Source organism: Amblyomma maculatum, chromosome 3, assembly GCF_055883805.1.
Source record: "Amblyomma maculatum isolate TAMU_Amacu chromosome 3, ASM5588380v1, whole genome shotgun sequence".
In the NCBI taxonomy this organism is placed as follows: domain Eukaryota; kingdom Metazoa; phylum Arthropoda; class Arachnida; order Ixodida; family Ixodidae; genus Amblyomma; species Amblyomma maculatum.
Window position 1 is genome coordinate 81,798,762 of NC_139346.1, and position 144,179 is coordinate 81,942,940.

At 46.7% G+C, this 144,179-nt stretch overlaps 1 protein-coding gene and 1 long non-coding RNA gene across 2 annotated transcripts; both read right to left on the reverse strand.

Moving 5' to 3' along the window:
• Positions 1-16,808: 16,808 nt before the first annotated feature.
• LOC146195112 (uncharacterized) lies at positions 16,809-119,328 on the reverse strand. The gene is made up of 4 exons (XR_014705957.1): positions 119,056-119,328; positions 44,035-47,593; positions 20,079-20,129; positions 16,809-17,108 (listed from the first exon to the last, which is right to left on the reverse strand). It is a non-coding gene; the product is annotated as an uncharacterized LOC146195112 (long non-coding RNA).
• Positions 27,858-37,469, reverse strand: LOC146195113 (uncharacterized). The gene is made up of 3 exons (XM_084595953.1): positions 37,418-37,469; positions 36,067-36,880; positions 27,858-27,900 (listed from the first exon to the last, which is right to left on the reverse strand). Exons 1-3 carry the CDS (start codon positions 37,467-37,469, stop codon positions 27,858-27,860), a joined length of 909 nt encoding a protein of 302 aa, XP_084452079.1.
• Positions 119,329-144,179: the final 24,851 nt, after the last annotated feature.

Consider the following 144,179-nt stretch of genomic DNA (forward strand, 5'->3'; position numbering starts at 1 on the left):
TTTTTGCAGAAAAATTGGTAATATGAAAAGTTCCGAGATCAGGGTTAACCATGAGAAAGTTTCCCTGGACAACGCAAGTTATGCCTTGTATTCCATTATCATGCGGGAAAATGTATGTAAGACGGGTCGCTACTTAAATGCCAGAGTTCGTGAACGGGAAGTGAGTGAGTGAGTGAAAAAACGTTTATTTCTGATATGGCGATTACATATTGAGGGACGAGGAGTGGTACCCTCAGTCCAGGGTCCCAATAGCCCTCGCAGCTGCTTCAGCCCGGCGAACGAGCAGACGCTGGTCCTCCAGGTCGGGTGCGCGAAGGGCATTCTCCCAGTCCGCTTCATTTGGCGTGAGTATACGAGGGGCCGCTTGAATAGCTTGGCAGGCCCAGACAGTGTGGTAGAGGGTTGCTAGAGACCCACAGAGTGGGCCCTCAGGACGATAGAGAGTTGGATGGATACGGTGTAGACGAGTGAAGCAGGGTAAAGTTTGAGTTTGGAGCATTTAGAGAGAGACCGCCTTGGTCCGCGAGAGGCGGCGGTGAGGTCGCGGGAAGGCGCAACGTGTCGCGCGGTAGTATTCAAGGATCTCCCGGTACACAGGGAGTACAGGGTTAAACGCTGCCGGAGAAGGGCCCGGCGAACTCGGAGGCGAATCAGCTCGGTAGGCAAGAGCGCGAGCCCAGGCATGTGCCTGTTGATTACCGTCGAGGACGTCGTGTCCAGGGGTCCAGACTAGCGTAGTCGGTGGGGCGGGAGTCGGTGCATGTTGAAGAATGGTAGCGGCGGTGTGGTCTACGACTAAGTCGCGGTACCCACGACAGGTGGAGGCCGAGTCGGTAAAGACTGTCCGGGATGTGGATGAGTCTGGGGTAGTGAGAGCCAGAGCGATGGCCAACTCTTCTGCTGACTGAGCGCTGTTAGTACGTAGCGAGGCCGCAGTGAGGAGGCGACCCGTGCGGTCCACCACGACCGCTTTGAAGGCAGATAGCGAGACATATTTGGCTGCATCTACGTAGATGGCGGACTTGGACGAGCCGTAGCGGCGGCGGAGATAGTCTGCCCGGGCGGTGCGACGAGCAGTGTGGAGAGTGGGTTGCATATGTCGTGGGATAGGGGCCACCTTGCAGAAAGTCTGGAGTGACCGAGGAAGCGAGTTTGGTTGTCGGGAAAGAAAGCCTGGAGGGCGAATGTCGAGGTGGGTCAGGAGGGCCCGGCCAGCGGGGGACAGGGTTAGGCGTTGTATTTGTGCGAAGGAGTGGGCTTCAGCCAATTCGTGCGAGGTGTTATGAAGACCGAGTGCGAGAAGTGCCGAGGTAGGCGTGGACGGCGGGAGGCCTAAGGCAGCCTTGTAGATTCTGCGGATAAGGATATCGAGTCTATCGTGGTCTGAAGGAGTAAGAACAAGCTAAGGAACAACTTGCTGAAAGCGGCTCAGTAAGTACTTGGACAAAGCGGAGAGCGTCAGCTTTAGTGAGACCCGCTCGACGGTGTAAGATGCGGCGGAAAAGGCCCAGAAGCTGCGCAGTCTGTGTAGAGAGGCGGCTTAGTGAGGAACTGGCACGCCCGTCGGCTTGGAGGTGGAGGCCTAAGACTCGTAGTGATGTGACCGCTGGGATTGTGCTGCCATGGACGAAAATAGCTATAGTTGTGGCAGGGTCGTGGGGAGTGCGAGATCGACCGCGCACGACGACGAGCTCGGACTTGGAAGGAGAAAGAGTCAAGCCGCAGGAGGTAGCGTATGAGGTGACAGTGTCGAGGCCGCCTTGTAGTGTGGACTGGATATGTCCCGCCGAGCCGGCTTTTACCCACAGGGTGATATCATCGGCGGAAATGGCATGATGAAGGTCAGGAATTGCGGAGAGTGCCGCAGGGAGGCCTGCCAGAGCAACATTGAACAGGAGCGGAGATAAGGTAGAGCCCTGGGGGGTGCCGCGGGCGGGTAGAGCGAAGGGTTGGGATCGAAGTTGCCCGAGGCCGACTGTAGCAGTGCGATCAGCGAGGAAAGCACTGACGTACGCGAAGGTACGGGGACGACAGTGGGTAGCAGCTAGACCGTCTACGATGGCAGAGTGGGATACATTGTCAAAAGCGGCGTGCAGATCCAATGCCAGGATAGCCCTACTGGACGCTGGAGTGAGGCCTTCGAGAATATCGTGGCGAAGTTGGAGGAGGACATCGTGGGTGGAAAGGTGACTACGAAAGCCATATTGTGTATGGGGGAGGAAAGAGCTTGAGTCAAGGTACGGCTGGAGATGTCTCAGAACGGTGTGTTCAAAGAGCTTACCAAGACACGAGGTAAGGAAGATAGGGCGGAGGTTGGAAAGGTCGAGAGGTTTTCCGGGTTTTGGAATGAAACTGACGTGGCATGGCGCCACTCGGAAGGCAAGGTGTCCGCTGACCAGTCTGTATTAAAGAATGTCGTAAGGGCAGCGATGGAAGAGGTATCGAGGTTGCGGAGTACGATATAGGTAACCCTGTCCGCCCCGGGAGCAGATTTACGGTGGAGAGATTGCAGTGCTGCGGATATTTCCTCGACCCTGAACGGGGAGTCCAGATCGGGGTTTGGTTGGCCGGTGCATGGGGGCAGTGTGGGAGCGAGCGGGGCGGTAGGGGGAGCGATTTGAAGGCGAAGTTAGGCGAGGAGAGCGTCATCCGAACCTGAAAACGTCTGGATTAAGCGGCGGACAGATTGGGAGGTGTGTCTGCGGGATTTGGTGGGATCTAAGAGATGGCGGAGAAGATGCCAAGTACGGGCTGTACCGAGGCGGCCGTTCAGTGAGTCGCAAATGCCGTTCCACTGCTGCTGCGCCAAGAGGGCCGCATACTTTCTGCCTGGGCCGTAATGCTGGCGATACGTTGCTTAAGGCGTCGGTTATGGCGTTGCCGGCGCCAGCGGCGGACTAGGCCCCTGCGCGTCTCCCACAGAGGGACCAGATAAGGATCGGCCTCCGGATGTTGGCTTGTGAGTTGGAGGGTCTTTGCGTAGCGATCGACGTCGGAATGGAGGGCGCGGACGCAGAGTTTGAAATCAGCGATAGAGTCCGACGAGGGGGATTCCGTTCGAGCGGTACGAAAGGCAGGCCAATAGACAGCGTGTTTTCCGGAGCGGTGCACGAAGCGGAGCTGTGTGGATCGTAGTCTCAATAATGTAGTGGCCACTACCAAGCGTCTCAAGAAGGTTCCGCCAGTCATGTTGCGGTACATGGAGCAGTAAAGTAAGGTCCGGAGAGGTATCGCGGGTGATGGAGTTACCAAGGCGGGTAGGCGTCAAAAGGTCAGTAAGTAAAGAGAAGCCGTGCGATTGGACTAAAGTGTACAGTCGTGTACCTTTGGCTGTGGGCCGGGTGTAACCCCATGCGGGATGGGCTGCGTTGAAGTCTCCGACGACTATCAGAGGGCAGCGGCGTGCAAGACGACAGGCGTGTTCAAAGAGATAAGAGAAAGATTTCGCACGGGAACTAGGAGGGCTGTACACTGCGAGCACAAAAATGCTGGGGGTCTGTCTAGATGGCGGTAGCAGTTCCAGAAGAATATGGTCGGTGGTGGCGCCGTCGATGTCATGAGTCACCGGCACAAGTTGCTTCGACACAATCACTGCACAGCGGCTAGCCGCCGATGGCATGCAACACACATATTCTGGGAGGGTAGGCGAACAGCCGGGCTCTTGAAGGGCGATGACGGCCGGTGCGGATGGAGCTGATGTCACAAAATGTAGCAGGGACGAGCGTTTGCGGCGATATCCGCGGCAATTCCACGGCCAGACCACCAGGGGCTCGTTGTCCGGTGGGCGGTCTGGACGGGAAGAGTTACGGCGCAGAGCCGCCATGTGGGTATATTAGAGTTGGGGGCCGCAGGACCGGAGGCGAGAGCGCCGGCGTAGTCTGTTGGGGCGGTAATGTGGTGACTGAACCGCGGGTTTTGCGCTCGCGTCTCGCCGCGGGTGGGGTGGACGCCTCGAGTAGGACTGCTTTCTCCTGGAAAGATTGGAGCGACGCCTGCATTGTCGCGAATAGCTGAGCCATTTGGCCAACCGTAGCAGCTAGTTCCTGCTGACCAGTGGTGAGTGCCTGGATGGCTTTCATGATGCAGGCGGCCACAGGCGCCACTGGGTGGACCGGAGGGGGGAGTGAAGCGGGTGGGGGTTAGGGTTGCCGCAGAGACATTACTTGACGCCGGAGGTCGGCGATCTCCTTGCGTAGCTGCCGGATTTCAGTGTGGGCGGGTTGTGGGGCCACGATGGGAGATTGGGGGGGATTTGAGGATGCTGGGGCTGGAGGTGGAGCAGCTGCTGCCAAATCCGCCCATCTGAGGCCAGGACGCAAGGAAGGAGAGCGAGGTTGGGATGATGGGGAAGAATTCTCCTTACCTTCCTGCTGGGGTGTCCGGCGGGATCGACGTTCTCCCACGCTGTGGCGTGGAGCTGGAGTTGGCGGTGTACTTGAGTTTTTGGTCGGAAGAACGACTAGTGGGTGGGAGACGGTGAGTTGTGCACGTTGCTCACTGGGTGGTCCTCGCGGAGCCGGAGATCGAGGGCGCGGTGTAGCGTAGCGGCGAGGGCAAGTGGGGTCTCCAGTCTTTTGCTCGGCGTCGCACAACGCGCAGCGGGGCTGGCAGGGATGCCCTATCGGGGCATTTGTTTGGCCGCACATGGGGCAGAGCGGAGTCTCGGAGCCAGGGCATACATCTCGACGATAGCCTTCCCGGCGGCACAGTGTGCACACTTCCCGTAGGAATTTGAAAGGGCGGCAACGGGTTTCGCTACCATAAAGTTAGACGAAATAGGGAAACCGGCGGCCAGAGAAAATTATCAATGCCGTGCTGGAGGATCCCATGCGCCGAGCGTAGAGAACTTTATAACCGGGTGCCCGAATGTACTCCTGGAGTTCAGTTGGCGTGATGTTCGGCGGCACATTGTGAATGACTCCTTTGCACGAGTCATCTGGGGCAGCGACGTAGGCGGTAACGGTGTAGCTCTTGTTGTCCAAAGTGACAGACGTGATTTGGCGGAGCCTGTCTGTCAGTGGAGCAGAGGGTGTGCTTAGAATCGCCGTGTGGGTTCGATGGCGAACACGGCATGCAGCTTCAGCTTGAAATTCCGTCAGCCGCAGTTCGCAAGCGGCAGCGATGCCACAAGCGAAAGAGTGCGGTGCAAGGCGGGCGAGGTTCAAACCTTCGCGGGGTCGAAATATAACCTTATAGTCGGCCTCCGGAAGGCGAGGGAGAGGTGGTGGCCGGGGTTGGCGACGTGGGGGTGCTGGAGGAGGGGGTACCGCTGCGTCCGAAGCTCCGGAGACTGGGCGGAAGTGCGATCCCACGTAATGGGCTGTAAACAAGCCACCGTCTTCCCGAGCGGCATTGATGTGGTTGTCATACTGGGTCGACATGGCGAGATGATTTTCCGGCGAGTTGGGCAGCACTTCCTCGTCGTCGTCGTCTATATCCGTTGCAGAGTCGTATTGTGTGTGCATCGCCGAACTGGCTGAGGCAGCAGGCAGTGGAGTGGTAGCCGTGTGGCTTGTAGACATCGTCGTCGCCATCGCAGAAACCGGGCAGGCAGCGAAATGCGGGACGCGGGCACGGAGACGGCGTCAGCCGCCTGGAGGAAGAGGCAGCAGCCGCGGCAGCGAAGGCTGGAGCAGACGCTTTTCGAGGAATTTCAGCCCCGCTTGGGGCGGCGGATCGCGGTTCGCGAGGGGAAACCGCCCCTCGCGAACCGCTCTCGGTGCGCGCTCGAGGTGAACTCCTGAACGGGAAATATCTTTACTTTCCGATGAGGGGGGGGGGAGCAAAACTGCCAGAAGCAAGATTGCAGGCCGTTGCATAAAGAAAATACCAGTCTGAGGCGTGGTAAATTAAAAAGCCAACACTAAATCTTGGAGGCTTATCATATGGTTACTGGGCGCCATGTCGATGAACATAGGAGAACAGCCAGAAGATGGCCGATGACTGTGAGGTGATTTATTGAATCGCGGCGGGCCTACCGCAATTGCTCCTGCCCACGCCACTGCCAGCTTTTTTCTCGTCCGTAACATTACCTGGGGGCACCGAGCGATCGTCCCGATCGTGGACTAGAAAGTTTGGTCGATGAAATCCATGACATGACTATAGGCATGACTAGATGGAGACCAAGAAGAAAGAAGACAATGGCTTGCGGCCATATTGATTCCTCAATGAATCCTGGTCCAGGACACTTTGGGATGACAGATCGAGTCAATAGCTGAAGTCAAAGCACGCACAGCATGGAATAAGCGGGGGGATGTTCTCAATGTGGGGTCGTCTTAGGTGGTTGGGTCCTCTGGTCAGCCTCCCGGCAGTCAGGTTGTTAGGTTAGTCAAGTCTCTCGTAGTGTACCGTGGTCGTGTGGGCGGCGTCTCGGGAAGGTCGGATCATTTGGTCTCTCCTTCGTCTTGTCTTGCGGTCAGGGCAAGTGACGGGCCGGAGGAACGGCAAGGTCGCTTCGGGCCCGGCAGGCTGGGGAAGAGCCAGGCGATGCGTTCCATGAACACGTTGCTGACGGCTGAAGCAGAGACAGGGCGAACCTCCGGACAACGATCACGAATGGTGATGACGTACCTCACATCTCCAACCAAAATATTACGGGGCAGCAAGACGATGAACACAGGAAAACAGAGCAAAGATGACCGACGACTGGGAGATGATTTTATGAATCGCGGTGGGCCTAGCGCGAGCGCTCCTGCCCACGCCACTGCCCGGTTCTTCCTTGTCTGTTATAATATTATAAAAATTGATGAGAATTGTGTCAGTGAAATGTCTGTTACCTTTGTCGACAACGAATTCCAGTTCTTAAGCTCCGTACAGCGTACATGGATGACGTGCTGGGGCAGGCGTTATGTTATCCTTATATTTTCTTACCTTGCCCTGTGCGCATGCGTTGTTTTTTTGCAGGAGGGTATACATGAATGTGACTTTCTTAGAAATAAACTCAGTTGTTAGTCTAGCTTAACCTGGTGTCCCTCTATGTATCTGTTCAATCTTTACTCATGAACCATCCAGATGTAAAAGAATGCGAATAAATTAATACTCATCGCTAACCGTATGGTCTTCGGTAATAGATCTCACACCTCTGCACTTTCTATGCTTCTATCCCAATAGCCGACTTTCCCTTAGATAGCCTCCCAAGCCACTGGAACCCACAGCCATTTAGGTGGAAAGCAGGCGCACAGATATTCTGGTATTCAATCTTCCAACTCAGGTACGTTCAGACTTAATGACAGCTCTGTAGGAAACAGTACACCGACGAACTCATTCCGCTTTTTCATTCGTCATATTCTTCTTACGCAGTCAGTTCCAAACACATACATAGAGGAAGATAGAGACAGAGAAAAAAAAAGAACTTAAAGCAGGGGTTAGCTAGACTTTATTACTTAAGCTAATTGCAGCAATTTAAATAAAACTTGGGCTAGAGAAGATGACGCGCTGAACGTCATGTTCCTACGCGTCTGTCAACGAAGGTGCAAGAAACTGGGTAGAAACAAAAAATGAGGTTCGCTTTATGCTGACTTGCCCAGATTGGTCTTCTTTTTTGTAGTGTTTCGAATTGCCTGCCAAAGGAGTATAGGAACCACCGTGATGGGAGAGAATAGAAAGAGACAGGGAATACCGAATCAGTTTTTCAAACCTATACAGAGGGCCATTATCGGTAGGCTACAAAGGGCTTACACTTAAAATTAAGCATTAGGCTCAGCCTTCGGTCTCAGGAATGTCGGTAGTAGATAGCTGTATTTTTCCTTGACGCAGACATACTCTAAAGCGGTAGAATTTTGGATGCCTTAAGATGAGAAGGATCCAGCTGTGCAATCAAATGTTTCTTTCGTTGAAACACGCATATCAAATAACTACACCGAAGCAGTATAGCTCTTCCTCTTTGTATTAAAGCCATTTTGAACATTCCATTTTATTATGTGCATATATATGTGCGCTGGCATTAGATAGCTGATGCCGGGTATTACCAGCGTCTGGGCTCGTTGTGAATGACAATACGGACGTTGCCTAGGCGTCGCCGAATTATAACTAGCTCCGAGAGAACAGGTTGGTTTGCTATATTAGTTTTCACGTGCCTTTGTGCACTGAAGTAGTCCTGTGGCTGTGACCTAACTCTAACAAGTAAGTGGAAGCAGGCTGTTATTTGATGCGATGGAGACATTTAAATACAAGGACAATCAATAAGCACTCCCTTACTGCCGTTTCCTCTACGGCATGTTGTCGATACAAATCACTTTTCTTTGATGTGGTAGGCTTGCATAAACTTGTATACATATTTCAGGCCATCTGAATTATACTACAAATTCATATATATGTTCAGCGGTCGATGTTATACCAGCTTTCCTATTGGCTTCTCTTGTACATTTTTGTGTGTTCGCGCAGGAGCATCAGAGCATTCAATTCTTTCTCTAACTTCAATATACGGAAGGCTTCTCGTCAGAAAAGCTCCCTTTCTCGCTCTTCAAAAATGAGATATATCCGCAAGGGTGCCACACTTGATAAGCTTGCAGGTTCTTGCTATTTTCAAAGACGCACCTAATTTGTCTTCTATGAGTAGAAGACAAAATTTAGTAGGAAACGTTTACCATGGGGGCGGGGGGGGGGGGGGGGGGGCGCCGAAAGTGTAGATCTTTCATTTTAGTGGAGCATTTGCAAGGTATTTCCAGTATTCCCAATTTGCCTAAAAACGATTGTGCGCAAATGCTTTCCATGGCAATTTTAAATGCTCGCATCGAGAGCAGGGAAGCGTTTAAAGGAAAACTTAGTGAATATCGAAAACTGACAACTCTCAACAACATGGTCATGATATCTTGACCTAGCACACAGGTGACAAAATAAAAGCAGAGTTTTAGAAAGCTGTACTTTCCAGTGTACTTTTGCATACTCAAAAGGATTCGGCGCCATTTTGTTGAGAGGTTTCAGAAACCTGCGCAAAGTGTGGTTAGCAAGCAGCAGCCTAAAAGATGAAATTATACATGTTATCAAAAGGTCGGTCGTCGACCCATCCGTCTAGGCGCCCGCATGCACTGTGCGGGAGTTTCGTGTGTTGAAGCACTGGACAAGAAAAAGGCATGAGTTCAATCCTCAAATAGAGTCGCCGGATCGTGCACCGTCGACATTTTTTTTCTCTCCCTTGTTAACCTATTAGGTCCCTTCTTGAAAGGTTTCTCAAAGGGTTCACTCATAGCTGGAGTGATCACGCTATTTGTCTTTTCACATTCACTTGTTTCTTTCGCTCAAAGAACATCTGTTTGCGGCACAGCATGGTCTGGGAGGATTTATTCCCGACAACGGAATGAATTTTTTGATGTACATCGTCATTTCGCCGGTATTCTAATCCTTATCTAAAACCAGAATAAATCAATTGTACGCGAAGCTTGGAAAAAAATCGCTTTCACTTGCTTGCAGACAAAGCGCAAAGGATTGTGCCGAAAGGGTTTTCGTCTTGCGAGAAATAAGATTGGCATGGCTATTACCATTTAAATTGTCGTGACGCTTATATATATACCTTCAAATGAAATTAAGAATCGGGAGTATGCGCAGAACTTCTCACGCTTTGTTTCCGGAGCACAACGTTGCAAACGGTACTCACTATTCCACGCTTTCAATCATTTGGATACGTGTTGAAATCTCAAAATGTAGGGCCAATGGGCGTCAAAAGATATTCTAAATACAACCACTGCAATGCATTCAATTCGTTTTAATGCGGCCCATTCCTTGTGCAGAGATTATAGAAGGTGATAATTTTGCGACAGTTTTGACTTTGTTAACCGCGCTCACTACTGCGTTTTGAAGCCCATCAGCCTCTTCCCTTTGTTTCAGTCATTGGAATTTTAGCGTGCGAAAGGTAAGTTCTCCTGTTTGCTCTAGGCGAAAATATTTGCCAAATTTGTGCTTCAGTTCAAAGCATGCATATACGATTTAACAATGGTTTAGAACAGCACTCTCTCATAAACCATGGGGGAAATTTACAAGCGAAATCCTAGTGAAATTAGCTGAGGGCTGTAGACAGTCGCGTGGCGTAATAGAAGTAATTTGCGTTCTTAGAATAAAGTATTTACCATAGAATATGGACCTTACTTGTTTATGAAAGATGTCACAAATAATACCCAACTTTAAATGTCGTAGATATGTTTTAAAAATAGCTGCCTGTAAAATTTCTTTAAGATACCATCTGCGCTGATTGAATTGCTGGTCGTAAGATAAAGTTATCTTATGACCTGTTTCTCTTGATTCTCTCCGTTAGTGCACGTGCAAAGCCTCATGCCGGAAACCGCTTCACAGAAAAGCAGATGGTTATCTATAAAAAGCGCCTTGGGTGAATAAACCGCCGCTCTTTTCACATTTAAGCGTACTTCATTTAAATAAGTAACTTCTTTAAATGACAAAGGGGGATCCCTTTGTCATTTAAAGAAGTTACTTCTTTTTAATTGCAAGTTCAGGAAAAACTCTCAGTCATTGTTTTTCAAGATGTTCTACAGCTCCTGTAATGATAATTTTCAACTGAAGCCAGTAAGCGACAAATAGCTCAGCAATAACAGAATAATAAATAATAAAGAAGCCACAATTACTGAAGACTACACCACGCTAGATTCAACAACTCTCAGGTGGCTTCATTGGGCAGGTACACTTCACCATGTTTGAAAGCTTGGTTACATTTACCTTCGACACCAGGTGCATGCTATACACTGTGAAGACGAAACGGTAGCTCCTTACTCTAGCTTCCGCTAGGCGGTCGAGAGGAACTAGGGTGATCTCATACACAAGCGTACTCCCTTTGTGACGGTGAACTTTTGTTAGTGCGTTAAAACTAAATGTTGAAGTCTAGCATGAGGCGTCCATCGAAATGTGCGACAGCTGCTGCGCTAACGTGCTCTCCCTGCCTTCAAGCGAGCCTTGATTTTTATTTGTTCTTTTGCCGCCGCTGTCCAAGATGGCGCACAAAGTTAAGCCATGCGTAATGGCGTAATTGCGTTTCCTCAACGGTAGGGTCCCGCAACTTCTTTCTCTTCAGTGGTTGCCTCTCAGCGGGCTAAACAGCGATTTGTTACCGAAAGGTGTCACTGAACGCCACCTAAAGGTAGAGAGAGAGAACTTTTGTTTGTCCAACAGAGTGACTGTCCCGCTCTTCGGGGGTTAGACCCGGAAGGTGGGACAGTCGCCTTAGTTGCAGGTCGGTAGTTTTTGGACTCCGGCGGCATCTTCGGCCAGTCGAACAATTTCTCTTTGGGCTCTTGGGTCTGAGCTTCGCAGAAGGGTCTCCCATGTGTCCTTAGTTATACTTTTAGCCCTGCCTGGTGATTTCGCGCATTCCCATATTAAGTCATCTAGTGATCCCCTTTCCTTAGATAATGAACATAGGTCTGATCGTATTTCTGGCCATATATGGTTTGCAAGAACTGGGTTCGGGTATGTATTTGTAGCTTTCTCCATGCTGCTGCTTCCTCATTGAAGGCAGAAAATGATTACGGTGAGGGTAAACGAATAGTGTTACCGTTGTCATGCCGTCACCTCGTGGCTCTGTTCACGGCTGGTTTCGTGGCTATTAAGAACTAAAAATATAACATAATATAACCTAAAGAGGAACACCCCCCAGTAAAGATCTTGGTAGCTTATTTTAACGGTGCCATTTAGAAAAGAAAAAACTACCACGTCTAGGTTTTGAACATCTGTTTTATTTGCTCAGTGCTCATGTAAGTAGTGTCAATCCTTCGCGCTACTGAAGCACGAGTGCGGCAGGCTTTAAATGTACTTTAATTCATTTTTACAATATTTCAGCTACCTGTCGCAATGTGACGCTGCTCAGAGGATCCGTACGACAACGTAAACAGGGAAATACTGTGGAGCATATTAAAATACACAGGTATCGGTTATGAGATAACAGATTTACTAAAGGAAATATATCGGGATAACAGGGTAGAAATTACATGGGAAGGGTTAACAAATACGGAAGCTGCCAACGTGTGCAAAGGATTAGGACAAGGCTGTCCTCTATCACCGGTGCTGTTCATGCTTTATATGATAAACTTGGAACGAAGGATACAAGAAAGTAACCTAGGTTTTAACCTGTCATATAGAATAGGTGGAAAGGCGGTAGAGCAGCGCCTCCCCGGTTTGATGTATGCAGACGATATTGTGCTGCTAGCTGAGAGTGTGGAAGAATTGCAAGCTCTAGTTAAGTATTGCGGAGACTAAGGGGACGCTCTAGGCTTCAAGTGTAGCGCAGTTAAGTCGGGTCTGATGAATTTCAGCGGCTCAATTGTTCAGGGTCTTAAAATACAAGGCTATGAATTACCCAGAGTAGCAGAATATAAACATCTGGGGGTATGGGTAAACGAAGGATTGGCATACATTGGAAAGCATGAGCAATCACTTAGGGGAAAGGGCGAAGGAATGCCGGGATAATGAAGCATAGGGCATTGTGGGGATACAACAGGTATGAGGTTTTGAGGGGTATTTGAAAAGGAATTACGGTGCACGGGCTTATTTTCAGAAATGCGGTTTTCTGGCTAAAAGCAGAGGTACAGTCGGCATTAGAAATAAATCAGAGAGCCGTCGGACGATTAGTACTGGGTGCCCACGGCAAAACTACAAATACGGCGGTAAAGGGACATATGGACTAGGCATCTTTCGAAGTGCGGGAGTCTCAGAGTAAAATATTATATGAGGAACGCCTGAGGAAATTGGACAGTAACAGATGGGCAGCTAAAGTATTTAAATACCTATACCTACAAATCATTGACTTTAAATGGAGGAAAATAACTAGGAAACTAACCAGTATGTATGCTGGTCACAAGGACGAAGAAATAAAGAGCGTTAAGCAACCGGGTGAAAACAAAGAAGGTAAAAAGTGGATAAATTCTATGGAAAAGAAAAAGAATGTAGAACTATACTGAAAGTGGAAAAAGCAGATCGGGAAAGAAGCTTTCTTTGATAACGCAAGAGGCAGTGCCCTACTTTTTGACGCTAAATCAGGGGGCCCTAGAACACGCAGCTACAAAAAGAAATTTAACCATGACGATGACACATGTGCAGTATGTGATACGTGTACAGAAACAATTACTCATCTTATACTCGAATGTGATGGTATCCATCCGGAAGTCGATGCAGGCGCAGTCACTCATCCTGAGACCATGGGGTTTATGGATACCAGTGGCCGGGTGAATGCCCTGCGGTGCATGGCTAGCAAAATGCGATTGGAAAATAAGTGGCTTAAAATCAGAAAAGTAAAATAATGTTAGTAATGTGGAAACAAAAATTCAATAAATTGAATGATGACATAGTTAACCGACCTAAAACAATAATTAAGACATAGGGAAAAAAATTAGGATGATAGCAACTACTATCACCCCGTTTTAAAGGGGACGCTTCTGTAATCCACCCATCCGTCCATCCATACCGTTAAGAGAATGGAATCACGCTGCGTAATCTGCTCGCGGCTTAAATTATCATTGCGTTAAATTATCGCCTATAATTATGCGAATTCGACACATGGTGCGGGCCGATTATTAATGGCGTATATTTCATGGCACAATTCCGATTCTGGACGCAGCGCAGTTCAACTTCACCTTTTAACTTGTTTGTATCTAATTTCTGTAAGGATTCTTCTAGCAGGTAACAATTAAGAATGAAAATGTGGAGCAAATGTCGCAGGAAACAACACAGTACAGTCACCTTATCGAGGAACGAAACTACGTTTGTTTCTCATTTAGACGTCATGGGAGGTATACAAAGGTTGGAAGCTTTTTTAAATGTCAAGAACGTTCCCCGAGAATTATTGTGTTTAAGTACGAAGGGGATAGGCTAGACTATTTGCAATATTTCGTAATTTTCTTTCGAATGGAGTTTCGAATTTAAAAGCTACACTGCGCAACTTGAGTACATTAATTATTGAACTCACTACGTGCAATAAAAGGTATCATATTGTGTTCCGTCGACGCCAATGTCAATGCTATAGACAAGCATGCTCAAGACAGTTCATTTCTTTCTACTGCCAGATCGTTGCAGCAAATGTTGTCAGCCTCCATCGCATCCTTAAAAACATTCTGCACAGGTGCATAGTCTTCACAAGTCTTCGCTTCCACAAAGGAGCTGTGGGCATCGTCTATAACAGGGAATTATTAAAATCAAACATGCTACATAGCTTGTTGCTTCGACTCACCTACAGGCAGTGTATGACCTTCCTAAAAAAGGGGGTGCATTAGGGTCCACAGTCAACTACTTGTATTTATGGATATTGTTTGTGTCCATCACAGATATTTGGGCCCTCTCTGCAGCCGTCGTATTTACTTGGAGTTTTTAGAGCGATTCCATCAGCAGAGCGGTCAATTCATCGATACTGCTTTCTTGTTTGCTTGTTTTTATGTTGTATGCAATGCAGATAGATCGGGGTGCGCTGACAGAAGACCTGCATTTAGTTTTTTGGTGTTTTGAAGTCCTGGTAATTTAAGGTCATTATGTGTGGCAGTAATTGGTAACTTGCCTCCTACCTGCCTCTTTTCCTGCCGGTGGCCTCCTCTGGTGTTAGATGTAGCAGCATGTGTACATGTGAAGCTTTTCTACAATGATGTTCGTGCAGCAGACAGCACTGCACCGACTCAACACTCAGCTGCAGATGCATGAAATTAGGAAGTGGCGGACACCGCTGCGTATATTCCGACAAGATATCAAGCCTGATCATCAAGCTGAAATTACCGCTAAACAATGTCCGCAAGAGGAGAGACGCTGTTCCCTTTGTTCAAAATCGCGAAAGTCTCATTGCAATACTTTGCTGTTTGTAGCAAGCGACTAAGGGATCATAAGGGCTGGCATGTTGTAATTGAGGGTCATGGTTCCGCATGCGTTTAGCATGCTGTTGGCGCAAGTACCGATCAAACACACGCGTAGGACTAGCATAACTAGGCGGTCAGGTACAGCAATCACAATGAAAATACGTCTCAGCCAAGCCGTTACATGCATTTGTGCCGTCACTTCGACACAGTGGTGCCTCCCTCTCGCAGGATGACGGTGGAAACATTAACTTGTGTTGAAGCGCAACGCGACTGGCCACACAAAATTCATATGTTTTGAGCGGACGTAACTGACTGTTTAGAGGGAGGCCTTGGGTTACAGGACCCGCTTTCTCCGCTGCCCTTCCTTCCTTCCTTCCTTCCTTCCTTCCTTCCTTCCTTCCTTCCTTCCTTCCTTCCTTCCTTCCTTCCTTCCTTCCTTCCTTCCTTCCTTCCTTCCTTCCTTCCTTCCTTCCTTCCTTCCTTCCTTCCTTCCTTCCTTCCTTCCTTCCTTCCTTCCTTCCTTCCTTCCTTCCTTCCTTCCTTCCTTCCTTCCTTCCTTCCTTCCTTCCTTCCTTCCTTCCTTCCTTCCTTCCTTCCTTCCTTCCTTCCTTCCTTCCTTCCTTCCTTCCTTCCTTCCTTCCTTCCTTCTTTCCTTCCTTCCTTTCCTTTCCTTTCCTTTCTTCCTTCCGCTACGCCGTTCCACCTAGCGTGGCTGCCTGGCGACTGAGCGGAAATTTCTAGTCACACGGCTCCCTGCTCTCTTCAACTTCTTTACGGTAATTCCGCCAGGGGCATCGGTGGGGTTGATTTTGGCTGCCTTCAAGTAGCTGTCATTGCCCTTTTAGTCGGCAAAGTGCCTGACTTCCACCGCTCCATGCTCATGCCTGAATTCCTCATTCTCTCCCAAGTTACCATTTGACCCTCCGGGGAAGTGCAGTGTTAAGACGCCCGACTAATGTGCCGGAGTGCCCGAGTTCGAACCCAACCGCGGCTGCTGCGTTTCGATGGAGGTGAAACGAAGTGGCGTTCGTGTATTGTGCGATGTCAGCGCACGTTAAGATCCCCGGGTGGTCAAAATTACTCCGTAGCCCTCACTACGGCTCCTCTTTCTCTCTTTCCAATTTCATTCCCACCTTCCTCCCTTCCCTGGGGGCGGGTATTTTCGCATCCCCAGAGGATGTGCGCCTGAGTGACGGGTTCTCCGTTGTTGCAATTTGGACATGCGGGGTCGTATTCCCCGTTAGTATTTAGTGATAGCCTGGAGTGACTAAGAATTGAGTGGCCCTCCTGCCAGCTCCCTCTGCGGAAAGCTGGCACCAACTCCTTACCAAGCCAGACAAGAACACACAACTTGCACTTATTTTGTGGACCCAGGATGTCGTTCCCACCTGGGGGCCTCACAGGACCCACCTGCACTAATTAACGACATCTGGGGCAAATAAAGTTATTTTTCTCTCTTTCTCTCTCCTGCCTTCCCTTACGGCACTGCTCGGGTGTCCGCAGAGCAAGTGTGACAGATACTGCACTTTTGCCTTCCTGTGAACCAATTATTATTATTATTATTTTATTACGTTACCAGCTGTGTTCGTATTCAGTGGGTGAATTTTCGAATTCCGGAACCGAAAGCTTTTGAAGATGTGATCTGCGAAGAAGACTGGAGCATCTCACCCGCACTGACCACAGTGACCACTGTGGTACGAACTTAGCGCGGCACTTCGAGAGCCACTTCTGCCTGCGGAGCGAAGGGTTTCTGGCTTGCCAGAGAAGCTTCCATAGGGTGTGCCATAGTGAGAGTGAGGCCTAGCTTCTTCGAAAACGTGTTACGCTCTTTCTGATTAGGAGCAAATAGCATGTCAACCGACGTAACCACTTTATTAGTAGTATTGTTGGCTGTCTGGCCTGATTTCGGCCGCATATAAATGGGCGCAGTCTTCTTGCCGGCGCACTAAGGAGCGACAACGATGGCATCTGAGAGCTTCCCACGCAGACTTGCGAGGCTGACCTGACATTCCTCCTCTTGTAGCGCAAATGCGCTGTTTCTCACTCTCTTTATCTGCAGAGAAGACATTGCTTCTGTAGTAAAACGATTGCCCGAAAATAATGCAAGAGCTTTTGCCATCAAGATACTGCACTTTTACTATGCGTGAACGGTTGAAGAAAAATTATCTCAGGATAGCCTAATTTAGCTGTTCTGACTGTTTCATTGTTGTTGATTGTCGTTGTGAGATGTCGAGATATCTGCTCAAATATTTCATTTCCTTTATTTCACGCACTGAAGCACATGAGGCGGCGAGAGGAAAAGGCTGTCGTGTGGGCAGCTTGACAATCTTGCGTCTCCTGAAACATAAGGGCAAGGGCAGACAGTTTAAGCGTTGCGTGAAACCGAAAAAAATACAGATTTTGTGAAAATATAGCTACTAGACAAAAACAAAAAAAAAAAACGATTCAAAGCAATAATACAATTTGTTCTTAATGCGTCAATCAGCCTCCCATGTGCCAATACTTCATTTCAGAGGTACAAATACTCACGAAGCGTTGATAGACGTACAGCTCGGCTAGTGGCTATTGCAAAAGCGGAGGGAACGGTGAAGGGGGCAAGCCACAAATTTTCGTTCAGGTTCGCCTTCGTGATTTTGTTTCGTTTGCTTTCGTGTTCTGTTTCATTTCAGCGTCGCGATCTCCCTGACAATTTTTTATATACTTAAAAGCAATGGCTACACCTTCCGACACACTCACCGCTCCATTTACCGTCGCATTTTCTTTGCTCTCTCAGTTTAACCTCTTCATCCTTCCCTCAAATGTTAGCTTGAATGTTAGCCTATAACGCTATCTTCAGCGTTTCACTTTTCAGCGCCGCTTATTTCTAATGATCACAGACTTCTAACGGTGGGCGCCACTGCACAAGTTTTGCTCTTTTATTGAAGTGCTTCACAGTAGCTAATCCCTTCATTACTACATATTTTAAAGAGGCTTTCGAAATATGTCTGGTTTATTTTAGTATAAAACATAAAGCGCAGAAAAAGCGCCGAAATGTTTTTTACAGATTATATCATTACCAGTTGTTCCGCTCGCTGCAGTTTTATCTGTCACTGTGTGAATCACTTCTACTGAGAGAAAAAAAAAGTTCCATCTGCGGTAACCGTGCGCAAAATCATTTCAGAAAGTTGGCGAACTATTTTATGTACAACCTCATTAAAAAAAATTGAAATGTCAAACATCCCATGAAAGGCAGAGTTAAAACAATTATAATCGCATCTGAGGTAAAGTTTCTAGCCCTCATTTGCAGGTCGCGATATCAGCAGCAGATATAAAAGGCACAAATATCAGTTTAGTCTCCCTCAGAGTTTTTCGGTGCTGCACTTTGAAGTTTATCAAGAAACAATGAATGCCTGCTACGTTTTTGGCTGCATTTTGGTCGTTATCATAAAAATATGTGATGGGTAAGTGTTCGTACCCCTTACAAAAGTGTATGTTGGGTGTCTATAGAAATTCGGATAAGATGTGTCAACATACGCTGTTGAAACTCTATCGATACCCGCCGACATCTTTGAAGGTGCGGTGTTGACCACATGTTGAGCGCTTTTGGAATAGTGGCCCACGTGTTTCTTAAAAGCGCTTTCCGAAGTATCCGCAAAACTGAAATTCTGATGATTACAGGTTCAACTGCTTTGGAAACTGTGCAAGTGACGCAACTTGATTTTCTGCTACCTTACTACTCACGAACAACAGAAAATAGTGCATGACCATCGGTTTGCAAGGAGGAAACACGAGGTGGTTTGTATTAATGCAAAAGTAGTATAGCTTACACCTCCTAGCTGCAATAAGTCACCACATGTTATGTCATGCTCGACCAATCAACAATCCTATCAGATCAGTGCTGGTTAAGGAAAAGTATAGTGAGGCTTAAAATAACAAAAAAATAATCTTGTTTTTTAAAGCTCTATTTTACTTACTCACTCATTAACCTACGCTGAACTGACTAGATTGTAGATTGGTCGAGCAGAACATAGATTATGTTGACTGATTGCAGCAAGAATATGTGCTGTTCTACTTCTGCATTAATGTAAATCAGCTCTTGTCTGCTCGTACCTAACCGTTGATCATACATCATTTCCTGTTGTTCCATATTGGAAATAGAGCTAATTAAAATGCGCGTAATTGATCAACGAAGTAAGGATTGCATCGTTGTTCAACGCGTAACATGAGCTGGGTTGTTTATTCGCTTTATTTCAATTCATGGGCAAAGTATGACGCCAGGCTGTTTTTTGTGTAAAAGTCTGATACGTTCCGCGAACTCCACGCTTGTGTATGGTGAAATAAACAAGAAATCATAATTAAGGTGTGGTAGAGGAGTCGCTGGAGAAATATTTGATGTTGGGAAAGGTTGAGGGTTGCCGGAGGAGGGGTAGGCAGTGAACGCGATGGTTAGATGGCATCCTCGAGGCGCTGCAGATGAAGTTATGTGATGTTAGGAAGATAGTGAGAGACCGGAAAGCGTGGCGTGACGTGGTCTATAGGGTCACGAAGAGTCGGACACGACTGAACGACTGAACTGAACTGAACTGAAATACTAAGCGAAAAATAAAGCATGCCATCTATGCGGTGCACCACGTCATAGGTCAAGAAATTGCATTTCGTACTTAAAATGAGTTGGCACTGTCTTTCACTGCTAAGATAGAATCGCCGCTGTCTCCACAACTCACCAGCATTACCGTACGGTTTATTTCTCCCTGATAAACAATATATGCGGCCGCCAAAGTTCGAATTGTGACTATAATTGGCAGAGCAGGTCACAAACATTACTGCTCAGAAAACGTGAAACAAAATTACCAACTATAGGCACTGAAATGACTGGAAACAAAACTTTACTGCAAAATGGTAGAGCTGCACAGATTCAGATAATCCGCAATGTGTGACAGAGGCGCATTATGATCTCGATTATGTGTACGTCTCAGCGAAAGTACTGTATAGAAAAAGTACAACACTGTGCCTAACAACCCGTCAATAACATTCACCGTTCAAAATAACGAAAATGTCGCCACCCCGACTAACGTTCCAACGCCTCTAAGCGTCCGCAGTAGCGCCAAACCTCGTTCATTCTCTCTCTCTCTCTGTCTGTCTGTCTCTCTCTCTTTGTCTCGTTCTCTCTGTCTCTCTTTACCCCCTCTCTCTCAACCCCCTCTCCCTGCTTTGTTTCCGTCAAGGCTGGCTTGCCTGCCAGAAATATGTGCATATGTTCTTCATTATTTTATAGCACATACTGTACAAGACTGGCACAAACACGAAAAGGAAAAGCAAAACACTCACCAAAATTCAGACGGTCAGCCCGCACCGCTTTCCGCCTTGAATCCAAAATGCCTGCGACAGTTCAACTACTTCAACTTCGTGATAATCACCACCAAAGAACCTACACACGGCGCTTCGTTCACAGTGAAACGGTGGCAGCACAGCGCCAACTGACCCGCCGCTGCACTCATGCATACCCGCGTCTGCGTGCAAAGCAAACACATGCAGAAACGGGGCACAGAAAAACTTTCACTTCAGGAAAAAGGGGAAGCCTTTGTTTCGAACTATGAGCTAAGTGTTTACCGTTAATGTTAAAGACTGTCCATGCACTTATATAAAACATAAACGTGAACGCAGTTGCACGCCGCTCTTATATTACGTAGCAGAATCTGGCCAATCGGTTATTGCAAGTGAGATCAAAAAAGCATAACGAAATCGCTACATGTTTCTAACATTGGCGCCTAAAACCACTTAAAAACATGGGTCAGCACGAACAGTGTACGTTAATTACTTCGTGAACGTTGCAAAATGACAACAAAAAGCATATAGGAAAAATTCAAGAGAAATTATGTTGGGTAGAACACAATGAAAATTTTGTTGGCCGTGTGAAAACTATACTCAACTGAGATTGAATGTCTATTGAAATTCACTACATTCAAAAGGCAGTCAAAAGTCAACAATGGAGTTTCAAAACCCATTTTGTAAGGGGTGTTTGGCTTGAAGTGCAGGTATATACGAGACTGGCGCTCGAATTTCAACATGTTACTTCTCAGCGATTTTCTTCAAGCATTGTTTTCTATATAAGTTTTAAATTGGGGGTAAAAAAGAACCACGCTTCGCGCCGTCTTTTCCAAGGTTCCAAACAAAAATGGCAATACTTTTCCTAATATATAAACAAGTATTTGTTAACCGCGAAATGTTTGACAATTGCATCACTAAGAAGCATAATAAAAAGGATTTAAAGTAGGTTTTACGCCAAACATCTCTCTCAGTGGTCAGTAGCATATAGACTCCGTGGATCATTTCTTGCGCTACAAAATATTGTATGATGTTGATAATAGAATATTGCGGATTTAAAACAGTGCGATGTTAGGCGAGTCGGTCAGACATATCTTCAAAGTATACTGTTCGCACAAAAATAAGGACGAGAAGGTATATACAGCAATCGCAGACTCGCGACTGAATTCATATGAAAGAAAATACATTTTGTATGCCTACAAGCGTCATATCTAGGGTCATGAGCAGTTCAGAAATCTGCCTTCTTTTTTATAACGATTGATGGGATGGTCAACCAAGTGTCATGCCAACCCATTTGTCAGGTGTGGGACGGGCGTTGTATATGCGCTTCCCCTGACCTTTGGAAGATCATACATCGGTCAGACGGGTTGATGTTTAAATGCCCGCTCAAGAGAACACCAGATTTATAGGAAGACTAAGACAGGATTGAATTAAGCTCAGAACTGCGGCGCTTGCCTGGAAGGTACACGCGACAAGCCAGATGTGACGATCGAAGGCATATAAGACGTGTTTCTTTTCATATGAATTCACTCGTGAGTCTGCGCTTGTTGTGTGTGCCTTCAAGTCCTTGTTCTTGCATGCGTGGAATACTTTGAAGAATATTGCGGAGAAGGGAAGATCTCGCTATCTGCCCAAGCACGAGTTATCTGAGTTGTGGAAACAGCGGAAATTGAAGTAGTCGTGACATACCGGTTCCGGCGTTTCTAAAAATCACAGGACTCAGAGTAAGGGGATAGCGACACTTTCGATAACGATGCAAACTCGGAATACGGCCCTTGTAATATCTTTGGCACATGTATATGCATAGGTTGAATACCTGGGATGAGATAGATTTCTTAGTATGGAGTAAATACTCACCGACATCCCTCCATGAGCAACCGTATGGCTAAAAGCTCTACAGCTTTCTCAGATACTTCGTAGTTAAACCAAAATGGCTGAGGATTAGCTCCGGTTAAACCTGATTGGATTTAGATAGCAACAGCGAAAGTTTACTTTTCTGCTGCATTATTCCCCTATCATGCCCTATTAGTGTAAGGTGCTTGATTATTGGGGACACTTAAGCTCATCCTTTGAGGGTATGACGCGAGCGCGTAAGCTACCAGCACACATATAAAGTCACGCTTCAACCAGCCGTATGGACGTGCCTGTGTGTCGTAGGGGTAACGAGAATGCAAACGGTTCTGGAAGGTTTATTCTGATATCACCCTCCCATATGAAAGGAGCGACTCGAGTTGGAAGCTTTTACCCGTTGCATAGGGGTAACATGAATTCAAATGTCAGTGCATGCTAATTTTTTATGAGGAGACCCTAGTTACACCTTTTCACGGCGTGGCTGCGGTAACACGAGGTCTCGCTTTGCCTTTGGCTGTCGGGATGTTTCTTTCACAAAACAACATGCTGGACCACCGCAGGAAAGGTGGTGGTCCAGGACGGTCAACCAAGACGGTCACCAGAAAGGTATAGCAGTCCGGGAGGAAATTGATCAATTCGAGCGAGGGCAAATTACTCGGTCCCCATATAGGAACCGGCATTCGGTGCAGCTTCGATAACTTACGCTGCAAGACATCCAGCTTTCTGTGTCAGCGCTAGCCATTGCGATCGCCCAAGAACGCGTGATATTTTCATGAAGTGGTGATATTGGCATAAAGATGCAGCGCATATATTCATGCATTTTCCACTTTCTTCTTGCTCTTGCACTCTTCAGAGGCATGACTGTCAGTTTTTATGAAAGCAAACTGACTAGCAAAAGCTGACGAAGAAGTTGAAAACACATTTCACTCGCATCTGCGCGACACAATCGTTGAGGCTGCTGCAGACGCTCACTTTAGTGTGCCTCGGTGTGCGAGCTGTCGAAGGCAAACCCGACGGCAGTTCCTATCAGTGCACAGGATAGGGTGAGCATATATAGGTGCCTGTGATAGACAATATATATAGTGGGCAGGTTTCGTCAGATAGTGTGGAACGCCACTCTGCCTAGCAGTCCCATATTCCGCATTATTGTGATCATGACAGTACAGGCCCGCGGAAAAGCCTGTTTGAAATGCGAGATAGGAAGGGCCGTTCCTTCCATCGAAAATATTTGTGCGCTTTGAGGTGGTGAAACCGTGCTTCATAAATGAGTATTTACTATTTATGCTAACAGAATTTTTCTGTCGCGGAAAAGTAGGAATATTATACTGCTTTGAACTCATTTTACTGTGTACCTTAACTGAAGCGCCTACAGTGCACCACAACAGAAGTCTGACAGTCTTAGTTCACGAGACCGTTTGAAATAGGATATGGAAATGAGCGCTGGCTGAAATGTATGGGCCTCTATTGCGGGATACATTTCCGGCAAGTCAGCTTAGTATTCCTTGCATTGACTACTGATGCAATCTTGCGCACAATGCTATCCTATTCCAACTTCCCAAATGAAAAAGTTAATGTCACTGCAAACACATGAGAGCATTCTGACCATCCTGTGTCGTGATTATTAGTTATTTCTGGAAACATTTTAAATGCCGCCTGACATTCGTTTCTCCTCTTCCCGCATGCAACAAAGCGGATATGTAATTGCTAGATGAATGCCGCACATTTAAAGTGCCTCCTCTCCAGGCTTACTAAGGCGGTAATCTCCACACAGCTATTTAGCTCGCCTTGCTCAGTTCCTAAAACCAGCCTTAATCAAATTCGTGCTGCAACAATTCACACGTGTTCTTCCTATGCTCATGAAAGAAGTGCCGAAAAATAGCAGAAAAAAAGGTACACCAGACATACAATGGCATTCATCCCCTCAAGAGTGTTCGATATTCAATGTTTATGCTCTCGCTGCTTTCCAGTTTCTTGATTAATTAGCCTCACCTCTACGCCATGAAATCTCATCTTCTAAAACTACGTAACTGATGTGGAGAATACGTCTATATCTTTATTGCATAGTCATGAATAGCATTGCCGCGGCATTGGTACCTCGTCAGCTCTTATGTGTTTCGTGTTATTCTTTGACAAACTGTAGTGATGTTTTCCACGCAATATTGAAATGACAGTTCTATCATCTTCAGTCTTATAATTTTATCATACGTTTTGATAAAAACGCTGTAGACAGCACCAATATAGCACTTAAATCTCATGTGGCATTCCTTTTTGTGCCATATTAAACTGAAGATAGCAGACCAATGGATTCGGTGCAATGCCTACGTTAAACAAAGAAGAAATTACACGCAAATTTCCTCAATATCTTCAAACCTGATTTCCTAATCATGAACACCCTAGCCACTACACTCAGGGAATATTCTAAACTCTTTACAGTATCATGAACGTAATTTTTTTAGAGTAACGTGAACGAAAATGAAGGAATCTTGCATCTCTTTTTCAGAAAACCCCAGCATAGTTCTGTATTGGAAGCACGGTCTGCAACGTGCCAGGCACTTGTGAGTCTTCACTTGAACTTTCAATTCGATCGGGAGCTCTTTACCTCTTCAGTGGCAGGATGTAGCTAATGACGACTCATAAATATTTTTCGGTTATGAGTGATAAATCGTATTAACTCAAAAGTGGCATCGAATTTAGTTGGAGATAAGACTACTGCTGATTTTGGGGCTGCTTACTCTCCGACAGACCAGTTGTCCAAGAATTAGTACTACCAGTCTCAAATCTATTGCCCTTGCGAAAACAGATTTATAGACAGAAAAACACAATGTTTTTCGTACCATAGTGCATGCTGGCGAGCGTTACTTGCACGTCTGTTGTTTCGCTCATAATTTGACACTTATCTATGGTAACAAGATTCACTTGGCAACGTCCTGTTTGACAGTAGCTGTGAGGAAACCCTGAAGTGGCATGTTAACCTCATTTAACGTGAATATACAGGCAGAAACAGTATTTGGCACTCGTTCAGTTAGGCTTTGCTTCGTTTAACTTGTACTTCGTATCTTACAGCACCGTTGTCAACACAACCAACATTAGTAGCGTCATATACTTAAAGGCAGAGGTAAACAGCTCCCGATTAACTTCCTTACTGCACTTCGGATCATGGTGCTTATTTTCCCGCAAACTTCGATATGCACGTGTAAATACTAGGTGTAGTGTAAAATAAGGTTTAATACGAATGCGTGGAGAAGGCTCGAGTTCTAGCATGCCCTTTATGATATTGACCTTGGTTATCATGCATCCAACCCAAATCCTTATGTTTTTGAGCCGAATAAGGTCGCACCCACTTCTGCCTCTGTAAATGATATGAAGGTCTAGAATCCTAATCGTGTGTAGATGTGGTATTGGGTTTCAATGTAGGTTCACTTGAAATGTATGTATTCATTGGCAGAGACCGAGTAGTAGCAAAAACAGGTATGCTTGGTGTTTCTTGCTTGTTGCCTCTCGAAGCCGGCCATGAATTCCGCGGTTCAATAGGCCGTCTACCATAAAGTGACATCGACCGCGGAAAAAGTGTTCAGAATAAGAAATACCCGATTCACCATGGTTCAGAGTTAGAATAGAGCAGCAATAAACGGAAAGGGTGGGAGTCAGCGACGTGCGTAGTGGTGTGTGTGCTTAGCTCTGATTGGCTGGGGTGCGCTAAACTAATGTAGGCAGACACGTTGCTGCAGTGAAGGAAATCTACTGCGTATGCATAGGTTCTGGCGCCTCAACATACGTTGCTCATGTGTTCCAAGATAAACGGCGATCTATTTCATTAAAAAGGTACTTGGACGTGAAGGGTCATCATTTTTTCAAGTTAAAGGAGAATATCTGGAGAATGCATTAGCTTGAGAAAGAGTAACCTTGACAATGCGCTAAATGACAATGTATTTCATGAGTGGCGTGGCCTGCTCGAGGAGGTTGGCCAGGAGTCGCACCGTGATTTTATTTTATCAAGGAGCTGTGCTGTTGACCATGGCTAGAATGAAAGTCTGTATATTTTGGGTGGTGAAGCCGGAATAGAGTTTCTGGTTTTGCTACCCAATGTATGGCGGTGCCGAAAAGGCCAGGTCTAATAGGGTGCAGGAGTGTTTGATGGCGCGTATCAGATATGTATTGGAGCCGCGGGAGCTGTGTTGTGATGGTTCGCATAAGATCTGTACTCGAGCCGCACTAGCGTAAAAGGTTTCGGCATCTTTCTTGCTGTTCGCTCTAAGCGTTTGCGGTGTTAATAAGGCATCTGTGTAAGCTCTATTTTGCTTTGAGCTGAGGTTACCTTTAACGAACCATATTTTGTGATCCAATTGGACACTGCCGGAATCCATGCATATTGCGCCTGGTGTTAGGTAGGTTAGAAATCTAAAAATAATTAATTAAACGTCAACGTCTAAGTACTCCTCTCGAGTCCCAGCGATATAATAAGTGGAAGGCGATCTCAGAGTGGCCCAGATACAATTTTAGAGTGCGGATGTGCTGAGAATACAGGTGCCATAAACATGGAATTCATAATGTCTAGGCGATGAAATATGGCTTGTTCTCCTCTTAATATAATTCAATAAATGCGTCCGGCGCTTACGTGCATGCGGTATTATAACTTGCTTGCAGTGTCTAGGACATAACGAGAGAGACAAGATGGCTACAAACTATGAAAGAGCACTAAACAAGCGTTTGCAAGCTAAGCCAACATTTCGCCAAGTGGGCTTGTCTTCGTCTGTGCAGCACGATAATCACTGCCGGGGGTTTAAATACGCGTTTGCTTCCGAAGAAGAAAAGCTAAGAAGGGGGGAGGGAGGAGGGTGGGGCAGAAAAAGTAGGTAGAGTGAAAAATGTTCTTAAAGTCTTGTACTGAGCCTGAAACTGTTGATCCTGTGGCTTGAAAAAGAAAAACAGCGGCAGCAACAGGACAAACTACAATGCGGGTAAATCAAGAGCCAGAATCTAAAGCACTAAAGCAGGTTTGATGCTGACACGCCTTTCTTGAAAGAGGAAAGACTTTCCAAAGGTTCCTATATAGAACATAGCTACAGAGGAACAGTTCTCAAAACTTTCCACAAGAAGGGAGGGACGAAGAAACAGAATTATAACAAGTAAAGTAAACCGAACTTGATAGGTCCCCAAGAAAAGTGTTCGAAGGCCACGCTTTCCACAAGGAGGGGTTAAGGACAAAGAAACATAATAATAACAGATCAAGTTAACCACACTTGCCAGGTCCTGAATAAAATAAAATATTTCAAGGGCCAATCAAAATAGCAAATAATACACAACGAAACATGGTTAAAATGTAATGACAGTGTCTGAAGTCCCAGTCCCATTAGAAGGATGGTTGATCTTGGGGAGGAACTTCGCAATTCACGTTACTAATACATCGAATGACCTCTGTCCTCGTATGGGCCAAAGTAACTGTAGCCCCTCGAAGAGTCCTCAGTGGTGCACTGGTGGCCAAACTATTTGCAAGAGCATCAGGCTCAAAGTTCACGTCTGGGCGTCAGAGGATATATCGACTGACGTCGTGGTGTTGGCGCTGAATACGAAACCGTGGGAGCTGGCACGCTTCTTCGGCTCGTTGCAGAAATACGTCAATGTCAGCATAGGCGTGGGTGCCACGATTGTTGTGACCAATGGGTTACATAGTGTCAAACATTGAGGGGACGGGATGACCATAGACTAGCTGGAATCACGCAAGACTCGTTGTATTTTGCCCTGCCACATTGTATGCACAGGTTGCATGCAGATGAACCGCCCACATGCGATGTTCGACGTCGACATACATAGAAATCATCTCGTCAAGTTCTCTATTGAGGCCTTCATTCAGTCCGAACGTTTGCGTATGTAAAACAGTGGTCTTATTATAACTTTTGTGGGTAAAACTGCAGAGTTTCAGCGGAGGCGTCTTTAGCCGCTGGAAATCTTTGGCATGTCCTCCAGTAAGACTGGACTGAAAGCAACAGTGTAGGCAAATGGTACTTTTCTCGAATGCGTGGTAGTGTTCCGTTGACTCCTAAGTGACCAGAAAAGGCTCATCGTGGCATGCATGCAAGATTGCCGGTCAGTCGTCGGATGGCGAAACGAGAGGGAGGTGTCTTTGAGGTGCTAATTCCTGTACAGGAAGCAATAGCGAAGGCTGTAGTAGCATAAAAATCGGCCGAAAGCACGTAGAACAGCGACATCAAGGCCATCAGCTATCCAATAAGCGTCTGTAATACGGAGTCAGCGGTGATGCTGAGCCATATCGGTGATCGTGACTATTACAAGAAACGGGAAGTCGTCTTTGGTGTCGGGAGGGAAAGCATGAAAAGGTGCGCGCGACAAGCAATCAAAGTCCTCGTGCGTATGGTCGCATTTGTACACAACCGTATTGTCGTATTCTTCGAGCCGGAGGCTTCACCTCGCAACTGTCCGGAGGGGTTTTTAAGATTGGTTTGCCAGGATAGCTAATGATGATCACTCAGAGCTCTAAATAATTAGCTGTCGTTTAGCTTGTGTCAACCTAAAGTTACTCGAGAGCTATCTGCATGGCTACGCTTAAGTTTTGCTTGAAAATAAAGACATCGCTTTTACAAATAGTAGCTTACTCTATAATTTCAAACTTATTTACACCATAGGTGAATCACTTCACATATGAGCGCCCCTCGCCTCTCGTCGTTGACATTCTCATTGGGTGTAGAGCACTTCTAGTGGTGACATCGTCTCTACGCCGAACTCCGGGGCATACTGCTTTGACAACATTTAAACGAACCTTGTGTCCTAGCAACTCGCTGTTGTTCATCTCTATCCAACTACAGAATTACATTTCTTCTTGTCCTTTTTCTTTTTCTTCTGGTTTTCCCTTTTGTTTTCATTCTCCTTTTTTCTTCTTCCTCCTCATCTTCTTCTAATGTTTTTGTTCTTCGTACTCTTTTTGTTTTCTTTCTTCTAATTATTTCTCGTTTTCTGCTCAAGGCCAGTGCGACCGCGGCTAAGTTGCGACCACGACGAAAGTGCGATCACGGTGAAGAGGCTAAGCGGCTGGCGTAGTGTAGCTCTCGCTACAAAACATGACCGTTGGAATACACTTGGAACTTGCTTACTACCCAATTTACCGCGAGACATTCCGTTTTCCGCGGTTGAGTAGTTCGCCTCTGCTTTTGAAAGAGAGCGGCTCGCGTATGCTATAAATTTCTCAGTGCCGATTTGCCCCTGAATCCGAACAGCAGTCCAAGTTTACTGGCATCGGCATGAATATTCGCGGTACCTTGTTCATGAAAATGGGCAAGTATTGATGTGGCCTGCAGCTGCCTGCATAGCTCGTTGAGAGCTCTTGGTCTAGTGCTACGCAAGAAGAGCATTGCCTTGGATAAGAAGCCTAAGAGGCATGATATCACTGCAAAACTCTCGACAAAATGCCTGCAATGGACAAATAACGCCGAAAATCCTCTAACGGACTTTCAATAGCAGCAATTTCTCGGGATCTGGTTGTACTCCCTCAGCACTAATCACATGTCCATGAAAGCGGAGCTAATGGAATCCGAAATGGCATGTTTGTGCCTTTATCGTCGATTAGGTGTACGCAGTGCACGTAGCGCCATTAGCAGCTGCCAGTCGAGCTGTGCCTCAAAACTAGCCGTGAAAATAGCAACACCATCGAGGTACACTAGTCTCGCTTACCATTTCAATTCAGAGAGAACGGCGTTCGTCATTCATTGTAAGGTTTCTGGCGCAGAACAGAACCCGAAGGGAAGCACTTTAAGTATCAGAAAGGCAGTCGCGGTTAACGAACTATGTTTTCTTTTTGTCTCTTTCGACCGCTTCTGCTTACCAGTATACCGTTTTAAAAGTCAAGTGGCGAAAAATATTTAACGTTGCGTAACGGGTCGAGTGCGTCGATACGGGGGAGTGGGATACCTTGCGCTTTGTTACCTGTTGTAACTTCTGATAAATGACGCAGAAGTTCAATGTCTTCTCTTGTCGTCAATCACACTCTGAATAACACTGCATGATTCCTCTCTTAGCGTTGCCACTACCATTTTAGGACCATATGCCTCTGCATTCTCATCAACTTAGGGCCCTGCTCTTTATCTTCCACGTTTCAGCCGCACAGGTGAGCACAGGTAAGACACAACTGTTGTGTACTTTCCCCTTGAGCAATACCGGTAAGCTGCTAGTCATAATCTGCGAGTACATGCGAAATGCTCTCCATCCCACTCTTATTCTCCTTGTTATTGCCCTTTCATGGTCCGGGTCTGCGGTTACTACCTCTTCTAAATAGACATATTCGCCTCCTAATTCCAGTGCTTCACTACCTAACGTAAACTGCTGCTCTTTCCCTAGGCTATCGAACATTACGTTAATCTTTTGCATATTGATTTTCAAACCTACCTTTCTACTTCTCCTTTCTAGGTCATCAATCATTCTTTGCAGTTCATCGCCTGAGGTACTTAGCAAGGCAATGTCATCAGCAAATCGCAGATTTCTGGGGTGTTCTCCATCTACCTTTATCCCCAACTGCTCTCATTCCAAGTATCTGAATACTTCCCTAAGCAAGCTGTATATAGGATAGGATAGGAAATACGTTAGTTTCTCTAGGAAGGTCTTGTGCTAGTAGAAGAGGTCCATCTTCCGTCTTCTCACCGGGTCGGTGCCCTATTCCAGGGCTCCGCTGAGCTTCGCTGCTCGCTGGGCGTGCTGGATCAGACCTAGTTGGCAATCCAGATCGCCGCTGGAGAGCCAGCTCTCCCACTGTTCCGCACTCGGGTCTTTACGAAAGCTATCGTTATTTCTATATTGCCACGTGATGTGGTATAACGAAGGTTTGCTGTATATAGTATACTGGGGAGATCGTGTCTCCTTGCCTAACACCGTTCGGTATAGGAATTTTGTTTCTTTATGCAGAACTGTGGTTGCTGTGCAGCCACTATACATATCTCCTAGTACTTTACATACAGCTATTCTACAGTCTTATTTGGCATTGTCTGCATGGCCGCCGAGGTGAAGTACTGGGTCAAATGCTTTGTCTTAATCAATGAGTGCTATGTATAATGGCTGGTTATATTCCGAGCATTTTTTATCACCTGGCTAATGGTATGGATTCAACAGTACTGTTCGATTTCTCGTGGTTGTTCTGAAATCGGAGGACCCGGTGCACGCGGATGCAAGCATGAAGTCCGGCGTGGTGTTATGGACAGAACCTCCACATGTGTCTGGATCTTCATAGTGGTAACAAAATGGCCGGTTGTCAGGTGCACGCCTGTCGTCGATCGTTCGAAATCTAGCCTCGGCTAGATAGAGCAGGACCGCTCGGGCTTGGATGAAACATTGGCGGCCCACTCAGGGAGAGTCGTATACATTTGTTGTTGGCTTGGACGCAGCACACTGGTGTCAATTCTTGGAGATTCACACATGTTATGCTGCTGAAGCACGGACGCGTACGTCGGCGCACTTGATAGTGGCTGCGCAACAGTTGCAGCATGTTCAGGGACGACTTGCCTAACTTTCTACTACGAATGACTTCCGCGAGTGATGGAAACCAGGACGACGACGACATATGCTGTCTCTGAATTCGTCTCTTCTTCTAAGACTACAGACTGAAATATCACTTTTGAGTCGTCAGTGGAACCGCTGAAGTCGAAAGCAAAGACGCCCGGGGACATGGTATACACTTCTTGGTTGTAGTGTTGAGCCCGGTGTTGAAGCGTTTGTTCTATCTTGGTGGCCTCCCCTAGAAAATCACTCCGCCGTGGTGGCGCAGTGGTATCTGGCGCTCGACGACTGTTCCCAAGGATGCAGGATCGTATCCTGGCCTCGGCGGGCGCTTTACAGTGGCGGCGAAAAGCAAGGCGCCCGTGTGCTGTGCGATGGCATGTGATGTTAAAGAACCCCAGGTGATCGAAATATCCAGCATTCTCCGCTACGGCGTCTCTCACCATGAGTGGCTTTGGGACGTTAAACCCCACAAACCATACAAACCAGAACTAGAAAAGTAGAAAATGTGATGTGGTGCCTGGTGGAATGCGCACTGGCACAACAAATAGTTCCGGTTTGCTGTCTTCGCCAGTACACTGCCTCTTGTTGTTTTAGATCCCGATGAGGCGGCCGTAAGCGGATCCGTACCCCCTTATAGTAATTCAGAATATCTGAGTACGTAGGGCCGACTCGCTCGGGTAGATCGTCCGATTGGGAGGAAGCTCGGCTCGTGTACCCTCGAGCTACCTGATCGGCGCGTTCGTTCCCCGCTATGTCAGTGTGTCCTGGCACCCAGTAGATGTTGTGTTTGACATTTGATGGGGTCGCGCTCTGGAGGAGCCTGAGCGCGGCACGACCTATGCGGCCGTTCATGTAGTTACGGTACGCTTCTCTAGAATCTGTAAGAATGGTAAGGGACGTGTTGCTTCTATACCCGGCTACCACCGCAAGAGCAACGGCCAGCTCCTCCCCTTCGGTTACCGTGCATTCCCTGACTGAGGCGCTAGCTAGTTCCTTTAGGTTGGAATCAATAGCTACCGCCACGGCGCTATTATGTGAGCTTCCTGTATACGAAGCCGCGTCCGTGTATACCGTGGTGGATCTTGTAGCTAAATTTAGTTGTACATACTTCGCCCGGGCTGCTCTACGGGCCACATGCAAGTTGGGGTCCATGTTCCGGGGAAGGGAGCTAACCTTTAGCGTCTGGCGAATTGCGTCCGGTATGCTCGCAGTACGGTTCTCGATTTCCGCAGTTGCACCTAGCCCCAGTCGCCTAAGAAGCGAGCGCCCCGTAGGAGTCTGCTGGAGCCTGGCTATCTGCGTGACCAGTTGGGCTTCTTTGATCTCTTCGAAGGTGTTGTGAACGCCAAGAGCTAGCAGTTTTGCGTTAGAGGTGTTCATTGGTAGGTGCAGGGCTGTCTTGTAAGCTTTGCGGATGATGATATCTGCACTTTCCACTTCTCCTTTGTTGAGGTTGAAATGCGGGAGGGCGTAGCCTACGCGACTGAGTACCAGGCTCTGAACCAGGCGCAGGGTATCCCCCTCTCGCATACCGCTCCGCTTCTGCGACACACGCGTGATCATCCTGGCGACCTGAGTGGTCGATTGCTTGAGAAGGCCGAGCGTATGGCTGCATCGCTGATTGTTCTGAAGCCACATTCCTAAGACTCGTATCTTGTCTCGTTCGGGAAGTAGCTTTCCTTCGAGGGAGACATTGAGGGTCCCTGCTTTGTGTTTCCCTTTGTGAACTCGCAAGAGTTCGGATTTTTCTGTGGAGCAGGCGAGACCTCGTGCATGGACATATTCTTCGACGCAGGTAGCCGCTGCTTGCAGCCGTTCTTCTTTCTGGCCGAGCGATCCGGAGGTAACCCAAACCGTGAAGTCGTCAGCGTACATGGCGTGCTGTATGCCTTCGATCTTCTCAAGTTGTCTAGCGAGTCCGATCATAGCCACATTAAAAAGTAGTGGCGAGATGACAGACCCTTGAGGTGTGCCTTTGTTGGGGGTCGAGAATTTATCGCTGCGAAGGTCTCTGAGCCCAACCGTTGCAGTTCGGTTGGAAAGAAAGGCCTTCACGTAGCTGTGAATCTTCTCGCCACAGTGGAGGTTGTCGAGTCCTTCCATTACAGCCGCATATCTAACGTTGTCAAAGGCCCCTTTAATATCAAGGGCCATGACCGCGTTCTCGCCAGCGCTCGGGACATTGGTGAAGACTTCCTCTTTGAGTTGTATGAGGACGTCCTGCGTGGAGAGGTGAGCTCGGAAGCCGAACATGCTGTGGGGGTACAGGTCTTCATCCTCCATGTAATTTTGTAGCCTCCGAGTAACGACACGCTCGTAGAGCTTGCATAGGCAGGAGGTGAGTGAGATAGGTCGGAGGTTTTCGATCTGGAGTTTCTTACCCGGTTTTGGGATCATTACGACCTCTGCATGCTTCCACTCTTCAGGAACCGTTCCTGCGGCCCAGTGCCCGTTGAGGAAGGTTGTCAATTGGTCGACTGCCCCGTCGCTGAGGTTGCGTATGAGTGCATTATGGATCTTGTCTGCACCCGCCGCCGTGTTGCGCGTGCATATCTTTATGGCAGCGAACACTTCTTCCCTTGTGATCGGTCTGTCCAGGTGGGTGTTCGGCCTTCCCAAGTATGGTTTCGGGTATGCTGCAGGCAAGGTCGTGCCGTAGCATTTCTCTTTTACTTTATCTAACAGTTCCTTCTCCGTACCCTCGAAGGTGTGGATGAGTCTGCGGATAGCTTTCCCGCTTTCGGCCCTGGTTTGGATAGGGTCGAGAAGGGTCTTGAGTATACGCCACGTTTTGGCCGTGCGGAGGGTGCCGTCCAGCGAGCTACTGAACTGCTGCCAGCTCTGCCTGGCCAGTTGGGCTGCGTACTCCTCCGCTATCTTGGTGACTTCTGCAATCTTCAGCTTGAGTTTCCTGTTAAAGCGCTGCTTCTTCCAGCGCTTGGTGAGCCCTCGGCGTGCCTCCCATAGCCTGAGGAGCCGAGGGTCCACCTCTGGTGTTTGCTCGGTGCGATCCACTTCCTGAGTGTACTGCTTCTGGATGTCTTTGAGTTGTTGACACCAATCATCTATGGAAGTAATCCTCCCTTCCAGGTCCGCGCATGCCTTGCGGAAGGCCGGCCAGTTGGTGATCTTGGCCGTGCCGAGCTTGCGCTTGATGTTGGTGGCTGTTATTGTGATCTTCAAGATATAATGGTCACTGCCTAGATTCTCCAGCAGATTCTCCCACGTTGCATGTTTCGCCCCCCTGGCAAAAGTTAAGTCCGGACACGTATCCTGGCAGACAGAATTGCCAAGGCGCGTGGGTTGAGTTTCGTCCGTTAAGAGGGTACATTGGATCGCTTCCGCCGCATCCTCGACCTCTATACCTTTCTGAATATTTGTGGGGTATCCCCACTGCTGTCCGCGAGCGTTAAAGTCACCTAAATTAGCAGCGTGTTGCTTTTAGCAAGTTTGCTGGCCCCTAGAAAGAGTTTATGAAAATTCGCGTCCCGCTGGCGAGGCGGGCTATAGAGGTTTACGAGAAAGACACTCTTTTCCTTGTGCTTCTTTTTGGGAATAATTTCCGTCACTAAGTGCTCAATTTTCGTTTTGGGAATCGGGTCATGGGCTATGGTTACCAACTTTTTGCTCACAAGGGTTGCCGTGCGTCCGGTATCGTAGCACGTATATTCCCTGAGTGTCGGTGTCGTGTTAGTTTCCTGTAAAGCTATTATATCGGGTGTGGAGTCTTGCGTGAGTAGAAACTGCATTAGGAGTCCCTGTTTTTGGCGGTACCCCCTGCAGTTCCATTGCCAGATTTCTAGTGGTGTTTGTTTAGCAATGGCTTTGGGCGTTGTTCGGTATGGAGCCTTCAGTGACGAAACGGCGCTCTTGTATGAGCCTGTCCCGGGCCTCGTTTGTTATTCGTCACGTATTTTGGCTTTTGACGTGGTCCTGCCACGCAACGTTTTGCTCTATTAACGTGACTTTTTGTTCTAATAGGTTGGTTTTGACATACATAGCATCTAATCTTGCATGCGTTTGGCGAAACTCTTCTTTGATGCGAACCGTGAAATTCTCCACGTGCTGCATGAAAGCTCTTAATTCCTCGGGGCTCACGTCTAAGGCGGACGGGGGTCGTTGCACTTCTGCCGGCGGGATCGGGGGCCACGGTACCTGCCCTGTTCTTTGAGCCTGAATTTCTTTAATGAGGTCATTGACTTTTTTACGGAGATATGCATTCTCCTCTCTTAGAGCTTTAACCTCTTCCGAGTTACGCGTAATATTCTTTTGATCCGAGTGCGTAAACAGTGAGTTTGGATTGCCCGCTCCCCAGCTCACCTTAACGCCGCCCTTCTTCTGTTGTTGCTTCTGCGACTGCTGCTGTCGCTGCTCCAGCTTGGCCGTTGACCGGTTTAGCGGCGGGAAAGAGTCCTCCCTGGATCGGCTCTGGCTGCGATCTTGCACTATGCTACGGCCTTGGCTCGAGGAGCGGCCATGGTCCCGCTCCGAGCTCAGCCACCTGGCTCGGCGCTCTTGACTCAGGTTCCGGTTCCGCTGCTGCTGCTGCTGCTGCTGCAATTGTTGCAATTGCTGCTGGGGCTCCCACTGCAGCTGCTGCAGTTGTTGTTGCTGCTGCTGCTGCCGCTGCCAGTGTTGTTGCCTTGACTGCCGGACGCCGCTCGTGCTGCCCCGGAGCTCGTCAGTAGTTTTGAGGCGTCGACGGCACTCTCTGGTGACGTGGTCGCCTTGGCGCACCATGCATTTCGCCTTGCACTGGTGCCCTTCTGGTGGGTCGTGTGTGCCGCACGTCCTACAGAGCTTGGTGTTCGGCGTTGGACAGACGTCCGAACGGTGGCCTTGCTTTCCGCATACGTAGCAGATCTGCCTCGTAGGACGATATGGGTAGGTCTTGAATTCTCCAGAACGGTAAATGACCCACTGCGGGATATACGGGCCGTCGAAAGTGATGAGCGCCGTTTCCGACCTGCCCAGCATTCCTGCTTCGCGAATCTCCACTCCTTGGGATCGAAGCCGGAGCCTAGATTTCAGTAGGGCCGGTGATTGCCCCGGCATAACACCGTGGATGACGGCACGCTTGAGGTCATCCGGTAGGGCTGGATAGGTGTTGGTTTCATAGATTTGGCCATTTATAGTGAGCTTTTCGATCTTCCTGAGCACGTCGGCGATGTCCAGGTCGGGCGTGCTCGCAATCATGATGTTCGAACCGGGCCGGAGTCTCATGATGAAGTCGTGTTCCTTGATCTTTCCTCCGCTGGCCGCGACGAGGGCTTGCGTTGCCTGGTCGACACGGATTTCGCTGATTTTTATACCTCCCTTGGGACGGTAGATGATCTTGATATCATCCTTCGGCAGCGGCGGCGGACGTGGCCTTATTTGCCGCTGCGCTCCCGCCAGATGTTTTGATATAGAGCGCGTCACACCATTCGCGTGCGCCACTGCTCTGCCAGCTGCGGCTTTCGGCGCGTGCCGGCAGAGGGTGCCGTCCAGCGAGCTACTGAACTGCTGCCAGCTCTGCCTGGCCAGTTGGGCTGCGTACTCCTCCGCTATCTTGGTGACTTCTGCAATCTTCAGCTTGAGTTTCCTGTTAAAGCGGCAAAATCCATGTAGACTGGCTGCTGCCATTGAGGGTTGAGGCTCAACAAAAGTAGAATTGTATTCGGTGACTCTACCAGAAAATGTAACCAGTGCAATGCGGCTGTAATAAGCACTCGCCAATAAATCAGGAAAAAGACGCACATGAAGTCAATTTGGCACCACTCTAACCCATACGTCGTCATTGTCTCCCTTGTTCGCAGATAGGCACGTAAATATATTTGATGTAGCTCTTGCATGTTTGGTAAAAGTTCAGCGAAGGTTCACAAAAGCGTACCTGTAGGGGTTCGAGGAGTATGCAGGCTCAACTTTTCTGAGAGGATGATCTTGAATATGGACAAAAGTTTGCAGCGCCCATGACACAGAAAATTGGGTTTAAATACGCAAAACCTTCTGACGTATTGTAACTGGCAGCCTGCTCGTTGGGCGTGGGGCAGTCTTCAGCGTCATCGTCACCCGTTTACCTGAAGAGGACGTGGTGCCACATACGGGGAGGCGGAGTAAAAGGCTGCCGGTTAAACTTGCGCGGCTTGGTGGTTTACGTCTTCGGGAAATATCGATTCGGAAGCTTGCGGCTGTGGAATTGGCGGGCCGGAGAGAATTTTAAAATCATATCCACTGAATGTAACAGTAGTTTAGGTTAACGTGGCAATGCTCAGTGAGACCAGAGCGGCAGAGTTAAGCAGCCATGAGTCAGCCTTGTAGACCGGGTCTTCACAATTATATTATAATCATGATATTGATATTATTGATATTACCTCAACATTGGCAATGGTGCCTGCAGATAAGGATACACTTCTTGGGCATCCAAGTATTCGTATCTTATTTACAATACATGTAGTTTAATTCTTTCTTTGGGGACGTACATTTTTTCGAAGGAACCTTGATCAGCCAATCAAAATATGGCACGGTAGAAAGCCGGGCTTTTTTAAAACTCAAACTACGCTGTTGCCCTTTTTAAGCAAGTGCTTTTTGATTTACTTGCTGAGGAAGCTCTACAAAATGTCGAAGGTGCATCGCAGGCCGTCGCTCTGACCGGTGGCAAAGTTGTTCTTTCTGCCTAAATATTCTAGTGCGGTGAGCTGAGAAAGCAAATCCTTAGCGTTCGGATACATCCTATCATCTTCTTGACATTGCATTAATTACATTTATATTCCTTTGTATGAGAAATATTTAGTCATCCTCGTCTAGCCATGTCTAGTTAAGGTATGCATCACCGACTCACGTAATTTACAAAAAAAGAAACGTGGCATGAAACATGATGGCGCGGCTTGTGACCGTAGGGACATTTACGTTCTTTGACATCTGCGTGAATCAAGCGCAGGGCACTGGCGTTGAGCTCTAGCGAAGCTGTGCAACTCCATAGTAGTTTCATAGCCCGGGTATTCCAAGTGTGTGTATTACGTGTGTGTATATCTTCGCTGATGTTACAACGGTCTGAAAAAGCGAAACCTTATGTTGTAGGCAAGGTGGCACCATCTGCTAGAGAAATGAGTTATGCCGCGCGGCTTGCGGGAGACAAATGTAGGTAGACTTAATAGTGTGCGTTTACTGATATCGGCTCGGTATTTTATACGGCAAATAATTATGGCACATTGTTCACGACATAATTACCAGGACGGCAGCTAATATGAGTCTACAATATTTATATGAGGTTACCAAACGTTCAGGAATCTCGTAAATGAAGTGGTGTCATCAGCCGCAATGAGCGATCAAGTTTGATGTTCGGGGACGGTGACCTGAATATGTTCCTAGCGCACTTTTTTGTTCTTCATAAAAGTGAGATGAAATTCTTGTCTGCATACTGTTATATAGGCTACTTATAATATAAGCCAGTCAATAATGTACTATATGTTGGACAGGAGCTTGCATCTAAGCACTTACAATAGAGCAGACAGTATGCTTCAACAGAAAATACAGAAAGAATTCACAGAAACGAACCTGTACTTGCCTCTTGAGCGATGTCTAGATAATTTGGTACCTAACAATAATAGCCTGTAATATGCGACAGCACCTTACCGCTTACATTTGGATGACCTTACGTTATAGGAGCACTATCTTCCCTAACCGTGACTATCGAAGCACACGAACGCTTCCCAAGAAATGGGTCGGCCATATTTGATGTTCCTTATACGCCGTAGATGGCAGCACATACATTTGTTCAGCAGGCGCTCGGCGTTCGGGAAAATTGTGCAATTATTTTCCATTCCGAGACAAAGCGAGGGCGTCGCGCGCAATATTGCGTGGCGGCTGGCCCTAATTTAGAAGCTTTGGAATGTCTTCGTCAGGCAGGAGTGGAACGAATTGATAAGAAGATGGCACGGGAGATGCGTTCCAGAGATGTGGATATTAAAGCTCACCTGCTTCTCAATTTTCGCGCTGGACTGAAATTTTATATATATATATATATATATATATATATATATATATATATATATATATATATATATATATATATTTAAATGAAATGAAATCGTTCACGCATCTTTTTTTCGTAAAAGTGGGTCGCGAAAGCATAAATGTCGCTTATCTATTTTAATTTCTTCCCTACAGTCGTGCCACCTTTTTTCACGTATCCTCATGCAGTGAAGCACATGGTGCAGTAAGCATCGTTTGTAGTACTGCACTGACACTTGAAAACTGGAAGAAACCATTTCACATGAAATTTTTAAGCATTTTTTTGCTTTCTTTTCTTTTACAGTGCGGATCAGAAAGTACATGTCCGGGCAACGATTGCCTCTGCCACTGCAGAGGAGATCACAGAAGCATCTGCTTTCCCGAGGGCCAAAATGATATGTGCATAGAACATGCCAAAAAATACGCTTAGAAAGATATAATATATAAATTGGCAGTGCGGCAAATGACGCAGGCCAAAGAGAACAGTGCAAGAAATCTCGAGACGCTTCAAATCGGTTCCGCGTGAGAATGCGAAAGCATTACATGTTTGCGAAAGAGATGTAGTAGCAAATGTGTCTAAACCCAATAAAGTTCTCGATTATAATGTGTTTTCGTTTTTTCTGCACACCAAACTGGCATTATGCAGACCGTTTCTCTGTAAAGCGATGAGAGGTTTCAATTTTCCACATCCAGGTAGCAAGATGTAGTCGAAGTTATCACTTTTTCTTCAAAGGGAGTTGTGGAATGACGTACCCGTCGAGTCTTTTCTTCGGCTTCGACAGCGAGCTTGAGAACCTGCTTACTAAATGTTTCAGTTGTATCAGCTGCTGATTACTGCCAACATCCAGTATGTGCGGGCAGCTGCGAAAACAAAAATTTGACGAGTCGTTGGCTGCTAAGCTCACTGGAGCGCGTAGCAATTCTTTATGCCAGGATCATCAGCTTTTATGTAATCACTGGGCGGCGTTTTCCTCGGAAGAGATAAACTCCAAGAAGACCGGGAAGGCAGAAAAACAAAGCATCATAAGCTGACTGATTCCTCCGATGTGAAAAAACAATACTTGTAAGCGCATAGTTGAAATAAGTGAGAAATAACGTTTTTCGATACCTGACAATGAGTTACTTTTGTCAGGCCCCGCTGTTCACAGCGCGTATATTAATTACCTAAAAGAACTGTAGGAGGATTTGAAACAAGGTAAAAGAGAAGCATGCATATTCAGCTTTCTCTGCGCATGCGCTGTATTAGTGGACGCGTATTTAATAGTTTACTATGCAAGACAAATTTGAAGGGATGCTGCATGTGCTCAAAATTTCCGTTTACATTAAGGACTAGTACAGATTTCGTGATCCAGTAGAAGCTACAATCTGCAATAAAATTTGTAATTCATTCAAAGCCCCATAAATGGCTGGCGTTAATCGTCTCTGCAGCTGACATGTATGAAATTAAAAATAAAAGCCTGGGTGAGCTCTGGTTAATGCATAATCGGTGTCGCTACATTTTAATCATGAAGTACAGCAGCTTTCGAAAATCGACGCAAAACCTGAAAAAAAAAAGCGACATTTATTTTAGTTCCAGCGGCCATCATCAAAGCTTTGCGTGTCTCGGATTGCGCATCGCTCTACAACTTGTCCTGCACGCGGGCATCAAGTAGCGCTAAATAAATATGTCATTCAGGATCATGTACGGATGGTCCGTCAGTTACACCATCAAAGTAGGTATAAGAATCAAAGTGACGCGTACATAGCTGTATGCCGCCGAGCAACACCGCAGGCTGGACCAGCAAGAAGCTACAGTGATTCACATGTGGCACCATCTCTCTTATATGACATGAACGGCGTCAGGGAACGGACGCCAGTGAGACCACTGCCCTATTTTAGTACACATTATCTTTGCTACTATTGCTATGCTTACCTAAAACTCTTTTACCATACAGCCACTCGACGCAAGCGATTTGATGTTTTCTAACCAATAGCGGTCACTTTCCGCTTAGTGTGAAGAATCATCCGAGATTGAAATGATGTTTCGAGCGGAATACTTTTTACGTGGCTAGCGCGAATTTTACGAGCGATAAATATTACCGCCTGCTTACTCGACTGAAATCAGTTTTAAGCACTTCAAGCTCTGTAAATATCACAGTGTTCCAAGGTTAATTTGCTCTGTGAAAACAGCTAATAGATAACAACGTTGCTTATTTAGCCTAGCGGGAAACAATACTTCGCTTGTGCACTTTGAGCCCACTTTCCGTCTGCTATGGCGTGTGGGAGAAGGATGCTTCACACCGTGTACACGGAATTTTCTCCTGTAATGAGTTTTCTCGTACCTCTGAAGCTCACGAAATACTCACATAGTCTTGTGCACGTGATTTTCACTGAATGCGGGTCGAGTCTATTATTCGAGCGAAAGAGCAAGTATTCAGTGGGAGACGCGTGACTAGTATTTTCAACTTTCCTGTGAGTTTTGCCCTTTCCCTGTAAAAGTGGGCCCAACTTGACTTTTGCCGTGTTCAAGTAAACCCCATTAGCGCATGGTGGCTTCGTCTGCCAGAAAGGCGCCTGAACATGCCATTAACACGCTCTTGACATTTTCGGCCCCAGTGGCGCTATCGTGCTTTGTGCTTACCATAGGATTGCATATGACTGCATCACAACTCGATCGCCTTCTTTGCTTGTCAACTACACTAACGTCAGACAAGTTTTCTAGAAAAAAAGGACTTGCAATAATGGACTAATAACTCATAGGCCTTCAATAAGTGCCGCCATATGGCTACAAATAAAGGTATAGAGCCGTTGAGAAACGTCATAGTTAAATGTCACGCACGTCCCGCGGTAGTCCTGCATTGGAGGAAGATGAGGGGTTGCAGAAGAAGCTAAAGAAGAAGAGGAAGCTGGTTTGGCTCGCTCTTCGTGTGCTAACGACCAGCGTTAACACCTGCCGTGTAAAGAAACCACATCACAACTGTGGTGGAGTTTGCGGGTATCGATCACCATGGAACCTTTCCTACCCCGTCAAAGCCGAAGAATAGCTGGGCTACCCCCCTCCACTGACGGAGATGGCGCAAGCAGATGTTCCGACGCAGCCAATGCCAACAGCTCAACCGACCACCACACAGCCCTATCGGGAACCCCTTCACTTCTATGGCCAGCCCGGGGAAGACGTGAATAACTGGCTCACCCACTACAATCGGTTGAGCAAATACAACCGCTGGGATGCAAATACCAAGGTGGCGAACGTAGCATTCTTTCTTGAAGAAACGGCGCTAACATTGTTTGATTATCATGAAGCATCCCTTATGACCTGGGATCGCTTCATGGAAGAAATGACAGCGAGATTTGGCAACGCCGATGCTAGAAAAAAGCGCGCCGAACAGACTCGGACTCAGCGAGCGCAAGCACCGGGGGAGACCTGCACAACTTCACAAGTCCTCAAGCTGTGCAGAATAGTTGATGCTCGGATGACTGAGGAAGACAAAGTGGGTCACCTCCTCAAAGGAATAGCGGTAGACGCATACAGTTTTCTCATCTGCAAGGATGATTTGAATACCACAGGTGATGTTACCCGACACTGCAGCATGTTTGAAGGTTTGAAGCGACGTCGTATCATCCCGAAGTTTGGTCGGCTGCCTAATGTCACAACTGTCGCTAGTGTCGATGTGCTTGATACGACGAACATGGCAGATACAATTCGATAGATTGTCCGCGAAGAGCTTCGGAGGCTTGACGATATTGGGGGTCATGGCAGACCCGTCTACAGTGGAATCTCTTCGGCAAACGATCGTCCACCTTCTGCCTGTTATGCTCCCTCTGATACAACTCCTTAGGATATCCGATGCTCTGCTGCGCATGGTCCGGACATCCAACCACCTGCCACCATCAACGCCTACAACAGCCAGCACGCTCGTCCTCCTCGTCGACATCCAGACCATGAAACGTTCGACCCAAGCGGGAATGTGAGCCGCCGGTGCGCCATACCTGTGGAATGATGGGCCACATTTCGCGTCTTTGCCGCAATCGCCATCCATACCGGCAGTATCGCCGACAGCGGGCAAACTCCCGTACAAGGTTTCCCGCTGACTGCTGATCCATATAAAGGAACACTTGGTCGTTATGAGCACAGAGCTACACCTTGCCGACAAGAGAACAGAAAGGCGCTGAAACGAAATAAATCACCGGCCTCTGACCGCAGCCTGACACCACCATCTCGGCGCTTACGACGCTCACCTTCTCCCCGACGATGGTCGCCACCTCCGGGAAACTAGTCAGTGCGACTGATGGAGGTGAGGTTGCAAATTATTCTAACTTACTATGCATCTACCCGTTTTAATGTTAGAGAACAGAATAGAAGTTTTTGTGGACGGTGTACGTGCTACAGCGTTGGTGGACACAGGTGCAACCATTTCTATTATAAGCCTCGCTTTTAAAAACTGCCTTGGTAGTTGTGAGGTTCTTTTCTTTAGATCTTCTGGCCACCTTATTCTGTGGCTTATTCCGAAACAGTAATCTAAATAGACGACCAGACTGACCAAGCTAACAACGAATACTTTTATATACAGACATGGATGGGATGAGCGTAGAACGAGCAAGTGAGACGATGACAAAACACAAATTGTCAAAAACTCACCAAGATGTTCGATGGAGAAGCCGGTGCAGACGCTCCGGGTAGTCAGAGTTCTGAAGGGTCGGTGCAGTAGGGCCTCACTAACCCCAGCGCAAGGCTAGGCCACATGACGGGGCCCAGTAGGGTCAAGAGGCCTCGGGTTGCCTTTCCGCGGTCGATGCTTCAGGCTTCCCCGACGTGCCAGGGGCCCAGCAGGACGCCGAACGTCCGTGTCAGTGATGAGCCGCAGTTACAGCAGCGGCGATGAGCTGCAGCTGCAGCACTCCCAGGTCTGATCACCCGGGACAGGAGGCGGGCCAGGACAGGAGAACAGGACACGATACGGCCGACAGGCCCCAGGTCTGGACCCCCGGGTTAGGCCTGGCAGAAGACGCACCGCTCCGAGCTCCTTGGGCAGCCGATCGGCTCCGCTGCTCGCCTGTTCTCCCCTGCTCGTGCCTCGCGCTCCTCGAGCCAACTTCCACGTTTTTCTCTTCTTCTTTCTCCTCCTTCTTTTTTCAAATTATCATATGTTCTTCACAAATATGCCCCCCCTTTGAGAAGTTCTTTTTTCGAAAAAAAAACTTGGGGCCATGACACTGCTGCACTGTTTTGGAGGACCGCACACCACAACACTGCTTCACCCATCACTGCACATCCCACAGGGTGGCCACACCATTGCTATTGTCTGCTGAGAGTCTGAGTCACTCGCGCACAGCAAATAAAAAAAAACATTCGTACTAATACAAGTAACATTAACACTCAACATTTGTCACAAGAAATAAACTCTTAGAAACATACTATGAACAGCACGACGACACCTCCAGAAACTTTGTACGAAATGTGCTCTAAGACGATATATCTCCAACGGCGTTGGAAGACAGCACAGAGATGAATATTGTCTCCCGTATCATCCTCGATTCAACAGTTCACTCTGGGACCAAGGTTCTTCACTGAACGTTGACAACGGAGCTTTCGACTCGACGTTATCAAGAACTACAAAGGATGAAGCTTGTAGGGCATTCACTGGCTGGCGTTCTTCGTAGCTTTTTGTGTTAATGGACATGCGTCCTAATGGAGCGTTCCTCAGGTTTCCTTTCGGGACAGTCCTCTGACATACATCGCACGACCTCACAAATCGCTTAATGTCAGCTTGCACCCCTGGCCAGTAAAAGTCATCAAGCACTCTTACGGCAGTTTTTCTGACACCCTGGTGTTTGACAAGTGCACTCCTATGTGCCTGCACGAGGACCTGACGGCGCAAAACCTTTGGAACGACCGCTTGTTTAATTGTTTTTCCTGGACAAAGTTGATAGGAACGACCGCTTGTTTAATTGTTTTTTCTGGACAAAGTTGATAGGTCCGGTACAAAATGCCGTCACTTAGATGGAAGGTGTAGGCCGTCTGCCCTTTTCCGTGATAGGTTTTCTTAAGCTTGCGACGACTGACGACACACGTTTAAGCTGGCGTCCTCTTCTTGCTTCTTGCGAAAAACAGACCGGGATAAGTGGAGTACGGTTTGAGTGACCTCCAAACCAGTCCCTGAAACTTTCGCCGCCAGAACCTGGAAAGAAGCACTGGACCCACCATCACTGGCAGGTATGCTTCTCTGGCCCGTCAAGACTGTTGGAGCGTCGGCGAATGGGGCGCTTGCACCCGGAACGTTGCCGCTAATTACGTCATATAATGGCGTCGACAGGCATCTAGCAATAGCTTTGCCTGTGAAGTATGGCGACTTGATATTAACCTCCGCCTCAGGCGCTTTGATGTAAGAGCCATCCGCTAAACATACAGATGCTCGTTCACCGGTATATGCAGCCTCGGGCACCAAAGCCTGACGCACCACGATGCTATTAGAAACAGTGTCGCGCAGCACTGACACTGCTTGTCCGAACACTTCGCCATGCTCCTTTGGCATTTTGTTAATAATCTGAGATGGACTAAGAGCCGAATCGTCCCTTCGAACATCTAGGCATGTTCTTCCCAGCAGACGACCAGGGCGGCAATCTCGAGGGGACGTGCAGCAAGCAGACGTCTCCCGGTCATTTGACTTTCCGTAGCGACACCACTGGGTTTTATGCCCAGATTTGCGACATAATGTGCAATATGGGGCTGCGTCCTGCGGTTTCGCAATTTCTGCTCAGTTTATCTTTAAAACCCCGAGGTTATTCTGTCGCTGAGCCTCAAGAAAGAGATCGGCGGCCTCAGCAATCTCGTCCACCGTTTTACAATCACGTTCTCGCAAGAAGAGAACTAAACGATCATGACAGCTGTTTAAAAACTGCTCAGCCACTATCATGTCCCGAACCACTTCAAACGTGCGACCTTGTCCTCGCATCTCAACCCAGCGGTCAAAAAAACTTAACAGCCTTGTGGTGTACTGGGAAGCTGTCTCACCATCTTGCGGCTTGCTTCCACGAAACTTCTCTCTATAGCCCTCAGCTGTGAACCGAAACCTCCGAAGTAAGGCAAGTTTCGCTACATCGTAATTGACTGAGTCTTCAGGAGAGAGTCGTCCAAAGACTCTGAGAGCTTCTCCGCCAAGGCCCAGACTCAAAGCCGTGGCCCACTTCTCTTTCGGCCAGCCTTGGCCTATGGCGACATGTTCAAAACGCTTCAAATACGCGTCCAAATCGTCCCTTTCCTCATTAAACAGTGGAATCAATCCATGAGGACTGATGGGGAAAGATGGAGCTGGTACGGTACCGTGTTCAGCGCTTCCAGCACTAGGGGCGTTTTCTCCCAATTCCGCAAGTCGTATTCGTAGCTGCAAATTCTGGTTTTCTTGCTCCAAGCGCTGCTTCACTCTTTCATGTTCTGCAGCTTTCGCTTCGCGTTCTGCAGCTCTCTCTTCGCGTTCGGCAGCTTTGTCTTCCCTTGACCTTTGTAATTCTTTCTCAACCCACTCGCGCAACTCGATTCCCTGCAAACCTATGCGTTCCCCTACCGCGAGCAACTCTGGTGCACTCATTTTTCTCCACTCTCTAGCCGCGGGAAAATACTGCTTGGCCGGTCTGGTCCTGCCGTGGACGCCAAAATTGTGAGGTTCTTTTCTTTAGATCTTCTGCAACCTTATTCTTTGGCTTATTCCAAGACAGTAATCTAAATAGACGACCAGACTGACCAAGCTAACAACGAATACTTTTATATACAGACATGGATGGGACGAGCGTAGAACGAGCAAGTGAGACGATGACAAAACACAAATTGTCAAAAAGTCACCAAGATGTTGGATGGAGAAGCCGGTGCAGATCCTCCGGGTAGTCAGAGTTCTGAAGGGTCGGTGCAGTAGGGCCTCAGTAAGCCCAGCGGAAGGCTAGGCCACCGGACGGGGCCCAGTAGGGTCAAGAGGCCTCGGGTTGTCTTTCCGCGGCCGATGCTTCAGGCTTCCCCGACGTGCCAGGGGCCCAGCACGACGCCGAACGTCCGTGTCAGTGATGAGCCGCAGTTACAGCAGCGGCGATGAGCTGCAGCTGCAGCACTCCCAGGTCTGATCACCCGGGACAGGAGGCGGGCCAGGACAGGATGCAGTAGGCGGCCCCAGGTCCTAGCACGCTTTCGGTTTCGGACGACATAGTCATTCCTGCAATGTCAGCAGAGTTTATACAAGTTGTTTGTTCAAGCTGTACCAGTGATGCCTTCGACGCTGTAGTTTAACCACTGACTCTCAACTGTGGGAAAAAAATGTTCTGGTTCCCCGTCACATAATTTCAGTCAGGAAATGCCATTCTTTGTGGACGACTAACTGCTCTAATGAACCTGTTGTATTACCACGTGGCCTAAAGCTTGCCACTTTGACGAAGACGCTGTATAATCAGTGGCAGTGCTCAGCAAAGACAATTCCCAGCCTACCGTATGCTCAGAAGTAGATAAGACAAAATTTCTTGCCATGATTACAAATCCCTGCCAACAAGTGACCGTTACAGTTTAGTGGAAGTTCTGTCGAAACATGCTGCGGCTTTCGATTTCTCTCGAGACTAGCCACCACGGATTCCTTATTTCTGTACTCAGCACAGAATCAATACTGGGACTGCTGATCCAATTCATCAGAAGCCTTATCGTGTATCCCAATCCGAGCATCAGACGATCTACGAACAAGTTCGTGATATGCGGCATAAGGGCATTATTCAAGAATCATCTAGTCCGTGGGCTTCCCCTGTGATATTAGTCTAAAAGAAAGATGGCACATGTCGATTTTGTGCCGATTATCGAAGGCTGAATGCTGTTACTAAGAAGTATGTGTATCCTCTGCCAGGTATTGATGACGCCATTGATTGTTTGCATTCTGCCTTCTATTTTTCCTCTGTTGATCTGCAATCAGGCTATTGGCAGATTCCCATGCACCCGGAAGACAAAGAAAAGACGGCATTCATTACCCCAGACGGACTATGTGAATTTAATTCCTCCCGGATCTTAGACCATTCATCCTGGTCAAGAATCCGAACCTGGGATCATGACCCGCCATGGATAGTGGCTCTAGCAATAGAGCTAGCCTTGCAGGCTAGCACGTGGTAGAGTGAGCGAAAATTTGTCAATAAATTGAAATGTAAAGTGATATAGTTCAAAGTTTAGGGTTCATTCAAGGCAAGGTAGACTCAGGGAGGAGGAGGACAGAACATTTATTGACGCAAATGTATTCGGGGTCCCCTGGCCCCCTGAGTTCCTACCACGGCCCCACCGCACTCAAAAGTTATGTTCAATCTGTCTATGACGTCGGCACCCTGGCGAACAGCGTCTTTTTGCTTAGCTGGGTTCTAGGAGCCTACTGGGGTCTCCGAGTCTTCCCAAGTCCAGAGTGGCACTGATCCGCCGGGGGGAGGAGACGCCGGGAAGGTTAGTAGGATATGGGTCAGTGTCACATTAGGTGTTTGCAGAGGTGGCAGGTAGGCGGGATTAATTGATGGTGAGATAACAGGAAGAGAGTGGGGTGGGTCCTTGTTAGTAATCGTCAACAGAGATGCGGTTCCCTGGTGGTAAGGAAGGAGAGTAGTGGTGGGTATTGTTGCCGTTCGGCCCGGAAGTGTGCGGTGAGCTCAGTGGAGGTATGCTTGCTCTCCTTCGAGAAATCCCCCCTAGTTCCACCTGTGCCCGGTTTCTTGACCCTCGGGCTAAGGATTCGGCAGCCTCATTGCTGGGATCTCCCTAGTGCGCAGGTATTCAGATGAGCTCAACACGTCGGGGGTAGTGGGGGTTGGTGTGGCTTGCAGACATTTGGCAGAAAGGTGTACCCTGCCTATAGATTAATTTAAGATTGCGATTTTGGAGTTGCTGATGATGTAGTTGGCACTAGTGTCTGTCGGGGCCATGGCGATGGCGGTGTCTTCAGCCTCAGCTTTGGCGCCTGGCGGCAGTTAGAAACTAAAGGAGGTCGGTAATTGGTTGGTATACTACGCCCGTAGCTCCCCTGAAGTCTACAGCATCATCTACCTAGGCCGAATCCGAGGCGTCCCCGTACCACTTGTGGAGTGCTTTCGCCCGTGCAATCCTGCGACCTTGATCCCGGAAAGGATGCATGTTTCGAGGTAGCGGTTTGATGTAGAGAGATTCCCTTATGTGGGAAGGAAGCATGCTTAGGTTTGGGTCCTTCGCATGGATCCGGAAATTACGTTTGTGCAATATTTATCTACCTGTGGGTGTGGCAGCAAGGCGTATGTATTGGGCTTGAAGGTGTGCTTGAATTAATTCGCCTATTGTATTATGCAGGCCCAGGGCAAGCAGTTTCTCGTTTCTTATTTTCCCTGGTAGATTCAGAGCCGTTCTTGTCGCTTGCCGAATCATGGCGTCTAGCAGCTGAGTTTTACCTGTGGTAAGTCTAAGATAAGGGGTCGCGTAGAGAATACGACAAACTGTGCAGGCGTGGATTATGCGGAGAGTAAGAGCTTCTTGGAGCCCTAGCGCCTTCCCCATGACTCGTCTTATAAGTTGAGCGGTTGCGGCGAAGGTTTGCTTCAGCCTTTTTAGTGTATCTTTGTTCTTCCCGTCATTCTGCAGATACATACCAAGTATACGTAGCGTGTTCACACGAGGGACGCGTCTACCTTGCATGTGTACCTCAATGTTCATGTGATAGATGCCACCTTTCGGCTGGAGGATTAGGAGCTGCGACTTCTCTGGAGAACATTCGAGACCGATGGCATGTGTGATAGTAGGTATGGTGTACGCTGCGATTTGTAGAGTATTTTCGATTTGTCCATCGGAGAATGGACAAGCTATCGCCCACCTTCAGTACAACCTATATGCTGATGACATCGAAGAGAATTATGTGTTCAGTATATAGGCTGTACTGAAGGTGGGCGATAGCTTGTAATGTATGGGCAAGGGGAATAAGCGTTATATTATATAGGAAGGGAGATAGCACAGAGCATTGCGGTGTTCCTATGCTGGCCAGTGTGTTGGGGTGTGTGTGGAGGTTGTTAACGTGCAGCGTGGCTGTTCAGTTCTGTAAAAATTCCTTTACGTATCCGTGTACTTTCGCACCTACGTTGACTTCCGTCAGTGCTTGTAGAATGGCCGTGTGTTTGACGCTATCGAAAGCTTTTTTGAGGTAAATGGCTAGAATTGTCTTCGTTTGAGCTGCCGCGCTCGGTTTGATTACGTCAGTAGTTATCTGTAGTAAGGCATCCTGAGCGGACAGCCGAGGTCGAAAGCCTAGCATAGTATGTGGGTACTGTGAGGTTTCCTCCATGTATGCTGTAAGACGTGCTAACGCGATGTGTTCAAAGAGTTTTCCGATGCTTGAGGGGAGCGATATGGGGCGCATGTTCGTAGGGGTGATTGGCTTGCTCGGTTTCGGTATAAGCATTATCTTCCCATGCGTCCATGCCGGGAGTGTCCCGACTTCCGAGTGATGGTTGAATAGGTCTGTGAGTGTATAAAGGGATCTGTCGTCGAGATTGCGGAGTATGGCGTTGGTGACTCGGTCTTCCCCTGGTGTGGTATTTCGAAGTTTCTGGAGAGTTGTTTGTAGTTAGGCAAACGTGATCTTCGCGTCTAGCTGAGTATTAGTTGTGCTAGCATAGGGTGGTAGCCGGTGCGGCTGTGCCGAGGTGGGGTTTATATGTTTTTGTTGCACCAACAGGGACTGCGTGTCATCTTTGTGCTAGTGAGTCAGGTGTGCCATAGTGTTACGTTTGGTTAACTTGCTCTGGGTGGAATCTGGAAAGTGTTTTAGCACTTTCCATGAGCGGGCGATTGCTATTCCGAGGCGTTAAAGAGTCGCTTTTTTCAGGACTTGTCGGGAACCCGCCGAAAACTGGACGGATTTGAAAGGGAAGCATCGGACACCCGGATGCGCCACTACGAGCGACCACTTCAGTTGGATTACTCAAGCCACTACCCCAGTGCATCTGCAAGCGGAGAGAGCCTTCGGCACTTCATCCGGGAGATCATGCGAGAGGAGCACCGCCGATTGCTGGCATAATCGCAACAACCCCAGGTGGCGACGCTCGCGGACATCGCCCGTGAAGAAGTCCAGCAGGTGCTTGGCGTTCCTAAAGCGACGGCTGCGACAGTTGAAGCACAAGAAGCAACAGTGATGAACTACGTTGCTGCATTACATCGGCCTGCGCCCCGACGTGATGACTTTCCAAGCCCTCGCCGCTACAGTCCTGTTCCTGAAAGCCGCTCCTTGGCCCCCGCCCGCCAAGCCTACCAACGACCCCCCCCCCCCCCCCCCGAAGCCCCAGGAAGTGCGACGCTTAGAGGACAGCAAACAGCCGGCCATTATGCTTCCACTACTGTGAGGCCAGCCACGTTCAGCGCCACTGCCCGTACCGACGAATCGGTCTCCGCGGATTTGCAGTCGACGCTTCACGACCACGCCCAGGTGAACGACCGCAAGAAATCGACAACTATCTGCATAGCGGTGAGATGGCGCCACCAAGCCGTCGGTTCAGGTCTCCATCGCCGCACAGGACACGCTTTGCGTCGCCAGGCCGTAACTACGATGAAAGTGTGCGCTGAAGGCCCCCAGCCCGCGCAGGGGAAACTAAATTGAGCACCCTCTGGAGGTAAGGTTACTCAACGGCGAAAAGACGAACATCCTCCGCCGCCGACAACCACTAACGACAACGCAGCCATTTCACCGCCTCTCCACACGATGACATCGACGACAACACGACCAGAATGCAAGCCGACACCGCCGCCCAGCGACGTAACAACGGTATGCCCCGGCTATGACCTGAAGGAAAGACGGAGCCGTGATCGAACACCAAGGCCCACGTGCAATGCGAGGACGCAAACAAGTGACCTTGAAGTTGATGTCGACGGTCGCAGAGTCACTGCCCTAGTAGAGACCGGAGCTGACTATTCAGTCATCAGTGGACCGCTAGCCTCCCAACTCAGGAAAGTTACGACCGCTTGGGACGGCCTGCTGATTCGCACCGCAGGTGGCAACTTGATTACTCCATCGGGACGATGTAGTGCAAGAATACCTATAAATGGGCGTACTTTCCCCACCAGCTCTGTGGTCTTAACGCAGTGCTCCCGCGACGTGATTTTAGGCATGGACTTCCTAAATGAACATAGGGCTATCATCGACCTGCGATCCAAGCTCATGAAGCTCTCTGCAGAGAACGCCATACCTGCTACGACGACTTCGGCGCAACACATCGCTCTAAACATCCTTGATGAAGCGTTGACCACCCCGATCAAGCATCGCAGTTTGCGTAGGTAGCGCAAACATCGAACCCGCTGTAGGCATCGTCGAAGGAAATATGCAATTGCTCTTGGAACGAGGTGTCGGCATCGCAAGAGGCATCGCGAAATTCCGGAGAGGTCAAGCTCAGGTGCTGGTAACAAACTTCACCGAAGAATACCGGCATCTCAACTAGGGCACGACGATCGCTTTTCTCGACGAATTAGCGGACCTCAAAGATGTATTCGCCCTCCACGACCAACCCCTGAAAGACGCACCGGACCAATTCCGTCAACCCACATTTGAAATCAACCTGGCATTGACCCCAGCAGGAAAGACCAGATTCTGTCTTCTTCGAAGCTACAGGGAGTGCTTCTCGTCATCTTCGAAGGCACGACAAACACCATTGGCCAAGCACCGCATTATAACGGACGAACACGCCCGACCTCTGCCCCAAAGCCCCTATCGTGTATCGCTGCGAGAACGCCAGGCCATACGCGATCAAGTTGAGGAAATTCTACGTGATGGCGCAATCAAACCGTCGAAGAGCCCCTAGGCGGCACCAGTCATTTTGGGGAAGACGACGGCACACTTCGCTTCTGCGTTGATTACCGCCGCTTGAATAGCATAACTAAGAAGAATGTCTACCCGCTTCCCCACATCGACGACACTCTCGACCGGCTCTGCAATGCAAGGTACTTCTCATCGATGTACCTGAAAAGCGGATATTGGCAAATTTAGGTTGACGAAAGCGATCGCGAGAAGACCATATTCATCACGCCGGACGGTCTTTTTGAATTCAAGGTGATGCCATTTGGCCTCTGCTCTGCAGCAGCCACATTTCAACGAGTAATGGACACAGTCCTGGCAGGCTTGAAGTAGCAAATTTGTTTGGTATATTTCGACGACGTTGTTGTCTTCTCGTCAAACTTTGAAGACCAACTAAAATGACTGCAGACAGTGCTGGAAGCCATCAAGCCATCGTGATAACGCTAAAAGCAGAGAAGCTCCACTTCGCCTTCGAAGAACTGCGGTTCCTAGGTCACATCGTTTTCAGACCCGGAAAAAAAACACAGCTGCAATCGCACAATTCCCACCGCCTGCCGACAAGAAAGTTGTGCGCTGATTCCTTGGGCTGTGCGCTTATTATCGACGATCTGTCAGACACTTTCCATGCATCGCCGAACCGTTGACACAGCTTACAAAGGCTGACGTACCTTTTAAATGGGAAGCGCCTCAAGGAGAAGCCTTCGATGAACTTAAGCGCCGCCGGCAGTACCCTCCTGTACTTGGCCACTCTGATGAAAACGCCGAGACCGAAATTCACACCGACGCGAGCAGTGTAGGCCTAGGAGCCATTCTCGTCCAGAAGAGTGCCGGACAGGAGAAAGTAATCGCGTACGCTAGCAGGTCCCTCGCAATCGCCGAGGTCAATTACTCGGCGACCAAGAAGGAGTGCCTTGCGATCATCTGGGCCACTTCTAAGTTTCGTCCATACCTATACGGCCGACCATTCAAGGTGGTAAGCGACCATCACGTGCTCTGCTGGCTGGCTAATTTGAAAGCTCCCTCCGACCGTCTAATCAGATGGAGCCTACGACTTCAAGAATTTGACTTGACTGTAGTCTGTAAGTCGGACCGGAAGCATTCCGACACAGACGGCGTGTCCCGCGCTCCTGTCGGCGCTCCCCCGAAGGACGATGACGACTACGCCTTTTTGGGATCGGTAAGCGCCAGCAGTTTCGCAGAACAGCGATCAGACCCTGAGCTGAAAGCGCTAGTCGATTGCTTAAAAGGAAAGACCGATTCCCCTCCTGGTGTGTTCAGGCGAAATTTATCATCGTTCGCGTTAAACAATGGCCTCCTCGTGAAGGACTTCGCACCCAGCAGGACCGCGCAGCTTCTTGTAGAGCCAAAAAAACCTCCGGCAGGAAGTTCTTCATTCAGGAAGTTCCCACAGCAGGCCATCTTGGATTTGCGCGCACGTTGCTTCGAATCCATGAGAAGTACTACTGACCGAGACTGCCTGCCGAAGTTGCCACTACGTGAAGACGTGTCGTGAGTGCCAACGACGCAAGACGCCACCGATCAGCCCAGCAGGGCTACTAAACCCGATTCCGCCCCCAATCCTGCCCTTTCAACAAATTGGGATTGATCTCCTCGGCCCCTTTCCATCTTCGTCTATGGGCAACAAGTGGATCATCGTGGCCACTGACTACCTTACCCGTTACGCCGAAGCAAAAGCTCTACAAAATGGTACCGCGGCAGAAGTCGCCAAATGTTTTGTCGAACAAACTGTCTTGCGACACGGCGCCCTGGAAATGCTCATCACGGACAGGGGAACGGCGTTTACGGCAGAGTTGACGCAAGCCATCCTGGAATACAGTCATACAAGCCATCGACGAACAACTGCGTACCATCCCCAGACCAATGGCCTTACGGAGCGCCTGAACAAAACGATCGCGGACATGATCGCCATGTACGTCGACGCTGAACACAAGACCTGGGACGCCATCTTACCATACGTGATCTTCACGTATAACACGGCAGTCCAGGAGACGACCAGAGCGACCCTGTTCAAGCTTGTGTACGGCAGGGATCCTACGACGACGCTCGACGCAATGCTGCCGCACGTACGAGGACAACTTTGACGTCGCCGCCTACCTGCAGCGTGCAGAGGAAGCCCGACGACTCGCACGGCTGCGTATTAAAGACCAGCAGCGCACCGACAGCCGACGATACAACTTACGACGACGCCAGGCAGAGTACAATCCAGGAGACCAAGTGTGGGTTGCGCCGATACTTTGGGCCGTACAAAATATTCGCCGCGTCAGACCACTGGACTATAAGTCATCCCCGACGGAACGTCAGCATGACAACGGCGACGCGCACGCTCAGAAATTGTACATGTACGAGTGGAGCCATATTACGCGCGTTAAAGAATATGTGGTGTTTAAACTTTGCATTGTTTATTTTTCAGTTGCTTTGTTTTGGAACATCGAGGCGATGTTTTTTTCAGGGGGGAGTAATGCCGCGAAACCATCAAAACTGTATTTGACGTTTTGTAACAGCCGCTGGCATACGGCCTTATCACGCTGATTTTGGATCGCGTATCAGTTCTGTATTCATTTTTGTTAATGCCTCTGTGGCGAGTCGCACCTTTATCAGTTCCGTTGTAGCGCAAGATGCACCGAGATTGTCTCGAAGAGTCCGGCCACTCGTGTGTCGTTCTACAATGTTCCAGCTTGTGCTGGTAGTAGTTTGCGACATTATCTATATTGTTCTGAGCAGCCTTTAAATTGAGCGTTGACGAGTGCGACGGGAATTCTTTGTTCGACGATCGACAAGCACGATTGTTGTTATCGCTGCCGCCGCGTTGCTTAGTTCTTTTGTGGGCGCAAGTCAGCCCAATAAAGAGTTAATTTCAGTACCATCATGCTTTTGTCTTTTCGTGTGAACGGCCTAGTCACCACTACGTGACAATACCATACGTGTAATTTCGCATGTTGCCTCTGTTGAAGCTGCGTCAGTTTTCTGTGGAAAAATGGATATTCTAATATCTTACTGCAGGTGTCCAGTATTCAGTTACGTAAAAATGTTAACAATCACTCACATGCCTCTGTACAAACTCAGCCAGACCAAACACCACACAGCTTCTTATATCTACAAAACCGAATACTGGTTTAACACTTTAAAAGCCAACTCAGAGTATTATTTGACTATTCCAATTGTGCCAATATTGCCAGGGACGAGTTGCCCGCTGTTACATTGCCTGCACTGCCAAACACAAGTTAAGGTTGGCAAATCCAGTGGTGGCATTTTCAACTCTACAGGCCCATAGAGTGAAAAAAAAAACTAAAATGCATATAAAACTTTAGCGCACATTCTTGGCATGACAAAAGTTATAGCAAGTTTAACTAATGAAGGAAATTTTCAAAATTAGATTGGCATGAGAAACATTACAACTAAATAATCTAGCGATGCTAGTATATTTTCGGGAGTTAATGTGGCAGTTACAGGTATAATGTGCAGTCACCTTCCGATAATTAGCATAAAGTAAATGGTGTGTATCTTGGGAACCATCATTAACAATGTCATGCAGGTACGCCATCACATGCTTGAGTTCAATAAACATACCTAATATGTAGGCATGTTTTATTCGAATAGTATGTATACAAGATTAAAAGCACCATGACAATGCCAGAAGCACCTTAGGCATATGCACACGGCCCATTTTGAACATGCTGTGAAGCGAGAAAAAATACGAGTGAACCCTCGTATTTTTCAAGTCGGCTAGCAAACAGATGAATATGCATTTGTAACAGCCTGCAAGTATGTAAATGCGACTTTCTCAATTGCTGAGGAAAATTCGGATGCTAGTCTCTCTATTGACTGCAGTTTTTACCTTGATACACCTATGCCATCCCTATAGACAAAACATTGACCTTCATAATTATACTGCGCTAATTTTAGATTTGACCCGACCCCCCTTTTTCATAGCAGTGTAATGACCGGGTGTACACTGAGCCATTCTTGGTGTTGATGCTTTGGCCCGTCACTACCGAAATTAGCCACCTCACAGATTTCTGAATGGTCCTTCCAGGCTTTGAATTCTGCACAAAGAAAGATTTTTCAAGTTGTTACAAGTGAGTCTGAAAACAAGTGAGCATGGAAGATAACCCTTGTAGGCTGGAAACTCCCCCCAAAACAAGCACAGGTGTTCCAACAGCAGCAGATTGCACAAGTAAACTGCGTGCGTTGACATCAATTTTTGGAAGCAGATTTCAGAGGCTAGGCTACCCAATCATTCAGTCAGCCATAACTGCTGCTGGATGAATGTCAACATACATGAAAATAGCTTAGATAGCGTTTTGCTCAGTGTGCCTTTATAGAGGCTCTGACTAGGTGCAGACATGGCAAATAGGCCTGTCCGCTGCACGCATCGGCCCTTCATGATGGCCGTCACTGGAGAAGCCAAAAGCGTTTTAAGTGGTTCATCATATTGATTTACAGGGATCCCTGGGCTTGCCTCAATCCCCGGTAATGAGTGTGTTAATCAGCTGGCTCGAGAACTCTCTTCCCGGGCTCCGGATGATCATGCACCCAACCCCACGCAAGAGGCCACGTCGGCCTTTTCCACATAAATCAAATCACCACTTTCCACAATTACAGCCACATGATGCTGCCAACACCACACAGCACCTTGTCGCCCTTATCCAGTGCCAGATGGCGACAATTTCATGCTGGTTGCTTCATTTCCCCCTACCGTCTCTCATGCAGTCACCCCGGCTTGCCTCCTCACTGTGATATCTGGGGCGTGTCCAAATTCACACTTTCCCACTACTTGTGCGAATGAACGTCCTTTCCCCAAGGCAGTATCCCCATCCCTCTTACTCTTTTTTGGGAGGCTGCTTTCCGGACCGCTTAGCCCTCTAGCCAAAAATGGCTGGTGGATCGGGCTCTATGTGCAGCACAAGCCCGTGGATCCCTGCACTAGTGGGACTACCCCGGAAGATTGTTTTTATCTAATAAAGGTGATTTTATCCATTCATTCTTCCACTAAATGGGAGGAGCGCAGGTAACTTCCAGTGGAGCCTACAAATGCTCTTTACACCCACGTATTCTCATTCAATAATTTACTATCAGCCAAAAAGAAACCCAGTGCTTTGTATGATAGCATTATGTGCGCACTACATTAATCTTTAGAGTTTATTTCTTTGCAGCAAGGTGAAAACCATGAGAAAGGGGCAGGTCGTTGAACTCAATCCCCTGTAATCGGCAAAACTCCAAGGCAAATAGGAGACAGATACAGTCGCCAAAGTACAGAAATCTGGAACAATGTAGAAGCAGTCCTGTGTGGTGGCAATCATTCGAGTTAAGTCTCTGTGCAAGATTGTGCAACAAAACGAATGATAAAGCTGTGTCCTGGTGGCGTGAAGCGCGAACAAGCAAGAAGGACATAGCTTTGCGGTATGACTGCCCCGCAGTGAAGCATCGGTAGAATACGCTACATTGAAGAGAAAGGTAGGCAAAAATAAACATCAAGCAAAATATAAACGCACTATCCGTCAGTTATAATAGGGATATAGGCACACAACATACATAATTCAGTTTTTCGTCTGCATGCCCCTGTCGACTCATTCTCAAGGTAATCGAGCTCGGAGGCATTTCGCTACGCGACACTGTCAAGAAGCGGCGCACCAATTTGCCTCCTTCTGCAGGGAGGATAGTGGTAGGAGGAAAGAGTTACCAAAGCCACGTAGGCGAGGAAAGGGAAGCGGAGAGAGCAAGTACAGTTCGAAGCTCTGCGCCGAATGCGGGCTAGGATTACTCCGAATGCATGGACGCGCGTCACAGTGTGCGCTCCTGTCTTATCTTACACCATGGGTGCACGCAGGCAAAAACATGCCTACAGGGTGCCAGACCACCTAGCAATGATGCTGCGGAAATCAATTCACGCTTTTGAATATTTCTAACTGTGCATGTACGTCGTGTGCTCGTAAATCGTTCCATTTTGTTCTGGAGCCTTTCGAAGTTTTTCAACCTGTTTTTTGGCAAGAAATTACCAGGCGCTGCACTTATCGACTTCGTTTTCCGATCCTAGATGGCAGCAACAGCGTAGCTGCGGCAGGCTACGTGTGCTGACTTTAAATGAAAGCGATAAACTCGTCACGTAGACTTTCAGGCAGACTGACTGCTAGTGCAGACAAGGAAGACAATGCCATGAACTATGTGAATTCGGTTTTTTTTACATTACGGACATTATGATGTTCTCCTCGCTTTCTCCAATGATACTTAGTCTGAAGAAGCCTTTGGGCCTTAGCTTTGGCATTGCGAATCAGGTAGTCGGTTGCTATTATCCCATTGTTTTTTGATGTCGATGACGGGAAATGGCCAAGTAAGTCCATGCCGATCAGTTCGAATGGCCTCGTAAGTTAATGGTTTGGTTGTATAAGTCCTGCAGGTCTTGTTAGCAGTGTTCGGTGGCATTGGCAGTCGCAGAAATTCCTGAAATAGTGCATGACATTAGCAGATAGACGAATCGACGGGGTCAATATGGGCCATCATGAAATTCCTGTAAGATTTCGTAGAGAAGGCAAACAGGGACAAGTAGGTAGGCAGTCTTGTTGGGTGCGAATGCCATTAAAAATACAAATGAGGCTAATCCACATTTGAAGCCTCTGGGGGCAAGGACGACGTGCTTTCAAGGTAGTTAATGAGGGGCTGTAGCACGAAATCTGAGCACTGATGTTTCGCATAGTCACTGTTGCTTACGGGCCGAAAATTGGCATAATTTTGTCCTCGTCCGGCACTTTTGGACGGGGGCTCGTGATAAGCAGTACCAGGTGTGACATGGCCAAAAATAGGTTTTTACAGCAGCTCTTGGAGCAGAAATGTGCACGTTTTAAAGCAGAAATATCGGGTTTTTTGAAAAAACTTCAGCGCATGTGGTCAATATACATCTTCAATACGTCGTAGGGGCCTTTGCTACCCTTCTTGGCAGCAAAAATGGTGCCTGCTAACAAACAGGCCTGCTGCACGGACTGTAAACAGCGTGTGGCAAGCACGCAGTCTAAAAACTGGTTCCCACTCGCGAGTCGCGAAGGGTGTGTGACCGGATTGCCGCATTGCTCAACCAATGTTCACACTTGCAAAGGCAAACCCTGGGTCGCTTTCCCGTATTGCTCTCATTGAGAACGAGACTTGCTGATCATGACTGCTCACCAACAACCACAAGACGGAAATAAACCTAAATTCTATTCACGCCAACTCTGTCGCCGATTGGTTACCGATTTGGGACCAGCAGTCACAAGGCTTGAAAATCGAGTGATGCTTCAATGACTTGGGACTGCTGCTTTTTGATCAGTGCGACCACGCCCGATTTCCACGGGTTAGCGTGAAGCTAAGAAACCCGAAACTATGCCACTGAGGTGTACATCGGGAATGGGGGATTCTTACCGTCGACATGCCCACAATAGCACGCATAAAATGCACGTGCACCACTATTTCATTAAATTCAGATTCGGGAGGATTATGTGGGTGAATGTTGGATGTGCAAGTCGTACCTGGGTGTCGTACCACAACCGAAGTAACTGTGAGACCGCCTATGTGCAAAGGAATGAGCGTCTGATGCCCTAGCCGTACATGGGCCAGTACCACCATGGCTCCTATTCTGAACTAATGGGTAAATTAATAAGACCTTATAAAACATCCATGGGATTAAAGCGATCGCCGCGAAATGACCACATGTGAGATGGCAGACCAAAGATGTGAAAAGCTTGCGCTATGTCAGCCCCGTATACACGGTGCAATGCTATCGCAATGAACGTTCCACTACGTTCCAAAGACTGGTTCCGCAAGTGCAGCATCTCGATGCCGCCAGAGCATTGCTGTCGTGCATAGCTATCAACACTGCCACACATCTATTTCACAAAAGAAGTGTAACTGATGTGACCGTGGTGAAATGCTGCAGCCAGTGAATAGAGTTTTAAATCTCAATGGCTGGCCACCCAGAGCGATGACAAAACGTCCCATAATTTCCAAATATTCATATCAGTCAGACACCTAAACTAACTGTGGTTAAATTAGAACAACGACATTTATCGCAAGCCGTTTCAAACGTTTGGACACCCCTAAGCCATGCGTGGCAAAAGAAAACAAGGATTGTCATTTCCTGGCCTTTTTGGAGCAATGTTGGCTAATTTAATACTTTTGGAGCACATTTATCAGTATGGCGCAATTGGCTCAGCTGTCTCAACGCTACAGTCAACCTAGGTGCTTGTGTCCAGAATTGTAGACGACGGTGCTTTCAACTCCTCAAGGCGCAGGCTCCATTCATCACGTGAGGCAGCTGAGGGGTCCTTCAAACTAGTGAGCCAGCGCAATTCATGGTGATCGGTCAAAACTTTAAATGGTCATCTATACAAGCAGAGACGGAATTTCAATATAGCCCAGATAATATCAAGGTATTCTTTTTCTGCCATACAAGCGGTTAACCTCGGCATTCGATAGGGAATGGTTAACATCGATGATCACTTTCTCCAGCCCCTTGATTTTCTGCACAAGGATAGCGCCAGGCCTATGCTGCTCGCGTCAGTATGAATTTCAGTCTTGTCATTTTTGTCAAAGTATCCAATGACTAGAGGGGACTTCGTAAACGATGCTGCTGTTCCTTCAAGGATTGTACTTGTGGTGCTTCCCAATTAAACGGGGCTTCTGCCTTTGTCAATCTGGGTCAACGATTTTGCATGGGCAACATGAGCAACAAATCTGCACATAGCTTTCTGGTCACAAGGCTGCAGGTACTGCGTAATGAAAGCTGTCTTTTCCGGGTCAGGGCATATGCTATCTTTGTGCATTATGTGCCCGTTGAACAGCTCTTGGTACACGAAGTGGCACTCCTTAGGCTTCAGAGCCGGTCCTGCTAACTTGATTGCGCCCAACACTTCCTCAGTCTCTTGAAGTATTCTTCCAAAGCTTCTTGCAAAGGCTACATCGTCTTAGACAAACAGACACTTGAGGCCTGGTAGCACTAAGTCCAGGACTCAAAATGTTGCTGGTGCAGTATAAAGACCAAATCACATGTCATCAAACTAGGATAGCCTGTCCAGCATGATGAAAGCTGTCTTCCATCGGTATCTATCATCAACTCTGATTTACCAGTATCTACTATTGAGGTCTATCGACGAGAAGTACTTGGCTTGTCAGTCGGTCAATATTATTGTCAATCTTTGGGAGGAATAGCCATCTTTGGTATCCTGTTTAGTTTGCGGTAGCTGATGCAGAACAATAAAGTTCAGACTTTATTTTACGTGAGGACGATTGGTGATGCCCAAGGACTTTTAGAAGTTTGAATGACGTCATGAAGCATTTCATCGATTTGCACTTGGGCGGCTTTGATTTCTCATGGTGACACACGGTAGGGGCTCCCCGTCGGGGTGGCGCAGTGGTTACGGCGCTCAACTACTGTTCCCAAGGACGCGGGTTCGCATCCCGGCCTCGGCGGCCGCTTTTTGATGGAGGCGAAAAGCAAGGCGCCCATGTGCTGTGCAATGTCAGTGCACGTTAAAGAACCTCAGGTGGTCGAAATTTCTGAAGGTCTCCATTATGGCGTCTCTCATAGCCAGAGTTGCTTTGGGATGTTAAAACCCCACAAACCAAACACGGTAGGGGCTTTGGTGGAGTGGTCACGTATATTCACCCGTTGAACTCAATGTCTGACATTGGCGTCTTTCAGACCTTTAATGAAGACAAAAAACAATTCCTGTAACTCAGAAGCAGGCTGCAAATATGGTCTTGTTTGTACCCAGGCAGCGCTGTTGACGTCAAAGTACAGCGTGTGGTGTTTAGGCTCAATGTTTAATTCGGATGTGTCGGACAGTACAAACACATCACGCATGACCATAAGTTGCTCTGCAACTGCAGTTGCAATGTCTTTGTTGAGGTGCCATTGTTCCTAGCTAAAGTTTACCAGTTTCAGCTTGGCCATGGCGGAAATGAACAGTGCCAATTCTTCATTCTTAAAGCAACTTAGTGTTTCCTTTAACTAATTGCTTCAATGTTCATGGAATCCCTGGCGACAACGGTGACCATGATGCTTAGCTAGGTGGGACGCTGACTTATTCATCAAGAATATTCAAAGGAATTGGATGTTGTATGGTCCCGCGATACATTAGTGGTGCGGGGAGTCTACTCCAATTAGACTCAACTACACTCTGTCACCGCAGTGATGGCTTCGTCCATCAAAGCGTGTTGAGCATGGTACGAAGGCTGATAATCGCCTGATGCTCACTGAGGAAGTCCATTCCCATAATCACGTTCCTAGACCACTGCTGCAGGAATACAAAGGTGGCAGGGTAACAACACCTATCACGTAAATTCTTGCATAGCCTCCTGCAGCGCAGATTTACAATCCACAACAAGCGGTCGTTGCTTGAGCTGAAGCAAACACTGTACTGGTGACCAAGTAGTTAGTCATAACCTCCTATATTATCCATGCCCCCCATGGACGCTGAGAAAAGGACGTTGACCATGACGCTCAAGGATGCGGTGGAAAAAAAGAAAATGCTCCGTTGACTTGCCCGCAATTAGGCAAGATAGCTGCCACAAGTGCGCGCCGCTAGTGGCAGCACATTTTTTAGTGTGCTGTGCTTTCCGCCAATTCTTCTGGCATTCCTATAGAGCAGTTGCACATGGTATGAGATTTCGCGGTTTCTGTCAGCAGCAAGAACTCCGCAACAACAAACGTGACTGTTTAACTTAAATGCCTATCAAGATGCAGTTAGGAACTTTCATGCCACTTACTGTCCAAATCACCTAATTTCTGAACGCAGACACGTGTAGTCTGTGCGAGCAACCATGGAGACTGCACCGCAGAAGCCTCCTGTGATAGGTAGCCCCGTTTGACAAAGAACCGTTTATCAACTTCTCGCCAACACCAATTCCTGATTGTATGATCGGCATTTAGGCTGAATGAGGAATGGCGATGCCCAGGGACCAACTCGCGCATTCCCTTCGATCAACTCCAGACTGATACTGCCCTTAATCAGCTGTCTTGAATATTTAGTGCATTTAGGTACGGAAAAAAGAGCTGACTGGAAATAGTTGTTTTTTACGCTGCTGCAGCCGTGAATAAGGGTCCACCCGTGGAGAAGGTATCACTCTCCGGCACTGTTAAATACAGAATTCAGAGCGCAGGCCTATAAAGGAGCATTTCTCCAGCAAAAGCGAATTGTTTCAAGTGAGCAAGCATTATATATGGATCGAAATAAAGTGTGTGTGCGCGGAGCGCCCTAGAAACGCCTGCGAAGAGACCGACAAAAAATGGTTCTCTCGTGATCGCGAATCGTAACGCTACACCACCTGGCTGCGCCTTGTGGCTCTGTCGGATCACCTTCTTCACTGTGCCTATATGTATGAAAAATGACAGCAGTTTCTATCTAATCTTGAGCAAGGGTTTCTCGCCAACTGGCCCTGATGACATTTACCCACGAAAAAAGCAATGACTAAATTTGTTCATACTCTCACAATCATCTTTCAGAAAATAAAGAGCTCCTTATGTTCCGTGCTGCATGCGCCACAGTGTTCGCTAATAAACTAGAATTCTGTTTGGGCAGAGAGCAACTGCAGGCAAGGGACTTATCTGGGCAATATTTTTGAGGTAGTCATGTACACCAGATATCGCCCAGGTTTCCAGGGGACGAACTCATGGCGTGCAATGTCTTACTAAAGAACATTTACTACGTACTCAGGGTGTTAGCCAACCTCTGTTTTCAGAATACCCGACATTTCCAGGTTTTCCCTGATTATTTCAGTTCAAATGTCCTGACGAGTCAAGCGGGTCAAAAATGTAGCTGCTGATGATAATGCGCATAGACAGGTAATTCGCAACAAAAACCTATTTATTAATCATATTATGCAAATCGCTATGCTGAATAGGCATCGAGAACGTCAAAAATATACTGAATATGTAAGGGTGCGTTGAAGCTCAGGTCGGTGTTCCGATCGAGAGAGCACGTCAGTCTCCTGCGTCTTCGTCTTTGTCTGCCGTCTTCTTTGTAGCACGCGCCTTTCGACATACGCTCGTCGTCTTTGTCACCGTCGACAGTCACCGAGCGTTGGTGTGACACTACAATTATCCCCGGGAGAAAAACGAGGCACCCTGCCGACTTATGGTGTGGACACGACAGGCGGGTCGTAATAGGGCTTGAGGCGGTCAACGTGCACTGTTTCGCGCCCGCGGCGACGCATATCCGGTGTCGGTACAAGCGGTTCCATAACGTAGGTCACCGGTGTGACACTACAAATATAATAGCACACTGATGCCAGCCTCAGAGCAGGCGAGCCGCCCATCCCACAAAAAGCTGCTCGCCGGCCGCTGCCGGCGCGGTTACTCCCGCTTTTTGTCCCGTACTACTCTCACGCAGCACTTCTGCAGATTGTATTGAGTACCGACCACAAGTGCGCATTGGTGCTATTGTTTCAGCTCAGCCATGCGTTGGCTATAAAGTAATACGTATACCGCGCCTCGCCTTGCGGCCGCACGCTGGCGTGAGAGCAAAAACAAAAATCTGCACGAATAACTTATTTGCTCTGTGCCCGCTTAAAATGAAAATGCACTGCAGATTATATCGGGCCATTTTCTCTGAATTAACGAAATTTTTTTCATGGTTTGCCTGACAATTCCCAGTTTTTCCTATTTGTTAGACACCCTAGTACTGCTTGCTGGAAGCTTACTGATGGCAAATAATATTAACAATGTGTATGCAGTAGATCTGTGCACGGGTTTGGGGCCGGACCGAAAGCCCGTACTCAGCCCGGCTCTCGGGCCGGGCTTTCTACCTCGAGCTCGGGCAGGGCCCGGGTTAAGGTTTATTTATCTCGGGCTTTTCCGGGCCGGACACACTGACCACGAACACATGCAACGCTAGCGAAAGTAGGAATATGGCCATAGTGCGATAAGCGTCTTGACTAGAATGTGCAGTATTTTACCACGTCCTCCCCATGCAATGGGTTCAGAGTTCTTTCCCGTCATCGACCCGCCTTTCCAGCCCACTTCTTCAGCGCCAAATTATCTTTTGATGCCGTCAGTGACCGAGCGGGGCGGCCGCTTGTGGGCCACTAGTTTCGCACCTTCACTTCACTACCACCGGCGATGATGTTTAGGTGAAAGATACACGGTGGGCTAGGCGAGCTGCTTGAGTACTTTATACCATAAAACCGACCATTAGTTTAGGTGCGGAGCTGGTGCACTCTTAGTCATTACAGAAACGTTTAGCACTGAATGAAACATCGGTGCTACCGGGTTCATTATCCAGGAGGGCGGCAATGCCTCAATTCAATGCATAACTTGTGTTTTTGCACAATACCTTAATTGTACGTATGGGCTGTGCCTCATATATTCAGCAAACCTTTCATTTCAAACGTGAGAGCTGGACATTTTAAGATCTTGGATAAACTTGCAATCGTGAAATCACTGTCGTCTTTTTCATACCTCTTCAACTGCAATTGTGGCATGACGGGCCGGGAACGGGCCTTAAATTTGAGCGCCGGGCCGGGCTTAGCCACTTTCAGAGTCGGGCCGGGCTCCAGTCTGCAGCGTCGGGTCCCGGCCGGGCCCGTTTGGCCCGTGCTCACCTCTAGTATAGAGTAGAGCACAGCATGAAATCGGGCCGGCCCGAAATCCCAGGCCGGGCTAGAAAAGTGCTATTTTGCTGGGTCTGCGCGGGGTTCTACGTCGCAGGCCTAGGCCAGACTGGGTATAGCTGTGTATGACTTCTTTCGGAAATGATGCAATTCTAACGCTAAAATCATTCCTGACGTTTACGAATAAACCACTACCTGTACTTTTGTTAACATCGAATGAAAGAAAGCGCATTTTGTAAACAGAGTTTAATCAGCTGCGCCACTCAGTGCTTTATCCGAGTAAAATCAGACGATGGTGCTCATGGAAGTATTCCAGAGTGATTTGTTTTAGTTCTGTCGGCAATAGCTCGACCTTCTTCCTGATGCCGGGTATTGAAAGAAGCACGTGTGGTTTATGCAAGCTCCATAGTGGAGAGGACGGTCTAGATGCGCGTGTAAACTGGAACGGCAGAATAGCGCGATGCTCATCAACCGTCTCTGTAAACGATGTGCGCGGCCTGGTAATATGAAGACTGGGCAAATGATGACAGGGAACCCGGGAGATGAGTGGGAAATGCACCCTTTGGACGTCAACTGTTAGGTAGGTAGATATGGGATGCTCCTGTGCAATTAAAATGGTAGCAGCCGTAGAGGCAGATTTCGGCAATCCCAGGCAGGTTCGCAGAGCTTGAGCTTGAACGCTCTGTAGAATTCCTAAGTTGGGTTTCCTAGTATTTCCATGTGCAGGTAAGCTGTACCGAAGAAATCCCATAAATAATGCACGGTACAGCTGGAGCATAGACCGCACGGACGCTCACCATGACTTTCCACCAATAAAGGCAAGTACGTGAGCAATTGCTCTCAGCTGCTTTTTCATGAATAAAATATGGGGACTCAACGAAAGATTTCGGTCGATGATCACTCGCAGAAAGCGATGGCTGCTTTCGTATAGTATTGCTTTACCATCAATGCGTACGGTGTAAGGTGACATGTTCTTGCGTGTAAATGTAACTAGCGAACGCTTTTCAGTTGCTATCTGACCTTGCAGGGGGAGGTAGGCCGCAACTATACTTGCCGCCTTTTGAAATCTCGCTCTTACCTGTGGGCGCGTACCTCCTGATGCCCAGATACAGATGTCGTTTGCATATATTGACAGTTGCGCCGACTGTAGTGTTTAGTCGACAAGCCCAACACGAGAAAGACTGAAGAGCGTTGGGCTTAGTACTCCGCACTGTGGGACTCCACGGGAAATGAAATGAGATGTTGGACCATCCTCAGTCTGCATAAAGTGAGATCTGTTGGATAAATAATGGCGCATCCAGCAAAAAACACGACCGCCAAGCTCGGCAGCTTCCAGAGCGTCCAAAATGGCCTGGTGAGTGACGTTGTCATATGCGCTCTTTATATCTAGGAACAACGCCGCGGGTAATCGTTTCAAAATTTTTGGCGTTCTACAGATGATACCAGGTCCACCGCGTTGTCAATTGAAGAGCGTCCACATCGGAACACTGATATTATAACAGGGTATATGCGGTAGCGCTTCAGGTACCACTCAGTACGTGCAAGCAGCATTCTTTCTAGTACTTTACCAACGCAATTAGCCAGTGGTATGACGTGGTGGTATGAGTGGTGGACGATATGATGTCAAGTCCAGAGGCGATTTGCCAGGCTTCAGGAGCGGAGCTAAATGACTGCACTTCGACTTGTCTGGAACTGTACCCTCACTCCATGATTTGTTGTAATATTCTAGAAGAGCGTGCCTAGCTTCTGGTCCAAGATTTCCAAGCGCAGTGTACGTTACACCGTCGGGACCCGGCGATGATGACCTTCTGCAAGAAGCCAGCGCAGTGTCAAGTTCCTCCACGGAGGAGCGAAGGTGTATTCGTGAATACCGTGAAGCTGGAACATCTTTGCAATGTAGCGTTCCCGTTGAAGTCGATTGACCTGCTACCCTAGTGCCAAAATCTTCTGTTACCTCGACCTCATCTCGTCTTTGGTTGAGTGCGAGAGATTGGAATGAGTAGAGCTGTTTAGGGGATGTTCGGAGACCACGAACGACATTCCAGATGCGTGATAAAGGCTTGCGGGGATCAAGCGTTTCACAGAATGACCGCCAACGTTTTGCCTGAAGGGCTTGAATTCTGCGCTGAATTTTCTTTTTCATGCGTCTAGCATCTTTGAGGCCGACGCGCAACTTCGTTCGTCGGTATCTACGCTCTGCCCTCGGTCACAATGATCGCAGGCGCTGTAATTCCGTATCGAACTCTGTGTAGGTAGGCATTGGGGTGAAGAAAGACGTCGCGTTTATCATGGCCTCCTTAATTTTCTCTTCAATGCCTGCAGAGAGGCCTGCTGTGCAAGCATCTTCCATAAGTGCTTGAAATGCCGACCAATCGATGTGGCGCATTTGTGGAACAGAAGTGGATGTGGAAAGGCCAATAATGTTCACATATGTAGAAATGTGGTCGCTTCCGTGTGTTTCTATATCTGCAAACCACTGGATGTTGCTGGTAAGGCATAGAGACACGAACGTTAAATCAAGACATTCGACAAAAGCATTTGGTGGGCGAGTTGGTGGTTTGGATGATCCATAACTACAGCGCAAACGACAGGACAGAGATGAAGGAGGGACACCACACAGCGCTGACTCAATGTGTCTATCGTGCATCGTGCCCATTGAAGCTGGCTGCCGGTGGTCGGTAGTTTATAAGCTCAGTCTGAGATATGCTTGATCTCTCGTAACGCCCGTGGTCGAGACTGTCGAGGACCCGTGATGATGCCTTGATATTAGCCACATTGGAGTCCGCGCTGTGTGGTGTCCCTCCTTCATCTCTGTCCTGTCGTTTGCGCTGTAGTTATGGGTAAATCAAGACAGCTGCTGTAAGTTGCCTCTCGAATAGAGGTCGGTGTACCGTCATTAAGACACTGCAGGTCATGATGAGAGGCGAAGGATACAAGCTTTCTTCCCTTGATGTTCATTCGAACACTTCCCCACATTTTGTGGTGAGCGCTAAAATATCCAATGATGATCCAAGGGCCAGGTATAATCGCCATCAAGTCGCTCGAGTGTGTGGCGTCAAAACGACTTGATGGTGACATACGCACCCACAAATGTAAACGTGAGATTGCGCTTCTTCACTACCAGGCAAACGTACTGGTTATCGTTGCTGGGAGAAATCGGATGGACTACATACGTGAGTTTCTCTAGTTCTTTTATCGTAATTTGCTCTGTGTGGTCAGTCCGTGTTAATGTGGAATTTAGGTAGACGCCGAGGTATTTATTCGATGAGACCGAATGTACTAAACTATTATTTATAGTGTAAATATTGAAAGGAGACTTTCAACCCGTGGAAAACCTTTAGTGTTAAGCGTTTCGTGTATTAAAGTGCATTTGCCATTTGCAGCACCATGCCTTTAGCTTCTAGGTTAGATTGCAAAGTTATGTCGTTAGGGCTGGTTATGTCTTGTAGATTATACAATATCGAAAAAAAAGCCGATCTGTTGAGGTAATCTTGTCAGTTATATTATTAATGTGCATTAAGAATAAAAGCGGGCCTATACCGAACCTTGAGGGACACTTGACCTGACTGGTGTTGGACTGGAAACAGTGCTGTTAAGTTTAACGGCCTGTTGGCGATTGGTGAGGAATTTTTCAAGCCATCTTATTTTATTATCTAACTGGAGATTGTTTATTTTCATTAGTAATAATTTATAAGGTACACGGTCAAAAGCCTTTGAAAAATCAATGAATATACCATCCACATAACGAATCCGATTAATCATGTGATCATACCAAAATGCAACTTCCACAGTAAATGTCAGCAACATTCTGTGCAATATAAAACTTTAAACAATGTTTGTAATTTGTCATTTACTATAAGACTTTCGAAGCAAGTGCAGGTCAATCGCAAAAACAGAACAAAAAGTGAGAGTACTTTTTTTTTTGTAAAGTAAACATGGCTTCTTGAGATGTTAAACTAGCGGCCTGTAACAGGCATGCTGGTAAATATTTCAATTTTGCTATCGTCCTCGGGAAGTAAGAATTGGCATATACATTACCGCACGGAATCGGTGCATGGTAGCGATATTCACTGCTTGCTCTGAGGTACTTAACACGGTAGGGGACTAAGTAACGAGAGCTGTTGATAATCAAATGCTTTCTCGAAAGCAAAAGCTTAAACAGAAATCTCAGTCTGTTCAACCACTGACGTATGTTTAGTAGCCGCATATTAAGAAGGCGCAGCAGAGTACATATTTTGATATTATAAATCGAGCTGCTCTTTTTTGTGCACTTTCAAGTTTTTAATAACAAACTTTCCGTGGGATCCTATATAATGATTTACTATTCTAATATTTTCCGCAAATACGTTAGATAGGCCATTTATGCAGCTTGCAGTGCCAGCTTTAATCTTGATGCAAAAATCATAACAACAGCTGAACAAATTTTCCTAAATGACTTTTCAGCCTGAATCTTGAGAAATGAGAGCTCCCGGATATTTAAATGTATTGACTGCGTCAAGTAGAGCTCAGTTCATAACTGCAGTCACGAATATGTTTGGTCTTGTTCGGTTTTCGCAGAACTACTGCTTTTTCCTCATTTACTTTCATTTCCCATCTTTCACACGACCTTTCAACTGCCGCAACAGCATCACTAAACGTTTCTGGTTATCTACATTATTTATTACGCTATAGAGTAGGCCGTCGTCCGCAAAGTCTTACTGCAAAGTCTTTTGAAATATCGGAATGAATGCCATTATTATATATTAAAAACAAAACAGGACCTAAGTTGAACCCTGAGATACTCCACAAGTTATGGTCAGTAATTCTGATTTGCTGCCATTTATATAAAAAACCTGAGCTTTACCGATAAGATATGGTGCTCAAGATATAGCTCGTTGTTAGTTCTCATTAGTGCTACCTTATTAATTATCAGCTCAAAGCCTTGGAGAGGTGCAGGTATATTGCATCAATTTGCATCTGATTGTCCAGTGTCTTAGCTAAATCCCTAACTGTCTCAACTAGCTGTGTTAAAGTATAAATATTTGTCGAAGCCCATGCTGGTTTGCAAAAGCGCGGCGTTGATTCAAGATGTGTATAGATTGCCATTGACATTTTATGCTCTAAATGTTTGGAAACCACGCAAATTAGAGACTGGCCTGTAATCTTCAACTGCCCTCCGGTCTCCAGTTTTGTGCACAGCGACTACTTTAGGTATGACCCATTCATTAGGAACCCAGTTGTGCTCCCAAGTGGGGTTTTAAATATAATGACCAGATATTGCCTGACCCATTCCTTCCGCATATCTGCGCAAGAAGTTCTTTGGTTGCTGTTCGGCCCGTCTGACGTTTTTCGTTGATATTTAAAACAACCGATAACACCCCTTTATAGGTTTCTTAAATGTCGGGCATTCCTGTATCTTGTGTCTGAGATGACGAATCCGGTTCCAACGAGGTTGTTTGTTGTGGCTGTAAACACAGACTCGCAATTATTTTTTTTTCTAAGCGTTAGCTAGAACAGAAAAATCTCTAGTAACGTGAGCGTTGACTAAATAACATCTGTCATCCCTTTGTGACAAGTGTGGCCAAATTCGATGGATAGAATATTAAAGGAATTAATTATAATCGCGTCGTAAAATGAAGTTTTTGCTTTTCTCATCATTGTTTGCAAGAGGTTTGATAAATGAGATATTAAACCACAATGTCTTGCCACTGTCGGTCTTTGCCCATTGATTATCCGTTTTTAGTGGATGCATACCGAGAAATCTAGAGATTGATGTTTCATTTCTTTCGTCCTGTTGGAATACATGTGTTGACAAGGATGAAGGAGATATCTTTAAAATTTAAAATCATGATATTGACGTCATTCTTTTCAAATTGGTCTATAGGGAAAAGGTAAGTAGTCAATGCTATTGGGGCGGCAAGCTGGTTAACACTGGAGAAATAGAACTGAGACATAATGTTCGATGGCGATTGCCGTTCCCCAAAAACTGCTGCAACGGAAGTGCCGGGTGCGTCACTCAAAAATAAAACACAACCTTACGTTTTGTTCGAGCATGAAGCGAATTACGGAAATTGAAATGCGGTATTAATAACATAGCTTTATGGATTGAAATTACTTAGTGTAAAGAGCGTGATATATCTGTTGCGTCCGAAGCACCATCTTTGCTACGGTGAATAAGTTGACGTGCACAATTGCCTCGGCGTAAATCCGTAAAAAAATAAGAGTTTAGAGCATGTTTAATGGCGATTGTTGCTTAGAGCTGTCTCTGAACGCAACCTAAAGGTAACATACACTCACTGAAGACAGGAATTGATTACGGTGAAGGTAACTGTATAGTGTAACCGTTGGCATACCGTGACATCCAGGCTGCATTTGCGGCTGGTTTTGCTGCTATTAAGAACAAAAAAACATCGCATTATGCAACCTAAATGGGAACATACCCCAGGAAATGTGGTCGTAATTGATTTGAATGTTGTGAATTTAAGGAAATAAAAATGGTACCTACAGGAATCGAGCCCATGTTTTAAAATCAGGGACGTGGTGTTAATCTATTGCGCCACAGAAGCGACGGGCAGTGTGGTGTCTAAACGCGGTGTCATTCGTTTTGATTCCACGTACTAAAGATGGCGCGACGGACGCCACTGGCATAATCAGAGGATTACATCAAGCAATTTTAATGCAGCAAACTACTTTATGGCATATGCATTTTAGTTTATGCACTGCAGTGTATACTCATTAAAACATAAAGCTTTATTGACTTCCTTTTTGTTGTGTTTTATTTTTTAATGACGTCACCCGGCACTTGCGTTGCTGCAGTTTTCGGGCAATGGCAACACGCTGTTCTTGTTGTTCGGTGACCGCGAGATTGCGTTTAATAAAACGTTGGGGGACCTAGCGCGAGCGCTCCTGCCCGCGCCCCTGCCCACTCCCTCCTCCTTCCTCGTCCGTAACAATACTTGTGTGGTGCGCTTTATACACATCAGGAACATGGATGACGCTCTCTTTTAACCTTTGCAATCCTGGCTGCGCCGTTACCTCAAGAAAAAAGTTTTTTGTGGTCTTCACTTCGTAATTGTGGCTTCGCCCGTCAAAAAACACAAGGCGAGCGTTGATTTAGCTGTGCTTTCAGTCATCACCTGCGTCAAGTCGTTATTAAAAGAAAACCCAGGAGCAATTCACTGTTTTTCTCTGTCTAGTTCCCAAAGTATCGCAGTCAACGTCTGACAAATATAAAATCTTCTGCAAGAATCCTCCTGTGGGTCCTCGGGTTCACATTTTTAAAGCAGCACTGCAAATTTTTCAGATACGAAAGAGATGCATATGACAGTCTACAGGCCGTTCCTAAGAGATAAGAGGGTTTTTAACTGGCAGCATATACTTTACCCAATCGGGAGAGTGTTGAAGAGTGCAAAGTGCAGGATGCCTTCTTTTATGATTATCGCCACGCCCCTTCGCGTTCGCCGGTCACTGCGAACTATCTTCTATACTAGAGGCACCAATTCGCTATTTTTTATCAAGTTTCGGTGGCTGTAACAAAATGCGCGTCGTAATTAGAGTACCTACTGTTATTCCGCATTTTTATTGACAAGATTTCGAACGTTGAGTTTTATCAGACGAAAGGAAAGTAGCTGCATGTGTGCTCCATTAGAGGGTTCACAAAAGTACGTCTGGAAACCGTGAGGGGCACGCTGATCCCGCGCTGGCCGCCATATTTTGTTCGCTCCATCCGTTCGCTTCGTGTCCGTCCGTCAGCGCTCGCCGTTCTGCTCGCGCTTTTCACATTTTAACCTAGTCTGCTGTGCTTGGACATCTCTTCGGTCCTTGGCGGTTTCTGTTAGCGACGCCTAGAAGCGTATTTTGACAGCCGAGACGTGGCGGAGCCCACCGGCCGCGCTGTCGAGCGCAGTTACAAATTGCTCTACGAGTCGTGCATGGGCCCCTCAGCAATTCGCAGCGTCATCCCCATCCAGGTACAGTATCCAGAGTTCTGTAATATGGATTTTTTTGTCTCTGCGCCTTTGCTGTTTACTTAAACGCCTATGAGAGATCATCGCGAGTTTGTTTGCTTGGTTTGCGCAATCACCGTCGCTCATCCCACTGGAAGATGTTTGGTCAGTGAAATGAGCGAGGATGAATTTTATTTTATGATAAAAGGATAGCGTAATTTGACGTAAGTTGGACTGGCGCTTAACACTTTCCTTCCCATGCCGTCGACGCAGTAGGTGACATTAGTCTCGGAAATAATCGGGGGCTGCGTAAAAAAAAAAGTGCCATGGTAATTTGTGTTTGCAGTGATTGAATAATGATTGGTGTGCTATAGGCGATGACGAGATAAATCTTTGTAATTAATTGATCAATTGATGAAATAAAGGAACGAAAAAAAAGAAAAAAATGGAAAGTAATGGTTTGAAGGTGTCAGAATAAAAAACCAGTGCTTGGTGATGCTAAGGAAGGAAATTTAGAATGTGTAATTGAATAATTGAAATAATTGAAGAATGTGTTCAAAAGCCGATTGTTGCTGACGCATGCGTATTGGTGGATAAAAATATAAAACTTCAAATAAAAGAAAAATAAATAAAGAAATTATAGAAATATAACATAACATACATAACATAGAAATATAACATACATGACAACATATAACATACTACACTTGTGTGTAGTATGTTACTTTTGATGAATTCATATTTGACTGCATTGTATTATTTTCGCCCCTCCTGCTAGGGCCCAGTTAGGGCCTGCAGTATTTGGTAAATAAAATATATAAATAAATTAAAGAGCTAAAATATAACACGTGAAGAAAGAAAAGATCGTGCGTGTGTGTGTATGAGAGAGACGTCACTATCGCGTTATACCTTTAACGGCGGCGCTAAGTGACCCCCTAATTTTTCAATGACGATATGATATAATATAAATCTGATTTTATGAACGCAGCCAGTTGCACAAAGCACAAACTCTTCGCAGTGATGTGAGTTGACTTTTCAAATTTCTTTTCGTTTCAGCCGAGTTCCTCCTCCACCGAGTTCCTCGAAGCTTCCAATGTCAGAGATTTCATATGAGATTACGGCTTCAAATGTTTACTTTCTGACAAAAGGAATAAACAAGAAATCGACATATTTAAAAATTCCAGTGAATTTCAGGTAGCTGTGAATTAGCGAACCATCGGGTGACTCGAAAAAACACACAAAAGTGAAGCGCACGCTTCGTTATTTTATCGGCCGCGCTGGCAGGTATAAAACCTGAGCTGCGCGCTCTGGACGTGGGCCGGTTGAAACGGGCTGCACGTGAGCATGTTACAACACACTAGTGGGATGTCATCTTTTCCTGCTTTTCTAGACGCCGCGGGTAATGGCAGCCGCTTGCTTTTGCAGCGTGAAACACGCACCTCGGGCGCACTACACAACCGCATTGCTCTCTGCACCAAGCACTACAATTTCGTACAACTGTGCAAAGTAGTCTCGGTAACCATGTCTGTGTCTTAAATCCAATACAATATGGTAAATGCAACCTACGTACAAACTGTTTCAAAGAACGTATTGGCACAATAGCGTTCGCTATACATGCATTGCTCCTTCTCCCGAGTCCTCCATCGCAGCATAAGCTTATCCTTCAAGTTCACAAGGCTCCATAGCGCGCAAAAACAACCTTGCTGTTTTAGGTGATAGCACATTCTGTGAGCTAGCTCCCAGTCAGAGGGACGTGCAGTAATGCTTTAGATGATGCAAGCGACCCTTATAAAGCCGATTAGGACTGCAAACGAATGATCGCTTACACGCGTATACCTTGATTCCGTGCGCATCTACGACGGTACGCTGGCTGCAGAAGGGCACGCAACAACATGCTGGCATCATTCCCAATAGAGCTTGGATCTAACAGCGACTGCTGTGATGTTAAAAGATGAAACAATCGCTTGTGAGCATTCCAATGCACCTTTCGGTGCATGCATGGGTTCTACGAAGGCGCACGTTAACAGCGTACTCGATGGGAGGCGCGGGCGGACTGAACAAAACATGGCTTCCGCGCACAGTTTCTGTTTCTTTCACTAGATGGCGCTAACTTTTGTAAAGCCTCTATTCATTCCCGATTCGAGTAAGCGGGCGCTTTTTTGCACCACGAATTTTAACGCGGCAGCCCTTAAACCGATCCCATAAGAAAACGTCGCCGCTTGCAACCAGCTTATCGTATACAACACGAGTGTTTTGCCCGTCGTATCATCCTTTCTTGGCTGAATTCCACAGCTGCTGTCTTGCACTGTTTCTTTGGAAAAGTTGTCGCCTACAAAAATATCAGTATCTTTGCTTTTTGCACTTCGTGAACAGTTCTTGTTTTCCCTTTAGTGAAATCATAAAAATAACCGGTTGTTACATCCTGGTTTTTCCCTACTGATTTTATGAATTCTTTCCATGGTTTCCAGTGCGACACCTAATTTATCCCAAAAACATCTGTAACAACTTTAGTTTTGATATCTTCCGTAGTTTCTTCGCTTTCTTCTATTCCGAACAATATAATATTCTGCCGTATGTTTCATCTTCTAAATCGATTATTTTCTCGTTTTGTTTTTTAACAGTGCCATCAAGGTCATTAACTCTCTTTTGTTAGCTGTTCAATACTGAAGGAGGGTTCATTAAATAAATTTAGGCTGTTTTCGACTCCTTGAAGCCTCTTACTTTAATAATTCAAACTAGGCTTATTAAACCAGTTCGGCCTTTATTGCCTTTTGGCAATCGCGCAGCTCATTCAAAAGCGCCTTGGTATTAGGCTCAGGATTGAGCCCCACATCTCCGGACAGTAGAAATGGCTGCAATAGCAGTAATAGCCCTATTTTTTCTAGAACAGCTGCATGTTGAGACACAATGTGTCTATCGTGCATCGTGCCCATTGAAGCTGTCTGCCGGTGGTCCGTAGTCTATAAGCTCAGTCAGAGATATGTTTGATCCTGCGTAACCCCCGTGCTCGAGAGTGTCGAGGACCCGTGATGATGTGTTCATATTGGCCACATTGGAAGCAGGGTCTGCGAGGCATTTGTTCATGTGTCTTCTTGAATCGGAACACAAATCAGCAGCACCTGTCCGAGATATAACAGCTGCACCGCATACTTAGACGTATTTTGTCTACGTGGCGCCGTGCACACACACTATATATATATATATATATATAAACATTGTAACAGTTGTTACACAGAAGGGTGTTCCTCTTGCGCTCCTTCTTCTTCTAATGCACATGTCACTGCCCCCGCCTCTGAAGCATCACCATGATGCGGTGTTACCGTCAGACAGAAGAGCGGGGAGAAAACGCCCAAGAGTTACACCACAAGTCTTACATCCCGGAATAGACTAGATGCAGCCTGAAAGTTACTCGGGGGGTCGCTCGTAGTATGGCTTCATTTGCACCACATGCACAACGTCACTGCACTTCCTGTTGTGCGATGAACGAGTTGGCGAGGTAAGGGACAAGGTAAGGGCCGAAGTAGCGGCGCCGTAATTTTTCGGACACTCCGCGGTGACGAACGGGAGTTCAGATCCACACATAGTCGCCCGGGCTGTAGGTAAGGTAGCGGCGTCCAAGGTTGTAGCGGTCAGCATCCGCTACAATCTTGGACGGTGCTGACGGTGTATGCAGTGTCTGGCCAGTAGGCGCGCTGCTTCCGCGCGCTGAACATAAGGGGCGCTGTCAACAGTTCTTGTTTTCCCTTTAGTGAAATCATAAAAATAACCGGTTGTTACATCCTGGTTTTTCCCTACTGATTTTATGAATTCTTTCCATGGTTTCCAGTGCGACACCTAATTTATCCCAAAAACATATGTAACAACTTTAGTTTTGATATCTTCCGTAGTTTCTTCGCTTTCTTCTATTCCGAACAATATAATATTCTGCCGTATGTTTCATCTTCTAAATCGATTATTTTCTCGTTTTGTTTTTTAACAGTGCCATCAAGGTCATTAACTCTCTTTTGTTAGCTGTTCAATACTGAAGGAGGGTTCATTAAATAAATTTAGGCTGTTTTCGACTCCTTGAAGCCTCTTACTTTAATAATTCAAACTAGGCTTATTAAACCAGTTCGGCCTTTATTGCCTTTTGGCAATCGCGCAGCTCATTCAAAAGCGCCTTGGTATTAGGCTCAGGATTGAGCCCCACATCTCCGGACAGTAGAAATGGCTGCAATAGCAGTAATAGCCCTATTTTTTCTAGAACAGCTGCATGTTGAGACACAATGTGTCTATCGTGCATCGTGCCCATTGAAGCTGTCTGCCGGTGGTCCGTAGTCTATAAGCTCAGTCAGAGATATGTTTGATCCTGCGTAACCCCCGTGCTCGAGAGTGTCGAGGACCCGTGATGATGTGTTCATATTGGCCACATTGGAAGCAGGGTCTGCGAGGCATTTGTTCATGTGTCTTCTTGAATCGGAACACAAATCAGCAGCACCTGTCCGAGATATAACAGCTGCACCGCATACTTAGACGTATTTTGTCTACGTGGCGCCGTGCACACACACTATATATATATATATATATATATATATATATATATATATATATATATATATATATATATATATAAACATTGTAACAGTTGTTACACAGAAGGGTGTTCCTCTTGCGCTCCTTCTTCTTCTAATGCACATGTCACTGCCCCCGCCTCTGAAGCATCACCATGATGCGGTGTTACCGTCAGACAGAAGAGCGGGGAGAAAACGCCCAAGAGTTACACCACAAGTCTTACATCCCGGAATAGACTAGGTGCAGCCTGAAAGTTACTCGGGGGGTCGCTCGTAGTATGGCTTCATTTGCACCACATGCACAACGTCACTGCACTTCCTGTTGTGCGATGAACGAGTTGGCGAGGTAAGGGACAAGGTAAGGGCCGAAGTAGCGGCGCCGTAATTTTTCGGACACTCCGCGGTGACGAACGGGAGTTCAGATCCACACATAGTCGCCCGGGCTGTAGGTAAGGTAGCGGCGTCCAAGGTTGTAGCGGTCAGCATCCGCTACAACCTTGGACGGTGCTGACGGTGTATGCAGTGTCTGGCCAGTAGGCGCGCTGCTTCCGCGCGCTGAACATAAGGGGCGCTGTCAACGTCAAGTTCAGTCTCACGGTCAGAAGGGCCCACGGGTAGCATGGCATCCAGGGGGGGGGGTGGTAACCTGGCGACCGAAGACCAATTCGACAGAGTGAACAGGGTCGTTGCTTGCTGCGTGGTATTATACCCGAATGTTGCGTATGGAAGAATTTGGTTCCATGCTTTTTGCTCGACATCCACATACATGGAAAGCATGTCGGTCAAGGTCCTGTTGAGGCGTTCCACCAAACCATTTGTCTGTAGGTGGTAGGCTGTTGTATGTCTATGGCTGGTGTGCGTGAGCTTTTGTACAGCCTCGGTGAAGCGGGCCGTAAATGCAGCTCCACGGTCGCTAACGTTAGCTGCAGGAGCGTCATGAGGCAGGACGATGTTGTGGGCAAAGAATTCGGCGACTTTATCAGCAGTACTGCTTGCAAGCGACACGGTTTCAGCGTACCGTGTCAAGTAATACGTCGCGACCACAATCTACCGCTTTCCAGTGAACAACTTCGGAAGAACAACAAGGTCTATGCTAATTTGCTGAAAAGGGGTCCTTGGGGGTGCTCTGCGCAGTTGGCAATCGTGTCATGTTGTTACATAATTACGCACTGATGGGTAGTAAATTGGGCGAGTAATACTTCAGCCGAATCTTTGCCAGTGTGCCACTGACCACCAAATGGCCGGCGGATGGTTCATCATGACAAGCGCTCAAGATTAGGACCGTAACTGGGATGGCAGTACAAGCAGAAACGTCTCCTTGGTGCTGTCAAAGTTGCGCTTGTAGAGCACTCCACACCGCAAAGTGAAGGATCGCACGCCAAGGCGAAACACACGAGGTACACTGGCATTAACACCCTTAAGGTACTCAATGAGTGGCGCCAATTCAGAGTCGGTTCGTTGAAGCTGCGCATTACGGGAGATGCTAATGGCACAAAGAATAGGTGAATCTTCGGTGATATCTTGTGTAGCCGGTTCCACGGCTGCTCGTGATAAACAGACCGCATCTTGGTGCTGCCGGCCCGACTTATATACAACTGTCCCGTCGTAGTCCTGCAACCGGAGGCTACATCTGGCCAACCGGCCAGAAGGATCTTTAATGCTGGCTAGCTAGCCTAACGAGTTATGATCGCTGACAACACGAAACGGTCGCACGTAGATATATGGTCGGAACTTGTCAGGGCATCTTTTTCTGCAATCGAATAGTTCCTTTCCGATTGAGAACTTGTATGGCTCGCGTAGGCGATGACTCAATCTGCAACATCCTGCCACTGTATAAGGATCGCTATAAGGCCGACATTGCTGGCGTCAGTGTGGATATCTTCGTCTGCATTCTCGTCAAAATGAGCCAGCATTGGTGGACTTTGAAGACGGCGGCGGAGTTCCTTAAAGGCTTTGTCTTGGGCACTACTTCATAGAAAGGATGCGCCGAGTCAAGGCTGTCAATGGCTCAATTAGGCGGCAAAATATTTAACAAAGAGGCGGCAGTACGGGCAGAGGCCCAAAAAAACGTCGGAGGACTTCCTTGTCGGTTGGGCGTGGGAAACGGAGACAGCGGAAGTCTTTTCGGGATCTTGAGAACACCTTGTACGCTGACATGTCGCAATGAACGGAGTTCCTCGAAGACAAAATAAAATTTTCCTGGCTTCATAGTTAGGTGCGTCGACTGGAAAGCTTGAAGGACAATGCGCAATCGTTGCAAGTGTTATTCAACGCTGGACGAAAATATGACTACATCGTTCAGGTATACAAGATATCACTGCCACTTCAGACCAGCTAAAACAGTGTCCATCATGCGTTGGAACGTGGCCTGTGCGGAGCAAAGCCCAAACGGGAGCACCTTAAGTTCGTACAGACAGTCGCGTGTCACGAAAGCCGTTTTCTCGCGGTCTCGCTTGTTCTTCTCGATCTGCTAGTATACGCTTTTCAGATCTAAGGAAGAGAAGAACCTGGCGTCTCGGAGTCGGTCAAGCGCATCATCGGTCCTGGGATTAGGTGTACGTCTTTTCTTAGTTACAATATTCAGTTTCCTGTAATCAACCCAGAAGCGTAACGTGTTGTCTTCTTTTTACCAGGATCACTGGCAACGCCCATGGACTTGTTGACAGCTGTATAACATCGCCTGCAAGCATTTCATCGACTTGCCTTCTAATAGTATCCCGCTCTTTAGGCGAAACATGGTATGGACGCTGACAAACTGGTGGCAGCCGAATCGGTGACGATGCGCTGTTGCTCGAGCAACAGCGAAGGGTGACTGTCCGCAACACCTTCATAGTCGTGAAACCAGTCGTTCCTCACTAACACTAGCACACTGGACCGTGGTGGCAGCATTACGTCGTCTTCGACAATACGCAGATTGGTGACTCCTGGGTTTTCTGTGTTACTGAGCGCCACGGCTTTCTTTGTCGAAAATGTAACTCGCGCATCGTGTAGGTCGATCACAGCATCGTTTGCCTGCAGAACGTCGAGGCCCAGGATCAAATCTCTGGAACACTCGCGCCAGATGACGAATGAACCGACGTAGACAAAACCACGGATGCCGATTCGGGCTGTGCACCTTTCGGCCGGGCTAAGACGTGGCCTCCAGCTGTGCGAATGCTAGTGCCCAATCATGGCTTCAAAACTTTGTTCTATTCCTGGGCGAGAGCGTGGCTTATCACTGAATAACCTGCACTAGTATCAAGTAAAGCGATAACGTCAGCACCATCAACTGTCACACACAAATCAGAGGTAGCGTGTCGGATGCTGTCGCTAACCTAGTTTTTTCTTCGTGTCGGTTTTGTGGCGTAATGGATTTACACTTCCCGCCTCTGCACTGATGCCACTAAAACATTTTTCGACTCCTTTGTTGTAATGTAAATAGATTGTGCGTTAGTAAGTCATCCATTGTTCTGCATGAAAGCGAGATTGCGTGCCAGCATCCTACGTAGCAACACGCGTTTTTGCTTGTTCCCTTTTTGATAGGGTGGTCACTTTTTCCATATACTGTGTTCCCTCTTTGAATAAACTTTGAGTTGTGAGCCAGCGCTCATTTTGTGTTTTTTTTTTTGCTCTGGTGCTTGTCTTTTGTGCTGTTCTTCCATACAATATGAAACTTTGCAGAATATTTTGATTAAGCTGGAACAGACATTCAAACGGAGGTGTTGGTTTTAAAGCCAGAATCGTTCTTGCGTGATGGCTCTCATGTAGGCGCAGATCATGAATGTCCGACGTGAATGAGCGCGCTAGCTGGAGGCACTGCTTGAAATCAGCGGCAATACTAGAAAGCGATGTGTATCCTGAGCTTTCTGGATGGTAGGGAGGCATGATGTCTAGCAGACAGAGAGGTTCACTGCCGTATGACAAGGATTGGGAAACGCCAGGCGTTGCCTGAGATGCAGTGTTGTAGGCACAAATTGCGTACCGAAGCCCCTGATTCAATTAAAGGCATCAGAAGAATCCTGTTAAATCGACCTTTTTCTGAAGCCGTCGTTTTGAGGGTGGTAAGTAGTGGTGGTTCGATGTATTGTTTGGCAAGCATCCAACAGCTCGTGAAGCATTTGTGATAAGAAGTCGTGGCCACTGTCGCTAAGAAGTTCGAGATGAATCATATGAAGCAGGACGTAGTGATGTAGAATGAAGGAAGTGACGTCGCGAGTACAAACCATAGGCACGGCTGCTGTCCGCGCAGTGAGTGAGGTGGGCTTCGGCAACGACTGTCAAGACGATGACTGAGTTCGATGAGGGAAGGTGCGTATACAGGTCGATGCTGACACAATCTAAAGGTCAATCTGGGCAAGGCAAAGACTGTGACCGACCGGGCGAGGGTCGTGGATGCGAATTCTGCTGCTGAAACGCAGCCAAGGACGAATGTAGTGGCGGACAAAGTTGTACATCCGCCGGCAGTAGTGCTGTTGGCGGAGATGCTCGTAGGTCGTCAGGACGCCAGCATTGTGATGAGTACAAATATTCGAGCGAAGGTGACGAGTAATGGCCGAGATCCATTTCAGGCCATCCGGGCGATAGCTTCTTCCATACGGAAGACCGTCCCGGATCGTAAAATGAGAAAATTCAAGACGAAGGGCTCGTGGGAACGAAGATGTAGAGGACGCGGTAAGGACTTCGAAAAGCAAAGGTATCCAAGGATCCCCGTGTTGTTCCAAAGGGTTTTGGGATGTAATAGGCTGCAGCCGAGGGTTCGATTGTTGGTTCAGAGAGTGCAGAAGGCGGCAGCGGCGAGCGCGACAAGGTGTCAGCATTGGAGTGTTTGCGTCCCGACCGATAAATGACGTCAAAGTCGATGTCTAGAAGGCGAGGAGCCCAGCGGCCGAGACGTGCTGAAGGGTGTTTCAGGGAAGCGAACCAACAGAGAACATGGTGGTCGGTGGTGGCGTTGAAGCGGCGGCCATATAAGTAGGGGCAAAACATTGTTAAGGCCCACACATTTGAAAAACAGTCCTTTTCCGTGATGGTGTAATTAAATTTAGCTTTGGTTAGGGCCCGGCTAGCGTAAGCAACTACACATTCGGAAAAGCCGGGTTTACGTTGAGCGAGGACCGCACCGACACTGATGCCACTTTCGTCAGCGTGCACCTGAATAGGGGCGGAGGGGTCATAACGGCAGAGAATTGGCAGTGACCTGAGTGGACGTCGCAGCGTAGAGAAAGCATCGTGGCAAGTTGGGATCCAGGTAGACAAGCCGGCAGAATCATTCAGCAATTTCGGAAGCGCTGCAGCGATGGCTGCGAAATTTCGGACAAAATGGCGAAAATTTGAACAGAGGCTTACGGAGCTCTGCAGCTCTCACAGAAGGCGGTTTTGGAAAATCAGTTGCCGCCCGTAGCTTGCCAAGATCGGGCAGAACGCCGTCTTTGGACACGACATGGCCCAGTATATTCAGCTTTCCGGTGCGAGAGTGACATTACATGAGGTTAAGTTAACGACCTACGTTTGCTGGAAAGCTCAGTATCTGGCGTGAGCGCACAAGGTGCATCTTAAAATTGAGTGTGAAAGGACGACATCGTCCAAATTTCATCTATTCTATCGTCCATCGTCCACTTCAGGCCGTGTAAAATTATGTCCGTCATTCGCTAAGATGTAGCAGGGGCATTGCAAAGGCCAGACGGCGCCCCATTGAACTCATACAGTTCATCAGGAGTGACAAGGACTGTCTTGGGTACGTCAAATTCAGCCATGGGGTCTCACCAATAGCCGAAACGCCGTCCTTAGGACGAAACAAACTCGGCTTCTTGTAAACATTTGACGGCGTCGTCAAAGCGGGGTTGTGAATATACGTCCTTACGGGTAATTTTGTTAAAACGGCGGTAGTCAATACAAAATTCATCTTTCTTTTTCACGAGCCCCATGGGAGATGAATACAGACTAAAGAAGGCTGAATTACACCCCGTTACAGCATGTCATAAACCTAATCATAATGCAATGGCGCTGAAGGCTACACAGGGAGAGGGTTTTGCCGAAGAGGCGCGAAAAAAGGCGAAGGGAAGTGTGATGATGACACAATACATTTACAGGGCCCTAATATACTATTGTTTTCATGACCATCTTCGGCCGGCTTCGGCCTTAAGAGCATTGCAGAAAAGGGGGTACTTTTTTTAAGACGTTACATCGTGTGAGGAAAGGAGGCTTACACTTGTCTGAAGCAAAGGTGATTAGTTCGATTTCGACTCGACGAGCCAGAATTTGTATGAGAAATATTTCGTTTTCAAGGTCATCACCCAGCACGAGAAGCTGCAAGTGAATCAGGGATTTTTAATTTCAGTGCAAGCAGGCCAGCCAGCACGTGGCCACAGAATGTTCAAAATGCTCCCCAATACTCGTCCAAGTTTAGACCATGCAATCGGCTTCAGCAATCTGAAGCCCTGTTTCCCGGAGCTATCGCCCAGGAACGACTTCCCAGGATAACTCGTCTCCAAACAATTTTGCCAAGGAGTACGCCAGAGCAGCAAGTTACAAGTCGAAGCACATGATAAGCTACTATAAAGGAGATTCGAACAAAGGTTGAGTGAAAGCCTCAGTTCACAAGCCAACATTTTGGCGAGGGAAATGGTTATACTTTGGATAGCTGGATCATTACTGACAACGGTTATACACGCTTTTGCCTCCGCAGAAAACAGCGCGGAAGGAGGAGAGGGATGAGAGCAAGGAATGAAAGTGTTTCCTCAAGGATGGATTTCTCTGAACTTAGAATCAAGGACCTAGTGACCAGAAAAAGATATTAAAAAGCAGCAGCAGCAGGGAAAAGTACAGCGCGAGGTAAGTGATCTGTTAGCTCAAGGAGCATGTTCAGTCATAAGACTTGTTGTATTGAAGGGGGTGGAGAACAGTCCAAGACAACCTGATAAGACATACCATACCAGCACAATACTCTTAAAAACGTTCTGGAACTGGTAAAATATTATTATATAGTTAGAATACCAGCCTAAAGCAAATGGAAAGGAAAGGATATTTGGGAAAAGGTATAAATCAGCGCATGCAATGTATGCCACGCGCAACAATTTCAATAAAAAAGGACTCAAGAGGAAACAAAATTAAGAAATGAAAAGTAGTAAAGGAAGAAACATTTTGAAAAATTCGATTTGAGTGCGCTGCAATGGGCGGATCAATTCTGTGAATAAATATTGCGATTCACGCTTTGTGATCGTCTTCCAGTATAATATGGTCGAAGGGGAATATATTTTAGATATTTTAACTACTTCTCCGAAATATTTAGTCCCGTCGGATGCAATATATTAAATTTATGGGTCACAAACGCCTCCCTGCATTTTCTGTCTCTTGAAAATTTAAAGCCATATTGTGGAAAACTCCCTCCAAGTTATCATTATTATGGCCATCAGAAAAGCTGGAAACTGCTTTTGGGAGGTCTCGGCTTGTGTTTACATGGTGATCATTTAACCTTATGTTTATTGATTTTTTTTTTAATTTGCGAAACATGTTGCTGAAAAAGGAGCATTCTAAGATGCTGTTGATGTTTGACAAAGCGCAAATGAGGTCTGATTTAACGCAAAAACTATGAAATACTTCCGAGGTTCGTGCCAGTGGTGTAACTTTGTAAATGCTTGCCCGTTTTGCATATTGTCGAGGACAACGATGTGGTTGTTTCTGACGCTTGTTGGAGTAGTTAGAATCTACTAGAATATTGCCACATGCTGGGGACAATATCAATGGCAAGAAGGAAAAATATTGAGGTGGAACGTCAATGGTTCTTTATTGGGCTGATTTTCCTTCGCAAATATTCTAGAAACTCTATGGCGGCGATACAAAGTGTGTAGTTGGTCGACAAAATTCAAATTTCCACTGCACTCGGCAGGGCTAAATTTCAAAACGAAGACAAAAATAGGCATACACTGGCCAAGCGTGCCTAGAACGTCCAGGAACGAAGTGGAATCAGACGCGACTGGCTGCAATCATTTAAGATCTACACCTTTTTGCTCAATGTTCGCGCAGCTTTAGTTTGCCCAAATACCTTGCAGGTGTGAGTTCAGAGCAGAGATTAAGGAATGTAAAAACTACAAACTTACTCTGACAAGCCTAAACACAAACATTATATACACACTGACAAAAAGCACAGACAATAAAATGAAATAACAGCTCAAAAGCCATCTAGAACCAAACATCTTAGCATCAAAACTTGAAATGTGAATAAAGAGCCCAGAAATAAAAAAGAAACTAACGAACGCAACCAATGCAATATGTGGCAAAATATAGCGGAGAAATAAAATTGAAACAGGTAAACAGCGCCAAGGAAATAAGTGTTGCATTTGAAATGAACTGCTGCCAGCGTGCAGAAACCAACGTGACATAGAAACTGATAACCCAAGCAGCATGCCATAAAGAGAAATACAGTGATGAAAACGTTGCACACATTTTGCCGGAATATAGGTCTCATTTTGGAATTTAGGCACACTGCAACTTCCCCTAGGCGTCGCCAATGCTGATACAAATAAAGGGCTAATTGCCTACACAATGGACCCGTGGTGACCGCCATTGTACTGTCCAATAATGGTTAATAGCGAGTTTACGCTTGTTGATTTGTTCTGATTAACCACAGGAATTTTGCGCTTTTGCCTTAAGAACAGAAGTGGGATATTACTGCATACATAGAGGTCCCGCCTCGTTTTTAAGATTCTGGGTTTTTGCGGTCTATTCTGGAATTTCCTGTCATCACTCGAAATAAACTTTCAAATCGAGTATTGTGATGCAATGCGTTTTCACTTGGCAGCTGCAAGCCGTATTAATATTGGACGCCTGCAGCAGTCAGCAGACATGTATGTTTTGAAGGAAGCAAGGAAAATGATTCCGAGGAGATTTTTATTTATCCATACGTTTGTGGGGAGTACGGCAACAGGATCCATGTTATTCGTGCGCCCTCTTGCTCTAACGTCACCGAGATCATTTGCGGTTACTATCCTAGGATTCATGAAGTGCACCCTGTTTTTTATGTTTGGCATTTGTAAAAACAAGAATAAAAAAAAATTAAACAGCACAGCATAATCTGCATTGGATTAATGCTAAAGCACGGATGCTGCTGTTGGTTGCTTCTAGTTATTGTACTTTCAAATTGCGCGCAAATTCCTTCCTATGCCCTTTTTCGGTTCTACTTCCGATTGTGTGACGTCACAACCTCTACCTCACATTGATTCATATCTTGTTTTCCCAATTTATTCTTGGGTACAGTCAAATTGCGTGCCAATTCCTTTTATGCCCTTTTTCGGCTCTACTTCCGGTTATGTGACACCACATTGTTGACGTCATATCTACTACGGCACGCCTTTGTCTTTCTGCTTTCACTCCCACCATCCTTCTTTTCCTTACGGCGTGGTTCAGGTATCCACAGAACAAGTGTAGCAGATATTGCGCCATTCCTTTCCTGTGAACAGGAATTCTAAGTAATTACCTAATTAAAAATTGGCACAATTATTTCTTCGGAAACAACTTTACGTCACCCTCTATTGATTGACACCGCTCATTAACCTCTACCTCTTCTCAATTATTCACATCAGCTGCGGACAAGATTTTGCGGACACAGCCAGCGGACACGGTCTGCGGACAAAAATCTGTGGACATAGCGAAGTAATGCTCTCGAAGTAATATAAGCCTTACTGCAGCGCATTGAAACAAAGTTCATTATTCAAACAGAGAATCAGAAAGATGACAGCATACATATGAATAAAGATAATAAGTCTAGTAGTGGAAGCACTGTTCATAATCAAAAAAGCATTTTTTTTTATTTTACCTTTATTTGAAAAAGCCTTTATAACCTGCTGTGTTCAGCTTTATTGATGACGTCAGTTAGAAACGCTAAATGATTGGCAGATGGTAGACAACTGAGTGAAGGCCTTAAGAACAAGTGGACACGAATAGTTACAGCTTCTCAGAATGATGGGCAGCTACTATTCTTTACTGAATTGTATGCAACCGTAAAGTTTCAGATAAAAAGTATTGAAGCAGCCGCATACCCCAACACATATTATACAAAATATTTATATAGCAGAGTGAAAAATGAAAGAGAAGAAAAATATAGTGCAGAAAAATTGATCAGCTCCAAATTTAAACTAATACATTGATATTGTCACGCACCATAGCCCATCGACGGAAGAAGAAGATGAACTGTCGGATGATCGGTAGAGGAAGAAGAACAACGAGGGTCAGAAGGTCGTTTGTAGTCGCGGTCCTACTTCCATCAATCCCTCTATAAACTAACATCCCTGTGAGTACTAGCACGTAACAGTTGTGGTGGAGATGCGGGGTATCGACCACGGAGCTTCCATCCATCGAAGGAGCCGTAGACTCGCTGGCTTGCCACCGCTGCCATTGGACATGACAGAAGATAGCAAAACCGAACTGAGACCATCGACGGCGAACAAATGGCCACACTACCGAAGGCACCAGACATTTTTTTTGGAAAACCTGAGGAAGTCGTTGACGAGTGGCTCAAACTCTACGAAAGGGTGAGCAAATACAATCGCTGGAAGCGGCTATCAACCTGGCTAATTTGGTGTTCTTCCCTGCTGCAGCTGCCTTCGACTGGTTCGACAATCATGAGGATTCACTAACTACATGGGCTACCTTTACAAGCGAGATAAAGAAAAGTACTGGGAACGAACCTGCCAAGAAGAAGCGTGCAGAACAGATATTGCTTTTCCGGGCGCAAGTACCTGGAGAAACTTGCACTGCACAAATCGAGGCTATTTTAAGTGTATGCAAGCTAGTGAATTCCAGCATGCACGAAGAACATAAAGTCGGCCACCTCGTAAAAGGAATAGCTGAAGATTTTTGCAATTTCCTGATTAGCAAAGAGAGCCTGAACATTACCGCCCACGTTATATAACACTGCAGAACATTTGAAGCTCTCAATAGCGTGGAATCACCCCTAAATTCGGAAGACTGACCAAATTAACCTCTGTAGCCAGTGCTGAAGCATGTTATCTACTTCCAATGGCTGATATGATATGAGAAATTGTGCATGAGGAACTGCCCAGGTCCAGGGACACCATCAGCGGTGAAGAATATCTGCGGCACAGTACCGCACCGCAGGCAGATGTCGTCGCCCTTTTCACTCCGTGGGTACAACCTAGAGGCGCTTCGGATAGGACGATCGTAACAACTCTGCCCAGAGTTATGTCGACGGGAAGGTCCGCCTACCCTAGAGACGTGGTCCGTCAGCAGCGAGTGCCTACAACCAACGTCGCGACTTTGTTACTCAGGACTTTCATGCTGATCGCTGGCGCCCTCAATCTGTGTGTTACAGGTGTGGCATTGCAGGGCACATCAATAGATATTGCCGCCGCCGCTTGCCTGCTCAAGACTACCGACCCCGGCGAACAATCACGGACGACTGCACACCGAACAGCAGCGATCTCCCACTATGTCCGCTTGGGAAACCTACCATTCGACTCATTTGCGGAGTTCATCACTTGCATCTGATCGCAGTGTGACGCCGCCAACACAACGCCATCGGCGCTCACCTTCCCTGCGACGTCGTTTTCCTCCTCCGCCTCCGGGAAACTGGGAGGCGTGGCTGATAGAGGTGAGGCCGCCGGCGAGTCGATGACGCGAATACCTCTACCTGTGTTTATGCTAAAGAACAATTTAAGTCTTTACTGATGGTGTGAGAACAATGGCTCTCGTTGACACTAGAGCTGCAGTATCTGCTATGAGTTTGAGTTTTAAGAGCCGTTTAGATAGGAAAGTAATCTTCAGTGCTGTCCGTGCAGTGTTATTCCGTGGTGTCGGTGGCGAACCTTTGTTTCCAGTTTGTGTGTGTGCTTCAGATATTGCTATTGGTGGTCTAAAGTTTAAAACTGAATTCGCAGTGCTGCCTCGGGCAACACATGATGTGATTCTGGGGATTAATTTTCTGCAAGAGTGTGGCGCAACTTTAGACTGTCGTACGGGAGAGCATATTTTGAATTTTTCACTACTTTCGGCTCTTGTGGATGACTCGACACCTTAGTTTGTAGCCTTTGCGAAGGAAGAAGACAGAATTGTACCAGCTTTTTTAGCGTCACTCGTGCGGGTTGTCTCTATCCGCAATCAACGTGAATTGTTTGAAGCTGTAGTAGAACCAACACTCACCTGCTCTAAAAAGAATATCCTCGTGCCTCGTTGCGTCGTTCCCGTGACTAGAGGCCGCACTGAGCTGTGGACAGTCAACCACTCTGAAGAGCGAGCTGTGTTGCCCCGAGGCCTAAAACTCGCCCGTTTCAAGGAAGGCGTCTCAGGTTCCGTTGCGGCGTTAAACAGCTCTGTCACAGAACAGCACGTGCAACCAGTTCTGGAGACCGAAGTTCATACAATGATTAACAAGTCTGTTTCAAAATCCGATCGTCGCATTCTAAAGGCATTGGTTCTGAAGCACGTGATAGTGTTCGACTTTGCTAAGGAAGACTCAGCACCGCTGCTTACCTGTCGTATTCATCCCACGATCAACACGGGTCCGCACCTCCGTTATGCGAGAAGCCCTATCGAGTCTCAACAGCTGAACGTCAGGTAATCGATGATCAAGTTCGGGAGATGATAAAGCGCGTAATTATTCGAGAATATTCTAGTCCTTGGGCAGCTCCAGTCATCCTTGTTAGGAAGAAAGATGGCACATTTAAGTTTTTGTGTTGACTAACGTCGCGTAATTACAGTAACGGAGAAAGATGTATACCCACTTCCACGTATAGATGACGCAGTACACTGTCTGTGCTCAACTTCATACTTCTTTTCTATTGTGTTGAGATCAGGTTAGTGGCAAATTCCCATGCACACTGCAGATAAGGAGAAAACGGCATTCATAACACCAGACGGTCTCCAGGAATTCAATGTTATGTCTTTTGGATTATGTAACCCGCCTGCCACATTTGAGCGGTTCTTGGATATAATCCTGCGTGGACTAAAGTGGAAAATTTGCTCATGTTATTTGGTCGACGTTGTAATTTTTAACAAAACATTTCGTGAGCGCAACAGTCGTCTGGATATCGTGTTTGATTGCAACACAAGAGCTGGACTTATACAGAATTCAAAGAAGTGTCATTTCGGGGATGGTGAAACAATTCTTCTTGGACAGTTAGTTGACAAAGGAAGTGTTCGACCAGATCAAAAAAAAATTGAAGCTGTCAGATGTTTTAAAGTGTCCCAATCAGTAAAAGAGCTGTATAATTTTTAGGTCTATGCTCGTACTTTCGACGGTTTACACCAAGGTTTACAGATATAGCCTACCCACTGACGTGTCTCCTACAGAAAGATGCACCATTCAATTAGACCAGCGCATGTGGCGTAGCTTTCCGTCATCTCAAATTTTGTTTGACCTCGGGCCCCATCCTACGCCACTTCTGCCCATCAGCTCCAATTGAAGTACACACTGATGCAAGTGGTATCGGTATAGGCACTGTACTTATACAACGCCATGGTCGTGATCAGCACGTCATAGCATTTGCCATCTGCTCGTTGACTAAGTGCGAAAGAAATTACACGATTACTGAGCAAGGATGTCTCGCCGTTGTTTTCGCTATACAGCGCTCCCGCTCCTATCTGTACAGGAATACTTTCACCGTCGTGACCGACCACCATTCACTTTGCTGGCTCGTTAGTCTTCGTGACCCACGTGGGCGGTTCGCTGATGGGCTTTACGCCTACAAGAGTTTAATTTCACTGTGGGGCATAAAAGCGCCCATAAGCACTCAGATGCTGATTGTCTCGCGTTTGCCGCTTCAAAAGATTGATGACGAAGCAGACAACTTCGATGAATATTTGGCTCCACTTTCGCAAACCTTCCCCGATCTCCGATTTTTCAGAACCGAGCAACACAAAGACCGAACACACAAAGACCACCTCTCTGTTTGATTCTGCCAACGATCCTATGAAGAATACGTTTAGCATTCGCTAAGGAGTGCTTTACAAAAAGAACTTCGCCTCTGGGGGAGCACGCATGCTTCTTGTCGTTCCGGAAAGCCTACGCATCACAGTCTTAGAAATGATGCATGATGACGGCACATCTGGGCACTTAGGAGTGGCCCGAACACTCCACCGCACACAGCAGTGGTTTTACAGGCCGAAGATGCGTCGTACGATCGAGCGATATGTAGCCAGCTGTGTGCAATGCCAGCATTTTAAGCTGCAGACTTCAAGTCCACCCGGGCAAACTGCGACTAATCACACATCCAACAGCCCTATTTCAGGCATTGACCTTCTTGGACCTTTCCTACGGTCCTCTAAAGGAAACTGATGGATTGGTGTGTCCGTAGATTATTTAACCCACTATTGTGAGACAGCCGCGATATCATCCGCTACTGCGTCTGAAGTATCTCATTTCTAACTGCGATTTGTCATTCTTCGGTACGGCTCTCCTGCAGTCATCATTAGTGACCGTGGACGCCAATTCACAGCAGACATTGTCGGAGAACTTCTTCGCCTCAGCTTCTGCAGTTTTCGTCACTCCACACCCTATCATCCCCAAACGAATGGTGTGGTAGAACGCACGAATCGGACGCTTACCACCGTTTTGGCCATGTATGTCGCTGCAGATCATAAGGACTGGGATGGCTTTCTACCGTTAATTACTCATGCATGCAACACAGCGCAATATGGGACAACAGGCTACAGCCCCTTCTACCTTCCCTATGCTCGCTCGCCTCGCTGTGGTATCTACACCACACTGGCATTTTGTATACATGAAGAACCGTCTCTTGATACCACGTTCTGCAGAGCTGAAGAAGCTCGCAGGCTTGCCCGAATTCGAATTTTATCTACGTAAGAGCGTTCTAAGAACCGCTACGACGCTCGACACCAACAAGTTTCTTATGTTCCTAGTGACATTGTGTTGTTGTTGACACATCTACGGAAGCGTCAACTTTGTCAGAAACGGCTGTCCCACTGCACTGGACCGTTTTTTGTGTTAGAGCGCATCCGTGACTTGAACTAAGTTATAGCACGCCTAACGGCAAGTGGTCGACGATCACGCCAGTCTCAGGTGATGCATGTCGCCCGCCTCAAGTGCTTTCATTCCAGAGGATCTATTGAACTCACTCTACGGGCTTCACTGCGAGGAGGGAAATGTCACGCACCATAGCACATCGACGGAAGAAGAAGATGAACCGTCGGACGATCGGTAGAAGAACAACGAGGGTCAGAAGGACGTTTGTAGTCGCGGTCCTACTTCCATCAATCCCTCTGTAAATGAACCTCCCTGTGCGTACTAAGCACATAACAATATTATTGGAAAAGAAAGCTACATCGACTATTTAGAAAACAAAATTTGCGTGCTGCCTTATACCCAAGGACTTTTCTTTAAGAGCGCGATAGCATTTGACATCTTTAAAAAGCAAATTAAAACTCTTGCAATTTTTCCCGCCGCTTCAGAAAAAATGGCTGCGGTTTAACTCTGGATAACCTAAAGATACTCAGGAGCAATGTTTGGTTTAGCTAGGTTTACCGACGCATAGATAGAGCCATGGTGTATCTGATGCAGTTAGTGTAGTTATTCCAATGAATACGCTATTGAGATAAGTGAAGGAGTGAGGTTTGGTTTTTACTTTGTTGATGGCGTTGGTTGTTTCCGGTGTATCTCCATGGAATACGAAGTCCAGACTTCTGGCCCAATGTGTGGTTGAATTAGGTTATTGTGAACGTAACTCCCAGTGGCACCGTTCTTCCACAGCTTAGACGAATGAGGAGTACTTGTGTTTCACTGTTTGTTGATTTCCCCTGTCACGAGAACTAATTCGTTTTCGTTGCGCCCAGGGATACCAGTGGAGATCACTTCCAAGACAGTGTGATCGTTTGCCTGTGGAACGAGCGCAAGAGCAAGCGAACATCATCGCGTTGCTACGGCAATGGCGTTGCCATGGCGACGGCGCGCTAGCTGCCGCTGAGTGGCGTACTGGGCGACGAAGCGCAGCGCACAGAGCACAGGTCACGCGGAAGAATGGTTCTACATAGCGTAGTATTGCTCTCACAAAAAAAAAATTGTGTCAAGCGCTTGTGGCGACTCAAGCACACAGAGCGATGATGCTCTGGGATTATTTTCGCCGCATTGAGCCTCCTCTTTATAATCAGCGTTGTCATTGTGTGCGTGTGTGGGCTTCTTATGCTTTGTGTTGTTACCTGCTTTGCTGCCTTTTTCCAAAAGGTGTGTGACTAACTACCTCAGCGTTCGACTCTATTACTGTTCCTCCCTATAAATTCGCTAAGTGGTAGCATTTAAATTAGATTTTAGTGGCATGAAGCTGTATAACAGCAAGCGTTACTACTTTCTTTTGTTAATGAACAAGAGATTAGAAAAGAGTTTACTAACTCATGACATATATATGGCGCCGTAACAAAGATATGTGACATTCGATAAATTCTGTTCTCCAAAAAAGATATCAATATTCTTACGTTCCGGTTGGCGTTGTTCTAACACAAAGTTAGGCTTGATATTTTGCAGTTTTCACAATCGCAACATTATCCTCAGCATACATAGAGTTGTGCGTAATCTGCGGAAGTAAAAAACGATATCTCATATGTTGTGACACCTACGGCGTAGCTCAGAAACCAGGCCTGCAAGACCCTATTTGCGGGTACCACTTCCCCTTACATTTATCTTGTCAGACGTTCGTAAACTATTCTATCAATGTTCAAATTTGTTTTTGTTCCGCAGGCAAAAAGGCAAAAAGCTGGGACCCCTTAATAATAAAACTCTTCTTGCGAAATGTCTAGCTTGGCATCGTGCGCAAACAATGATGATCGAATGAAAAAGCTTTCATGCTTCGACTTTGGTAATATTTATTCTCCTAACGGTGAGCACCTTTTGTCTTGTCTTCTTCCATCTGTAGCGCTAGGAAACACATTGGTTCTCTACACTTCGTTCGCGAGAGAAATCCGAAGCGCTTCATCTTGTAATGCATCTAATCAGTGACGTCTGGTTCAAATGGATTTGTGCAAATTTTGCCATGAGCGGGGAAATGAAGTAAAATATTTTCAAATTACTTTGGTCTTGTTGTTCTTCCCACTGCACCCGCCACAACGGCTAGGAATTGGCGAAACTTTTGAGCGTTTTGATTCGGATGTGATATATTCGTAAGAAAGAGTGTAATGCTTTCATACTATTTCTTTTTTGCATACCCATTTTTTGCACCCGAGCATTTTCTTGCTACGCTGTTTCTAGTTCGAGCGAGCTAATTCTGAGACGTTTTCTCTCGGCGAGCAGTCATAACTACGCTGAATCAGCAGCGTACTATCGTGTGGTTTTTCAAGTTATAGTGTTGTCTCCACTGCTACAGCAGGTGCAGAGACGCAGAAATGTCTAATTTTGATGCTTTAAAAAAGCTGCTAAAAATTCTTGCCTTCCGCGTATTTTGAAACATTTGCTATTACACGTTGCACAGAACGACAATAAGAATTTCTGAGACGCTAAAAATGTATAGCTATATGCCGTCAAAAAGCATCATAATGTAGAGAATATACCTTCTGAATTTAGTTTTACATGTGTATTTTGATGATGAGGCAGGGTGCGTTGTGTTTTGAAGACAGTATGATTGAACGAGAAAAAAGTATATTTCTTTTTGAATTACCAAGGGGTAAATAATTTCAACATTTTTGAGGAATATTAAATCCTTTAGCTTATTACACGTTCTTCTGCAGTTCTTTTTTTTGCACTCTTTCATTTGAAAGAACACTGACTTTTATGCAAGGGAGGGCATTATGACCTGGGTGTAATTATGCTGTTTTTTATTGAGATTTTACGGCTGGGTAACACACAATTGTGAAAGAGCAGATACATCCTTGTACTGGCCTATGTAGGTTCCTGGCTAAATTTTGTGATAGATAGCGGGCCTTTTCTTTCCTCTGAACCAATTTGAAAGGCCGCTGATTCCTTCTGAGTATCATTCCCGCATCCATTTATTAATTTCTATTCGAAAACATTTGTCCCGATAGACCTGCTCATTTATATCGCTAATTCCGGAACTGTCTCTACCCACGAATCGTTAGTGGTACGGGAGGAGTCTCTCTTTGGACTCCATCTTACCCATTGCACTGCGCCTGCTGGTGCTGGAGGAGACTGACTTTGGACTGCAATCTACTTCAATGTAGTGCGTCTGCTTGCTGCGTGCTGCGGCGTTCGAGGCAGCGCCGCACGAAATGCGCTGCGCTGATGCCTGGATTGGACGCCCGGCGGGGACAGTTTCGTATAAGCGTGAATCACTTGGTGTCGTCATGGGGAGTTGTTACGTCATGACCGGACGTTACGTCATTATGACGTCAGTCCGCCTATTATACATGGTCGAATGTGAAGTCATGTGACGTCATAATCTGTCATCTCTGGCGTTTAGCATCACTGCAGTCACTATGACTACCGCAAACTATAAATATCGATAACAATCTACCAATAACTAGCGGTGGCCGTCTCCATAGCAACCGCGCTGACATGACGCTAGACAAGGATGAACATTTCTATTGTGGCGGGATTGGCTGCTAGGCTGATTGACGGCTATAGTGGGACAGGATGCCGGACACCGCATGAGGCATTAAAGCCTTTCGCCTTAGAAAAGCGAGGACGGAGGGTGGCTGCTCGAGGCCCTACGGGGCTGGGAATGGTAGGCCCCCACCGTTTGCTGGTGGCGACTCGCCTGCTACCTTCGATTGTACCAGGCCATTATTGCACCCGCCACCATTCCGTTGTGGCTTTAGGAAGAAGGTTGGTTGGTTTGTGGGGTTTACGTCCCAAAGCAACTCAGGCTATGAGAGACGCCGTAGTGGAGGACTCCGGAAATTTCGACCACCTGGGGTTCTTTAACGTGCACTGACATCGCACAGCACACGGGCGCCTTGCTTTTCGCCTCCACCGAAAAGCGGCCGCGGAGGCCGGGATTTGATCCCGCGCCCTTGGGAACAGTAGTCGAGCGCCGTAACCACTGCGCTACCCCGGCGGGGTGAAGAAGGAAAAGAAAATGCACGGGCTTGCTACTGGCTCTGCAGCTGAGCCACCTCCGCTGCCTGATTCATTTATAGGAAGGGAAAGGCGCGGTAACTGTCTCACTTGTTTTCAGTGGACACCTCAACCGCACCGTAAGGGAAGGGAGGAAGGTGGGAGTGAAAGTTGGAAGAGAGAAAGAGGAGCCGTAGTGGAGGGCTACGGAGTAATTTCGACCACCTGGGGATCTTTAACGTGCGCTGACATCGCACAGCACACGGACGCCTCTTCGTTTCGCCTCCATCAAAACGCAGCCACTGAGGTCTCCGGCACAGTAGTCGGGCGTCTTACCACAGCACCACCCCGGCGGGGCATGCCACCTCCGCTGCCGCGTGCAGACAGAAGGGAAAATAGATTAGAAAGAAAAGGAAGAGGGAAAGAAAGACGTGCGCCGCAACAACAGCCGTCGTCCACCACCACCGAAGCGGTGGCGGGTGCAGTGACAGCCTACAACAGATAAAAAGTCGGTGGCAGGCTAGCCCATGCCGAGAGCGGTGGTGACCGACCTCCTCAGCCCCAACCACCTTTCCGGTGGCAGGCGAAGGCTGTAGCGATGTGCGTTTTTCTCTCTCCCTAGTCTTATTTTCTTTTCCTTCTCTATTATTTCTCCTGTCTACACGAGGCAGCTGAGGTTGCTCAGTCAGAGCGAGTAGCAGGCCCGTGCAGTTTTGTAGTATTTCCTACAGTCTCAACAACAACGGCAACAAAAGAGCGCAAGGAAGTATAGGTGGTTCGTCCGGTGCCAGTCGCAGTGTCGGCATCCTGTCACTTGAAACATGGGATGTATTCCGACTTCGCGTCGTTTTCGAAAGTTTCCTATGTCCCTGACTTCGAGTCATCTGACTGTTGGGACCACCGGAACCGAATCTCAGTTTGATAGCCGCTACATCCGCTTACGGTGTTTCCGCGAATCAGATGACTCGAGGTCAGAAAGATAGCGACACTTTTGACAACGGCGATTGTTCTTGATGAAACTGTCTGCCACGCGCTCCCCAGTCAAAAATTACTACAGAAATACAAAATATACATGTAGTCTGTAGTGAGTCGTATTTTTGGGTTGTGTAACTGTGTTGTCTGCTTTGTGTAGTATTTCTGTAGTCTGAACTGTGTAGCGTGTAGCAATTCTGCGGTCTGCCGTATGTGACGCATGTCTGTAGTCTGTGTTTTGTGGTATTGTCATCCTGTAGCCTGTCTCCTGCTGTGTAGTATTGCTGTAGCGGGGCGCATTTCTTTAGTCTGCCTCGTCCAGTAGTCGCTATTTATCAATTAACATACAGCTGCAGAGCAGCAGTCTAGCTCCTTGCTTTCCATGCATTCCTAAGTATGGCTTTGCACAAAAATCCCTTACTTGCAGCAAAATAATTTATTAGCACTTTCCATACTCCTAAAAAAAGGAAGTGATCATCATCCAAGGCTCGCATGAAAGAGTGCAGCCGACACCACGAATAGCAGACTGCATGGGGTCCTATTGGGACGTCAGCGGCCAATGGTTGCATTACCAGAAAGCTGATTTCGATGCTAATGATAAAAATTAATTTTAACACTGTCTGCTGCAACGAATGACCTCAAATTTCAAGGATTTGTAATTTGAAGTGTGTGGAGTGAAATGCAATAATCAGTTCATGCTTATTTGTTAGCTGCCATGACCACGTTAATTAGTGCACAGAGAAGTGGAGAAGTGCTTCCGACCAACAAGCATTTGACACTATTGAACTATGCACACCTTTGCTTGGACCGTACAGAGAGTCTCGATTGACCAAATTGCCGAGTTACGAGATCAGGATATGTGAGAGTTCATTGCCTTTTATCAAGGAGCATATTTTGCTTATAAAAGTGTTGCAGTTTTCATAATTGCTCATTCGATCTGTGCAATGCATGCGAAATGTGTTCTTTCTCGCATTCAACAGATGTCTCCTAAATTCTGAGTGATCTGCATAGCTAGGTGACATAATAGGTGTGTCGCTTGCCTTTGCTTGCGCAATCGTTCAGCATGCACTAGCTGGTGTGTCGCTTGCCTTTGCTTGCGCAATCGTTCAGCATGCACTAGCTGACGAAAAATAGAAAGATTGTGAGACTGCATGCCCAGAACAAATACGCGTAAACTTTACAGAACTCATAAGTACAACGGGTCAATAAAATGTCACCTAGCTGTGCAGATCACTCAGAATTTAGGAGACATCTGTTGAATGCGAGAAAGAACACATTTCGCATGCATCGCACAGATCGAATAAGCAATTATGAAAACTGCAACATTTTTATAAGCAAAATATGCTCCTTGATAAAAGGCAATGAACTCTCACATATCCTGATCTCGTAAATCGGCAATTTGGTCAATCGAGACTCTCTGTACGGTCCTAGCAAAGGTGTGCATAGTTCAATAGTGTCAAATGCTTGTTGGTCGGAAGCACTTCTCCACTTCTCTGTGCACTAATTAACGTGGTCATGGCAGCTAACAAATAAGCATGAACTGATTATTGCATTTCACTCCACACACTTCAAATTACAAATCCTTGAAATTCGAGGTCATTCGTTGCAGCAGATAGTGTTAAAATTAGTTTTTATCATTAACATCGAAATCAGCTTTCTGGTAATGCAACCATTTGCCGCTGACCTCCCAATAGGACCCCATGCAGTCTGCTATTCGTGGTGTCGGCTGCACTCTTTCATGCGCGCCTTGGATGATGATCACTTCCTTTTTTTTTCTGCTGGAAGAATATTTTATTCACATATTCTCTGTTCTCTGAGAGGCCTTCACTATATTATGCGATCTTAGTGATCTTCGGACTTGTTTTGGACTTCATAGAAAGATTGCGAAGGAGGCCGAATTCGACGAGGTCATACTATATAACTTAGGCATAAAATGAGAAGCATATCATTTTTACATTATGAGAGTTAGCTTCTTTTGACAAAAAGCGCTTCCGCATATAAAAAGGCACTTATACAACCTTTCCTCACGCCGTGTACATGCGCCGCGAAAGTGGGGAGGGGCTAGCGTTATGCTCCTGACTGCTGAGCTATTGCCTCAGGTTCTCGACACAGCTTGGAAGCAGTAGTGAAGATGTGGAAACTACTGCCGCTCACCAGATGGCGTCTGCGGGCAACGCAGAAGGTCAGACCGTCTCACATGGGCTCATGCCTAAGGCCACATCACATGATCCATAGGATAATGAAAATCTGTCTAGTCAACCAACACAATGTTGCTGACAGTTCTGGAAACCTTCCTAGGTCTGCACGCATCAGAAGCGCTCCATCGAGACTTACCTACTCTAAAACTTTCAGCATTTGCCCGACATTTAACGTTAGTGCCTAACGGCCCCATGCCGCAGAGAAGCCGGTGTCGGCGTTGTGGTTGTAACGCGAAAATCGCAAGAAAGTAAGGAAACAAAAGTTTTGCGGAAATCAGCGGCGGTGACCACGGTTCCTGCGCAGCACGCAGCATGCAACCACTCCGCCTCAGAACAGCATTGCTTTTCTCACTGTGCCGGTGTACCCGGGTTCGAACCCGAACTCGGCGGCTGCGTTTCGATGGAGGCGAAACGAAGAGGCGTCCGTGAGCTGTGCGATGTCAGCGCACGTTAAAGAACTCCAGGTGGTCGAAATTTCCGGAGTCCTCCACTACGGCTTCTCTTTCTTTCTTTCCACTTTCAATCCCACCTTCCTCTCTTCCCTTAACCACAGAAAACAAGTGAGACAGTTACCGCGCCTTTTTCCTTCCTATAAATAATTCATTCAGTGTGCTTCTCTCAGAACAAATGGGGACTATATATGTATGTGTTGCCTTATGATGCCAACTAATGTTCAGATGTGTCATTAAAAAGAAACTAATTACTGAAGTAATAGTTACGTGAGTAGCGAAATACATTTCCGCTTTACTTAGTTGTGATGCGGCGCTGAATGAAATTAGGTGGCAACATTGGGCACCGGCCGTACCCCGATTCAGAGCCTTATGCATCGATGCATCGTCTAAAACTTTGGGGTTTAAGGACAGCTGAGCTATCGCATTTTACATTTAAAGGTTAAGCCTAAGCATCCTTTAATTTCTATTTCTATTGACGTTTTTCGGTGCTGTTAATGATGTTATTGTATCTTCTGTATTTTCTGTGTGGAAGCTTAAGATCTATCGATTTGTAGCTTGCCACACTGTGTTGTCTGGGCAAACTGGGCAGTCATACAGTAAAAAAAGAAAACGTAGCGCGCTAAAGGTTGTTCTGCCCGTACCATTCACAAAACCAGCGTCCTGTCATTCGAAACACACTGGAGTGCTCTTGGCATAAACGTTGATCATGTGGTGGAAAATGAAATATTTTCCAGCAGCCTACCATAATTGTTCCAATGGTGATGTGCTTATTGGGTTTATACATATCCTAAAGACGCTTATTCGTATCAGGTTACTTCAAAACACAGCCAGCTGAATTAAGGGTAAAAGGTGGTTATACGTATTCAGTAACTATACTCTGAACACTGAAAGTGTGTTTATAGTGCAAGAGAATAGCCAAATGTTGAACTCACTTTTGTATTGCGATAGCAGGCACTGAAGGCAGGAACAGCAAATACACATTTTGTTTTCTGAATCCTTTTTCTGTCATATTTTGTGAATACGTTTTAGTTGCTTACAAGTAAGGTTTCGTTGAACAGTCTGACACAGAAATATAAACAACGTTGCAGGTTTATTAGTGACCAGAAATTTAGTTGTGCATATGTCCTTAGCGCCGCCGCGGAGGTGCAGTCGTAAGACGTCCGACCACTGTGCCGGTGTTCGCGGGTTCGAACCCGACCGCGGTGGCTGCGTTTCGATGGAGGCGAAACGAAGAGGCGTCAGTGTGCTGTGCGATGTCACCGCGCGGTAAAGATCCCCAGGGGGTTGAAATTACTCCGCAGCCCTCCACTACGGCTGCTATTTCTCTCTTTCCACTTTCACTCCCACCTTCCTCCCTTCCCTTACGCTAGGTGGTGTTGCCTTACGGCGCGGTTACGGTGTCCACAGAAAACAAGTGAGACAGTTACCGCGCCTTTCCCTTCCTATAATTAAATCAGTTTTTCCACAGAGCAAGTGCGACAGGTTATGCGCCTTTTCCTTCCTGCGAACAAATTAATATCATTGTCGGTCCTTATGTCTTGAATTCGAAATTCCACCCACATAAGCACTAAAACGGGCTGCTGAACGCTTGATAATGCCTAATAAATAAGCATACTTAAAATGGGACGTCACTGAAAAGGCCAGTAATATAACCACGTTGGGCCCCCCGTCGCAAGCGGCGTTGACCTACCGTCCCAGCTGGGGTGCCTCGATGTAGCGCGCTCAGCCTCGTATGGCCAGAACATTCACCCATCACCACCTCACCCTGTCAGCGCACGTTAAAGATACCTGGGTGGTCGAAATCACTCCGCAGCCCTCCACTACGGCTTCCCTTTCTCTTTTTTTTTCCTTTCACTCCCACCCTCCTCCCTTTTCTTAGGGCGCGATTATGGTATCCACAGAGCAATTGTCGCAGGTACTGCGCCTTTTCCTTCCCGCGAACAAATTATTATTATTGTCGGTTCTTAAGTCTTAAATCCCAAATTCCACTCACATAAGCACTAAACTGGGCTACTGAACGCTTGATAATGCCTAATAAATAAGCATACTTATCATGGGGCATCAATGAAAAAGCGAGTAATATGACCATGTTGGGCCCCCCGCCGAAAGGGGTGTTGACCTACCGTCCCAGATAGTGTGCCTCGATGTAGCGCGCTCAGCCTCGTATGGCCAGGAACAGCCACCCTTCCCCACCTCACCCTGTAAGCGCACGCTATTGATCCCCAGGGGGTGGAAATTACTCTGCAGCCCTCCACCACGGCTCCCCTTTCTCTTTTTTTTTTCACTGCCACTCTCCTCCCTTCCCTAAGGGCGCGATTAATGTATCCACACAGCAAGTGTGACAGGTACTGCGCCTTTTCCTTCCTGTGAACAAATTACTATTATTGTCGGTCCTTATGTCTTGAATTCGAAATTCCACCCACATAAGCACTAAAATGGGCCGCTGAAACGCTTGATAATGCGTAATAAATCAGCATACTTATCATGGGACATCAATGAAAAAGCCAGTAATATGACCACGTTGGGAAAGCCACGAGTTGACCTGCTTTGGAAATGGCAATGGATAAGTGAGCTCATCAAAGACGGGCTATGAACGGACATTTCACCAGTAATCACATGTTGTTAGTGACAGAAAGGCTTAATGCTGGGCCAATCTTTGCATGAATAATGCCTGGTGATGTATATTGTAATGTCGTCCCAGATAGCCAATTTAGGCGTAATTTTGATGCAAGTGTTTTCTAACATTCCCCATCATCGGCCCATGGGTGGTGTCCTGCTTGGAAAGCGCGGAGTCCGAGGGACCTGCGTACAGCTTTCTTCTATCTAGGCTGTGGAAACCGAGGGATCGCAATGTTTTCCTGATTGCACCCGCCACCGCTTGGGTGGCGGTCGCGCGTCTTTCTCTCCCTCTTCCTTTTCTTCTCTATTTTCACTTCTGTCTGCACGAGGCAGCGGAGGTGGCTCAGTTACAGAGCCAGTAGCAGGCCCGTGCATTTTGTTTTCCTTATTCCTACAGTTAACACAGCAACAACGAGGTTTTCCTGTGTGCGCACGGTATACTTGCTTAAGGTGTGACCTCGGAACAGCCGCTCCACATAGGCGAAGTGGAACTTGGCTTATTTCAGGATTAGACCTGATAATTTATTCATCAAGTCATAATAAATTATCAGGTCTAATCCTTAAATACACCAAGTGCCACTTTGCCTATGTGGAGCGGCTGTTCCTAGGTCCCATCTTAAGCAAGGATAACGTTCGCTCAGGCCCACAGGAAAACCTAGTGATCCCACAGTTTTCACAGCCCACCGAGAAGAAAGCTGTACGCAGGTTCCTTGGGCTCTGCGCTTTCCAAGCAGGACACCACCAATGGGCTGATGGTAGGGAATGTTTGAAAACATTTGCATCAAAATTAGGCCTAAATAAGCTATCTGGGACAACATTACATTTTCTATTACCAGACACATTTTAGGTGGTCTTCAAAGTTTGGAGATAAATAAATGATGTCATCTAAGTACACTACACAGATTTGCCACTTCCACCATGCCAATACAGTGCCAATACTTGCCGGAATTTGGCTGGGCCATAGCATAGATAAGCCAAAAGGCATCATCTTGAATTCGAAGAGGCCATCTGGTGTGATGCAGGCAGTCTTTTCGCGGTGCCTTTCGTCGACGTCTATTTGCCAGTGGCCGCTCCTCCGGTTCATATACAAGAATTACTTAGCGTTACAGAGGAAGCCAGTGTGCCGCCGGTGCGGGAGAGGGAGTAGATATTTTTCTTCGTTCCTTTATTCCTGCAACGGTATTGTGCTGTCGAGTCTTGTGACTCTGAATGCCTCTTCGATGGCTTTATGCGGTCATCGCGAAACATTTCTTATTTTGAGTCTAGTTAGCGTGACATTATTGCGGTGATACAATGTAGGAGCTTTGGCTCGGGTTTCTTCGTCAGTAACTATGCGGCGCTTAACAAGTAGGGCGCTTAACCTTCGATGTTGACAAAACCCACTCGTTGTCACTTTGAAAAATTGTGCGTATCTGCTCTTGTCTGCCTATACATAGGCTAGTTGATGTCGACCACGTGCTGACAGGCTTCGTTGCATCCGTCTCTGTCAACATGGTCGATAAAAGCGAAAATGTCTGGAGTTTCAGTCAGCTCATGAGGAAAGCGATCATCATGACCTTGTTGAGGTGCCAGTATTCTTCGGTAAGTTCGTCACCAGCATCTGAGATTGTCTTCTGCGGAAATGGCCGATGCCTCTTAGGATTCCGAGCATGCGTTGCAAGAGCAAATGCGCGCTTCTTTCGAGGACGCTTTCGGCGGTTTTGATGGTGCTTGGTTAGCGTGGTCAGCAAAATGCTTTGCCGAACACGTACAGAGCAGCCACGTGACGCAGTGAAGCTCTCGCAATAGGTATGGGGTTACCCATCGAAAGCTTGTTGCATTTTGATGGAAGGCCGGTGATTGCCCACGTTCATTCATAAAGTACATGCTAAAATCACGCTGTGGAAGAATTTTTACGGAAGGATTGCTGCAGGGCCACAAAGCTGGTAGAATAAGTGCGACCATTTACTGTAACCCTTGTGGTGCATCGTCCTAACGACATAAGTTTACCACCAGCTGTTCGGATCAGGGGCTTATCCTAAGTTGTCGAAACTTTCTTCAGGTGGGAGGTGTACGATCCATATGCAAGAACCTGGCGACCGTCGATAGCTACTTGAAGTTCACTTGCCTCAATGTCCCATCGCGGCTTCGATGCGTACTTAGGTCCCTTCCTGGGCAAACCGTTGTCTCTTCGCTGAGCGGCGGTCTCAGTTTGCAGTCTGATCGCATGGTCGTCGAAGTTGCGATGCGTAGCGGTGGTGTAGTAACAGTGTCGTAACTCCTTGTTGACAGCAGAGGATCTTGGTTAGTTTGCCATACAGCAAAGTTACCTCCAATGGCTGCTGCCTTTCGTTTCTCCCTCGGCGACTAGGGGATTTTCTTCGAATGTATCCGAGGCCCGGCGGCGCTAAGCTAGCGTTGTACAGTGAAGGGGGGCGGTAGCGACTGCATTATGACTCCCCTCTGTGCGAGTAGATACCAATTTCTTCTGGTTGTTCTACAGGGTGGGACGTGTGGAGTCGAATCCGAAACCGCAAGGCCTATTGGTCTGTTCAAGCAATATCCTAGAATGTGGCTGGCTTCACCGCAATGGAAACAAAGGGGCGGTTATTTTAGGTCCTCTAGGCGTCGCATTCCCTGGGGCTGAAGCTCTTTCGTAGGCTTGGCGTGCATAGGCCAAAGAGAGGAGTTCAGGAGCAGCTTGTTCGTAACTAAGGAGAATTCGATAGCCTGGTCGGAACACGAGATGGCGTAGCGCAGCAGCATAGTTCATTTTTGTAGCTTTTGCGTCGGAGGAATGACTTGAAGAGCGCCCAATGCCGACTACATTTCTTCACGAAGGACGTCCACGATTAACGCCGATTGATGATGTATGGAGAGTTCTTCGCAAGCAACTTCACAGATAAGGTCACGGATGTTATCTCTGCCCATAGCAATGGCGTCATAGTCCCTTGAGAAGACGAAGTGGCCCGTTATGATGAGTTCTACTGGTAAGTTTGCTCTATGTTGGCTGCTTGTTGGGTGAACGCGCATCAGTTTTCGGTTGGTGATGTATATGAACTGCAAAAATATAACCTTTTACACCCCACGTCTTAACGTTTCTCTTGTTCTCTTTGGTCCTGTTGGGATAGGCGCGGTGAAAAAGCTCCAAGCCTTCAATGTAAGCTAGGATAGACTGATTCGGGAGTTAAACTCTAGCTTGAATGATGTCTCAGCTCTTTCGTTTCGAACGGCACTCGTAAAGGCCATCAAAAGCTCCATCTTGAACATCGTCCAATCCTTCGCAGAAGTCTTGTGGTTTTCAAACCAAATTTGTGCTCATACTTCGCGTGCAAAATAGACTTGCCCTTGGTTTAAAGCGTCATTGCAAGCGTTAATTCTTGCCACGTGGTCGAAAATATTAGGCCAGTTGTCTGCATCTACATCAAGTCGTCCGTGAAAAAAGGGGGCTTTACGAGGCTCCACAAAAAGAAAAGGCTGGCTCCATCTTCAGAGGCATAGGCACGTTGAATAGGTTCAGCATACTCACCAGATCTCACGGGTTGGAAACAATGCCGTGCGCACAAAAGATCACACTACCGTAGTAGCACTGAAATTTACTTTTATTGAGGCTGACTTGTGTCCGCAAACTAACTAACCCTCTCGCGGACGGTGATAGCAGAAAACGTGTTCACTGGTTATATAGCTACGACGTGTTCACTGGTTATATAGCTACGAATGCTCATTGCATTCGATAGTACTCGATTTAATGTTGAAGCGGAAAGATCTCGATAAATCAGCTAAAGGTATTTAAAAGTTTGGAACAATATGGAAACAACCGTGCTTGCCTGCAGTCATTCGAAACTACCCTTGGTGAATCTCCAGCTGCAGACGAAGTGATAAAATAGCATTTAACTACAGCAAGAATGAACAAACAAATAACACAAGATTGCTCCGCGCTTTAAAAACGCAGTGATAAGGCTCCGTGGTGGCGGCTGCGCAAAGCAACAAATAAAGATGTTAAAGCTCATGGAAATGAAGGTTAACGTTTCGCGGAGCATTGAAATGAATCCAAATTAGCGTGTATCTTGCTGTATTGGAGGTGTGTTTGGGAAACTAGATGCAATTCAATGAAATACATTCCTCGGCAATCAGGTTCGAACTCGAGTCATATTCATGCCTGTCTGAGCCCGCAACTCATAAGCCACGGAGGGATGTTGGTACAAAGCGCGGTAGAAGGCTCCTGTTGAACGCGCCGCGGCGGGTGTTACTTGCTACCGCTAGAGTTACTATATAGGCTTTTCCTGAGTTGCGCAAAGGTACCGCATAAGCAACCAAGTTAGGCAGCGAAGCCGTACACCTTCTTTGCAGGAGCCAATCAGCCGGACTGGAAGTCAGTCGAAAAGGAATTACTTTGGCTATCCTAATCGAAATACGTTCTCGGCACACAGCGCGCACACAGCGCGGCAAGCCGTATTTACGACGGATGATGCAATGCAGTCGGGTTCCCCATAGGATCGGCTTCACGGAGCTACACAGTTGCTTGGCGGCAAACTAAAAGGAACGTGGAACTCTGGTAAAGCCTATATAATACCTCTAGCTGCCGCTTGTTTAAGAAGTGCACCGATTTTACAGCGATGTAAATTCCCAAAAGATAAATGTTTAGGAACAAAAGGGTAAAAAATTCGTACAATGAAAAGGCGCTGTAGCGTCTACATACTGCGCTTAAGCGTCGCTCTAGCCTTTGCAATTACCGCTTACATTTCAGCGTACGCAGAGAAACAAATAATATGTCGACGACATTTGTAAGTGAGAACTGCCAAGTGAGGCTGGCATGAGCTACTAACAGATGGTATCGTTAAGTTCTGATTGCCCTTGGTAATTTGTTCTGCAGGCAGACATTTATATTACTTCTAATAAATGCATCGTGTGTACAACAAATAGTGTATTTGCATTAAAGTGACGTTGCAATGTTTAAAGGTTCTCAAACACTTAAAAAAATAGAGAAACAGCGACTGGGTGTCAAGTTTCCACGAACTTGCATGGTGAGTAGCAGCCTTTCAGTATTTTATATAAACGGCGCCAATATATGCCCTGTTTACACTTAGAGAACAACTCACAATATCAAGCTGCGAGCCCCTCAAGATAGAATGTACGCCCTGTGTGTTTTAGCCGGCGCTTTGGTACTTGGCATGATATCACGTGAAGGGTAAGTGTTGACATTGCAGCGTTATAAGCTCTAGGCATGCGCAAACACATATTACGGATAAGCGACACCTTAAGAGCAAAGAGCATTCGTATTTTCGCGCACAATTGAAGACAAAAGTGGCAACGCGCCATTCTCGCTTTTGTGGAGAGGTCCCGAACAACTTTGAGGGGTATTCTCTGCTGATGTGTCCTGTCTCTAACGTAACATTGCGTCTAGGCGTTTGCTGAACTCTGAAATAATAAAACTTTCCCATTCAGATAGAACTGTACTGAGGAGGATTCAGGGCACGCGTTTTGCCTATTTAGGAACCTCGCATTTCAAGTTTTTACGGAAGTCGAAGTATATATATTAAACGCTGTACCGTTCGCCCCATATTGTGCGACATTGCAAAGGAATTGTTTCAAAGCAGACAACTGGGCAAGTCAGTGTGTAATAAGCTTCAAATAACAACAGCGCTACACAAAAGAACACAAGGAGAGCACAGAGCGCTTAATCGCAACTGAAACGATTTATTTGGAAGCTTCAATATATTGTAAAGTAACGCGAAGGTCGGTCTTGGCGCGTCAGGTTTTATTGCAGACCCGAAGCCCTGGTCGCACAATGTAGCGAACCACACTCCACGATGACTATGGGTATCTACAAGAGAGAGAAGGATGAAGATGAAGCAGCACGTTCACCCGTGTGAAAGACGAAGCGCTACACAGTGTTCACACTATTTCGCCCACGCAATTGAAGCGGCCAGCCTGGCAGCAATTAGTCCGCATCATTGCACCGAATGAAAGGCTTCATGCGTGAAACGTGGACAACTTCAGTGCCACGGTATAATGACTGTCCGGAGGAGGATAAACAGGGGAGACGCGATAGGTGACTGGGAAGGTTTTTGCAATAATTGAGTAAGGACCACTGTAACGACGCTGGAACTTGTCACAAAGGCCAGGAGTACGTAATGGTGTCCAAAGTAACACCTCGTCGCCGGGACGAAACGAAACTTGGCGGTGGGTTGCATCATAGCGGCACTTGTGTTCTTGCTGGCTAGCTTCCGTGTCGATGCGAGCAAGCCGGCGAGAACTTGCTACTCGGGAAATGAACTGGTCTGGAAGAGAGGATGAGGAACTCACATGTGTAGAAAGGAAAGAGGCATCAAGAAGGGTAGCGGCAGAACGGCCGTGAACGAGGAAATACAGGGTGTAACCTGTGGTCCGCTTTACAGGCGTATTGTAGGCGAACGTAACAAAAGGAAGTATTAGGTCACAGTTTCGGTGGTCCTGGTCGCCGTACGCAAACAATATGTCAGAAAGCGTGTGGTGGAACCGCTCAGTCAACCCATTGGTCTGCAGGTGATATCTGGAGGTCAGTTTGTGATGTGTGGTTGAGGTGTCAAGAACTTCGGCTACAATCGCCGACAGAAATGTCCGACCACGGTCACTGAGAAGCACTTGAGGGGCCCCATGGCGCATTACGAGGGATTCGAAAAAGAATGTCGGGACATCAGGTGCTGAGCCATTAGGCATGGCAGCGGTCTCATCGTAGCATGTTAGGTGGTCGACAGCGGTAATGATCTAGCGATTACGTCGTGTGGACAATGGAAGTGGCATGTATAAGTCTATGCCAACAACGGCGCAAGGAGTAGCAGGGCAAGGTAGCGGCTGTAGCAGGCCAGCAGAAGGAGAAGTAGGCCGTTTGCGGCGCTGGCATGGCAGACAAGAGGCGACGCATTTTGCCACGCTTGAGGTGAGGCCTGGTAAAAAAAAAGCGGGTTTTTACGCGGTGGTAAGGTTTATGAAAGCCTAAGTTACTGGCTGTAGCATCATCGTGGAGAGCCACCAGTATATGGGTGCGAAACGCTGTCGGGACAACGGGGACTCAGCGGGTGCCTTCAGAGTGACAAATATACCAGGAGAGCACGCCATTGTCAAGTCTGAACTTTTGGAGTTGCCTGCGCATCCTAGCGGTAGGAGGGTGAGAAGCACAGATAAAAAGGTCAGGATCTGTTCGCTGGTGTGAAATAATGACGTGGCGATCTGGAGCAGCGGCAGGAGGAGCACTGGTGACGTGCAGAGCTGTGGACGACATTGGGACGTCGAGGGTGTACGTATGAAGGCGCGAAGAAGCACTAGGTGGTTATTCTGGAAGTGGGCAACGGAAAAGAGCATCGGCACCTCGATGTTTTCGACCCGATTTATATGTGCCGTCGATGGTGTATTCAGGTGTACCCAATGGCCCGGGCGTCCAGGCAAATGTTTGAGGGCTGATAACCAACACAGAGCGTGGTGATCGGTAACGATTATGAAATGGAGACCGTAGAGGTAGGGACGGAATTTCTGAACTGCCGAAACGACGGCGAGGCACTCTTGCTCAGTGTTGGTGTAGTTGCGTTCCGCCGGTGTTAGAGTTAGACTGGCAAACGCAATTTACCTTTTCTCGAGAAGCGGTATCACGTTGCAGAAGTACTGCGCCGACACCGAGGCTACTGGCACCAGTGTGGAGAATGGAGGCATCAGTATCGTCGAAGTAACCGAGAACAGGGTTCGAAATGAGGGCATTCTTCAGGGTTTGAAAAGTTTTTCGCATTCTTCGGACCAATTGTAAGTAGGACGATCAGTAAGAAGGTGGTGTAGTGGTGCAGCAATGGTAGCGAAATTGCGAATAAAACGGCGAAAGTACGAAGATACGCCAAGTAAACTGCGTAATCCTTAGTCCAGCAGACGTGCAAAGTTTAAAACTGCATCAAGCTTGTCAGGGTCGGGTCGAATGCCATCGCGGCTGACGAGGTGGCCCATGATCTTGATTTCTTTCTTGGCGAAATTACACTTCTTTGTGTTCAGCTGGAGACCGGCGGATGCCAGGCACGTTAATACTTGATCAAGGCGGCATAAATGATCAGAAAAAGTCGCAGAAAAGATATCTATGTCATCCAAGTAGCACAAGAATGTTTTCCACTTAAATCCTCTGAGAACAGTGTCAATCATGCGCTCAAATGTAGCGGAGGCATTGCAAAGTCTAAACGGCATGACATTGAATTCGTAAAGCCCATCGGGAGTAGCAAATGTGGTTTTTTCTTTGTCGGCTTCGTGCATCGGAATCTGCCAGTAACCGGAACGCAAATCCAAACTGGAGAAATATTTGGCGCCCTGAAGACAGTCGAGGGCATAGAGAAAAGATTCTTTGAGCGACTTTAAGTGCGGAGTAATCAACACAAAAACGTACGGACCCATCCTTGTTTTTTGACCAAAACGACTGGAGATGGCCAGGGGCTAGCTGACGGCCGAATAATGTCTCGTTGGAGCATACTATTCACATGTTCTATGATTTTACGCTCTGATAAGGAAACACGATAAGGGTGGCGGCTAACAATAGAGGTTATTTCGGTAATGATGCAGGGCTGTGCAGCAGAACTTCGACCCAAGGTCGGAGAAGTAACGTCAAAGAGGCTTGGTGTTTTCGAAGTAATTCCTGCAAAGCTTGGCGGTGAGCCGCAGGAAGGTCGGGATTGATGGTGCCAAAGCGAACACAGAGAGGTGCATCGAAAGAAGCTGCTGGTGAGGGAAAGGGGGCGGTAAGGGCGGTGAGGGACACCGTGTGAATGTTCAGGGCACCAGGAAAACATGTCCCTTTAGTCAGTACAATGGGCTCTGGGGAAGTTTTCAAAGCAGCGACAAACGCTGTGCCGTGCTCAAACCGAACAACACTTGGCGGTAACGCAATTCCACGGGTTAGAGGGCGATCAGAAAGTACGATTAGCACATCCCCGTTATCAATTTCAGTCGAAGTAAGCGTGACAAGTTGTTCGCGTCCAGGGGGCAACACTGAGTCAGTAGCGGCAAGCAGGCGATGACGGGGCTCGGGAAGTTCAGAAGACGGATCGCTCTCGTTCATGTAAATGACCCTGTCACGACACAAAATGGTGGCTGATGCGGCAGACAGAAAATTCCACATAAAATAATTGGGAGAGGGCACGGTGACATCACGGCAAATTGTACATGGTGGCGGACACCGTCTACAAAAACTCGCACAGTACACTTAGCAGAAGGCCGAATTATTGCACCATTAGCTCCACGGAGTTCAGGTCCATCATAAGGGGTTTTCACTTTTCGCAAGCGGGAGCACAAGTCAATGCATATCACAGAAACAGCGGCGTCTGTGTCAACCAAAGCCTCAACAGGTAAACCTTCAACTCAAACTAAAATCATATTGGAGGGACGTTCCGGTGGATTTTTGGGATGGCCGAAGAGGGCAGTTTTCCGTCCAAAAACTGCAGTGGTCAGTTTTCTGATAGGAGGGGGGTCGTCAGAGAAGCTTGGCGGAGCGGCGAAGTCGAGCGGCAAAGATGCGAAGGAGAACGGCATCTTGAAGGCCTGGAACAACTAGACGGAGTGGCACTTTCTGGCGGGGGTAATGAACGTGGTGGATAATCAGGGAATGAACGGTGGTTAGAGCCGGAGAAGCGAGGAGGGTAGTCTGCTTCAGATAAGTTGTAGCCGCGGCGTTCTGCGAGTGGTACTGGGATCGATACCCCGCACCTCCACCACGTGTAAGGTAAGTAACGCAAAGGTAGGGCTTGGCGGATCAGGTTTTATTGAAGTCCGAAGCCCTGGTCGCACAATGTAGCAAACCACACTCCGCGATCACGATGGGTATCTACAAGAGAGAGCAGGATGAAGATGAAGCAGCACGTCCACCCGTGTAGATGATGAAGCGCCACATAGTGCTCACAATATGCACACATCGCCCACAATCCCCAGAAATCATCTGTAATCCAATGTATAGGAAAAGGCTTCCGCGCATTCGTCATCTGTATATTTAAAAGGTCTTTCTTCCGTCCGGATAAGGAGAAAGATTTCGAAAGGAAATGTTATAGGAAGGAATACTTATAGTATTTGTTCACGCGTAAACATGTCTATTTGTCTTCAAATTGCTGCAAGTAATTTTAAATGTTTTGTTTGGAATATATAAGTATTTAAGTTAAACTTTTCTTGCGTAGATAGTATACGGTATGTGATTCTAACTGTATACCATTGCATGCAGAATGTATGTTTATATTCTAACAGTGCTTGTAGTGAAAATTACTGATACACGTTTGTATTTTGCGATGGCAGATCTGTCTGGGGGCTGCAATATCTGTCAGGCTTTCACACAGTTTATATTCTGCTTCCTCACGCTTCAATACATTTTGCCCCTTCCTAGACGAGTATAATGACCGGTGCACCGTAGTAGGCTTAGTCAGTTTCAATAAAGTCTCCTCTGAGCCGCTTTCTGATGACATTTATTGTTTGGTTAAGAATCGGGTACACAAAAACTGTACTTGGATAATTTAGAAACAAAAACACACTTTCTGCTAGTAACGTGGCAAGCAGTCGATACAACGAGTATTGGAAAGCGCAGTTGACAAAGGTGCATAAAAAAGGATCATTTGCATCTCACAAAAATAAGAAAGGTTAGCTACTAAGGGCAAAATTACACGAAACAAGCCTATTCACCATCGCCTACGCGGCGCAAAAGTTCCATTTCACTTGTGTCCGCATAGCTACAAGTCCAGACAAACACTTCAAACACACAGAACACTTCGAAGGTTTCGTAAATTTATTCTCGGACAGTGCGAAGCATTCATCATAAACATTGTTTTTGGCGGAAAAACACGATTTGCATGTGGTTGCGCAAGCAACGCTGACATTAGTGTTCGGCCCCCATTTTTCACCCTTGCTCTTCAATAGCTCTGTCTGTTGTCCCCAATATGGAATGTTGTCATGAAGTTCTCACCTTGAATGCCTATCAAATACTCAAAGCTTTACCAAAAAGTTCTCATTTTGAATGCCTATCAAGAACTCGAAGCTCTACCAAAACCCTAAACATTTATGGTAGTTCAAGCGCTCCCACTCAGCCTGAAAGTATCTTTAACCGTCTTTACCGTTTAACAATTTCCTTGTCTACGCATATTATGGCTATCTGGTCAAGGCATGCTAAAATTTTTACTTCGCATGACTGCATTACAGGGAAATATATTACTTGGGAGGGGACGCAAATGCCTCCAAAATATTTAATGTATATCCTCAAGAGCAATATAAGCGACAGTGAACATTTTGCCGAATAAGCGTTGAACCGGGGTCCGCGCTAACATATTTTGTCCATGAGTAGTTTCGTAGCGCACATTCTGTACAGCATCAGTATGCCCTCCACTGGGACCCATTGAAAGGAAATTAAGGACTCCATTACCGCAAATACCAGTTCTTCTAAGAACCACTCAGGTGCTTTGTGCAGGACAATCTTGAGAATGGGAATGACATGATTTATAGCCACAGCACTGAAGTATAGCCTGGCTAATTGAAAGTTATTGACCATTGATCGACCATTTATGATGTATGTCTGAATCGAACCGACTATCTTTAGAGTTTGAGCCCCCAGCATGTGGTTTATTAATATCCTATAATCTCCACTTCGCAAACGAGTTCGACAATAAACTGAGACCTCCCTAGTGAAAAATCGCGTATCGCAACAAATGGGTTTGAACCGGTCCGGTATTATCCCGTATAAATTTCATACCGGTGTGACCAGTCCTGTATGAGGAGAGGTCATGTCCGGTATGAATCTCAATCCGGACGGTCCGGTTTGGTAAGAGTTAATACAGGTCAGACCATTTCCTGTATGCAACTCATACATGACATCCCACTCCGGTATGGATATAAGACAGGGCGGACCAACCTGTATTGAGCTCATATACAGAACAGGTCAAGTCCGGTTTCTGCTCCCATCATCAATGAAACTGATACGGGACAGTATTTCCGCTTTTCAACACAATTCGGGCGGATCGTGAAGCTCAACCAGGATGACCACGTCGAAAAATGCCTTCGGGCTAATAAGCATGAAACCTGCATATTATACATTACACTTTTTTGTATATGGAGAGTACGCGTTGTTTCGCAAATACCTAGAAGATATGAAGCCATGGATGTGTGCGCTAGCAAGTACATAAACGCATCGCGTTTTGCGTCACCTGGAGAGGTTAGGACGACAACGTTGGAGACAGTTCTGTTCATCACTGGATCCCCGTAAGCCCCTATTGCGTATCTGGCATGTTGCGAGAAGCTTGCGCACTCCTCCACGAGAAAGGCACCCTTTTCGTGCCTTGGGCCTTTATCAACGCCACAACGAAGTTGATGTAGCTGAAGATTTTTGTAAAATATTTGTGGGCACAAAGCAGGCACAGTTGCCAATTTCAGATTTTTGCGCCACCTTCGCCGAATGATCAATACGACGTGTCCTTTACAATAGCTGAATTAGACGCCGCTCTTGATTCTTGTCGGCATTCACCTGCACCAGGTCCTGACGGGATTACTTATTCAACCTTATCAAACCTAGGCAAGGATGGTAGAACTGCACTACTTAATTATTTCAATGATATATGGGCTTTTAGTACTGTTCCTGAACACTGGTAGATTAGCCGTCTGGTTGCTCTTTTCAAGCCTGCAAAGCCTCTTTTCGAACTTACCTCATATAGGCCAGTTGCCCTAGCCAGCTGTATTGGAAACCTTACGGAGCGAATAGTGCTGGCAAGACTTGAGTGGTACCTAGAGAGTAACCGTCTTTATCCGAATATGATGACTGGATTTCGCCGCCGACGCGCTTCCATTGACAGCGGCATCGACTTTGTGACGACAGTAGAACACGAAAAGCGTCACCGTCGACTAGTAGTTGCTGTCTTTTTAGATATAAAAGGAGATTACGACAATGTCCTCCATGATGCTATTCTTAATGGACTTGACGACGTGGGAGTTAACAGCCGGCTGTACTTGTGGATTGCAAGCTATCTCAATGGCCGCTCTGTTTACATGACAGCGCGTAAAGGAGATACTACCCGCTTTCAGGTCGGTCGTGGAGTTCCTCAGGAAGGAGTCCTCAGCCCAACTTTAACGTTGCGCTAATTGGCCTGCTGAGCGAACTGCCAACATCCACATAAGTGTATATGCTTACATCTGCATCTGTGACTCTGGTTCGACGCGCCCACGACTACGTGCGAGATTGTAACGAGCTGTGTCATCGACATCAATGTACTTAAGGCGTCAGGGTTTATATTTAGCGGCAGAAAAGTTTGCAGTGATCGCGTTTACGGGAAAATGTGTCAGCCGCTACCCGATTACCCTTCATGGAGTCGTAATACCATACGTCTCCAGGCACAGATTTTCGGGAGTAATTATTGACCACTAAATATCTTGGTCGGAACATATTACTATGCTGAAGAATGGGCTAATTTTTGCCGTGTACTTCAATACATAGCTGGCATCAAATGGGGTCCAACTGAGCGCTCCTTAATACGGCTTTACGAGACTGTTTGTTGGCTACATCCGGTACAGTCTCATAGTACTCTCTAGCATGAGCATTTCATGCTTGCTGACTTTAGAGAGCGTGTAATCGCAGGCACAGAAAATATGCCTTGGCTTGCATAGACGCACCTTTAACAAAGACACAATTGAAGAGGCACATGCTAGCCCAATATTCATATACTTGTCACACGAACCACTTCGTGTATATTTACGAGCACTTACAAGACACCGTTTTCACCCAGTCAGCAAAATTCTGGATGAGAGGCCGGACGGCTGTTTTACAAATGCACTCCGCTGCCATCAGTCGCAAGTACCGACAGGATATGCCCTCCCATATTGTTCCTCTCAACCATCATGGACGATGGATAAACCTTTGGTGCACCTTCGTGTGCCCGGAATAATAAAGAAATCAATAGTATTAGTGGACTCAAATAACTTGCTCTAGTGCACATCTGGTCAGAATATCCTAATTATATTCACGTATACACCGATGGATCTGTGTCAGCATAGGCATCCACTGCAGCTGTGGTCATACCAGCTCAGAAAACGACCCTGCATTTCCTTTTAGGACATACCTCTACATCAACCAGTGCTGAACTTGTAGCCATTCGGGAATATATTTGCTACATATGTGGGGAACCCCCTCAAAAATGGTGTATATTCACGTACTCAGAGACTGAATTACAAATTTTAGAAAACTTCTTACGCCACACTGCCTATCAGTCCCTAGCTGGCACTAAACATTACGGTGCTCCGCACATCTGCCCAGCTGCAAGGCCACATGATAATGTTTCAATGGATCCCTGCCCACTGTGCGATACATGGGATTGAACAGGCAGATGTTGAAGCGAAAAGCGCACTCATCAATGGCCTGCAAACAGCTGTGCCTTTTTCAAGAGCGGATACGATGTGCCTTCTAACGAGTTGTATGAATAATGCTACAGCAGCTTACTGGGCCCAGCCACACGCCCGACACATTCGTCTAAGAAGGCTCGATCGAACATTGAAATATTATGTTCCGCGTGATATTCCATGTCATCAGGCATGCTTTATACATAGACATCGTTTAAACGTGGCCTTCACGCGCAAGTACTTACTTTTAATTGGACAGATGGACTCACCGGAATGTTCAACTTGTGGCATCCCAGAGACTGTGGACCCTGTATTATTGGTGTGCCCAGCGTATGCGTGCGAAAGAATTGTGATAGCCGCTTCCTTGAAGCGTTTGGACAAGACGCCTCTTTCGGAGGAACCGCGGCTGGGCGCTTGGCAGGACAAGGGGAATGGTGTCCAGGCAGCGCGTGCTCTTTGCCGTTTTTGTGCGCCAGCGGACTTGTTTCGCGCTTGTAAAGAAAGTTACTGTGTCTGTATGTGTGTTTCATATGCCTTCTCCCACATCGTCACCCATCATTACCTTCCTTCTTCTTTCCTTCCCCTTCCCCAGTGCAAAGTAGCAGGCCAGAATTAAATTATTCCGGCCAACGTCCTTTCAATAAATCCATCTATAGGCGTTCATGAATAACAGAATGGCAGGGCAGGTGTCTTTTGAGACACAGTTGGAAATTCTCGTTGGATGCAGCATGTTCGTATCGTCAGGGAAATGTCAAAATGGTGTTAACCAATTTGAGACATTTAATTTTCTCTTCATCATACGGTCATATTCACATATGTGCTTTTAAATGCCCAACGATTATGAGGCAGGTTGTTCTCGCCACCCATGCGATCTTTTGAAAGGTCTCCTCAAATGTCACCGTTCGGTGCTGCGATCGGCTATAAATGATTACCACATATGTCCAGCTCGGGTGCTCGGTAATAGCTTACTAATGTTATATTATACCGCAGTTGCGGGCTCAAAATCGATGTAAGTTTTGTATAGTCTTTGGGAATCAAAATACACGTAGAAGGGTAAGTGGTGGACAATAACGACTCAGTGGACAATATCGACCACTATAACCCAGTCATATTTATTGTTTAATGTCCCCAAAACTTGCGAGGCAACGTCGACCAGTGTATGCCAAAAGGTATTCAATGTGGATAAGCCAGCTATACTAACAGGATCATATCAACCAATGCATACAATGATGCGTGCAAGGTTGACAAGCCATCGCAGCTGCCCATAAAATATCGACCACTATAACCCATGATGGATACAATATTGGGAAACCATGTCAACTAGTAGCAAAATATTCACCATCTTAGGACAATAACTATTTCGAGTTGACAGGTCATAAATGATGGCAAGAGAATATTGATAAACCTATGTAAAGATAGGTTTATCTTTACATAGGTGCAGCGGTGGCATAGCAGTAGAACATCCGTCTCGCATGCAAGAGGACCGGGGCTCAAATCACCGTGCCGCGCAATTCTCCACCGGATTTAAAAAAAAAAATCCGCGTGTCGATGGAATTGCATGAACAGATTTGAGGTGCGACCTGATGCCGGGGAACACCTCCGGCAACGCACACTCTCACCAGAACAGGAGTTGCCACACTGGTGCAGCAATTGCCCGCAGCCTCTCATGATTAGTTCCATAATAACCCAGCCCTCAGTCACCAGCGGCTGCGGAACAACTGACCACGGCGGCTGTCAGACCTGTGACGCAGCAGGGGGTGCTAAGAACTTCTGGCTCCGCTGGACAGGCCGCCATTGGAAATTGACCCTGACAACGTTTAACGTTAGAACCCGAGCTAGTGACGCTAGCTTAGTAGTGCTGTTAGAGGAACTAGAAGGTATGAAATGGGATGTCATAGGGCTTAGTGAGGTTAGGAGGCCGAATGAGGCATATACTGTACTGAAGGATGGGCATGTACTGTGTTATCGAGGCTTACGAGAGAGGCGACAACTAGGAGTAGCTTTCCTTGTCAATAAGTAAATAGCGGGTAATATAGATGAAAATCTATAGTATTAATGAGAGGGTGGCAGTCATTGTAATTAGGCTTAATAAGCGGTATAAACTGAATGTTGTACAGGCTTATGCACCTACATGTAGTTATGGTGACCAGGCAGTTTAAAGCTTCTACGAAGATGTAGAATTGGCAATGCAAGAAGTAAAGACGCAGTATACTGTACTAATGGGCGACTTCAATGCCAAAGTAGGGAAAAAGCAGGCAGTAGACCAGGCAGTAGGTGACTATGGAATTGGTTCTAGGAATAGCAGGGGGGAGTTACTAGTTGAGTTTGCAGAGTGCAATAACTTAAGAATCATGAATGCCTTCTTCAGCAAACGGAAGAACCGGAAATGACATTGAAAAGTCCTAACGGAGAGACTAAAAATGAAATTTACTTCATAATGTGTTCAACCCCCGCCATTGTGCAAGATGTAGAGGTAATTGGGAAAGTGCGATGCAGTGACCATAGGGTGATGAGGTCCCGAATTAGCCTAAATCTGAAGAAGGAACGCAACAGATTAGTAAGAAAGAAACCCATCAACGAATTAGCGGTGAGGGGGAGGGCAGAATTCAGGACCTCGCTACAGAATAGATATTCAGCACTAGGCAGCAGTGGACGCGCAGAGCGGCAACACTCTAACTGCATCCTGTCATTCCACACAGGTTTTGTATGAGAACCCCCCGTCATAGCCAGAAGCAGTCCATGTGCCGCCGGATCATCGGACGCGGTGCGTATCTGCCTCCCTTCCCGATTCCTCTGGACCAGCATCGCCGACATCATCGCGGACACCGAGCGCCACCGCTACCACACCGCCTGAGCTATTTAAAGCCGAGACGCCCCCGGAAAGCCTTCACTAGGAAGCAGTGGGCGCGGCAGAGCGGCAACGCTCTAACTGCATCCTGTCATTCCACACAGGTTTTGTACGAGAACCCCCCGTCATAGCCAAAAGCAGTCCACGTGCCGCCGGATCATCGGACGCGGTGCGTATGTGCCTCCCTTCCCAATTCCTCTGGACCAGCATCGCCGACATCATCGCGGACACCGAGCGCCACCGCTACCACACCGCCTGAGCTATTTAAAGCCGAGACGCCCCCGGAAAGCCTTCACTAGGCAGCAGTGGACGCGGCAGAGCGGCAACGCTCTAACTGCATCCTGTCATTCCACACAGGTTTGTTACAACTGCATTTTCAAACCACGTTCCTCTTTTTGCTGCCGTGCCATTTGCTGCCTATTGTACATACTTCTGTGATTGAAAATGCCCACAAATGCGGAACTTGCCAAAGACGTAGATGAACTGCGCAAGGAAGTAGAGGCATTGCGTAGCAGTCTCATCCTTTTCAATGACCAGTACAAAACTATGAAGCAACAACAAGAGGCTCTCATAAAAGAAAACAAAGACTTGGCTGACAAAAACGAGCAGCTCACGCAACGAGTTTCTGAGCTCGAATAGTACTCTCGGTAGAACAACGTCGAAATCAAAGGAGTACCAGTCACTCAGGGTGAGAGCTGCACCGCGATTCTTCAGCGCATAGGTGATGAGGTTGGCTGCCCTGTTGCAGAGACTGACATTGATGTTGTACACCGTGTCCCAACAAGAAATAATGGTGAGCCTAACATAATTGCTAGGTTTCGTTCACGAGAAGCAAAGGTTGCGTTTACCTCGAAAGCGAAGAAGGCACGCTTATCCACACAATCTCTCGGATTCAGCGCTGAACTGAGCAATCCTATCTTCATTAACTACCACCTGACCCCTGACAACAAACGATTGTTGGCAAAAGCACTTGAACTAAAGAAAGAGAAAGACTGGAAGTTTGTCTGGGTGGACAACTGCCGGATCAAGGCCCGAAAGACAGCAGATAGCCACGTTTTTCGTATCTCCAGCCACAGTGACCTTTCTATCTTCATCTAATCTATCTAGCTTTTATCTTATTCTCTCGAAGAATTCAAATCACTTCTTCGTGACGTCGCTCCTTCTTCGCAATCTATTATCCATCTGAACATACGCAGCCTGCCTTGTCATTACGATGATTTAATAAATTTTTTAACGCGTACTGGTCATGCATTTTCTCTTATATGTCTTTCTGAAACCTGGCTCTCGCCCGCTACTGATAAGCTCTTTCATATTCAAAATTACCGAGAAGAATACGCCCATCGCCACGATAGCCGTAATGGCGGGTCTGCCATTTTCATTTCTAGTTCTCTAACATATCATCGCCGGCATGACATTGCATTTTCCACGGACAGTTGTGAATCTGTTTGGATAGAAGTTTACAAACCATTCCTTTCCAACACAAACACAATAATCAGAACAATATATCGCTCTCCTTCCTCATCCTATTCTGTTTTCTGCTCTGAGCTTGACCGAATACTTACCATGCTGAATCACGAAAACAAAAACATTATCATTATGGGAGACATCAACATAAACATTATTGTCGAAAATGACATCTACAGCGTGAATTATAACAACTGTTTCCTTGGTCATGGTCTACAATCACTTATCAGTTCACCTACGCGCCTTATTCCCGGCGGATCAACCACACTTATCAACCACATTCTAACGAACATAATTTCATCTCATATTGCTGGAGTGGTTGATACTCACTTAACTGATCATTTTCCTATTTTTGTTATACTGGATGGTGTTCGGAACATTAAAGAAACATTTCTTACGAGACAGTCACTTGATAACATCAAATTCGCTCAGAATATAAAACTCGCAGACTGGAGCCACGTCCTGAATGAAAGTTGTCCTGATGCAGCGTTTGACAAGTTTATCAGTTTAATAACAGAATGCCTTAGCTCTTCTACAACGACTTTTAATCAGGAGAAGAAATTCTCCGTGCCTAGAAATCCATGGATTACGGGAGGGTTATTGCGTTCCATGCGCAAAAAAGATAATCTTAGGAAAAAACTCAAAAAGCAGCCATTTAACCTCGCACTTCGTAACCCCTTCAAAAAGTATTGTCACACTCTAACAGCTGTGCTTAAGACTGCCAAGCGTACTTATAACCAAAACAAAATTAAAGCTAATGGAAACAACACGCGTAAAAACTGGGAACTAATTAAAGAGTGCTTAAATCTGGCTGCCCGTGAACCTACCATGACTAACCTAAGCGATGGAACCGACACTTCCTCAAATGCTATAGATATCGCCAATGCTTTTAACCGTATCTTCAGTTCTGACACAGCTGTCGTTAACTCACAGTCACCAGTGTGTACTCGCACCCCCCCTTCTTTCTTTCTATACCCAACTTCTGCTAACGAAGTACTTTTAACCATTAGGCAATTAAAAAATACAGGCCCCGGGATAGATATCGTCCCAGCTAAAATGAAGCTTATTGCAGAGGACATTTCATCTGTTTTGGCTCACTTAATTACCACAATGTTTAAAACTGGTAGTTTTCCTAATCAGCTGAAACGAGGAAAAAAGTGGTACCAGTTTTTATAAAAGGCGACCGCAGTATAATAACCAACTACCGTCCCATAACTATACTACCGTTTTTCAGTAAACTAATTGAAAAACTAATTGTCATTCGGCTAACAAATTATCTTCTTAAATTCGATCTCTTAACTGCATACCAGTTTGGATTTCGTCCGAACTACTCCACCGAACTTGCATTAATAGAATTCACTGACAAAATTAAACATTCCCTTGATCGTGGTTACTTTGTTGGCGCCCTTTTTATAGATGTCACAAAAGCATTCGACACAATTACCCATAACATTCTCTTTCAAAAATTAGAATGCCTTGGCGTTTCTGGTCCTGCGCTTAAACTAATACGTAGCTATCTCACTGACAGACTTCAAGTTGTTGAATTCAGTGGCACATTTTCTGACCCTAAGCTAATTAACCGCGGTGTTCCACAGGGATCCATTTTAGACCCTCTTCTCTTCCTTATCTATATTAATGACTTGCCAAAATGCCTAAACTACTCTAGTTCAATTCTTTACGCTGACGATACTACCATTTTTTCTCACGCTAGCGATATTTCTGTACTAACCGCCAATTTGAACGCTGACCTTATGAGTATTCACATTTGATGCCAAAATAACCATCTACTAATGATTCTAAAAAAGATCACATTTATGATTTTTCACTCACGCAATAATGAGGCAGTTCCTGCTCTTCAGGTACATTTAGGCACGGACACAATTTACCCGTCAGAATCTACTACATTTCTTGGTGTTGCCCTAGATAATCAACTAAAGTTTCATCAGCATACCAAATTCAATAAATCTAAAGCAGCCTTCGGTATTCACGTAATAATTAAAGCCCGACATTACTTTGACCTACCTGCACTTCGCATGTTGTATTTCTCCTTCATACATAGCCCCCTTTCGTATTGCATATCATCATGGGGAACACTCACCTTTCATGTGTTCGCCACCTTCAAAATCAAGCACTGCGCATACTTACCCTCAGCTCTTACCATGCACCCGTTTTCAATTATTATCGCACACTTAACATACTGCCATTGTCGCTACAGCTTAATTTTAGGTTGGCATCAATCATCTTTAAAACACGTAATAAACATGTAGTCCTTAGTGGTTTTGAGTCATCCAAGCCTTTTAACAAAAATAACAGCAGATTTGCTGAACATCATAATACTACCGAAAATCGGAACCAATTATGGGCAACAAACTGCATACTTCTCAGGCATATCTGTTTGGAATTCACTGCCTCCTGAAATTAAAGCACAGCGTACTATTCATTCATTTCACCGTTCATTAAAGACCTATTTATTTTCTACCGTGTTTTGTTCCACCGACTAAAGATGTTTGTCTGGATCATAGTTTCCGTGTTTACATTTTATTTATTCTTGTACTAATAATGCGCTAATTTCTGCAATTCGTGCATTTTTGATTGAAGTTCCTGTTTATTTAGAATTTATTTGCACTGTTTCTCATTAGTATTGTATTATACTTTTTCTCTGCACGCCTGTATATTCTTTTCTTCACTGCCTAGTATGTTACCTGCTAATCCTATCCATTCTGTCATAGGAGGCCCCCCGGACAGATTATACTTCCGGACCTCCTTCTGTAATACTGATAATCCATGCACATGTACCTCACAGTGAAAATAAAGATGAAAGATGAAAAAACCGAGGATGGCGACATTACCCTAGAATCAAGGAACAATAATTTAAGGATATCATTGCTGAGTGTGCGGTAGAAGTAGGCGGTAGGACAGTTAGAGAGGATACCGGTAAGCTGCCTAAAGAGACGAAAGATTTGATTAAGAAACGCCACAGTGTGAAAGCTTCCAATCGAACAGACCAGATCAAATTGACCGAGATATCAAAGCTAATCAATAAGCGCAATGTGGCCGATATAAGGAAGTATTACATCGAGAAAATTGAACATGCTGTAAAGAACGGGGGAAGCCTTAAAGCGGTAAAGAAATTTGGCATAGGCAAAACCAGATATATGTGATAAGGGACAAGGCGAGCAACGTCATCACGAATATGGACAAGATAGTCCAAGTAGCCGAGGGGTTCTATACAGATCTCTACAGCAGCCAAAGTACTCAGGATCGCAACGAGATTGGCGACAGGGAAAAAGTCAGACGTTCCACCAGTGACGAAGGACGAGGTCAAGAAAGCATTAAAAACTATGGAAAGCGGGAAATCAGCTGGAGAGGACCAGATAACTACAGATTTGCTAAAGGACGGGGGGGGGGGGATATCGTGCTAGAGAAACTGGCCACCCTGTATACGCAGTGCCTGGTGTCATTGACGGTACCGGAACCACGCTAGAATGCAAACATTATCCTCATTCATAAGAAAGGGGACTCTAAGGACCTTAAAAATTAGACCAATCAGCTTACTTTCTGTTACGTATAAGGAATTTACTAAGGTAATCGCTAATAGAATCAGGACAACCTCGGACTGCAATCAAGCAAAGGATCAAGCAGGTTTTCGGAATAGAAAAATGTTCGGAATACAACCAGCCCTTATACATAGCATTCATTGATTACGAAAAAGCATTTGACTCAGTTGAAACCTCGGCGGTGACGCAGGCATTGCGAAATCAGCGGGTAGACGAGCCGTATGTGAAAGTGCTGGAAGATATATATAGTGGCTGCACAGCAACCATAGTTCTGCATAAAGAAAGTAACAAAATTCCCATAAAGAGAAGTGTTAGGCAAGGAGACACAATCTCCCCAGTACTATTCACAGCTTGCTTAGAGGAGGTATTCAGAGACTTGGAATGGGAGCAGTTAGGGATAAGGGTAGATGGAGAATACCTCAGTAATCTGCGATTTGCTGATGACATTGCCTTGCTAAGCAACTCGGGGTATGAACTGCAAATAATGATTGATGACCTAGACAGTGAAAGTAGAAAGGTAGGCTTGAAAATCAATATGCAGAAGACTAAGATAATGTTCAATAGCCTCGGGAAGGAACAGCAGTTTACATTAGGTAGCGAAGTACTGGAAGTAGTAGGCGAATATGTCTACTTAGGACAGGTAGTAACCGCAGATCCGGACCATGAAATGAAAATGAGGAAATAACAAGAAGAATAAGATTGGGATGGAATGCATTTGGAAAGCACTCACAGATTCTGACTAGCAGCTTACCGGTATCGCTTAAGAGGAAAGTATACAACAGTTGCATCTTACCTGTACTAACCTATGGGGCTGGAACGTGGAGGCTAACGAAGAGGGTTCTACTTAAGTTGGGGACAACCCATAGGGCTATGCAACGAAAATTGGTAAGGGTAACATTAAGAGATAAGAAGCGTGCAGAGTGGGTCAGAGAAATAACTCAAGTTATCGACATTCTAGTGGAAATGAAGAAGTAATGGGCATGGGCAGGACATGTAGAGCGAAGAGAGGATAACTGATGGTCGCTTAGGGTAACAAAGTGGATTGCAAGAGAAGGAAAGCTTAGCAGGGGGCTGCAGAAAGTTAGGTGGGTGGATGAGGTTAAGAAGTTCGCGGGGGTGAAGTGGATGCAGCTAGCACAGAACCGGGTTAAGTAGAGAAATATTGGAGAGGGCCTCGCCCTGTAGTGGGTATAGCAGGCTGATCATGATGCTGGTGACGTAAAGATGTGAGTGTCTTGGCAAGCCATTACACTTCGTCAGGCAACATCGACCACTGTACAAATGAGGATATATAATGTTGTGAAGCCATGACGACTGGCGGGAGGGAATTGACCAATGTATGCCAAGATACATTCGATGCTGACGAACAATAAATATCGGCATTGCCATATTCACCAATGAATGCCATGATAGATGCAATGCTGGCCAGTCGCCACAGCTCATTGGGCAATATTGCACACATCAACCAACAAGTATACATTGTTAGGAAGCCACTAAGACAGGTGGAAGAACAATAATAAATATATGCCAAGATATAATAAACGTTGACAAGCCAGCTATACTGGCAGGATAATATTTACTATTGCATGCCACCAACGACCGTTTTATCTGCAGATGTACACAATGTTGGGAAGCCATCACGATTGGCAGGGGATATTGACCAATGTATGCCAAGATATATCCGATGTTAACAAGTTGTCAATACTAACTGGACAATATTTACCAATGGATGCCATGATAAGCGCAATGTAGGCCAATGGCCACCACGCGTTGTACAATGTCGGTCACTGGAAATTAAGATACATACATTGGCAAGCCACTAAGACTGGCGGGATGATATTGACGAATGAATGCCAAGCTATACTCAATGTCGACAGGCCATTATACTGGCAGGAAAATATTTATCAATGTATGTCATGATTTACGGATTATGGGCAACACATTGCCAATGACTGGGTAATATTGGTCATCATATACCATTGTGTATACAATGTTGGCAAGCAATTCTATATGCAAGGACATTATTGTCTATTGATAGCCTATGAATGCCAATCATAGGGGAACATGTAAATCATTGGTCCAAGAGTGGTAATTGTTATTACATGGCTGTGCCATTAATGGTAGCGCATTGGAAACGCCGGGCCACTGGCGGACCAGACGTCGGCAATCAATTTTCAATATCGTTCTGGTCGCATGTGCTACCTGGGAAAACTCAAAAGCAACTATGTTTTGGCCCAGGCAGGTTCAAGACTCGCAAGGAGGCGCTTATAGGGTATAGCGAGGAAGACCTTGCTCATATCCCGGAGAAGCTATCAACAGAGGTTGATGAAAGTGTACGCAGTGGCTGTAAACAAGACAGGAAAGGCAGAAAACAGCAGAAGTACTCGTCTTCCCTCGCACAGCTCACGGCTGCAACTTCTGAGGAGTACAGTGACAGGAAAACGCCCCAGCAGTAATTCGAGCTGACGCGGGGACTTCTGTAGACCCAGCGAAAAAGCAGAGCTGGAAAACAAAGAGCCTATTTGTGGTCCTATTAAGTATATGCAAGAAGTGCATGCTGTAGCGCAGCAAGTATTTCTGCAGCTCCCACAGTCGTTAAGAGAAGCCTGGAAAAATAGCGGCCGCTGTTTGGGAAACAAAGGAAGAAACAAAGGCTAGTGTGATGGAAAAGAACACGGTGGAAACCGAGAGTTCTCTCAGGGTGTTCTGCTGTGCAGTGCTAGAATGTCTGCGTGAGTACTGTCAAGGATGACTTCAAGGATGTGTGTAGAACTTCAAGATGTGCAATGAAATCAGCCGTGAAGTGGGAGAAAGCGAGGAAAAGATCTTGTCAAAAATTGGGTTTATTGTTCACAAGATGAGCATGGAGATCCACGACAGAGAGGAGGGCTTCAACATCAGATATCATGCAAGTTCTGCGTATTTTCCCATCTACCACCAATTTTCAACTTTGGCGCCATCCAGTCCTATACGAGGGCCACTAGGAATGCGTGAGAGTGAGCTGGAGCTTTAAAAAGCGAGCCTAAAGCTAGAGACACAGCTGAAACGGATGAAAGGGCCAGGGCTCTAGGCATTCATATTGCCACTGTTTTAGAAAATAAGGAGCATCTCATGTATCTTTTCACTCTTAGTAGGACGTCGCCTGGACGCAGCGCAAGTAGTGTAAAAGCATATACCACAAGATGTGGTGTTCCGGTCTCCGTCAACAGAACTTCGAACCCTGGAATTCATTGCAGGGTTCCAGAAACAAGGGGTACCACAGGCTGCGGGAAAACCACCGATCTGCCACAGTACATACTGCACTCCTACCCCAACCAAGGGATTGATTTTGAGCATGCTATTGTGGTGTCTGCGATTTGCTGCGATCTGCGATTTTCTGACGAGGTTGCCTTGCTAAGTAACTCGGGGAATGAACTGCAACTAATGATTGATGACCTAGACGTGAAAAGTAGAAAGGTAGGCATGAAAATCAATATGCAGAACAGTAATGTAATGTTCAACAGCCTCGGGAAGGAACAGCAGTTTACATAAGGTAGCGAAGCACTGGAAGAAGTAGGCGATTATGTTTACTTACGACAGGTAGTAACCGCAGACCCGGACCATGAAAATGAAATAACAAGAAGAATAAGATTGGGATGGAGCGCATTTGGCAAGCACTCGCAGATTATGACTAGCAGCTAACCGGTATCGCTCAAGAGGAAAGTATACAACAGTTGCATCTTACCTGCACTCACGTATGGGGCTGAAACGTGGAGGCTAACCAAGAGAGTTCTACTTAAGTTGAAGACAACGCAGAGGGCTATGGACCCAAAAATGGTAGTGGTAACACTAAGAGATAGGAAGCGTGCAGATTGGGTCAGAGATACAACTCAAGTTACTGACATTCTAGTGGAAATCAAGAAGAAATGAGCATGGGCAGGGCATGTAGTGCGAAGAGAGGATAACCGATGGTCATTTAGGGTAACAAACTGGATTCCAAGGGAAGAAAAGCGTAGCAATGGGTGGCAGAAAGTTAGGTGGGCGGATGAGGTTAAGAAGTTCGCAGTTGTCAAGTGGATGCAGCTAGCACAGAACCGGGTTAATTGGAGAAATGTGGGAGGCCTTCGCCCTGCCGCGGGTATAGTCAGGCTGATAATGATGACGATTGTGATCACTCATCTCGACTGATCAGTGCAGTCTGTTGGTGCGCATACAACGCAACAATGTTCGGAAAAACTTGGACAGAGTGTGGGCTACACTCTCTTGATGTGTAGCCCACACTCTGATGTGGGCTACACATCATTGATGTGTAGCCCACATTGATGTGCCACCCTCTTCCATCTTCGAGCTTCGTCTCACCTCAAGGCGCGGAGCGTGTTGCAGATTAGGAAAAAATCTGCAAGCTGAACGAAAAGGAAGAAGTTTGTGGCTAGGACAGCCCGTAAACGAGATTGAGTGCCATGTTGGCACGTTGACAGCCGAGGGGGGGGGGGGGGCAGTCGTGTATTAAACGCAGCATAGAGGCGTCCTGGTGTACACGCTCCTTTTATAAGTGCATAGTGATCCGGGAATCCATGATCGTTGTCCCCTGTCTGGTTATCCTTGATGCGTGACCTGATCCTCGGCTTGACTTTCTTCGCGCAAATGGAGCCGTCATCATCCTGAGACAGTAAACCATGACGGTTTATGTTGAGAATGCCGATAAGAACGCTGACGCTCACCAACGCTGGCCCACCCTTTCATTTCCGCAGTTAGTGTTTTAACACCGCTGCGTGCCAGTGTTTCTGTTAGAGTCGAATGCGACGTGTTTCATTGGAACAGCAATCCCTAAGAGCAAGTTATCACTTTTTTTGGAGCATGGCGTACGCTCTGCCCGAAGTCTCATAAACATAGATAATGGTCAGTCAGTAACCATGGTCACAAATATTACCATTGAACCTAGATACTGTCCATGCTATCACGATCGCATTCGCCGGACACGTCGTTGATATTTCTGAATGTTTCGCGTCTGCAGCTACGCTATGTCCGCATACACCTCTGGATCGCCTTAGTGTCAGCCTCAAGCTGTCGCGACTCAGTTTCGCTACTTACGTGCTTGATTGCTCAACTCTAGGTCTTGTTTCGAGTCTTCATTTAAGGTATAACACTCCTATTGTGAAGCACCGAATAATTATTCGGTGCTTCACAATAGGAGTGAAGCACAATTACCTGCCACCAACAGCCATACGTAATATGAGTGAAAGAACATAAGCCTGTCGAAACCCAACTGAAATAGATGCTTAATAATGACATTATGCAATCATCTAGCAGCCCTTGTCATCGCCTCTCATTCTGGGTAAAAAGATGGAACTGCGCTTTTGCGTCTGTTACAGAAAGCCGAATACAAACACTAAAGAAGACGTTTATCTTCCCCCTCACATAGATGACTCACTCGACAGACTACGGCACGCCAGGTACTTTTCCTTTATCGAATTAAAATGCGCGAATTGGCAGACTGAGGGTGATGAAACGGACCCGACAAAATAGCTTTCATCACTCCCGATGGCCTCTATGAATTTAAGGTGCTGCCTTTCGGTCTTGTACTCAGCGCCGATGACATTCCAACGCATGATGGACACGACATGCGAGCCTCAAATGGCAAATCTGTTTAGTAAACCTGGATGATGTGTTTCCTCTATCTTCGATCAACATCTCCAATGCTGCGAACAGTGTTAGATACTCTGTTCTCAGGCAGTTTGACGCTCAAACGTGAAAAGCGGTACTTTGGATACGAACAACTGTTTCTTTGCTATTCTGTGGGCGACGATAGTGTCTGCCATAATGCATACAAAACTGGCACTATAGCCGACTTTCCCCTTCCTACTATAAGGAGAGCACAGAAACGCTTCCTAGGTCTGTCGCCTACTCGCTACGATTTATCGCCAATTTCTCCAAGATTGTAGTAAATCAGGCTGGTTTAACGCGCCCAGATCCGTATGCATCAACAGAGGAGTACCAAGACTTTTGCAGAACTGCGTCGGTTGCTACAAACTGCTATTGGGATGGTTGATTTGATAAGGGCACTGACACTGAAATCTACACCGACGCCGGCAACACCGTCTTGGAGCTGCCCTCGTCAAGCACTAAGATGGCGTCGAACGCGTGATCGCGTATGGTAGTCGCACTCTCATGTGCCGAAATAACGACTCGAAGTCGGAAAAGCTGTGCCTCGTGATCGTGTGGGCGCCATTAGATTATGACCTTACTTCTATGGCTGCCATTTCAAAGTGGTTATGATCATAATTCTTTGTGCTGGCTGGTCAATCTCCGGGACCGTCGACCATTTAAAACGGTGGAGCATCCCCTTACAGGAGCTCGACTACACCATTGTATAAAAACCTGGCTGTATGCATGAAGATGCAGACAAGCTCTCGCACGCACCTGTTGAGTTAGCGGACATGAACCCAGAGGACGACAGTCGCTTTCTCAGTTTAATCAGTGATGGTCACCTTAAATCAAGGTATCGAGCTGATGTGAACCTATGACCTGGGACTAACCACACGAACGGCCACGCTTCCAAGATACATCGACAGTTCTCCCGGATCCTCTTGTTATGCATTTGCAATGGCATCATATACAAAAAAAACCTCGAGCAGCGGTGCCTCAATCAACTTTCTAGCAAAAAAACGATAAGCTAAAATGTGGCCAATTTGTGTTTAAGTGTATTTTAGCAAGCGTAAGCCAATCCTATTAATGGCCCAAACATTTGGTCATTATGCTCCTCTATGTTAGAGGTTACCGCGAACAACAACGCCGCTATTGAACTACAGTAAAGCGTGCAGGTCTCATCCAACCACTTGCAACGCCGCGTACCCCCTTTGACCAAGTCGCTGTGGACCTTCTCGGACCAGCCCCATTACCGCCTGCCGGTAATAAAGGGATCGTAACAGCGACAGACTAGCGCGCTATGCGGAAACGAAGGTTATACCGCAAGGAACAGTCTGAATCACACAGTTCTTTATTAAAAATTGTTTTACGAAACAGCACCCCATGCACAGAATCAAAGATCGAGGCCCAGCATTCACAGCGCCGCTCAGCACGAGCTGTTTCACATGTATTATGCGTGCCACCGCCTAACTGCTACCTACCACCCGCAGTCGAATAACTAACGGAACGCAAAACTATAGCGGACATGCTAGCAATGTACATATAACGTCAAACTTGCTTATAACACGGTCGTACAGAAAACCAGTCGATTTGCTCGTTTCGAATAGAAGGTCGTGGCTTACAAACAATGTTAGATGCCATGCTTTTATGCGCAATCGACTACCGGCCGCTCACGCCGTATGCTGAGTAGTTTACTCAGATCTCAGAGGACGCCCGCCAAATTGCCCTCACGCACATTAACCGACAGCAGGCTACAGATGCACGTCGCTATAAGCAACGCCACCGATACGCCGAGTATTGCATGTGAGGAGCACGCGCCACATAAGCAGGGTGCGGAAGACGACTAAGAGAAGCAAAGAGCAAACGCGTGGAGCATTGAGAAAGTGCCACGTGGGGCAAGCAGCAGGTGGAGAAGAGCGCAGGCAAAGCAGGGGGACGGGACGAGGTTGGTTGGTTGTACAACTTTTAATTCCATCGGAAATGGGCTTCTTCTTCCCCGCCCCTGGCACGCGTGCCGGGGAAGACCGGGAGTCGTGCGCCCGCGGATTAGAGGCTGGCAGGTAGCCCTTGGCTTGTTGCGGCCTCTTCCGCCAGATGGATGGTGCGGTGCTGGATCGCAGGGTCCGCGCTTCGCAGCAGGGTATACTAGGCTTTTCTATTTGTAATATTTTGTCCTAACCCTGAAGATTGTGTGCACTCCCGAGTTATGTGGTCGAGGGTCTCTATCGTCCCACAGTGTTTGTACAGATCATTGTCCCTAAGATCTGTTAACGCATGAAACGCCCAGACCAGGTTCATGAACGTATTAGTTTGTAGCTGCCTCCACGCGACAGTTTCTCTTTTATTTAGTCTAACATCTGGCGGGGGTACTAGTCTACGTCCCAATTTATAATGGTCGATGATTTCCCCGTAATTTGTAGACGCTCGTCGTATGCCCAGTGTTCGGGGGGCTCGACGGCTACCCGCAAGTGGAGCTCGAGCTAGCTCGTGAGCCGCATCATTACCAGGGACGGCAGCATGAGCGGATGTCCACATTAACTGAATTTTTCCTATTCACCGTTCTTTAGGTGAGGATTTTGGCCGCCTCTGGCGATATCCTCCCTCTCTCAAAATTTTAAATGGCAGTTTTGCTGTCGCTAATTTTGAACTTGGCTTCCGTTCCTACGCAAACTAGCGCTATCGCAACTTCCTCTGCAGTCTCTGTGTTCCGGCCTCTGATGGCTGCCGCGGATACCGGTGCCCCTCGGCCATCGACTACCGAAGCTACCGCCGCACCTGTTCTGCCACTTACTTGCCGCATCAACATAGACTACTTCACTTGGTCCTATGGTCTTGAACCGTCGCTCTAGAGCTTCGGCTCGTTTGGCCCTTCTTTCGACATTAAATTCTGGATGCATATTTCTAGGGAAGGGGGGGGACTACCAAGGCATTCCTGATTTCACTATTAATTGTGACTTTTTTTTAACTCCTCTGTCTGGGTTTATTCCTACTTTTGCAAGGATTACACTGCCCTTCTCAGTCGTGCTGAATCTCTCTAATTGGGACGAGGAGATATAACAAAGCAGACAGGGACAGAAGTCTCTGGACTACGCCTGTCTGCTGGCGTCCCGAGTGACCAGGCATGGCTTCCGCCACAGAAATCCGGGAATGCAGACCCGAAGTTCGCCCTCGACGATGCAAGATTCTGTTGATGACCCGAGTGACCAGGCTTGAGCTTCCGCCAGAGACATCCGGGGTTACAGACCTGGATTGACCCGGTCATGACTCTAGACGCATCTGCCTGAACTACAAGACTCAGGCGCAGCTGGACTTGAACCTTCCCAGCAGCTGTGATGACGTGGCCACCAGCCAGGTAGAGGAACACAAGTAGACCACCTATCCACCAGACGCTGCTCCAGACATGAAATACGCGTATGAGACGCATAACAGTTGGATCCATGCTGCAGCGTAGGGACCTGCTGTAGAGCGGCCGTTGACCCGACTCGTCGGTTCGGGCCGTACTCAGAAACGTCCACTCCGCTGACGCCCGGTCACTGCAATTCCTTCGACGCACCACCACTTCGAAGGACAAGAATGGTTATGTACACTTTTTTGCAGACTATGTTCTTCTTCGTTGCACGTGTTTCTTTGCCTCTTCTTGCTTGTATGTGTTGCTTATCTTCCCTGTTTAGTTACAGGTATCATTTTTTTTAAATTCTGCTACCTCGTGCGTTTATTTTTTGTCTGCATTCATAGAACCCCTTCACAAATTTTGGCCTCCACGGCAGGACGAGGCTGGCGAATACGGTACAGCTTAAGTGTTTATTTCCTTGCAAGGAAAGATGAGCGTGTCTGAACTGGTGGCGACTGGAGAGTGTATGGGGCTCCAAGGTGCAGAGTTGCGTAGTTGGGTGGAGGAAGAGTTTAGGAGAACGCGCGATGAGAGAGCCTCTGAACGGGCCGCTGGGCGAGAAAAAATAGATGCTAAGCGCGAAAAATTTTCTGAGTGCGAAGCTACGAAGAAAAAAAACTAGAGTTGGAGGCAAGAAATTTAGAGTTACGTGTGAGTCTTATGGAGAGCAGCGATCGCAATGCAGGTGCTAACTCAGGCGTTCCCATAACCGAACAGCCTCGATCAATCAACGCTCATGTGCTGATTCTGGCTTTTGATGAACACCGCGACGATCTCTACGCGTAACTTAAGAGGTTTAAGCACGTTGCCACCGATCAGTCGGAGTTGGCCAGTAGACAAGTTAGGCCATGGCGTTGAGCTTGTGTTTGATAGGAGAGGCCCTTCGGGTGTTGGGAAGATTATCGCCCGTAGACGCACTGGGTTACGAGAAGGCTAAAATAGTGCTCCTGCAACAATTCTTCACCGCGGAGGGGTACAGGGAACAATTTCGCCACAGTAAACCCCACGACGGTGAGGCCTGAAAGCAGTACGCTGTCATACTGCCTAGTTTGTTAATTCGTTGGGTGAAGATGAGGGGACGAGGAAAATCATTCATAGAGGTTCGCGACATGATTGTTGCCGAAGGGTTTCTGAAGAGATTTCACGCGCGGCTAATAATATTCATTCGCGAGTGTGACTGCAAGACAGTGGATGAAACTGCGGTGGCTGGAGGCCATTTTGTGGAGGTCTAGCGGCAAAATAACATGTTAACTTTCAAAGACACTGAACTGGCAATCCCCAAACCAAAGGACAATATCCCCAGGTCGAAACTTTAGGGTCTTTGGTTTCTGAGTGCAAGCTTGAATATATGGCGTCATACTACCGTACCTGGACAAAGCAACCTTATTGAACTTTATGTTTTAGGACTACATAAAGGATTTATATTACTCCTTGCCACAAGATAAACTCCTCAGTTGTGTGGAAGAGTGCATTGATTGCTTTGGACCAGTGGCTTTTCAAAATTCAGCAGGTGTGTCTGTGGAAAGGTTTCTCGAATTGCTTTCGTTTTATCTAAAGTCAACCTACATAGAATGGAATAACTAGGTCTTCATACAAAAGCAAGGGGTCTGTATCGGCTCATATATTGCTCCTGTTCTTAGTGATGTTTTAGCCCATTGTGACAGAATCGTGTCTGACCGACTCGAAATTTTCGAAAATGTGTGTTTTTAGATATGTTGATGATTTTTTAATTGTTTTACAAGACTGCGAGGATTTTTCGACTACTGTAAGTCAGCTCTTAGCCCTTTTTCAGGAGTGTTTTAATCCTTTGGAAATGACGCATGAAATTCCAAAGGATGGTGTCCTACAGTTTTTAGATCTGAAGCTAATCCTCACTGAGAAACGCGTTTGTTGGGAGTATCATCCAAGGGCCAACAAACCCCTACTACCGTTTCACTCATCACATTCTAAACTTGTCAAGAGAGCAATAGTCAAGCAGTGCTTAAATAATTCCCTGAAAAAAACCTGTTGCCATTCAATGTCCCATGGCTTTCAAAGGCAAGTAACGCGTCTTGTGTCAGCACAGTGGTAATTCCCTATTTGCATAATACCTCGCATCGCCTAAAAAAGATAGCGAAACGCAGCAACGTCAGAGTGGTGCTATCGGCTCCCGAGAAGCTAGGAAGACTTGTGAAAATGACCAACCCCTTTTCAAGGCCAAAACAGCAGTGCACAATTAGGCATCGAGAACCCTTTGTAGCTTGTTCGTCCGGGGTGGTGTATGAGATTCCCCTGTCATGTGGCTCGAGGTACATCGGCCAAACTGGCCGATGTGTCAATGAGAGATTATTGGAGCACAGGAGGAACGTGGGCAACTACAGGGATGGTAATCTATCTGTGCATTGTCACGATTGTGCTGAAAAGAATAAAAAAGCGTGCAAACCATTTTTTAACGCGTGCAAGGTAGTAGCCAAACATGTGTGTAAAGATGTCAGGGAAGTAATTGAGGCCGATCTGATTATAAAAGCGGGTGCATCCTGTGTCAGCACACCATCTGTTTCTTTGACAGCCAAAGAGCTAAATTTTTTGTCCGGGGCCACGTGATTTCGGCGTTTATGTCGGGTGACGTCATGATGCGGGTTGTATTTATTCTGCAATGGTGTCAATAAATCATCAGTTGAAAGTTAGCGCTCGTGTTGTCTACATCTCTCTCGTCCTAGTTCATATGCGCTAGAACGTGTCTACGGGTAACAGTGCCGTTGTCGCTAAACGAAGTTTGGTTTAGGAGAGTGATCTAATGGGTGAGAAGAGCCCTGTGAGGCTGATCGACGGCTCAATTCAGCTGCTACCGAAGGTTAGTTTGTTTGTGGAGACGCCAAACTACGAAGGAAAACTGGCAGCACTTTGCATGGAACGCCCTATCTATGATTTGGTGTTCGGCCACATCAAGGGGGCAAAATTTTCTGGCGACTCAGGCCGAAGTTCTGTGCCTGTGCGCTGTAGTGAACCTAAAAAGAAAAGGTGAAAGCGAGGAAAGCAAGACCCCGAGAAGCCGGAGGAAAAGCCTCGAGAAAATAAGCAAAAGGAAACACCTCAGGAGGAAACGCAAAAGAAAACAACGACACAAAAAGCTGAGTCGGGAATGGCTAGGCAGAATTCGGTGCAGGTGGCCGAAGCAAATTTTCTACTCGTGCATGCTTTATTAGGGATATTCGACCATCTAAAGAAAAAATCCCGTTGCCTTGGAAGGAGTACCACTACTGTGGTTCTTTTTGTGGGGCTGGGTGCACTGGCGCAGGTTCCCGCGTATCCGTCGGTGCTACTGGTTGTAGGGGCATCTATCGGCACACATTGGTTGTGTGATCTACAAAGGGACTTATAGTCATGCCTTAAGGAACATGCTGTAGCCCGATCTAAGAACATGGAAGAGCCCCAAATACTAGAGCCTAGAGCGAAGACAGAAACCCCTACAGAAGCGTTTCACGCACTGATAGCAAGTTGAAATAACACTTGGAAATTTAGGTTCGGACTGGAACCCACGAATTGGGAACTGTGAAAGCCTAGTACTTTGTGTATAGTATACACTGCCACATGACGCGTATAGTGTGAATCTAAGTGTAATGATCTGTACTTGAAACCTTTCATGGTTGAGTTCGTGCGACTTTTGTAAGAATGCGTCGCAGTGCTGCCAAATAGCAGCATATGTTGAATGTATCTGGAGTTAAGTGTCATGTTTATGGCTGGAATGTCACTGTGTTATGTGGTGGGAACGTAGTCGAGTTCTCGACGCTCATGGTGAACTTGCATGTATGTGCGTTATGTGGGAATTCGCCCTTGAAGTTTGTGAGCTCATGCATGTGCACGCGATGTTCGTGTGTATTGAGAGTATTGTAGGAAAATATTTTTTAAGGGAGGGGCAGTGTTACAAAATCGGCGCACATGTTTATGAAGCCAGCGCGCTGCGAGGTCCGCGCGGCGCCGCACAGAAGGATCTACGTATTCCTAGAAAAGCCTCTCTCTCCACGCGAGAGAGCGCGTAGTCTTGTACGTATTGACATCACCCTCTTTCCCATTTGTCGGCGATGACGATGGCTCAACCGGACAGAATATGCTCGTCCTATCAAGTGTGCTCGACGGCATCTGACCAATGACGACGCGAGGCTCGAGGGGAGGACAATAGAACGCTTCAACAAGCCAATCTAAGTGTGTGTGAGCGCTAGCCGTGGCGCGTCTTGACAGACAGACGCGGCGCCCCCTATTTACGAAGGCCACGTCGCTTTGCAAATCAGTCAGTGATTGCGGCGTGTTCTCAAGCGCTACAGCTGGACTCTCAGAAATCACCCGCTGCTGGCAAGCCAACAGATCTGCGTGGGAGCGGCGCTTGTCTTCATGGCGGCCACATCGTGACTCTCGAGGTGTCGGTCTGCGCAGTGCCAGGTGAACAATTTCGTGCTTGTTTATGTGATTCTCGTATATTGTTCTGAGCTGTTAAGCCTCTGTGTTATTGAAAACCTCTTTACTGCATGCGTAGCGTTGTTTTCTGTGAACTTCCCGCGTGCGCAATTTAGGATTCGTGTGTATTCCTCTGTATCGTCTCTTGCTGTGTATAAAGTTTTTTTGTTTGTTACTTCTGACTCTGACCCTTACTCTTACTTGAACCGGCGAAAGCTGGGCACCAAACGGCTACCCCCTTCTGTCGCTACAAAGTAGCTGAAGTCCGGATGAGCATGCCACGCAAGCCGAGGGCATCTCCTTCGCGACCGGAACAGCTACCTCCTCTCACTCTAAGAGTGTCTGGAAGTGTGAGCACCATTAGGGTGCATCGTTAATAATCATCTAATTATTAACGGGTCACACTAGCGCAGGACCAGGTTAGTTGAAAGAAAATGGAAGAAGCCTGCACTCTGCTGTGGGTACTGTCCGGCTGATGAAGATGATGATTTTATTTGGGATGTTTCAGACCGCTCCCGGTGAAATGACTACTTACCTACCGTTTTAATGATAACATCTGTACATGCATCATCCGCAAGCAGCCGCGGCGCTGGAAAATTTACCTCCACATTTTAACACCCTTTAGAACAAAGGAAACAGCGGATAATTATTTTTCCGAAGTTCTTAAATAGAAGAAATAAATGAAAAATTTGTAACATGCACAATATCTGCAGCAGTAGTAGCTATCCCACAAAAGTCTCAACTTGCACGAACCACACATAAAGTTTGGTCGCAAATAATGTAAATTGGCTAAAAACAGCAAAACAAAAATTACGGCAACTGTTACGGATAATACATTGCAGAGAATTTGTTCACCTTCACAGGGCTACAGCTAAATCTCAATGCATTGGATGCAATGCCAAGAAAACATAATGGCAACAATACGTACCCCCGATAAACAGCATGCTATTATCAAAGAGAATGTGGGAGCAGGTGTTGAAATGTTCTGGGGATTAGGCTTCTTTAACATTTCCATTGCTAACAACATCTCGTATTCTATGAACATCAGAAGAGGCGGTCAACATATTGGCTGAGCGTTTTGCGAAAGATTCTAGCTGATTAAACTATTCACACACAATGCAAAAACACAAAGCAATAATAAAAACGAATAACCCGTTTGAACAGGCATGCGCGACGACTTCAAACAGCTTATTACACTGCAAAAATTCAATATGGTATTCTCATCTCGAAAAAAGACAGCACCAAGCTCAGACAATACACAATATGCCATGCTCAGCCACCTCTCTGAAACTACCACAGAAGCTCTGCTGAAGTTTTTTAATACAATATGAGTGAACGGAGAAATACATGAAGCATGGCAAGAAGCAATTATAGTAACCTTCATGAAATCAAGCACACCATCAACTACTTCGTCAGTAACAGGCCAATAGGCCAATAGCACTCGCTGCGTATATAGACAAATAATTTGTAAGCACTGAAAACAACAGATTTCATACTTTTGTTTCGGTGACATTTAGGAACATACGAATTTGGGGTTTTAAAAAGACAGGTTCCACAACTGATTACCTTGCTGGCCTTGAGAACAGAGTGCGGGAACAGTTCATCCACAGGCAATACTCTATTGTAATCTTCGACCTGGCGAAGGCCAACGATATCACTTGGAGGTCCGGTACGCTTCGTACCGAGCAGAACTGAGCCTCCGCAGCAGGATGCGAACTGCTTAAGTAACAAATCCTAGACCACCGCATGTTTAGAGTCCGCCTAGGCGCAACTTTCACCAACACTTATCCATGGTAACGGTGTATCCCAACGGTGCATCCTCAGCTCAGCTCTCTTAATAATCAAAATGAATTCCAAAGCAAATGTAATCCCGAATTTAATATTGTACTCAATTTATTTGATGACCTGCAAACAAAATGCACTTACTCCTCTATATCTACTTTTGAAAAACACCTATAAATTACAATAAATAAACTGCTATTTTGGCAGTATATAAAAAATCTTGCTTTTAACAGAAAACAGTTGCAGTTTGCATTCAGATGAGAACTATAGGCCGATCCCACATTGTAACCAAACTGCATTACCACACAAACAATACCACAACATTTTAGCATCACTTTTGATAAAAAAATCTAACATTTGCACACAGATAAACAATCTATAAATAAGCCTTAACAGTCTCTCTATGTCCTAAAACGAACATCAAGAAATGTTTGTGTAACGAAGATCCTTTGAGGTATTTGGTAAGAGTTCATGGTGACAAAAAAGCGCACAATGAGACACAGACACAACAAAAAGGAAATACCACTGAATCTCAGGTCTTTCCTTGTTCTCTGTTCGCGTCTCAGTGTGCGCTGCTTTTTCCCCCAAACACTTTGGGGGCCTGACATGGCATATCTGTCACATATAAGTTATTCTCTCATTTCCTCTATTTTAGACAATTACTACATAGTGTACGGGCCTTCAAGACCGTCCTACCTGAAACGACTGGATTCCGTCCATAGTCTCGGTCTAAGCTTGTCATAAGGTGCTTACAGGACACCCCCAATAGTCAGCCTTCATGTGAAAGAAATCCGCCTGCCTTTGAAGATGGAAGAGCAGCATTACGAAGCACATGCATACTTAAAAGCGTTAACACTTTTGCTATTCCATAGTAACGAAAGGCACATAGAGAACAATCTTCAATAGCCAGCTCCGGCCGATAAAACCAGTATTTTTCCGTTTTGAAGAACAACGACAGGACTTGTATCTAAGGAATGAAACATCCAAAATTGCCACAAGACATGAACCCCTCCGTAGTACACCCTCCCAGCAGATTTTGACCTTACGCTAACACTTTGTTTATTCAGTGCACACCTAACATGACCAAATATAATAAAATTGCGACATTGAACGACAAGTATAAGATGTGCCGTCTTTGCCAAAAAAAACCAGACACCATGTTTTCCTCCTCACTTGTATTATAAAGCCAATAAAGATTCCCAGAGGATCACAACTGGTTAAGAGAGGACAGTGGCTGGCCTTTAGTTTTTACAGATTTAAAGCTATACATGTAGTATAAATTTATTACAACATTACCATGAAGCAGACCGTCCCGCCTGGTTACTTTTGGCAAAGACAGTACATTGCATTTTGCGCAGATGGTTCAAAACCTAACGAATATGTTGGAAGTGCAATATTGCAAGACGAAAAGGATGAAAAGATAGGATTGACCGTTTATTGTGCATGTTATTATGTAAGCATCATGGCGATGCCTTTTTAATGCCGCGACCCATTCAAATCTTTATTTGCTCTTTTCCTTCTGCCCGCGGCATGTGGCCTTATCGCTCTGATTTTAGCGCGCGGATCAATTCTCTATTCTTTGTTCATCGCTCGTCGTCGCAACACGCAGCTTTATCATTTTCTTTGTCGCGCAAGATACGCAGAGTATCTCGGAGATTTCAGCAACTAGCACGTTTTTCTACAATGTTCCAGGGTATCTTAGTCACCGTTTACGGCTTTGTCTATTTTTTTCTTCTCTGTCTTTAAATTCAGCGTTGGCGGGAGTGATGAGCATTCTCAGTTTGACGACCAGTGAGCACGATTATTGCTATCACCGCCTTTTTACGGGCTTAAGGCAGCCGAATAAAGGAGGAGGAAGATGAGGAGGAAAGGCAGGGCGGTTAACCGGTAAAAGAAACATGTTCGCTACCGTGTTCTGGGGGAAAGCGGTGAGTGGATATAAAAGTCATGGGTAAGAGAGAGATGGATGAAGTCAGTATAGTCACACCACAGTCATATCATGTCATATCACATCAGAGTCATCTCACTTCTCATCACAGGAAAATCAGCCTATCGATCAGGCCAGTTGGTTTCATGAAGCGAAGCAATGCCTGGGAGGCCTTCATGGCTGACGATCGCCGCGGCCAGGGACCTAGAATTTTGATTTCAGTCAGTGGGCCTCCACCTAGACGCTCCAGCGCACGGCAGAGAGACTGCCTTTCCGCCGTGTATGTGGGGCGCTCACACACAAATGTGGCCTATAGTCTTTTCACACGCGCGGGCTGCACATTAAGAACTCTTTGCCATACCTATCAC

What these genes read in the sequence shown, in the direction of transcription:
- LOC146195113 (XM_084595953.1), bottom strand. Translation starts at nt 37,469, where the DNA reads ATGACGCTGAAGACTGCCCCACGCCCAACGAGCAGGCTGCCAGTTACA. An exon ending in CAGGCTGCCAGTTACAATAC is followed by an intron (nt 36,881 to 37,417) that starts GTCAGAAGGTTT and finishes ACGCGCCGAAAG; the next exon opens with CCGCAGCTGGCAGAGCAGTG. An exon ending in AGCGGCGTCCGGCAGTCAAG is followed by an intron (nt 27,901 to 36,066) that starts GCAACAACACTG and finishes TGTTGCTTTCAG; the next exon opens with TCCAGTCTTACTGGAGGACA.